The sequence below is a fragment of the Silurus aristotelis genome, assembly GCF_946808225.1.
Source record: "Silurus aristotelis genome assembly, chromosome: 11".
NCBI classification, from domain to species: Eukaryota; Metazoa; Chordata; class Actinopteri; order Siluriformes; family Siluridae; genus Silurus; species Silurus aristotelis.
In genome coordinates, this window is record NC_139584.1 from 6,955,074 (window position 1) to 7,063,456 (window position 108,383).

Below are 108,383 nucleotides of genomic sequence, written 5' to 3' on the forward strand. Positions count from 1 at the left end.
TTCTTCAACAAAATTGAAAAAAGGGAAGATACTTTATGAATATATATGAAGCATTTTGCAATTATAAATGAAGTGTTAATTAGAAAGTGGTGCTTGGAGGTTTCATTTTAACGTAATTCTGTAACATCCAGTTATAAAACTAAACCGCAGTCATTAAAACTAGTTGAAAATACGCCTTTTTTCTAGTTGAAACTACATCTCCCAGGTTAGCCGGCACTGCGCTGACGTCATATATGCGACGGATTTAATGTTTTCCCACCAGGGAAACAACAGTCATGGCGGATGTTATGAATGTCGGTGTGAATTTAGAAGCTTTTTCTCAAGCGATTAACGCCATTCAGGCACTTCGGTCCAGTGTAACCCGAGTGTTCGACTCATTGAAAGATGGCATGAAAAATAAAGAAACGCTTGAAGGACGAGAAAAAGTGTTTATTGCGGATTTTCAGGACAACTTGCAGGCGGTGAACCGGGACCTGACGTGAGTTCAAATCTCTGGTTCAAACCTTTTACTGCAATAAACAGATTTCTGTTTTGTTTTGTGCTTTTGTTTGTTTGTTTGTTTGTTTGTTTGTTTGTTTGTAGCATGTTTAAGTGTTTGAGTTGTTATGGCCATAACAAAGAGACTCAGTGACCTATTTATCGGGGGTTTAAATAGTTTCATGCTGCAAATTGGGCGAAATGAACTGAACATAATTGGTTAAAACATAAAATTATATTTCTAATGCTTTTGACAAATATATGTATAATTCTAAGTTAAATAAAAAAAAAAAACAACCCATAGTGGATTACTTAAATAATATCCCCAACATGATATATACAGGTTTGAATGTCTTATGGGTTGCCAGATTGATCGCATCGACATCGACAGTCAAAGTTAAGTCAGCTTTTATTGACATTCCCACCATATTGACATTGCATTTTACATTTACAATACATTTTTGCAAAAATTCTTATCCAGAGCAATTATCTTATTTATAAAACCAAGCACGTGAGGGTTAAGGGCCTTGCTCAAGGGCCCATCAGTGGCAAATTAGTGGTGCTGGGATTTAAATTCACAACCTTTCGATCTGAAATCCAACATCTCAACCACTGAGCTCCTTCTTCCTCTTCTACATATACAGTACAGTGTACTACTATATATTCTACCATATACAGGAGAGTGCACAGTAAAATGAAACACTTACATGAGATGAAGATGCTACACGAGACAACTTAGATGAACAATAACTTAACGGAAAACTAATTGGGACACGACATTTAGTGCAAAAAAGAACAACATAAAACAGTGAGACAGTGAATCCAGGTACACTGTAGCACTGACCAGTACAGAAGTCTGATGTTGTTGCAAATGAATTGTCCATCTAATAAATACTGTACATGCAAACACTGAGTTTTATAAGTATTCACTCCCAATACACCCACATTTTGTAATGGCGCTAGAAATTGCCATGAAGTTTGGATGCCTTTAGAAGTCATCGAACAAGGTGCATGTCAATATAGATAAACCCATTTCTAAAGGACCCCCAAAGTATGGTTGGAAAAAACCCAAACACTCAGCAGCATGGAACCAATAGCAAGGTGTTCTCAAAAGCTCATGCATTCTGTAGTAGTATTAATCATAGTTTAGTTAGAGGAACCCAACCATTAGGGTTACACAAACCAGTGCACTCACAGTGCAGGTCCCAAACCTGGAAAAACGTGAAGGGTTGCTTTAGGAAAAAATCTGTTGAGGCCCGAGTTACCAATGACCGCCACAGGTATCGTTAGCCAACAGGGTGGAAATTGGGCTACTGTTGGCCGAAGGAGGAGAAGGAGAGGAGGATGACGTCTACAGAAACAGCACAAAATGGAGAAGTGTAGGAGAGTGGAGGTTTGGGTTGGTACATTAAATGTGGGTACTATGTAGTATACAGCCTGTATATTTCTTCCTGGTTAATGTCCAGATAAACAAAAGATTAGTCAGAGAAGCAACCTGAAAGATTCCTAGATATTAATGAAGAAATTAAAGATCCATATCTTAACACGCACTTGTGAAAGAACAAGGGGGCGAATACTTATGCAAATCTTTCCGATTTTTCTTTCTCCGAAAAATGCACAGTATTTTGATTTGTTGCTCAGATGTTATTTTCCAAATTAAATAATAATTTACAGTCATTGGGGTATTGTGTTTAGATTGTAAGAACTTAAATGAATTGATTTGGTAAATATTAGGAAGGGGATTATAGTGAAGTCTGGGTTTATTAGTTATGGAGTTATGGATGTATTTTTTTAATAGATTGTTTGATCCGATTTGGCAGCGCATTCATTTACATGTAAAACTGAGTATTTATTCATAGCACTAATCTCAGGTCGGTTCCTTATTTTTTCCTCTAATACTCGTTGCATTTGATGTTTCCCACATGTTTATGTTGAATATGTTCCGTTTTCGCAGGAAAGCGTGTGACTGTGGCTGCGATTGTATGTTTTTGTTTTGTAGTGAGTTGGAGCGTCTGAGCAATCTGGTTGGCAGGCCGTCAGAGAGTCACCCGTTACACAACAGCGGCCTTCTGAGCTTAGACCCGGTTCAGGACAAAACCCCTTTGTACAGCCAGCTTCTACAGGCCTACAAATGGTCCAACAAGGTAAACAAAGCTTTACACAATGATTCTAAGCATATGTCGTGAATTTATTCGTTGAATTCTCCTGTGATGTATTGAGTAAAAGTCTCCCAGGGTGTTTACTCTGAAGTCTAACCTATAACAAGACCTTAATGATTCATCTGAACGGGATTGTCAAGTGAGAAACCAGAAAAATGATCGCAAATGGTGATCTCAGCAAACACTTTTTCCCTTTCTTAATTACAAAAAGTCAGCGATGTTAGGAAGCTGGGGTCAGAGCGCAGGGTCAGCCACGATACAGCGCCCCCTGGATCACAAAGCTTTAAGGGCCATGCTCAAGGGCCCAACTGTGGCAATACTGAGGCTTGAACCCCCTGACCTTCTGATCAGAAACCCAGAGCCTTAACCACTGATTTACTCGATTTTTGTTTAGTTTTTCTAGTTTTGCCAAAAGCTTGATTCTGACTGGTAAAAAAAAAAGAAAACGGAGGATGCTGAGGATAGAACTGTTCGAACAGCCTGAACAAATGGTGGACAGCACCATTTAGGAACCTTGGAGATGTCTTCAGGCTGCAACCAATACAAAGAGCTTTGGTGCAGCGGGTTTTCTTCATCAATTACAAAAACACGGTCACGGGGCATCTGTGAGCTCATGTGTGCAGAAGTGGGCAGACAGATGTTACGCCCCCACCTGATTGATTGGGAGGAAGCAGTTGGCTGGATTCACATGGATGAGAGTTCGTATCTGTTGGTTTCCCTTTCGAAAGACTGAAAACTAAAGTAGGACCAAAGGAAAAATCCAAAAGAAAGTTGGTGGCTGGATGCTGACAAAGTTGACCATCAAACCAAAAGTTAATTGATGTTCGCCAAGTCCCATTGAGCACATGCAGATAAGCAGCTCTCTTTGGAACTTTGTAAGGAACCAGACTCTCCTCTGGCTAAGAAGATAAATGCTTATATACTGTTGATACTGTGGTGCAACGGATCACAAAACTCACAGTTCGGATCACACTACGGTTTTTGAGTCACGGATCGGATCGTTTTTTCGATCAGCAAAAAAAATAATAATAAAAAGAGGGGCGGAGTCGATATAATTTGCTTCCCATTAATTACAAGAAAAGTTACAGCAAGGAAACGATCCCATACATGCGATTACAGGAGGCTTAATTTAAGTTCTTCTGCTCCTCCGCTAGCCACTGTTTTTATAACTGATTAACACGTCCCTCTCACGTGAACACATCACATGACTGCTCTGTATAGGGGGGGGGGGGGGAACCTTTCCTTCTGTTTTTCATTCTGCGATCGTAAAAAAATTAAGATAATCCCCAATTGCGCCCCGGGTTCAGCGCAACGTATGAAAACTGTGGTCGAAGGCGATCTACTCTCACTGAAGGGGGATTCTTTTCCTGTAACAGCACATCCAAAAGTCCAGTAGATTTATTAAATACAGACCAGCGCGTCATTCGTCTTATCCATTTATAGTTACATTTATGGAAACTGCAGACTGAGCAAAATGAATTAGTTCATATGATCATTTCCGTTATAGCCACTCCAGCCAGCTATTTCTCTCACTGCCCCCCTGAAGATAATGAGAGGGGATAAAAATGCAGCAGACCTTCTCATGCCTGCAAAAGCTCATTCCAAAAAATGCAAATTAAATAATCTCACTGGAAATTTCATCACATGCACAATGATAAGATTCTTTTTTATTTATCAACACACAAATCAAGAATAAAGGAGTAAATGAGTTGGGACTATATGAAGGTTCATTATCTTACACCTAGAGAGTTTTCATTCACTTATTTACTGACCATTCAAAACGCTGAGTCATGTCTTCCCCCGGTGCTATACTTTTAAAAACTTTATGCCATTAAGGAAATGTTATTCTGATTATTGGGCCATAAATGTACTCCGCTTACAGCTTCCCTACTGAGAAGTTGCTTCACCACTGCACAGCTGGTCAGGTCAGCTCAGCTCGATGGGTTAAATGCAGTCCTAAGCATGCTAAAGTAGCTTGTAATGGAGCTTAAGTCTCGAATCAATAGTATATTATCAATAATGTATCCAAGATCATTGGACGAAAGATGCCCGCGTGGTACTTCAGGTAAGTTGGCCAGTATTGGGTTTGAAATATTTACTGGGACGAGTGGAATTTGAACAGACTCAGGGTTTTATTACGCATAAACCATACTTCATAATCCTAAATCACACAAGCTTTCCTGTACACTCTTTGGTTTTCCTTGGCGTTAAATAAAGAAATAAATAACCTTTTTTTTACTACAGTGTCTGCACTCGCGCCCTCGGGAAAACCGAGCGAACCGAACAGAAATCCACCGAAGTAGTATTTCTAAGCGTCCGGATTAATATCAGGTCCTTCAGACAATCCTCTTGATTGTCTGCAGATGGCACCTACCCCTGAGAGCACGCACTCCAGACTCAACAGATGCGGACCTTTTTAACACGGTCGCACCGTTTTCTCAATATCAATCACAGCCAAGTGCCTCGACTCTTTGATCGTCAGTACTTTTGTGCGCCGAGTGCTTTCCGACAGGATTCGCTAAATTTCCTTAAAGGACGCTTTTCTTTTATTCGGCTCCTCTTTGATGTGCTCAGGTGGATACACGGGCATCTGGATTGGTCTTTTGATGAACGAGATGTTTAAGTTGCTTTCGGACGCTCAGTGTAACGAGACTTGCCCGATGAATCATCAGATGAGAGTTCTTAATTATAGCGTCTCTGGATCTGCAACTTGACTTTGTGTCCGAGGTGCCATCATCTAGAGTTTTACACTTTTTGACCCCTCGCCATCATAACACAGGAGATACCAGTTTTCGGTCGAAGCGACGGTACGACCAAATTCAGATCAATGTTGCTTTGCGGAAGAGGACGCAGGATGGGAATGTTTGCTTTCTTGCGAACTCGATTTTGCGAGAAAGTGAAAAAAGTGTACTTGATGGTGAGTGGTAAAAAAAATAAAATAAAAATGGAGGTGCTGTTATTTATTAAATAGCTGTAGTTAGGATTGCAAAGGGGCTGCAAATTTAAGGTAAATTAATAGAACATTTTCATTGAAATGTCATCTGGGGAATTTGGAAAATATTCCAAGTTGGAAGCTTGCCAGGAATTTATGGGAATTTATGGGAATTAGAATTTTACTCAGAAGCTCTGAAGTAAGTGCATGTGATTGGTGAATGTGCAGGGTAAAAATTCATCTGATATTGCAATAAATCTAGTTGTTTTAACCAAGATTATCCAGCAAGAGAATTTTTCTACAAATACATTTGTAAGCCTGTTATAAGGCTTATTAAGGCTAAATTCCAAGTTTATTCTCATTAATTTCCATATAAAGTGGCCCCTTGGAACCCACAGGGGTTACGTTCTAAGACCCCCTCTATGAGTTCAGAAAATCCGCAAATTTTGGACGCACCCCCGCAGCCCCTATGGTACCTTAGTGACTTCATCTAGACATTGTCGCTTTAATTCAATATTGAGTTTTTACATTGTTTTAAAATTTGTTAGTAAAAACATAGTTTAAAATGTTATTCCTAACGTTCCTATAACTTTATAGTGCTAGGCTAGTGTTTATTCTCTAATTAGCAGAGTTGTGAAATAATATGGACTCTCAGATTATTCCCGAAAATTGCACAATTCCTGTTGGCAGCAATGGTTTCACCCTGAAGTAATGGAATAGTTATGATTCTTGGAAAAGTCCATTGTATCAGATCTTTTTAAGAGTTCATTTGGAACATGCCTATGTGGAGAATCTGTGAGTTTCTATTGGGTTGAGGGTTTGGAAAATGGGAGACTTCTGTGGTTTAGTGATGATGAACTAAGTGCTGCAGTTAGGAGACGCTTACAGATCAAACTCCGCAGATCAAAATGTTTGGTCCTATTTTCAATCACAATATCAAAAGAATCTCAATACTTTCATAGTTCACAACATGCCAAATAATCTAAATGCTAAATATATCTTTTTGCATCTTATTATTCAGTCTCATCCGAAATCCTAAAATAGTTAACTAATGACATGACAGTAAATAATTAGATTTAGAACCCCAGGGTGGCAAATCTGTGGTGGATCCAGATCCACAGAAACGCTCTTCCTCTTCATGCCACGCTTCCATTGAGCTGATTTGGAGTGACTGAGATGAAAGTGTTGGATCAATGGCGCTTGTCAATACATCGATCAGGCTGCGTACTGGCGAGTGCAGTTAGTCCTTCTTTAGATGTTTCCCTTCTACGCTCACTTGCCTGTTCACCACCAAAGCAAACCGACCCTTTTATGGAGCATCATCTGATTTCAAATGAGGCTATTCGAGGAAACGTAGTGGAATGCATAACGTAGACACCGCTTCTTTCACGTAGAGGCCAAAGTTGAAGTACAGTGATTGTGCTTCTGGCTTATACAGCGGTTATCCTACCATGGATTATTCATAGTGTCCAACCCCCGGTTGATGGACTACCCTTTGGAGCGTTGTGTGCATCCAGAGGCCCTGCCAATAGGCCGAAAAGCTGCAGACACGGGACTTGTATACATTCGAGGAGTTTGTTGGCCTTGATCTGCCATGCTGGTTTCAAGCAAGGTGTAGGCGCTTGCTCTGTGACCTACTTTTGCGCATGCTGCACATTTGTGCATCGGATTGAGTATAATTACTGGGTGTAAAATATTGTTTCTTCCCCTCCTCTTTCCTCTCTCCTTACAATCCCAAGCTAGGGTCAGGCCCCACAGCAAAGCGATTTGAGGCATGATTAGGAGAACTCTGCTAGACCTACTTGGTGTGGATGTAGGCACTGAGAAGAGATGCTCTACAGGACTATCGATGCTCCCTCGACTGTTTTGCTGCTGCAGTACAATTCTCCTATACAAACGTGCCAGCACACACACACACACACAAGTATAAAACGCAGTCGATTTGTGATGCTCCTGCCGTGCCGATAAGGGCTGGATTCATGCACTGGAGGAGCGCTTTTCCTTTTCCGTTAAATTTGAGAGTCAGGAATTTATCAAACGGCCTCAAACTAAAAAAGTTTGGAGCTCATGCCGGGTGCACACTGTGTGATTTTGTTCACGACTTGGTCATCTAAGAAGGTCCTAAATTGCCGGCGGAGCTCGTCGGCGAGAAAGAGAACTCCTATTGGTTACTCATCTTAGCAAAAGAGCACACAAGAAAGAAACCCCCCCAGAAATGACAACGACGAGTAAAGAGGAAATGCAAAAGACGCTTTTCATTCTTTCTCTTGTCTTTGCAACTTAGACAAGATCGATGAAAGCTATTCAAATCCGTTCATCGCCGCAGGTGAAAACGCTGCTTGCTTTATATATTCACAGTTCTAGCGCTTACCTGTTTAAATGCAGAATATGGACTACTGCCATCTGCTGTATGGGAGAGTTATGTTTTCTCACATAAGCGCAGCACAGACACACAGGTTTTGGTGCGTCAGAGGCGCCTGCCTAATAATCGGCCTGATTTGCAGCACAATCGGCCGATGCGGATTAATAATAAATAAAAAAAAAAAGCCCAAAATCGGCCCGATTAATCAGTCGACCTCTAATCCAGATTGCTTTGCTGCTAGCTAGCATTAGCGAGAGAACGTGGGTTTTAACGTGCCACGGATCGATGACGTAAAACTTCAGACAAGTCTTATTCTTGTGTGCCTTGGCTTTTGACGGTCATACAGTTCGACATTATGACAGCTGAGATCCTACAGTGTGACATGGCGACCATGTTCGTACACACTCTGACCAACAACAATATTAAAGGACTATTTAAAATCGCACAGTGTCCGCCCAGCATAAGTCGTTAAAGAAAGCGTCTGATCCGCTTCGCTCTCTTCACCCTTTTAGAGGAACCTTGCAGGTATCGCTCTACTTACGATGGGTTAGATACGTTACAACGACCCCATCGTGCGTAAAAAATATCGTAAGTTGAAGATGGTACTATGACTGTGACAGCCTTTCCTGCTTCATGCTGATTTCTAACTTTTATTTTCTGCTTCAAACTAATAGCTTTCCTCTTCTTTTTTTCCACTACAAGCAGGAGACATACTTGGGTGCTTGGAAGACATGCTTTTAGCCTTAAAATTGCTGTTTGAAACAGAAAAAAATACACATTGAGACAGCTTTACTCCGTCGACCGCTAGCGAGGGTGGGGCATCTTACAGGGCGAGAGATACACTCATCCCGTCCAACGTATCGTACATCATACGCTGCTGCCTGTGCCTGTTGCGTAAAATTTACAACATTGTTACAATTTTGTCATATCAATATCGTCGCTGTGAAATCGTAAGTCAAACCATCGTAACTCAGGGAACATCTGTACTTAGACATCTGTCAGCTCTCTCAGCGACTACTTATGTCCTGCAATTTTTTCAAAAGTTCAGGGTTGCGTCATCTTTCAAGAAATCGGACCTGACCGAATGGATTTATGTATGTAAGCTAGTAACGGTTTCCATTAAATAGAAGCATGTCCAGCCCCCGGCTACATCCTGCCACTCAACATCGCATTGTGCCCATTTGGGTTATTTGGAGAACTCTCAAGGTCTATTTCTACCTCAGGCCCTTGTTTTATTAAACAGGCTTGTTATTTCCCTCCACTTTAGCTAACCTAAGGTGATTATGGGTTCTTCAAAACCTTTCATCATGACAATATTTTCTAGGTTGTGGGAAAAACCTTTTGATGAATCTACCGTATTTTTCGGACTATAAGCCGCTACTTTTTTCCCACGTTTTGAACTCCACGTCTTAAACAACGAAGCGGCTAATTTATGGATTTTTCCTGGGGTTTTCCCAGGTTTCACAAACTTCAAGCCAAAAAAACTGAACCCCATAACATTTAGACCAATGAAATTTCCGAACAGAAACGAAAAAACCTGTGTAATAAACTCCCCAGAGAAATACAGTGTATTATACAGTGTAGAAATACAGACGAGCTCGTATCTCAATTTGCTCGCACATCAAATCAGTTTTCAATATTGAACATACTTAAAATGTCATTAATCGTTCCAACCCTCAAAATGACACCCTGTTTTTATGTTTTATGTTATTAAATTGGAAAATACATTTCTAAATAACAAATCTTGTATAAAAACATAATAAAAGAGAATGTAAAGATATAATAAGGTTTTATTCAGTGTATTTTCCTTGGAGATGAGACGACTTAAACTAACGAAAACGCCGGTGAGGTGTGTGTGTGTTTGTGTGTGTGTGTGTGTGTGTGTGTGTGTGTGTGTGTGTGTGTGTGTGTGTGTGTGTGTGGAGGGGGGGGTAGAGGCGATAAACGGAGGCGGAGGGAAAACTCGTTTTTTACTATCACTCCTGTACACTACGTATCCCTAAACTTTAAAATTTTTACTTTTTCTTCTTTGCTTATCTTAATTTTCGTCACAATCTTCGCTTTCTGGCTTCCCTTCGCCATGTGGCAGCGGCCTATGTGAGTTCGTACCTCAATTTTTTTGCTCGCGTAACAAAGCAAACAAATCGACCTAGTGACTGCTCGTACCTCGAAAAACTCGTACATTAATGCACTCGTAGGTCAAGGTACCACTGTAGTTGTGAAAGGAAGGAGGAAGACAGTGAACAATGACTTACCTAGTAGGGTACTGTTTAAATTCAAGCCCGTTGTAGCGCGTTGAGTCTGGGTGAAGGGAGAGCTCACTAAAACTCCAGTTGCATATAAGCACAGACACAGGTTTCCAAAACTCGTGCTTTTTTATTTTTCTTTGCAACAGCGTTATGGGTTAGTCAAAGAAACTTAAAAATGAGCATCAGAAAATAAAAAGGACATAATCCTCGGTCTCCACACATGCAGGAATACCGGAAGAATGCAGTGCCGGTCTTTTCCCAAAATACCGCTATGCTCCTAATAGAAGCGCAACGTATTTCACCCGTTACACCGTGTGTAACGTGTCTTTCATTAAAGCCTGTGTAAAGTACATTAGTGTAGACAGGTGCGGCTTATTAATGTTCAAAATAAAAATATTTGTCAAATTCAGTGGGTGCGGCTTATATAAGGGTGCGCTTTATAGCTCTCAGGGTAAAAGTAAAAAATAAATACTCGATTCAAAAGTTGACTGAAATGTTTCTTTTGTGATTCGTCTTTTGTTTTTCCAGTCGTGTTCCATCTTGAAAAACAGATGTGCTCAGTAAATGCAGCCAACAGATTAGATTTTCCTTTCCTGTACAGTAATAATAGCTTCCTTCCCGATAAAAATCTTGCTCTGTCTTTTTATCAGTGTTTTTTTTTTTTTTTGTGTGCACGTCTCTTGCGCATGACAGGGGAGCCACTGTATCATTGTCAATTATGTCGAGGCTGTCGGGAAGGGAGGGCGTGCGTAACAGCATCTAACACTGTGATTAACGTCCACTGCTCCCGGCTGACTGGGAAACGCAGGCACCGGGTAACACGGAGCCAGTTAAGAGCGTGCTTATCTGTGCTTTTGCGCACAGGTATGACATTAGATAGTTAGCCTCAGCTATTTCTGCAAACAGACTCCTGCTGGCCGCTTTGGCAGGTGCCTTCGCACTTCGGCGAATTATGAGATGAGCCACGTTAATACCCAAATGGCATGCCGAAGGTGGCAAAATTTCCTCCTGGTTTGGAATTCGCTTGGAAATGCCTATCAGTCAGCTCAGTTATCATTCCAACAGAGTTCTGCTCTGTAGAATAATGTGTACATGTAACTCACTGGCCAAATCTTTTGTTTATGTAAATTGTCAAATCCTTCACTCCAAGGGTCTTGATTTAAAGAACCACATTGTCTTAGGGTTAATTTCCCATTTATGGTTAAAGTAGCAGGAGAGTGTGGTTAACTACAGCTCAAAGGATGTCTTTTAAAGATTTCCAGAATCTCCCTCTTTTCCAGTGCATGACTCCTTTCTTCTTTTTTCTGGAGCTCAGTTTCTTTACTTTATTTCAAAGCTTTGGCTCATTTGTCTCTTCCAGGATCTGGCATCTCCTCTTTCTTCCTGGACTTACATCCTTTACTTCATTAAAGGTCCTGGCGTCTCTTCTGTCTTCCAGGATGTAGACCCTTTACTGTGTTAAAGGACCTAGTGTCTTCTCTTTCTTCTTGGACTTACACCCTTTACTTCGTTAAAGAACCTAGGGTCTCTTCTGTCTTCAAGGATGTAGACCCTTTGTGTTAAAGGACCTGGGGTCTCTTCTGTCTTCAAGGATGTAGACCCTTTGTGTTAAAGGAACTGGTATCTCCTTTGTTTTGGACAGTTTAGTATATTCTTTTGTGTTAAAGGACCTGGCATCTCCTCTGTTTTCCAGGACTTACCCTTTACTGTGTTAAAGGATTTGATGTCTCCTGTGTAGTCTAGGACTTAGACCTGTTTCTATGTTAAAGGACTTGAGTTTTTTCTGCTTTGTCAGGGCTTGTCAGGGCTTGTCAGGGCCCCCCTTCATGGCCTTAGCTCTTTCTACCCTTTTCTGACCGCTCATTCTTTCTCCTATTTAAAAAATCGGTGCTTTCTCTTCTTCCAGATATCTGTAATTTTCGGTTTCTTCCAGGCCAACGTTTCTTTGCACATCTTCCAGCTTAGCATTTTTGCTTAATTCTTAGTCTTGGCTCCTATGTTTTGTTCCACGGCTTTGTCCTTTTGTCCGTTTCCAGTGTTTGCCTCCTTTTTCTTTTTCCAGTGCTCGGCTCCTTTGTCTTCTTCCAGATCTAAGGCAATTTGTTTTTTTTGCTCTCTTCATGGCTTCTTGGCATTTTTATTATTTTTTTGTTCTCCTCTGCCAGCACTCTACTTCTATCATCTTTCTGTCCAACTCCTTTCTTCTCCTCCAGGACTCGGCTCTCTTTCACTCACCCTGTTCTTGGCTCTTTTAATCTCTTCCAGACCGTGGCTTATTTCTGAGCTTGCTGGAGTCCTTTATTTGTACCAGTATCAGTTCATTTTGTTTCTTTCAAGCCTCTGTGTACATCTCCTCCTTCTTTTCTCTTTTTACTAATTCTGGGGTTGGGTTCTTTTTCCTGCCTCTGGTTATAACTACCTATTTTCTTTTAGCTGTTCTCTAGTGCTTTTTTCTTCTTCTTCCAGAGAACCAGATATTGACAGGGTTTTAAATACTTTCTACTGTTAGTGTTTCAAGCTTTTTTTTTTTTTAATTGTCCATCATCAGCCAGATTCAGTAAAAGGACTGAAAATACTGCCTTTTTACCTAAACTTTAAAGCATTCATTTCAGATGAGACCATTATTCTGAAAACCTACTTAGTCTATCTAGGTCTTAAATGAGACATTTCAAGTGTTGTACATCAAAATCTTAATTATAGTACACTGGCTTGTTTGATGTTCCCCTGTCTGTTCTTGCATATTCATAAAACTGAACAGATGGTCTTAACATTTGTTTTTTAGGTAACTGCTTAGCATTTCTTCCCCTCTTTTCTTTTTTTCTTCCGAAAATACTTAGCTGCACATTCTGTTTGTTACAGAATGTAACTAAAATAATATTGAGTGATTCTTTTTTTTTTTTCCTTGACTCCAGAACCCTCTGGTCTGATGATTTACCTTCTCAAGGTCACATTGCCGAAGGCAGTGTACATGTTTCCATATCAGCGCCAACTGGCCTGCACAAGGCACCCAGCTAATGAGTGTTCACATCAAGACCTTTGCAGAATCACTAAGGTGGAAATTTACTTAAGCATGAGAGGAAAGGCACCTTCTCAAACATTGTACTTTAGCTCATTATTTCATATAGTTTAGTCAGCATGCATGCTCATTGTATTTCCTCTGAAAGCACCAAGGTTACTTTTACACTTCTACCACTTTTGAAATGTTGGGGAATCTTTTAGAACAATGACTACTACTACTTTTTGTGTTTAAAGGTATTTGGAATTAGCTAATAGTCCCCAGAAAAGTCGCACCAGAAAAGAAAACCTCCTGTGGCCAGTTGTAGGCTTTAATCATGTGTTGAATGTAGCTGTCAGAAGAAATAAATGGCGAGCGTATAGCCCAGCACTCACGTCCAGATCAGAGTACAGCAAACTCGCCATCACAACATGTTTCAGCTATGTAGTTAATGATGGAGAGCACAGCCGTCGATCGCTGTGCCAGGCAAGACTAATAGGTCGCACCAGCCTTAAGATCAGTTTGGCACAGGGGGAGGAAGACTGGGAGGGGGGTAACACATAGAGAGCAAGAAAAAAAAAAAAAAACGAAAAAACTGTGACCTTTTGAAAATGTGCTGCTCGGAGAAAAATGTTTGATGGTGTAATGTTGCAAGCTTGGATCCCTTATTAGTTTTGCTAAGAAAAGAAGACAAAGTTTAAAGAAGAGCATGCTCTGTTTGGCTTGGCCTGCTAATTCCTCGTTAAAGGAGCAAGGAACCAGGCCAAACGTTTGATAACGGATTTCCTTATAGTGGATATGGTAGTGAAAAGGAATGCATTATTCAGATGGAGGAGATCATTGTTAAAAATGAATGGGAAAGTAAAATAAAAGACATTTTATACAATGCAACCTCGATACTCGTGGGGGGGTATTACGTTCTATGACAAATCGCAAATAACAAAAAAAATGGTGAGGTTTTGACTCTCCTTTTGATGGTTCCTTTTTAAAGGGCAATTGTACATGTACTGTAAACTCAACAAAAATTGTGAATTACGTGTCATAAATGTTTTATTTACTACTTGAAATTAATAATACAATAATAAAATAGTTTTTCAAACATTTTTATGTAATTTATTAGTACAAACTGTTTTGAAATGTTACTCCGAACTTCCGAGCCACTTACGGCTTTATGCGAACTATTTTCTAAGAGTTCCTCTTAGTCTGGTTCCAAATGAAAAATCGCCAACTGTCGAGGTGTCAAGGTCATGGGTATCGAGGTTCCTGTGTGTGCGTGTGTGTGCGCGTGTGTGCGCGTGTGTGCGCGTGTGTGCGCGTGTGTGCGCGCGTGTGCGCGCGCGTGTGCGTGCGTGTGTGTGTGTGTGTATATATATATATATATATATATATATATATATATATATATATATATATATATATATATATATATATGTGTATAATTCCAAATGAAAAAAATATATATGGTTCCAAATGAAAAGTCTTGAACTATCAAGGTCATTATCAATCTATCTGTCTGTCTGTCTGTCTGTCTGTCTGTCTGTCTGTCTGTCTGTCTGTCTGTCTGTCTGTCTGTCTGTCTGTCTGTCTGTCAAAGCGCTAAACTTTTATTATTAAGACTAGTAATTTGTGACTAATATTTTACTGTATATGTAGATTGATTTTTTCCTTCACCAAACTGTTTCTGAAGCACGTTCTTTCAGCACCACTGCTGCTACATGAATACTTCAGAGACCGAGGCGTGTCCTAAAACTCACATAGAATACAGATTAACATGGCAGAGGTAGAGCTGCATCTTCCTGGAGACAGAACAAGAAAACGAGGTCTGGTTTTATTTAATCGCTTTTTAATTGCTCAACAAAGACCTGTTTGTGAAAGAGCCATGCGTTAGAAGTCAGAAGGCACTCAAGTAAATTAATGATTTGCTGTCTGTCTGAACCAAAGAAATAAAACCGAACTATTTGTTCCATATTGATTTGCACAGTATCACGTTTTTCCATTGTATTGTATTGAATCGTTTTGTGTCGAATCGAATCGAATCGAAATCGGATCGCACTGCATCGCAAGGGGTGAAGCCCATCGGTAGCTGCTTCATATGTATTTTTTATGTATCGTATCATTGGATATGCATTGAGATGCGGATCACCTTGAAGTCATGAAGATGCACATTCCTTTTGTGTGTGTGTGTGTGTGTGTATGTATATGTGTGTATATATATATATATATATATATATATATATATATAAAATGTATGTGCATATACATATGGAAATAATTCAGATGGGCAGTTCCAGTTGGTTAGATATCTAATTTAAATGTAAAATATATTACGTTCGCATTAATATTAAAATACAATATATCTTGTCTGAAAATCATACAGAGATTAGAATGAAAGCCCCCCTTTGGACTCGTTTTTAGTCGATTCCCACCTTTATATTCGGATAGCATGTACAGAGAACTTTCTGGATCTTTCAGGAATGTACCAAACTCAGTAAGTAAAGAAAACTTACTGATCTAATAGCAATGTTTGGGGGGGCTGGTAGTCAACTATTGTTTTCAACAACATTTATCCTGTACTATACATGATAGACATTATTGGTCCTCTAATGTCAGTTGTTGTGTCTCGGTTGTTGTTTGTTACCTTCTTGGCTAGGCGACTTGTAATCCAGGTTAAATGAAGGTTACAACCTAATGAACAAAATGTATTATGTGTGGAACAACCAGAGAATTTCAACTGTCTTCATTCGTTTTTTTTGTCGGTTTGATCAGTTAATGACCACCCAGCGCTCTGCACAACATTTTACTAATTGCTACTACTTAATTGCAGCTTAATTTCCCCAAAGCTGAGATAAATGTCGTGTCTTGTTTGCCATCACAGATAGTTTGCTTTTTTAAATTCTGTTTGTGTTTAAATTCTAGCCACTCGTTTATGGTTAGCTGATATTAGACGAGGGTAGAGGGGGGGTGGGGGGGCATCTCGGCGTAATTTTATCAGCGGCCAGCGCCGGGTTCGGATCTTATTAAAACACTGCTGCACTGTCACACACCTCGCTCGCCTTGTTCAATCACGGCTGCTGCAAACTTGTTTAAATCCAAATGAGTTTCTGCCGAGGTATATGCCGGATGTCATTTGGGTTTCCCATATCCCTGATTTATGAGAATCAGGTGGTGAAAACACCCCGGACCCCAGGATCCTTGCTTGATATTTAAAAAAATTAATTAACCCCCTCCGAGCGTGAAACAACGCCAGTTCTTTTCCCCCCTGCCCGTCAATCTTCTTCTGTCTTTCACATCTCTTTTTCGTCTTCGGCACCGGTTTTGACGATTCTCGTTGTGTTTTTAAAGAAACCCCTCCGTATTTCTGCTTAAATGCCACTTAGAGCAAATAAACCCACCGATTTCACCGCCTTGACTTTGCGAGGGGGGGGGAGTCGCAGTATTTATATCTCGCTCTTAAAAGTTCCCGCTCGTTCCGGTGCAGATTTCTGATCCAACCTTTTGAAATGTTACACTTTGGTCTGCGTCGCTCTCGCTCGCAAGGTTAGCTGCTTTTAGTCTGTTTGAAACCTCGACTTACTTATCTGCTTTTCAAAAGAGTTCCCGGAGACGCGGCACAGTTCCCCCACCACCGCCAACACCCCCCCCCCCCTCCTCGCACCACGGGAGACGAAACTCTGCACTTGTTAAATGTTTGCCGCTTTGTAAAGACGTCACACTCCCCTACTTTTCATGCCTTCTACTAATTAGACAGGTCTCGCGTTTCGCCTTTGTGCTAGTTGCGCTAGTTATTTATGCTACCTTCGTGTAAGAATCAACACTGCAACACAACCAGGAATGGATTTTTTTTTTTTTTTTTTAAACAAATCAAACCTCTTTCCCAAGGTCATTTTTTTTCCCCTCCCGCAAATGTAAAGAAACTCTCATGCACAACGATTGTAGAGTTACCGTGAGCGGAATCTTAACGATGAGAAGATCAATGAGAGTTGTAGCAACACACAGTTAGTATTCGTTAGGCGTGCTCCTGGCTCCTAACAACAAATATTGGTTATGAGGTGAGTGTGCAATTAGTTGCATACAGTATAGGGGAAACTGCAGAGGTTGTTTTATAAAGGCGGGCGGAAAACCTTGCTCTTGTCAGCGTTAAATTTACAAACATAATTTTATAAATGCATGAGATTTTTATTTATTTTTTTTCTCTCTCATCTTGAGGAAAAATTGCAGTGAAAGCATAAAACTAAACTGTCTAGGCAACTCCAGCTAAGTGCAGTAGCTCAAATATTATAGTTCAACTTGACGGATTTACCACAATACATGACAAACAGCTAGAATTTTCAATTCCGAACCAATTCAACATACAGATTATTTTTTTCTGACCCACTTGCAACTGAACTTGAGAAAATATGTGAAAGCAAACATTTATTTATGTATATTACATTTAGTATGTACACTATATAGAAACCTGGCGTAAGATTTGCAGTCAGGATGCAGTCAGCGTTCCAATTCAATCCCAAAGGTGTTCGCTAGGGTTGAAGTCAGAGCTCTATAGCAGGCCACTCAAGATCTGAAACAAAATGAAAATTTGTTCAAGGAGCTGAATTTGTGCATAGGGGTCATGCTGGAACATGTTTGGGTCTCCTAGTTCAAGTGAAGGGAAAATTAAAGACAATTGTGTTTCCAATTTTGTGGTCGCAGTTTGGGGAAAAAGCTGCATATGGCTGGAAAAATCCAGTCTCCTAATGAATTTGTCCATATAGTTCATACAGTATACTTTACAACTTGACCATAACTTTGATATTTATAACTTCATAATGGAAATCTTATGAATATCTATGCAGGGGGGAAAAAACGCCCCCCAAGTATGATCGATTTTTAAATGATTTATTTGAATACATAACAAATCACACATAGTAAACCAGAGATTCCAATCAGGTCGGGCTTCAATCGAGGCAGTGCACATCGGACCTGCAGAAATATCAGATTTGATCTCCGAGAAGAGACCGTGAGAAACGACGACTTTAAATATGTTGTGATTTTGATGATTGTTGCGTGCACACACTGTGATATTTATATAGGTAAAATCTTTGGATCTTCGCCATACATTTATAAATAAAATATCTGTATATGTAGAACAAAAGAAATAATTTTGTTTTGTATCATTTAATTATAATGTTTGATTTCCATATATACAAAAACAACTGATGAAATTCATTTAAAAATAAATAAATATATATGCAAGCGTCAGTATGTGTATCAGTATTTTTTTTTACAGTAGGAATATTTTTATTAATGCATATGCAAAAGTTAATCTGAGTTTCTCATTTTATGCCTTGAAGCAGAATCGAAAGAATCCTTTATTTTTTCCCCATGTCAGCAGTGAGGTTTGTTTCTTTTCGTACAGATATTTTTAGCTTCACCTTCTCTAAGTAGTTCAGGTACTGTACCCAAAAAACACCTGTGCTAAAATATTCCAGGTGCCACCACTGGGTGAAATCCATCCACCACAGGAGTTATATGGGCTTCCAGTGCTTTTCCTATTCTTATTTTGGCTGTACGTCTCTCAGAGGCTGTCCAGCTTTGTTTTGAGCCGTGTGAGAGGTTGTGCTGGATGGGCTGTTCTCTGGTTTCAGAGGTTGAGGGTGGAACTGTCTGTCTGTCAAGATGTCCAGGGTGACTTCTCAGTCTTCTGATCCCTCGCTTTAATCTTTAGCTGGACCTCAATACAATTTCTATTTCACTTTGCTTTCTCTACTTTCTCTACTACACACACACACCGACTGTTGTCTTATTATCTTTGTAAGATGCCATGTTTCATTGCCCAAATTAGTATAATTATCAGTGCGCTATCTATCTCTCTATATATATATATATATATATATATATACAGTGAGGAAAATAAGTATTTGAACACCCTGCTATTTTGCAAGTTCTCCCACTTAGAAATCATGGAGGGGTCTGAAATTGTCATCGTAGGTGCATGTCCACTGTGAGAGACATAATCGAAAAAAAAAAATCCAGAAATCACAATGTATGATTTTTTAACTATTTATTTGTATGATACAGCTGCAAACAAGTATTTGAACACCTGAGAAAGTCAATGTTAATATTTGGTACAGGAGCCTTTGTTTGCAATTACAGAGGTCAAACGTTTCCTGTAGTTTTTCACCAGGTTTGCACACACTGCAGGAGGGATTTTGGCCCACTCCTCCACACAGATCTTCTCTAGATCAGTCAGGTTTCTGGCCGGTCACTGAGAAACACGGAGTTTGAGCTCCTCCAAAGATTCTCTATTGGGTTTAGATCTGGAGACTGGCTAGGCCACGCCAGAACCTTGATATGCTTCTTACAGAGCCACTCCTTGGTTATCCTGGCTGTGTGCTTCGGGTCATTGTCATGTTGGAAGACCCAGCCTCGACCCATCTTCAATGCTCTAACTGAGGGAAGGAGGTTGTTCCCCAAAATCTCGCAATACATGGCCCCAGTCATCCTCTCCTTAATACAGTGCATTCGCCCTGTCCCATGTGCAGAAAAACACCCCCAAAGCATGATGCTACCACCCCCATGCTTCACAGTAGGGATGGTGTTCTTGGGATGATACTTATCATTCTTCTTCCTCCAAACAAGTTTAGAGGAATTATGACCCAAAAGGTATATTTTGGTCTCATCTGACCACATGACTTTCTCCCATGACTCCTCTGGATCATCCAAATGGTCATTGGCAAACTTTAGACGTGCCTGGATATGTGCTGGTTTAAGCAGGGGAACCTTCCGTGCCATGCATGATTTCAAACCATGACGTCTTAGTGTATTACCAACAGTAACCTTGGAAACGGTGGTCCCAGCTCTTTTCAGGTCATTGACCAGCTCCTCCCATGTAGTTCTGGGTTGATTTCTAACCTTACTTAGGATCATTGAGACCCCACGAGGTGAGATCTTGCATGGAGCCTCAGTCCGAGGGAGATTGACAGTCATGTTTAGCTTCTTCCATTTTCTAATGATTGCTCCAACAGTGGACCTTTTTTCACCAAGCTGCTTGGTAATTTCCCTGTAGCCCTTTCCAGCCTTGTGGAGGTGTACAATTTTGTCTCTAGTTTCTTTGGACAGCTCTTTGGTCTTGGCCATGTTAGTAGTTGGATTCTTACTGATTGTATGGGGTGGACAGGTGTCTTTATGCAGCTAACGACCTCAAACAGGTGCATCTAATTTAGGATAATAAATGTAGTGGAGGTGGACATTTTAAATGCAGACTAACAGGTCTTTGAGGGTCAGAATTCTAGCTGATAGACAGGTGTTCAAATACTTATTTGCAGCTGTATCATACAAATAAATAGTTTAAAAATCATATATTGTGATTTCTGGATTTTTTTTTTAGATTATGTCTCTCACAGTGGACATGCACCTACGATGACAATTTCAGACCCCTCCATGATTTCTAAGTGGGAGAACTTGCAAAATAGCAGGGTGTTCAAATACTTATTTTCCTCACTGTATATATAACGGCAATATTCATGATTTCATGGGGAAAGTTGGACCCCTTAAGACATACAAACATGAAAACACACACACACACACACACACACACACACACACACACACACAGCTTCTGATTTCCGGATCGTGTGGTTTCTCTGTTTTATATTAATGCTCTCTCTTTCTCTTTATCTTCCTTTCTCCTTTTCCTTCTCAGATCATCCTTCTCTCTCCTCCACCTCCTAGCTTTAACTCACTCTTCCTTTTGTGTGATCCCTCTGTCCTACTCCATGGTCCAGTTTTTCTTCTTTTTTCCTTCCTTTCTTCCCCTCCCATTTTTTCTCTCTTTTTGTCAGTTTTTTTCTTCTTCTGCCAACTCCTTTACAGTTGTGCTCTCCTTCTTTTATTCTTCTTGTAGCTCATGCTCCGGGAGATGTTCCATCTTCTAAGCGTATGATGTGGAGGCTGAGAGGGCTAAAAGTGGGGGAAGTGGGGCTGTGTGTGTGTGTGTGTGTGTTGGGGGGGTCCGTCTCAGCTGGATAAATCTATATCTTTGAAGGCTCTGTGGGGCTGAAGCACTGAAGAAAGCAACGCGACTCTAATTGAATGTAACGTCGTAGCAGGAGACTGAAACACGCGCCAAAGACAACACAACACAACACAACAGAGGCGAGCTAATGACAGATGTGGCTGGCCCCTGTCCAGTCGTGGGCTGTCATTTTCCAGTTTGCTTTCCGCCGAGACAAGGATAGATATTTAATTAGTGACAAGCTGTTCCCAATGAGATGTACATTATCTTCTTCTTTAATTTAAACAAATGGTATAGAAGAAGATATAAGGTGTGTGTGTGTGTGTTTATTATTTTCCTCACTGTATATATATATATATATATATATATATATATATATATATATATATATATATATATATATATATATATATATATATATATATATATATATATACAGTGGGTACGGAAAGTATTCAGACCCCCTTAAATTTTTCACTCTTTTTTATTTTGCAGCCATTTGCTAAAATCATTTAAGTTCATTTCTTTTCCTCATGAATGTACACATAGCACCCTATATTGACAGAAAAACACAGAATTGTTGACACTGTTGCAGATTTATTAAAAAAGAAAAACTGAAATATCACATGGTCCTAAGTATTCAGACCCTTTGCTCAGTATTTAGTAGAAGCCCCCTTTTGATCTAATACAGCCAGGAGTCTTTTTAGGAAAGATGCAACAAGTCTTTCACACCTGGATTTGGGGATCCTCTGCCATTCCTCCTTGCAGGTCCTCTCCAGTTCTGTCAGGTTGGACGGTAAACGTTGGTGGACAGCTATTTTTAGGTCTCTCCAGAGATGCTCAATTGGGTTTAAGTCAGGGCTCTGGCTGGGCCATTCAAGAACAGTCACAGAGTTGTTGTGAAGCCACTCCATCGATATTTTAGCTGTGTGCTTAGGGTCATTGTCTTGTTGGAAGGTAAACCTTCAGCCCAGTCTGAGGTCCAAAGCACTCTGGAGAAGGTTTTCGTCCAGGATATCCCTGTGCTTGGCCGCATTCATCTTTCCCTTGATTGCAACCAGTCGTCCTGTCCCTGCAGCTGAAAAACACCCCTACAGCATGATGCTGCCACCACCATGCTTCATTGTTGAGACTGTACTGGACAGGTGATGAGAAGTGCCTGGTTTTCTCCACACATACCGCTTAGAATTAAGGCCAAAAAGTTCTATCTTGGTCTCATCAGACCAGAGAATCTTATTTCTCACCATCTTGAAGAACTCCATGCGGGCTTTCATGTGTCTTACACTGAGGAGAGGCTTCCGTCGGGCCACTCTGCCATAAAGCCCCGACTGGTGGAGGGCTGCAGTGATGGTTGACTTTCTACAACTTTCTCCCATCTCCCGACTGCATCTCTGGAGCTCAGCCACAGTGATCTTTGGGTTCTTCTTTACCTCTCTCACCAAGGCTCTTCTCCCCCGATAGCTCAGTTTGGCCGGTCGGCCAGCTCTAGGAATGGTTCTGGTCGTCCCAAACATCTTCCATTTGAGGATTATGGAGGCCACTGTGCTCTTAGGAACCTTAAGTGCAGCAAAAAATTTTTTTGGAACCTTGGCCAGATCTGTGCCTTGCCACAATTCTGTCTCTGAGCTCTTCAGGCAGTTCCTTTGACCTTAATGATTCTCATTTGCTCTGACATGCATTGTGATCTGTAAGGTCTTATATAAACAGGTGTGTGGCTTTCCTAATCAAGTCCAATCAGTATAATCAAAAATTTCTGGACTCAAATGAAGGTGTAGAACCATCTCAAGGATGATCAGAAGAAATGGAGAGCACCTGAGTTAAATATATGAGTGTCACAGCAAAGGGTCTGAATACTTAGGACCATGTGATATTTCAGTTTTTCTTTTTTAATAAATCTGCAAAAAGGTCAACAATTCTGTGTTTTTCTGTCAGTATGGGGAGCTATGTGTACATTCATGAGGAAAATAAATGAACTTAAATGATTTTAGCAAATGGCTGCAATATAACAAAAAGTGAAAAATTTAAGGGGGTCTGAATACTTTCCGTACCCACTGTATATATATATATATATATATATATATATACAGATACAGATACAGTGAGGAAAATAAGTATTTGAACACCCTGCTATTTTGCAAGTTCTCCCATTTAGAAATCATGGAGGGGTCTGAAATTGTCATTGTAGGTGCATGTCCACTGAAAAATCCACCAAAAAAATCCAGAAATCACTATGTATGATTTTTTAACTATTTATTTGTATGATACAGCTGCAAATAAGTATTTGAACACCTGAGAAAGTCAATGTTAATATTTGGTACAGTAGCCTTTGTTTGCAATTACAGAGGTCAAACGTGTCCTGTAGTTTTTCACCAGGTTTGCACACACTGCAGGAGGGATTTTGGCCCACTCCTCCACACAGATCTTCTCTAGATCAGTCAGGTTTCTGGCCTGTCGCTGAGAAACACGTAGTTTGAGCTCCCTCCAAAGATTCTTTATTGAATTTAGGTGTGGAGACTGGCTAGGCCATGCCAGAACCTTGATATGCTTCTTACAGAGCCACTCCTTGGTTATCCTGGCTGTGTGCTTCGGGTCATTGTCATGTTGGAAGACCCAGCTTCGACCCATCTTCAATGCTCTAACTGAGGGAAGGAGGTTGTTCCCCAAAATCTCGCAATACATGGCCCCGGTCATCCTCTCCTTAATACAGTGCAGTCGCCCTGTCCCATGTGCAGAAAAACACCCCCTAAGCATGATTGGTCCCAGCTCTTTTCAGGTCATTGACCAGCTCCTCCCGTGTAGTTCTGGGCTGATTTCTCACCTTCCTTAGGATCATTAAGACCCCACGAGGTGAGATCTTGCATGGAGCCCCAGTTCGAGGTAGATTGACAGTCATGTTTAGCTTCTACCATTTTCTAATGATTGTTCCAACAGTGGACCTTTTTTCACCAAGCTGCTTGGCAATTTCCCCGTAGCCCTTTCCAGCCTTGTGGAGGTGTACAATTTTGTCTCTAGTGCCTTTGGACAGCTCTTTGGTCTTGGCCATGTTAGTAATTGGATTCTTACTGATTGTATGGGGTGGACAGGTGTCTTTATGCAGCTAACGACCTCAAACGGGTGCATCTAATTTAGGATAATAAATGTAGTGGAGGTGGACATTTTAAAGGCAGACTAACAGGTCTTTGAGGGTCAGAATTCTAGCTGATAGACAGGTGTTCAAATACTTATTTGCAGCTGTATTATACAAATAAATAGTTTAAAAATCATACATTGTGATTTCTGGATTTTTTTTTTTAGATTATGTCTCTCACAGTGGACATGCACCTACGATGACAATTTCAGACCCCTCCATGATTTGTAAGTGGGAGAACTTGCAAAATAGCAGGGTGTTCAAATACTTATTTTCCTCACTGTGTGTGTATGTATGTATATATGTGTGTATATGTGTGTGTGTGTGTGTATATATATATATATATATATATATATATATATATATATATATATATATATATATATATACATATATATATATATATATACATACATATATATATATATATATATATATATATACATACATACATACATACACACGCAAACACACAGAGAAATAAATTCTATAAATAAAATGTTCGTATAATTTAACATAAATTATCACTTGGTTAAATTATATAATTATTTTATATAATTGTCTAATTTGTAAAAAACTTTTTTCCCTGTCCAAAAAATATTTTTTTTTTCCTTCCTTATCTTGTTTGAAAAATATCTATTTCTCCTTATTTCCTTTTATTTCTTTTTGCACTCGGCCTTCCTCCTCATCCGCCGCATTCAATTTTGCAGGATCTGGGCCTTTCCAAACAGGCCTCATTATCCGCGAAAACAGGGTGTACATAATTAAAACAATATCCCGTTAACGCAGCGGCTTTGGCGCGCCAAATTAAAAGAGGGGGAGTGCTGCGCCGTCTGCTTCTCGCTTACAGAACGCCGCTCGGCAGCCTCCGAAAACGGCTAATTAGCTCAATAGGAGGAATATTTTAATAGCGATTAATGAGTCGTCGGTCTACGTGAGTACTGAAGTGACGAATCCCTAAACGGGAGATTTGATCAAAACCTGACTTGCTTCCCCCTACGACGTGAGCCTGCATGTTGTTCATCGCTCAATTTGTATGATTTATTTCATCAGTAAATGCTTGCCAGCTCTTGGGTTTTTTTTTTTAATTGCGCCATGTACACAACATATTTAGGGTTGCTTGTTTCACCCCCCCCCACCCCTGGTCCGATCCTGGTGAGAAAAGGCTGGTTACGGATGTCGGATCATGACTCCAGAAGCTGGATACAGTGTTGGATCATGAGCCCTGACTGACAGATGGTTGGCGTCCAGCCCTCCTATCACATCCATCAGCATAACTCCTGACAGCCGAGTGACACAGCGTTACACCTGTGTGTTCCGGAGAGCTGATAGCTTTCACGCGGTTTCGTCACTTGAGCGAGAACGTTGCCGACGGCCTTCAGAGAGAGCAGACGCAACATCAAAGCCGAAAACGCTGTGATCACCCTGTTAGACTCAGCTGGAAGAGGAATAGAAAGAAGCTAAAAAGCAAGAAGTGGGCCAGTAGTGTTTGAATGATCGTTTGTACTGAATATCATCATAGTCACTGTATCAAAACTTACCACATTACATCATTCTTTTATTCATCTTTAGCACCATGTTATCCTGGTGATTTGGGTAGATTCAGATCACTGCTTATTCTCTGGGCTTAATACAGGATGCCCATTTCCAGATATCTGCGCACACACACACACACACACACACACACACACACACACACACACACACACACACACAAACCTGGAGTTTCCTGCAGTACCTTTGTTTTTGAGAGGTTGTAAACTCGAAGGAGACCCAGAGAGAACATGTGAATCTTAAACAGAGAAATCCAAGCTAGATTCTAACTAGATCTAACATGACTTCTAACCAGGGAAACTGAAGTTCAATATGTGGAACTATTCAAAACACTGAATAGACAGCTCTGTTTTCAATGTCTTTTCACAATATATTCTGTCAGAAATCTCATCCTGACTCTTTTGTCTTTTGCTTCTGCCAGTTACAGTATCATGCAGGTTTGGCATCCAGTCTGTTAAACCAGCAGTCGCTCAAGCGCTCGGCCAATCAGATTGGAGCATCGGCGAAGAGGAGACCAAAGGTCCAGCCTAGTACCCTTGTACTGCCCATTCAGTGAGTTCCAACTTCACATTCACTGCTAAAAACATGCCCTTGAAGTTTGTGATGTGCAATAATTTTGCCAATCTCATAAACCCATATTTTGTTTAATTTGAGCAAATGTACCATCTTAAGGAAAAAAGAAGGTAATATTGAATTTGATGGCTGCAACACGTCTCTCAAAAAAGGTATGCAAAAAAAAGTACATTTTAATTTATTTTTGGAAACCATGGACACTGTCCTCCAGACTAAAGAGGAGAGGATCATCTGGCTTGTTATGAGTGCTCAGTTCTAAAAGCAGCATCTCTGATGTTATAGGAGGGCATTAGTACCTGTGAAATGGTATACTTGCATATTTAGAAATGCTTTCTTAAATGCTGAATGGTATATACTGGTTTTAGAGCACCCATTTATTTATTTTTATATTTTTTTTTATACAGATTATAGAACAGGTGCTTTCATCCAGAAATCCGTGTTTTTTTTTTGTTTGTTTTTTTTGTGGCATCGTGAAACGAAGAATACACTAACAGGAATTGTTTACCAGCTAGAATCAGACACATGGGACAACATTCCTCTTCCACTTTTTTTTTTCTTCTTTCTTAAAACAATCTCAATGTAAATATTTCATGTTTTTAGTTTTATTTTCAATAGAATCTAGATTTGTGAGATTTGCAAATGATTGCATTCTGTTTTTATTTACATTTTGCACAGTGTCCCAACTTTCTAGAAAGGTGTCAATCATATTATTTTACTGTGTGTGTGTGTGTGTGTGTGTGTGTGTGTGTGTGTGTGTGTGTGTGTGTGTATGTATATATATATATATATATATATATATATATATATATATATATATAAAATGTAAAATTTAGCATTTAAAATTTCCCTTCTGATTGCGCCATGTGAGCACCTCAGACTTTTGGACAGCTGGTATCCGATCGCAAGTGAATCGATTAGGCTTCTCTCCATTTTGCTATGGCACGCAACCTTCTAACAACTTGATCAAAGCGTGACGTTCAGCGCGTGAGGAAATCACACATGGCTAGCAAGGTTGGAGACATCTTGAGGCAGATTGACTGTTTCTACCACCGCATTTTTTAAAACTTGTTCGTTACACAGCATGATCTTTGTAGGCATGCGAGCAAAGCGAGATTCGATTGGGGGCAAAACCAGATGTCTTGGGTTTTCTAGAAAATTCTACCGCTACAACTTGCAAAAGGTGTTTGCACCCTGATATTTGTAGACAGGGATTACTATGTTCGCATTACCAGTTTTAAATATCTTGTTGTCATGCTCAAGAGTGTTTCCTCTTCAATATGTACACTAAGATACACACTATATGGAAGTGTGTATATATATAGTGTGATTCGGTATGTAGCTCGGTTTTTAAGTCACGGTTCGGTTCGTAACCGGTACTGCAGTTTATTATCAATAACATTTGTGAACAACAGTTTACACTTTTAAAACAATTTTAATTAAAATGCTCGCTTGGTTAAATGACATACGACTGTATTTTTTATAAAAAAAATTAAATAAAATGTAATAAATCAGATTGATGCAATACACTTTTATTATATTGGTTAAAATTGGGTCTTCTTCTTCTTTCGGCTTTTCCCATTAGGGGTCGCCACAGTGGATCATTCGTCTCCATACCCCCCTGTCCTGTACATCTGCCTCTTTTACCCCACCTACCTGCATGTCTTCCCTCACCACATCCATAAACCTCCTCATATGCCTTCCTCTTTTCCTCCTTCCTGGTGGCTCCATCCTCAGCAATCTCCTACCGATATAACCCGTGTCCCTCCTCTGCACATGTCCAAACCATCTCAATCGCGACTTCCTCACCTTGTCTCCAAAACGTCCTACATGCACTTTCCCGCTAATAAACTTGTTTGTAATCCTGTCCATCGTCACTCTCAACGAAAACCTCAACCTCTTCAGCTCTGCTACCTCCAGCTCCACCTCCTGTCTTTTACTCAATACCACTGTCTCTAAACCATACAACATCGCAGGTCTCACCACAGTCCTATAAACTTTTCCTTTCACTCTTGCAGATACCCTTCTATCACAAATCACCCCTGTCACTCTTCTCCACCCACTCCACCCTGCCTGCACTCTTTTCTTCATGTCTCTAACACACTCTCCATTACTTTGCACAGTTGATCCCAGGTACCTGAACTCCTCCACCTTCTCCACCTCTTCTCCCTGTAACCGCACCACTCCACTGCCCTCCCTCTCATTTAAACACACAAACTCTCTTACTCCTACTGACTTTCATTCCCCTTCTCTCCAGCATGTACCTCCACCTCTCCAGGCTCTTTTTAACCTGCTCCCTACTCTCACCAAAAATCACAATATCATCAACAAACATCATAGTCCATGGAGACTCCTGTCTGACCTTGTCCATCACCACTGCAAACAGGAAAGGGCTCAGGGCCGATCCTTGATGCAGTCCGACCTTCACCTTGAACCAGTTTGTCGTTCCTCCTGCACACTTTACTGCTGTCACACTGTCCTCATACATGTCCTGCACCACCCTCACATACTTCTCTGACACACCAGATTTCCTGATACAATACCACAACTCCTCTTTCGGCACCTTGTCATACGCTTTCTCCAAATCCACAAATACGCAATGCAACTCCTTCTGACCTTCTCTATACTTCTCCATCAACATTCTCAAAGCAAATATTGCATCTGTGGTGCACTTCCTCGGCATGAAGCCATACTGTTGCTCACAGATGGTCACCTCTTCTCTCAGCCTGGCTTCCACTACTCTTTTCCATAACTTCATGGTGTGACTGATCAACTTTATTCTTCAGTAGTTACTGCAGGTCTGCACATCTCCATTATTCTTGAAGATCGGTACCAGCACACTTCTTCTTCATTCCTTAGGCAATTGGTTAAAATTGAGTAATCGTTTAAATTGTCACAAATTAAATTGATTAAATGTAATTAAATAATTGGAAACATGGTGACACTGCTCCAACTCTAGTTTCTTTTTTATAGCCCTGGTATTGCTGTGTATGTTTTCAAGTTTAATAATAAAACAAAAAAAAATAAAATGACACTGCGCTCAAATTTTAAGGCGGAGACCAAACAAACTTGCGGTCCGCCACATGTTCGTTAGGGGAACTCCGATTTTAACTAAAGTTAAAAGGATTGTATTTGATACACGTCCACCAAACCGGAAACCCTGTACCGAAACGGTCTGGTACGAATATGTGCACCGTTACACCGCTGGTAAAAATGCTTAAGAATTATCAGTGTATAATAGTGTGTTTGTTTGATTTCTACTTGTTTTAAGTAGTACTTTGTCCTTAATAGCTATAAGGGACTTAAAGGGGGAATCACTGGAAGGCTCTCGGGCATGTTCATGCTCCACAGAGTCGCTCCTGTTTTTGTTGGCTGATGTGCATATGCCAGCTGAGAAAAGTACTTCATTGTTTCTGCTGTGTACTGGAGGGGTCATAGATGGTGCGCTTTGATAAGAGGCTCGTAAGAGTGGAAACAAGGAGGATGAGAGAAGAAAAAAGCACGGTTCTCCAGCTGGAGATGAAAGCAGCAAGCAAATGAAGAGAAGATGGAGAAATTGGCAAGAGAGCGCAGTTGGTGCCAGGTGCTGCTTTTTTTTTGGGCTGTATGTGAAGGCCACACGGTAAGGAAGCACTCAGGAGAGTGGCCTTATAAAAATAATGCTCTGTGTTTGGGGGGTTCGGGGTGCGTGGACGTGATGCATTTGGTTCGGCTTTCAGAACTCAGAAATCTCCATTCAATGGAAAAAGTGTTACTTAAATGTAACTTCTTAAAAAGAAGAAGAAAAACACTGCAACTGAAATGGATGAATTTGGTGGCAAAATATGTCTTCAACTGTTTATTTCATTTCATTATATTATTATATGAATATTAATTACATTGTAATATACTTAATTCGACTACATAGTACAAACAGTACAGCTTTTTAGAGAACCGCATCCAGAACACACTCCAGATGTCTCTACTTCTGGATGCTGTCCATCCAAATCTCACTAGCCAATTAGCGAACATAAACATACAGAGCCCAAACTAAAACTTCATGCTATTGACCTTAGCTTGTGCCTAAAGTACTATTGAATGATGCTTTTCATGAAACAAACAGAAACATACAAACACTCTGAAACGATCAGGTAAAAAAAAAAAAAGCTGACTCTTCAAATAACCAACATTAATCGTTTGTTTATTGATAATCGTTGTTTTTGAATGTGCCAATAAGTTTTCTAATGCACTTTTGAATGTTTTTTATTTTGGGTTTTCTTTTTTTTTTGGTTTTTGACCCATCCTAAAATGAAACTTTTGTAAGGGGTGGGGTTTCCCCAGTAATTCACTCTGGTAGGCAGGTGAGATTCGGATCGACCGCTGACAAAAGTAGATTTTTGAGAGCGTTCTGGATTAGTGATGGGGAAATCTGATCATTTTAATGACTTGATTCTTTGGATCTCATTAATCAAATAAACCAAGTTCTTTTTTTTTTCTTTTCTTTTGAGTCATTTAGTTAATTGTGTTCCTTTAATCTTTTAATCGCCTTCATAGAGTATAAAGGAGTCATGTGACCAGAGGACTCATGAAATGAACTACTCAGTTCTGTTTCCTGTATATTGCACTGCATTCATGATAAATGAACGACTAGAAGAGAACTAAATTCAGTTTCCTGGACATAACCTACAGAGATTTAGCGATGCTTTGCCGATGCGCGTCCAGTAAAAAAAAAATGCATGAATCACTCTGAGACTACTCGTTCTTCTGAGTCACATCAAATCACATCAATCACTTTAACTGAAGTATTTTTATTTGGGGAGACTTTTACTTTCACTTCGCTACATTTCGAAGTCAAATATCGTACTTTTTACTCCACTTTATTTAGCGAAAACAGTCGTTCCATTTTATTTGTGAGTGGATAAAAACTTTCCATTAATCAGGGTAAAGCCCATGCTCCGTTTGAAACTTTTGATTGTCGCTTGGTGGTATCTATTTATCACCGACATACAGTTCAGCATCAGATCAACAGCAAGCAGAACATTTAAAGAGGAATAAATGATGGGAGAAACTGCTGACTCGAACCTGCCACAACACCCATGGCCTTATTTGCACAAACATTTTTTTTTTTCTTTTTTTTTTTGGGAAGTACAGTAATCCCCTGTTTATCGCAGTGGTTACATTCCAAAACCCGTCACGATAAACGGACGCCAGCCCAAAAATGCTATTTTAACATAAAAATCCATAAAAACAATTCCCTATGAGTTTTTTTGGTCTATGGTGCTATCCACGAGAGGCCGGGAAAATCAGCCAAACTAATTAGTTATGTGGCAAACGCAATTCCACGATAAACCGAGGGCGCGAGATTCCAACTGCGGCAAAGCGGTGGGCTACTGCATTTGAAAACATTTTGGGCTCATGATGATTTTAATAGATATCAATCAGTGTTTGACTCATTAATATCATTCTATTAATAGATTGTGTGCTAAGAGGCACATTAGAGTCTTTTTACATAAACTGAGTTGATCAAGTCTTGTGACAAAATTGATAATAGGAACATTATAGTCATAATAAATCAAAGTACTTTGGACACTAAGCGTGTACTTTTACTCAAGTGAAAATTTTAAGCGAGCGCATATGCTGGAGTAATATTTGATCTAGTGTATCTCTACTTTTGACTCAAGTACATAGTTTGTGCACTTCGTCCACCACTGCATGCAACTCAGTACTTCATAAATGAACCAGTAAATAATTCAGAATGCTCACCAACATTGTCTACGTTGCCAGTTCATTGTTTTTCAACTGCAGGGTGTTTATCACCTTCCTCACAGTATATTGTTCTTTATGTCTTGAAAAGTTTGGTTCCATCGTTTATGGTGCAAATTTAATTCCATCAAAAAAAAAGGAAATGAAAAGGTATCTGCCCTCTGACCCCTTAACTTATGATTGGGCCTAATGTCAGAACAAATAATCACTCGAAATGTCAGGATTGTTCGGCTCGTCTCGCCCTCGCTGTATTTCCTCTGGTCTGGCAAGAACATATCATTAAAGGTCACAGGAAAGTCAAGTTGTCATGATAAATCTGCGGGAAGTGCATTCAGTCCTACCACAGTTGCCATGCTGCAGTGCATCGTGGGTCTCTGATGAAGACTTGCTGATGTTTAAGGCGTGGAAAGGGCGAGTTCGGGAAGGTGAACGGAGACAGAGCGGTTCCTCTGTCAGGTGCTATTGTCCTGATGAATTTGCCATTTCTTAAAAGGAGAAGCGCATGAATTATGCAGCGATGCCTTCATTCCAGTTTGCTGTTATGTATTATTTTTTTTATTTGTTTTTTAGCTGTAATACATTTCCATTCTGCATCGCCAGCTAGTTTTCTCAAAAGTTAAATGTTAATGTTCTGAGTGAGAGTGATAATGGGATATTTTGTGATTATAATACTTAGGGGTTTTGTTAGCTCCATAAATATAAAATATATAGAATAATATACAATAATTATATATATATATATATATATATATATATATATATATATATATATATATATATATATATATATATATATATATATATACAGTATATATATATATATATATATATATATATATATATATATATATATATATATATAAGGGGGAGTGGTGGCTCCAGCGGTTAAGGCGCTGGGTTGCAGATCGGAAGGTCTGGGGTTCAAGCCCCGGTATCGCCAAGCTCCCACTCTTGGGCCCTTGAGCAAGGCCCTTAACCCTCTATGCTCCGGGGGTCCCTTACGAGGGAAATATCAAGGTCCGTGACGTCGGAGTGACGTGGGCCGCCTTCCCGTGGGCTCACCACCTGCAGGAGGGACCGTACGGGACGGTGCTGTGAGGGGCAGCAGTCGAAGGCGGGGGCCTGCTTAGACTGCTGCCCCCGCGACCCGAATTACGGATAAGCGGAAGAAAATGAATGAATGAATGAATATATATATATATATATATATATATATATATATATATATATATATACTAGCGGAAAGTACCCGTGCTTCGCTACGGAAGGCAGAACGCTAAGCAATATGGCAATAAGCAGTAAGCACTGAGCAGGACTGGATGATCAGAGATCAGAACGTAACGTCAACAAATAACGTACTACTACTTTGTAGTACCGATACAGGGCAAACTACTTTGAAATAAATTTTTATCATGCATCTAACATGTAATAAGAAACAATGTACTAAGTTTCATTAGGATCCGTAATGTTATTTTGAAGAGTTTACAATGCGTGAGATGTTCAGCCATGATATGGCGCCCCTGGAGCATAGAGGGTTAAGGGCCTTGCTCAAGGGCCCAAGAGTGGCAGCTTGGCGATACCGGGGCTTGAACCCCCGACCTTCCAAACAGTAACCCAGAGCCTCAACCGCTGGAGCTACCACTCCCCTCATGTCTGCTTTAAGAGTATTTTTTTTTGTGAAACTTTGACTTGTGGGTTCAAGTCCCAGCACTGCCAAGCTGCCACTTCTGGGCTTTTGACCAAGGCACTTAACCCGCTCTGCTCCAGGGACGCTGTACCATTGCTAACCCTGTGCTCTGACTCTAGCTTCTTAACAAGCTGGGATTTATGAAAACCAGGGGAGGGGGTAGCTCAGTGGTTAAGGCTCTGGGGCACTAGTAGGAAAGTTGAGGGTTCAACCATTGATATTGCCAAGCTGCCACTATTGTACCCTTGAGCAAGGCCCTTAACTCTTTTTGTCAAGTGGTGCTGTAACCTTTCCTGTATCACTGGGATATGCAAAGAAATAAGAATTTTCATGTGCACTTGTTGCCTTTTACTCCAATACAGTTCAGAGTTCACCACTTTACATGTACAGCATTTGGCAGACACCTTTATCCATAGTGACCTACAATTATCTGTTATACAACTGTTCAGTTGAGGGTTGAGGGTTAAGGGTCTGCTGGCGGTGGCAGATTGGTGATGGGATCGAACCTTCTAAGGCCAAAATCCAACGTCTTAACCACCTGAGCTTCATTGAAGCAAACACCTAAACTGTGTTAAATGGGATTCAGTTGCAAGGGTCTTGAAGCATGCCTTCCTTCTGGCCTGAGAGATGGTGGGACCAAACAATCCATCAGAGGGAGTGTGGTGCAGTGTGGGGTGAGATCAGTGCAGTGAGGTAGATAGGTGCTGGTCTGTTTTTAGCTTTGTATGTGAGCATCAGTGTTTTGAATCTGATCTGGGCAGGTACAGGAAGCCTTTTTAGGGAGCATAGCAGTGTGGTGGTGGGGGGGGGTCTTATGAATATTGACAACCTAAGTAGTTTGGTGAACCGGACTGACGGACACACGCCTAAAGCAGTAATAACTTTATAAAGCTGTTTTTTTCTTAGATTACTCTTCCTTCTCAATTTGTTAAGGAACACAAATGACCGCATGCAAAAGTCCATACTTAAAACTTCAATATGGGTTTTGTGGATTTTGTCAGGTTTTGCGCTGTGCACATGGAAGACCGCGAAATCCGCAAAGCCAATATTTACATCTCGAGGAAACATGATGAATTTAATTAACCATTCATGTAGAGAACCCCAAAGACTGAGCTGAGCTGAGCATCCAGAGTACATGATGAACACATGAGACAGGGGATTATAACACTATACCACAGCTCTGTTTAATACTTGATTCTGATTGGGTGACAGACATGCTTTTTTTAATTAGTTAATGCACAGCTAAAGTCTTTCAAGCCAAGTCGCAACTACATTACAGTTTTGTTTCACTTTACCAAATTAAGGGAAATAATGAAAAAAATATTTTCTGTCCATTACAGCAAATTGCCTAAATGAAATATTATATATTTTTATTTGTATAGCACTTTTAACAATAAACATTGTCTCAAAGCATCTTTAAACAGTTAAAGCAGTAATAAAATTAATGTTCTTAAGTGTAAGTTTGTCCATAATGAGCGTGCCGGTGGCGACCGGCAAAGAAAATCTCGCCGAGATGGCATAAGGAAGAAACCTTGATAGGAACCAGACTCTAGAGGAACCCATCCTCATCTGGGTGGCACTCAATGTCCATTTATTACAGCTAGACGATGTTGAGGTGTGCAGTGATGGTGATCAGATGAGCAACTGTAGTCCTGATTCAGTGTACTAATGGGATAATTAATGAGAGATTTGATTGGGAGCAGTGTAGACTAAAACAGGGGTGATGGTCCTATTTTCTAGATCTAGTGAGGATTCTGCTGCATTCTGAACTGACTGAAGCTTATTTATGCACTGTAAAGCAGTACAGTAATCTAATCTAGCTGTAACAAATGCATGAACTAGTTTTTCTGCATCCTGTAACATCTAACTTTTGTTACTAACAAAAAGAAAAAATGTCAATGGAAATTTTTCTTTAATTTAAAGGACTATAAAGCGCACCCATATATAAGCCGCACCCACTGAATTTGACAACGATTTTTATTTTGAACATGAATAAGCCGCACCTGTCTATAAGCCGCAGGTGTCTACACTGAAACTAATGTACTTTACACAGGCTTTAACGACTGTCTGTTAATAAAATACAATTCCTTTTATTTCAGCACCTTGTTAAACAGTCTGAAAAGTCCGAATTGAGACCTATAGCACAAATATTCAACACAGATTTTCATGTGACCAGCGTATGAATCTTTTATTCATCATTTTCTACAATATGATGTAACAGTGGGATTAAACGTGAGATCTGAGAGTCGCTAACAAAGCAAGTGGTGTTAGTTGCACGTTGTTTTAGTACAGTGATGGTGTTTATCTCATAAAGAATAACACCCCTCAACAATTAAAGCTGAGCCCTGATGTGTTGCAGCAGCAGCGCTCTGATTTTCAAGGACCGAGTAACTGTTATAAAATCTAAACTCGCAGGAAGCCTGAATCTTATTACACCGGCGCCGCTTGTGAGATTCAGGTCCCGAGGAAGCGCTGAGCGATTACGTACGCTTGTGTTTTCCTTCTGTGTAGTTATTAATCCTCTGAACAGAATTGGGCAGCATTTAATCAGCTAATCTGGCACAGAGGGAGCCAAGCCTCTTACGCAGACAGACTCCCGGCAGCTATTTGGACAGCAGTTATAGTTTATAATGGGATAAATAAATATGCATGATTTCGACTTGTACCAGTAAATCCACTCAGCACATTTTAACGGCACATGGGTCGGGGAAGTGTAATTAGCCTGAAAATCTATCCAATCCCAATTGAACATTAGTTAGACTGATTGGTCCAAAGTTGTTCTGAGGGGGGAAAAAAGTCTCTTTATTTATATATATATATATGTATGTATGTATGTATGTAAGCATATCTGCCTTCTGCTGTATATAAATTTAAATGTTTTATTGGGGTTTTGTAATGTATTTTTATTCTATTTCTATGTCACGGACATGCGATCAAAGCATTTCACTGCACGTCGTAAAAAAATATTTAGTAAAATATGAATTATCTAAGGTATAAGAGTAATAAAAGACTTCAAGATGCACTTACATTTTGGAAAAAAGTATTTTTGTGGTGGAAACTGTAACACCACTTTGGGCCAGGTCACATCACACCACTCTGCTGTGGATTAGATCCCTATTGCACACTATATCACTTTATTATATTAAGGGTTTTCTTTAAGCGTGCTGATCTAGACTAATGGAACAAACCGAAATCCCAGACTAATGTTATGTTCCATGAAACGCACTCAGAAAGGCAAGTTATGACACAGTCCACTCTTTGTATTTAAGTAGAACCTAATAAGAATTTGTTTACCGTCTTGTGATGAAACGGGGATCTAATTTCAGTGCTGCATTGCAGCACGAATATCCACAGCTGGAACGATATGAAAATTTCAGTTGCTGGTGATCTCTGATTAGAGCGAGAGATGAAGGCAGCTCCCCCAAGCCCACCACAGCCTCCCCCTCCGCCATCCATCAGCATTCATGGCAGCCTCTCACACAGGCACAAGAAAGGGCTATTTGATGACTTTGTAGCATTAATCATACAGTGCGGAATGTGTTGCCCTGTTATACGATGAAGAACAAAGTGCAAAATCTGGAATGTTTTCTCTTCTTTTCTTTTTTTTTTTTTTTTAAACTAGACAACGGTTTCGGTACCGGCGTCTCACCCTGAAGTCTTTTTAGTTGTTGTTTTTGTGTTTTTATTATTGATTTTATTTTTATAAATTAAACAATGTGTGCGGTTGTAATTTTGTGCAAAAGGTTTCATCATCCTCGCGGCCAGAGAAGATAATCTGGAGCATTAACATTCGCGACTATGTCCACAGTGGATTCTTTTAAACTGCCTAACGGATCCTCCCCGATGCCTGTCGCTACCGAGCTCTCATTAACTTTGCATTTAGATTGCATGTCAGATAAAAGGAAGGGCTCAGGCTGCTGGTCAGAGTGAAGCTTCGTTCCTTTCGGCTCGTTCGATCGGGACGATTTCGTCAGCGCACCTTACACGACAGCCTCAAATCAACTTTTCGGCTGCAGCGATTTTCGTTCCAGGCCGTTCACCGAGACCCGTTTGGCCGTAGCGTTTTCACAGCTCTGGAGTAAAGACAGGGGTATTAAAGAACCCCAGACCACCAGGGGTCTCATTAGAGGTCGACCGCCGGTTGATGATTTTACAGATACCGATATCTAGGTCGGATCGTACTTGCCGATAATCGATTAATCAACCGATTAAAAAAATTATCATACACCATGTAAAATAGTACCAAACATTTTATTACCAAAAAAAGAAAAACTGTACTGAATCATGAAAATGTGCTAAAAGAAATCAACTAAATAAATGAAAACATTAATAGCATTTTGTAATATAAAATATAATATATATATTTTAATTCATAAATTAGAAATATACCTTTCGGCACTCGCCGTGCAGCGCACAATCTCAAGTAAAATACAAACGGCACGTGGCATGAGTGATTCGCCTCTAGAGGGCGCTCTCGTAATAACAGCGGTCCGGAAGCTGGAATATGAAGTGGTTATAGATTTTTGCTAATGTTTCTAGCAATCAACCATTAGTTATCTCTAGTTTTCATAATATTTAAAGAAATCTTAAGTAATAACAGGGTAGGGTCATCTATTTTGAGCAAATTACGACCCCCAGGTAATCATGGTAAAAAAAAAATACAAAAATTTTAAACACCCCTTACTGTTATTTGTCTAAAAGATTTGTTCATTAGGCAGGTCTTAGGAGCCTTACCTTGTGTTTTAAAAAAAAAACTGACATTAGGGGCATTTTGTGTAAATTAAAGATCATGTCAAGCATCACATCCATATGTGGTTCTTTTGCAAACGTTTACCAGACAATTGGAGACATAGAGCTGTAGAGTATTTACACTGGAACTGAGACTCCCAGACTTCAAGGATGACTATGCCTTTATGTGCAAAGCAAGCAAGAAGTTAAGTGTTTTGCACAGACCCCTTAGCTCAACTCCATTGAACACCTAAGGGACAAACTGGAACAATGCTCTTATAGTGGAATGAGCATGAATCCCCGCAGCCATGTAAATTCCCTGTGGCAAAATGAGAACGCTATATTTACGGAAACATTCCTCAGATATTTTGGTCCATATTGACATGAAAGCATCACGCAGTTGCTGCAGATTTGTCGGCTGCACATCCATGATGCGAATCTCTCGTTCCACCACATCCCAAAGGTGCTCTATTGGATTGAGATCTGGTGACTGTGGAGGCCATTTGAGTACTGTGAACTCATTGTCATGTTCAAGAAACCAGTCTGAGATGATTCTCGCTTTATGACATGGCGCGTTATCCTGCTGGAAGTAGCCATCAGAAGATGGGTATACTGTGGTCATAAAGGGATGGACATGGTCAGCAACAATACTCAAGTAGGCTTTGGCGTTTACACGATGCTCAATTGGTACTAACAGGCCCAAAGTGTGCCAAAAAAAATATCCCCCACACCATTACACCACCACCACCAGCCTGAACTTTTAAAACAAGGCAGGATGGATCCATACTTTCATGTTGTTGACGCCAAATTCTGACCCTACCATCCGAATGTTGCAGCAGAAATCGAGACTCATCAGACCAGGCAACGTTTTTCCAATCTTCTATTGTCCAATTTTGGTGAGCCTGTGCGAATAGTAGCCTCAGTTTCCTGTTCTTAGCTGTCAGGAGTGGCACCCGGTATGGTCTTCTGCTGCTGTAGCCCATTCGCCTCTAGGTTCGATGTGTTGTGAGTTCAGAGATGCTCTTCTGCATACCTCGGTTGTAACGAGTGGTTATTTGAGTTACTGTTGCCTTTTTATCAGCTCGAACCAGTCTGGCCATTCTCCTCTGACCTCTGGCATCAACAAGACATTTGCGCCCACAGAACTGCCGCTCACTGGATATTTTCTCTTTTTCGGACCATTCTCTGTAAACCCTAGAGATGATTGTGCGTGAAAATCCCAGTAGATCAGCAGTTTCTGAAATACTCAGACCAGCCCGTCTGGCAGCAACAACCAGGCCACGTTCAAAGTCACTTAAATCATCTTTCTTCCCCATTCTGACGCTCGGTTTGAACTGCAGCAGATCGTCTTGACCATGTCTACATGCCTAAATGCATTGAGTTGCTGCCATGTGATTGGCTGATTCGAAATTTGCATTAACGAGCAGTTGGACCTTGTACCTTAGGTGTACCCAATAAAGTGGCCGGTGAGTGTGTATGTGTTATATATATTTTTTATATATATATATATATATATATATATATATATATATATATATATATATATATATATATATATATATATATATAAGTATGTATCTATTTATTTGTCTTGTTATTTGTATTCATCTAGTAAATAAAAATAAACATTCTATTAGGAGAAGTAGTATTCTGGTCACAAATTCTGTCACAAATTAGCATAATATACCCATCTTTCTCAACTTCTTTCTATTAGTGTATCGCCATTTATATATATTATTATTTTATATTATATTATTTTTGCGATTTGTTTAGTTGTTTTTGTCTTTTTAGTTGCCTGTTTGGGTCGATTCTCCAAACCGGAAAGTAACCCTTCTGAACATTCTTTGCTTTCTCCCAGGAATATGCTACTGCTTGTGATCCCGACTTTCACATCCAGTTTTCTACAATCTTTACAATAATGACGAATTTTCAATAGTCCTTTGCGATTGTTGCTTTGGGAGTGTACGAACTTGATCCCCATGTCACACTGTAGGAGCTCAATCGCCATAACTTCAGACTGTACGACAATCAAAAACTGACGTCCACAAGAAAAAGGCTTTTTTTTTTTTTTTGTGATCGATCCGAGACATGTTTTCACGTTAATGGTAGCTAGCAGCAAACAAAAACAATCTGTAGCATTCATTTTGTTTATGACATAACTTAAGTTTCTAAGTTGCTTGACATTTGATGGTGGTGGTTTGATGTCTCTCTAATCGCGTTGTCGGGTTCGGGGCTATATGCGTTTTTATTTATTTTTTTAAATAAACAATTTATATTAACAGAAAATAATGGTTAAATGTGGCTGGAACTGGGCTGTGATGTAAAGCTTGTTTTTCTTATAACAGCATGCCCTGATATCTTTTTTCCATACATACTCAGAAACGGTAGTCGCCAGTGATGGTTGTTTCATCAATGATGCAGCTTTAGCTGTAGATAAGCGTTTTGCAGGGGCGGGTCTCCACTCGTCTTTTGAACTCGGTGACTCAGCTGTTCAGACAGGCAGCGAGAAGAAAGTCTTGACTCATGTCTTGAGGGACGGCGGTTAAAGTCGTGCTCACGCAACGGTTTCCTTACTGTCTTCAGGTAGGTGGACACTGATCCGTTTTTGGCTTCGTATCGATGTGGGCAGCTATAGGAAGTGAAGAGAATGCAGCAATGGTGTGATGTGGGAGCACTTGGGCAACATGAAACAATACACGTAGCCGCATATTAAATCAGCATCGGGGGAAAAGTTGCCCTCGTCCTGATGACAAAAGACAAATAGAAAAGGAGCAGACCCTTCCTGACCACAACCAAGAGTTTGGTTGTTTGGTGCAGAGTGCTGCATATGGATAGTTAAATACCTCTCGTGCCTTTGCTCCCCGTATATGTGTCAGTGTAATATCATGTTTCACACTAGCAGGCGGTAATTGGCTTGCACCTGCTCATAGTTTGCAGCTTGTGGGTGTGTAGCAGCCACTACAGTTGTCGCTCGTAGGCTTGCAACGTCCGGCTTCCCAATCTCCACCCCCAGATACAACAGTGGGATTAGCGATGAAACAAAAAACATCATATCACAAACATTTGATACGCCACCATGCATCAATATACATACTGTTAGAAATTCAGTATTCCTTCATATTACCTATTACATACACATACCTATTACCTATATATATTAGGGATGAGTCTCTTAATAACTGAGACCCGATGCGATTCGCATCTTGATGCATAGCCTACGATACGTTATAGATACATATGAAGCAGCTACCGATGCGTCGCGATACGCTTCAACCCTATCCCGAAGGCCATGCGATACGATTTCGATTCGATTCAGTGCATTACGATGCAAAATCCGATATTATGCAATTCAATGTGGTACAAATAGTTCCTTTGCTTCAGACAGACAGCAAATCATAAATTTACTTCACTGACTTCTAACGCATGGCCCTTTCACAAAACAGTCTTTTGTAGAGATAAAAAAAAAAAAGATTTAATAAAACCAGAGGTTCTTTCCCTGTTGCGTCTCCAGACAGATGCAGCTCTACCTCTGCCATGTCAATCTATATTCCGTTTGACTCTCGGGACACGCCCCGGTCTCCGTAGCGCTGCGATACGTGATATTCACAGAGCAGCAGCGGTGCTGAGAGAACGCGCTCGAGAAACAGTTTAGCGATTAGAAACCTGTATATAAAATATCGGTCACAAATGATTGGTCACTTTCTAAATGCTAAAAATATAGCGCAGCTACTAATAATTCTATATGAATTAATCGGTTTTCTGTGATTTTTTTTTTTTTCAATCGATGCATCACATCGTTAGCTTTTATGCCGATGCCAACCAGTGAATCTTACCATTCCTAATATATATAACTGTATAAAGTCCAAGAAGCTATGAAGTTAAACAAATGATACAATGCAATAACCATGGTGAGAATTGACATTTCTTTACGTCTCTTACACATATAAGCACGTATAAGACGAAACCATGATTTCAGTGTTTTTCATCCATTTTTTCCCCTTAAAAAGTAAATAGGAGCTTCTTGGAGGTAGGATCTAGAGAAGAAACATTGGACCACATGCTCAATTGGATTGGTCTGAGGAATTTGTGGTGATGGTTTGCTGATTAGCTACAAATTGTGAGAAAAGCACGTGAAATTTTTTTTGTGTCGCCCATCACAAAATGCCTTTTTTGTGCGTCGATGATGATGTCTGAGTAATTTTCTGAGTTATTGCCTATGTGATTTTTAAAGCGTTACTTCAGCAACAGTAAAATTCATGGACTGGTATATAAGCTGGAAAGATCTTATGTACACTAGCCAAGTTATAATTTGCTGGCATTTTAGATCCACCCACAGTTTAGCAAAGCTTGTCTGGTTGTTTTGCCAATTTTTATTTATTTTATTTTTTTCTTTCCTTGCTTTTCTGGTTTGAATTGTCATCCTTTATTTGCTTATTCATGGAACAACCCTTCTTAGATCTCCTGCTCCTCGTGTTGCTTTTGCTCTCAGGTTAAACCCAGCCTCCTAACTGTGTGTGTGTGTTGTGTGTGTGTATGTGTGTAATGACACAAAGAATAGGCTGGTGATTAGCAGGCAATTAAAACAATGCTAATTAAAAGGCCTGTGGCGGTGCCTGAAGGAACAGGATGGACATGAAGTGCTAAACAGAAGCCTTGGAAGGAGGGAAGAAAAAAAGAAGAAGACAAGGCTGATTTTGAGTGTTGCAGCCTAGCGCAGATCACAAGCGGTGTACACACCCCCTCGTCCAATATGCTTCACATGAACCAAAGACGCATGAAGATTGAGTAGATTTCACACCTGAGACTGATGAAGCAGCGGGATATTAAAGCAAGTCTTGTCTTGTAGCTGGCTCGGCTTCCCTCCACGCCGCCAATTGAGATGTAATTGCACACCCCATTCGATTACCTTAAGCTTCGCTATTGCCAATAATCAGTCAAAAGCACAGAATATTCCACCACTTTTGAAAGGCTGGCTGCAGTTGTGCTGTACATTTCCTAAGCAGAATATTATTTTCAGAATAAAGTTAACAACAAGGGTGTAGTGGGAAAAGTGCTCAGGTCATAGCGGTCAGGTGGTAAAAGATCATCTAAGTTGGTTGGAAAAGATGACATCCCAGAAAGCCTTTGCTCTGTTCAATGGAGATCAGATTTCAATTCGAGCAATGCTATAGCCATCCTTAGCTAGAAGTCCAAGAGAGCAAAAAATTTACCTGTGCTGTCTGGCTATGAGGAACGGCATACTCACTCTTTTTGTCAATCATGACAGATCTAGCAAATCACTCCTCGATGTGGAAGAGGGCAGAAAGCACTCTCTTCCTCTGAGTGTACTGTATTGCCCTTTAAGTCAGCAGCTAAATTTGTTGGTGGTTTGGTTGTTTTTTTTTGTTGGTTGGTTGGTTGGTTGGTTGGTTGGTTGGTTTGTTGTTGGCTAGTTTGTTTGGTTGGTTGGTTTATTTTTTTTATTTTTCTCATTGCTTGTGGTCTGGATGAAACTGGTCTGTGTTTGGCCTGGATGAAACTGGTCTGAGTAAGGCCTGGATGAAACTGGTCTGTGTAAGGCCTGGATGAAACTGGTCTGTGTAAGGCCTGGATGAAACTGGTCTGAGTAAGGCCTGGATGAAACTGGTCTGTGTAACGCCTGGTTTAAACTGGTCTATGTGTAAGACCTGGATGAAACTGGTCTATGTGTAAGGCCTGGATGAAACTGGTCTATGTGTAAGGCCTGGATGAAACTGGTCTATGTGTAAGGCCTGGATGAACCCCTTTTGCTTGTTGGTAGCTGTGAACCTTCAACACACTCTTAAACAAACCACACAGTCTTACACCCTTCAATTCATAACACTACAATAGCGTTTCCTGAGTGCATTTACAAGTAGTGACTCTTATCAGTCAGGGTTCTGATAGATCTGGAGTCTGTCCTAGGAACACTGTGGGTGAGGCACTCTGGATGTGGCAAAAGACGAAAGATCACCACGTACACACACCTCTACACACGCATTATTTTGTACTATTAAAAAATGCAAGAAAATCTTTCAATTTAAAATGTATTTTAAAACAATTTGGATTAAAAAAAAAGATTCTAATAAAGTACACTGTTAGTAAATTTTATTCTATTTTACTGTATGGGTTTGTTTTTTTGTTTGTTGTTGCACTGTGGGACGAGTGAGTAAGAAAAATCTTTGCGTTACATCACATGCTGCGCCTGTCAAAAAAATGTGTAAACTCCTAGTCTTTTATTGTTTTTGAGAGATGTGTGTTCCTTTTGTTTATATGTAAAACAGTCAGGTCATTTAACAGTATGTAGATTGACCAAACAAATATATAAATGTACAGATGTTAAACTTTATTTCCAAAAATCCCTCCTTAGCATGAAAAACATTCACATTCACTGATGTGGACAGTTAGTTTCTTCAAACATTCAGCTGAAATACTTTGCCATGCCTCTCGTAAAACTTCCTCACTAGTTGGAGATTTCTTTCTGAACTTGTGATCCAGTTCATCCCAGAGCAAAACCTTGAGATTTAGATGCAGTGACTGGGCAGGCCACTCCAGCCGACTGCTCACTCTCTAATGAACGTTTCCAGAGGTTGGATGTATGCTTCAGGTCAGTGTTTTGTTGTATGGCGAAGTCGGTTTCAATGAGCCCCAGTCCATGGAGTTGAAATATTGAATGCTAGCCATGTCAGTTCAGTATTTCTTTTACCCGGAATAAGAACCTTCCCTGCTCCAATACAACCTCAAACTGTTAAGCTTCCATGTTTGACTGTGGGGGTGAGGGCAATCTGCTAACATCTTGTCTTTTTTCTGTTCTTACATATGTTCTTCTGTTAAAACAAAAAATGGCACATTTGAACTTATCTGTCCACAGAACTCGTTCACTGTCCAATTCCTGTGTGGTGTTGCCTTTGAACTAGTTTGTGCATACAAACTACATAATTGTATGCGTCTTAAAAATGATAAAACATGTTTCCAGACTTTTGACCGACTATATGTGATACGCACAATGACAAATAAAAAAAGAAATGTAAAATGTTTTATTCTGTGCTTCCCAGGAAATAAGGCAAAAGAAATAACAGAGCAGTCAGGGAGGCGTCTGACCTCAGATTCCTGTTCCGTTCTAACTGGAATATACACAACATGCACTTTCATAACTTTCAAATGACTTCTGCAACTAATCCTCTTCCCCTCGCCAACCTCTCCCTGGCACTCGTGTAATGAATTTCTTTTTTTTTTTTTGTGCATGAGGCCAGTCCCTCAAGTCTATTGATAGCTGATGGCAAGGGAGATTTTCATTAAACCCTTATTAGCATTGACCCGCCAATACAAGGAGGGCGACTCTTCTCACTTGCGCTTCTGCTGACTCGAGGGATGGCTCGAAGGCTTCGGCTGTCCAACCCCGAGCCTTCTGAAGTCTAACGAGCGAGCTTGGACGTCTCTGGCAGCGGTTCCAAATAATGCATATTCTCCTTTAAACACTGAAGGTGAGCCAGGCGTTCGGCGAGAAATTCCCCCCGCTTTACAGTCCGCCGCCGAACCAAGGCTTCTTGTTTTTATTACAAGAATCTCCTGCTTGTTTCCTATCAGCGGTCGTGTTATTAAACTTTTTGCTTGCTGGCATCGTGTTCAGGCTTTAATGAAAAAGTTGTGTGTAAACAGCGAAGATATCATTTCTTTAGAGTAAACAGCCAAGTTGTATCTTTATTCCCAGAATAAAACACAGGGAAATATTACAGCGGCATACCATCACTGAAACGGATCGTTTCCTTATAACAGCATGCTTTTTTTTTTTTTTTTAAGTCATTAAAAATTTTTTATTGTGCTTTATATCCCGTTATAGTTACTTTTAATGTCTGGGAACGTCTTCGGAGCAAATTAGTTGTAGCGAGTTGTAATGGCTATCGCAGTCAACGTAGCGGGAAAAGGACGCTATTGCGCGTTCGTAGCGAATGAAGTGATCGGAATAGTGTCGTCACATGATTACAGCAAATCCCGTACTACTTTAGCGAAAAGAAAAAAAACGTAGCGTGACTACGTTATGTAACGATAGCAAGGAAGCAGATGAAAGTGCAGATAGCAGTGCTACAAAACACCGCATAGAATATCAGCATCGGAAAAATACTTTGTTGATCCAACGATTAAAGTAAAATTTTAGAAATTTCAGATAAAATATGCCTATTAAGATGTACAAAATTTGTACATAAATTGTCCATGATATTGGTATAATATGTGTGGCTTGAAAATCTATAAGTGTATCATGGAGCAGCTGCTTAACACTTAGGGGGTCAAGTTCCCTTGACAATTAAACACACATCTTGTTGGACTGTAACTTTTACGATAGTGCTTGAAAACAATTTTACTTTTTCATGCTGCAAACACGTAAAGGTGTTTTAGTTTTTTTTGCTATATATTAATTTGAATGTAATGGATTTGACGATAACCCATGTCCGTCATGTTTATAGCCCCGAAGCTAACATGACGTTAAAGCTGAATAACCAAACAAACACTTAGGGGGAGGAGTTTGATGGTCACAGGCAGAAATGATTTCCTGTGGTGCATCGTGGCTGTATAAGTCTGTCAATGACCGTACTTCTCAGACTGACCAGTGTTATACATAGCGGGTCGGAGGAGTTGTTCAAGATGGAATGTACTTTTGACAGCATCCTCCTATAAAGCATATGCATAATATGCATACATCTATATATATCCAGTGAGCAAACAACTGAAAACGTCTTCCATTTGCTGTAAAACACGTCTAATTTTCCCGATGTCCGTGTTAACCCTACCTCTAATGCTCAGTAATTTAGAATGCTTGTTTGTTTGTTTCCATGGTGTTGTAGATCTTTCTCTAAATAATTCGTATATATATTACAACTGCAAAGGAGACCAACATGCAACTCCAGTCAGCTTTCAGTTACTGGCACGAATCTCAGGTCGTACCACAGACGACGTAAAAACGCTTTTTATTTTTTTTTAGCTATGGGGAAGTGTAAGTTTAGCTATACTTGGCTTAAAAAATAAATTTAGGGCCTGGTTAAGGCCAGTTGCTAACAATGTATTTGTATGTGTGTGTTTTTGATGTGATATCGGCCTTAAAAAAATTTTATGGTCTTAAAAAGGTCTTTAAAATTCTTAAATTTGACTTGGTGAAACCAGTAGGAATGCTGAAAAGCAAAACCCTGATCTGGTTCATTGAGGTGCAGTGGCTTGCAGACAACACAGTCCACCTCCATAATCCTTATTCGAAATGCCATATTTAAAGATATATAAAGGAAATGCTAATTTTTTAGTTATTTTTTACTTTGTTAATTTATTATATTAACTATAAACATTTGTTCCCTCAGCTGCCAAAAAAAGCTTGTCATGTAGCGGGGAATATTTATAGTACAAAGTTCTACTGTATCGTTGATACGATACAGTACTGTAAATTGCTCTGTTTTGCTAAATTATGTACTGAAATTTTTGTAAGGCTTCTGGGTAGGCAAAGCTATATCTCGACTCGCGATATTTTTAAATTACGACGGGCTCATCGGAACGCATCTCCGTCGTAAGTCGGGGACTTCCTTTACCTTGCAATGAGTGAAAAACTGCAGTCTGAACTACTTTCTCCTATAAAACAATCCAACACCCCCTGACCAATCAGAGTTGAGAATTCAGCATCGTTTTTGTCTAACCCTATTTGTGCATCCTGCTTGTTTGTCTCAGCATTTGAGCACTAAGAAATTGTAAGAATCTGCGCTTGCTGATGGATTCCCAAATTCTAACCATCGAAATGGTCATTTCCCCCCTGTGCAGAGGGTCTGAGTTAAACAACACCCTCACGTTCCCACGCAGATTAATCAACAGTCTTTACTGTAAGTTACTGTGGTGTAAAGAGCAAATTAGTCGAAGTCTCAGGCTGTGGATAAATCTGATGAGTCAGGGTGGGGTCCAGGAATACATTACCGGTTTGACACAAACATGTCAATAATATTGAATTGTCCAAAGCACAGCTTTTTCAATATTGTTACCTTAATAAAAAGGCATCGACTGGCTATCTGCAGCAATCATGACTTTTTTTTTTTTCTTTTTAAGCACTCACTGAATGTTCAGCAGCTTTCTAAACGTGGATGTGAATATGAATCGCCTTTGTGACCTTCCTCGACAGGTACGTGGACGACGTGATCTCTCGGATTGGCCGCATGTTTCCGGACATGTCCATCGAGCTCTTCCGACCGAATGGGACATCGGCTGTGCTACTGGTGAGCGTTTGTTCAAAAACCTGCCTCTAGTGATGTGCACTTTTTTTTCCCAAACCGTAGGGCATGCGAGACGTAAACATTTTTGCTAATGACTTTCACCTTTGGAAGACTTCCACGACTAGGCTTTGGTTTGAGGACACGTTACATAAGAACAAAACATGGCATGCGGGTTATGGTGAAATTTCCACATTTCCACTCCAAAAGGTGTCATTGACAACATGGTCCAAAGTGGTGTATTCTTCCTGCAGCTCAGCATTTTTTTATTTAATTTTCATTCATACAGTTTATTGTGTTGAGGCATGGTGTTTTGTACTATTTATCCTTTTAGAGTTACTGTATATTATGCTGTGAAGCATCTGCTAAATGTTCCACTTCCTTCCTATAATCACGTTTATTAAAGTCATTTTCCCACCAGCTCTTCTCACCTTCTGATCTGAATGGGAATGCTGAACTACAGTGCTGTGCTGGAAGATTAATAATGCCACGGACCAACCAGAAAGATCAAAGGATAATCAACTAATGGAAAGATCTTGGAAAATATTGCTTTCCAACAAAAAAGCTTTGGAATTTAGAATATTAAAAAAAAAAGAAAATTCTAGAATGTATTAAAAAAAGAAATGATTAACAAACTTTATTGAAAAAATTAGTTTTACTGATGCGCCAAGTCTCAAATCAAGCGCCAAAACCCGCCGTGATGCGCACATCCGGCGATTAAAACCTTCCGTGTGGAAACATAACAAAGGTTTGTTTGGAGTTTGGTTTCACTAATAATACACCTTGATTTGCATAAAGCATCCATATTTGTCCATGAGCGTGTCGATTAAAGTATTTAAAAAGTAAAAGTTTTTATTTAGGGCGCATTTAGAACCGATACAAATGTGCGATTAATTCGCGATTACATTTTTCAATCGATTGACTGCCCTACTTTTATTACCCTTATATTGACTTTGAATATCAGTCATAATACATCAACTGACAGTATTGTTCTCATATTGTTTGCCCCCAATGATGAGGATTTTTGATATATGGTGTTCTTTGGACAGTATTTTCAAAAATTCTGGCCTGACACTTTTGGATCAGTAATTCTTGTCTCTTTTTGATCGTTAGTCTGATTGTTACTCAAAGCTTCAAGTGCTTCCTTTTGTCTTGTCCCATCTTATTTATGCACTTGTTGAAGAAGCCGGTTTGAGGCTTAGTGCCCTTGTTGTTGGAAACAGTTTCGCTATTAAGTGCTTCGTCCTCTGTCTGTCCTCATAAACGTAAAAAACTCGTTTCCTACAATGATAGATCACATTGAATTTAATAGTAACAGCTAACACCAAAGACAAGCCCAGAATCACCATAACCTGGAGGCACAGCCTGGAAATCTGTCACGGCTTTACAACCTCTCATTGTGTGCGCCAGTTTCTTTCTTTTTTTTAAGCATATCTGATCAAGCAACACTGAGAGCCAAGACTCTCAAATCAACATCTATCATCTGCCTCAGCTTCAGGATTGTCTCCTACAGTGCAGTATCTCTGTCTAACCAATAAGATCATGTTTTTGGCACAGAAATGGCGAAAGAACGAAGAGATAAGAGAAAGAGAGTGAGAAATCTTGGCAAGAAAGCTCACGAACGACTACAAATACCCCTTCCCCAGCTATGGGACCTCAACAGCTCACGCCCACAGGACACACTCTTCCAGATGGACTAGTTGGCAGGCTGGCACACTGGGCCACACGGGGGAGGGTCGCTCGAGTGTCAGCTTCCCCACCACAGGGGCCATGCCACAGATCACTACAAAGCTTGGAACATGAGCATCCCCTCCTCGCTCATCTGCATCGCTTTGTGCTCCCTAATTAGCGTGTTTAAAAAAAAACATAATGCCCGCTTACCCCAAATTCGGTGTTTGCTTTCGAGTTCCTCGACTTTTCTGACTTACTTTTTCTCATTTGTTGTGAACTTACTGGTCTTGATGGCCAAATATTCTAACGTCACTTTTTTTTTGATTATTTATTTATGGTAGGGTAAAAAAAAAAGTTTTCTCCTTGACTCCTATTTACAGCTTACCTAATTATAATTCTGCAAAATCAGCACTTGTGCGAAAACGAGGGATTATTTATTCATTCTTTCATCTGCAGTAATGCCGTGGTGGATCCGAAGTCTACCCTAAAATCAGAGATACACCCTGGATGGGTTGCTGGTACATGCTGGGGTGGGCATGAGGGCATAATTGTGTGGGTGTATAAGAATCCTGTAGGGCAAAGAAAAAACAAGTTTATTGACATATGCAGGATTCATTCATTCATGCTTAGTAACTGCCTGATCAGGGCCATGGTATTTAAAATGAGGCTACTAGTTGGTTTATACAATGGGAAATAAAGCCAACTGTTATAGACCATTTCAAAAGAAGTAAACAATAACAAACGCGTTGAAATGATACTGTGCCATTTTTAAAGCACGGACCTGTCAAAAGAAAATAACTAACTTAACATCACTTTTTCAATTTTAGATAAAACAGAACACTTATGATGATATTTCTAAATAATAACATGGAATTACCAGACCCCTTAAATCAGACATGGAAGCGACACCTTTTCAATAAACATTTTTTGATGAAGTAGTGTATTCAGGCGTGTATAATCATCTGGTTGAGACAGAGTGAGCCTACACGCGAGAAAAGCAAAGGCTTATCGTAGTTTAGATGCCTACAATTACTAGCTTCGCGGAATAGTCGTAAAACATTTGTTCACGCGGTGTGGATGATGTTTAAGTCTAAATAATAATCATAACCTTATACCTAAAATTCATATCCTTATACAGATAAAAATAGGAATATTTGATGCGCTAACGGATCCTTATACACACATTCACACACTCCTTCACACCTGTGGGCAATTTAGAACTGTGTGTATGCCACCTAGCAGAACTGGGCAGGGAACAAAACAGCAAACTATCTGTTTTGTTATTTGTGTGAGGGAGGTGGTTGCTCAGTGGTTAAGGTTGGAGGTCGACCGATTGACAGGCCGGACGATTAATCGGACTGATTTTTGCCTTCTTTTTTTTTTTTATCGCCGATTATTATTATTATGTAGGCGCGTCTGACACACCAAACCGCGCACGTACATTCTGCGCTTGTGTGAGTGAGCATAACACTCCCATACCAGCAGTTGGCAGAAGTGTGTATTCGGCATCCAAAGGGGCAAACTTCAAAGGCCACATCTGTAAATATATAAAGCAAGCAGCGTTTGCACTCGCCGCAATCATTCCTAACAGACTCGTGAGTTCTCTTACTCGTCGACGAGCTCGGACGCTGATTTCACGCACAGAATCTGACCAAAAACAGCTGACGCGGTCCGACCAGAGCCAACAGTGCGGGAAAAAAACGATTGCTGACCGACGCAAAGAAATAATTTCATTCTGCTGTAATGTACATGTGACACCTTTTCTACCCACAATGCCCCTGCCAGCGCGTCTTTTAAAGTGCCAGTTAAAGTCTTATGGGCAGCATCCGAAATCCACCCATGGGCCATTTTCACACTTCATTACATGCTTTCATTTCGAAGATGAAATTAGGATAATTTTAGCTACTTTACTTGAGTATGTGCAGAAGGAGCTCGTCCTCAAAGTGCGTTCGCTGTTGTTCGTTCACACTGCACTGCTTTGAAGTTAGGGGTTCGTTTTCCACCGCCAAAACTGAGCGGCCTCTCCAGTTTAAAATAAGCAATGCCTTAAGATATCCATCAGATCTACAAATAATAACCAGAATCCAAAATGCCAATGGAAAATCAAAGAAGCATCTGGGTCTGGGGATTTCATACTACGTCCCAGGGCGGATATCAGCTTGAAGTGCTGGGTCGATATCTGATCGTATCATTTCCACTCCAAATATATCTACTTTTGAAAATAAAATTGCAAACGGGGAAAACGTAGACAGGCATTTTATATCATTCCGTCAGCAGGAAAACGATTTTGCCAGCAATTTCCGAGCTACTTCCAGAACTCTGAGTTATATATTTAGCGGAAGATGTGCTGGGAAGATGTTGCTTGCTTGCTTGTAGCTCGTTGGCTGTCGATTCCGTTTTGTATGTGTTGTGTGTGAAGCTGATGCCAAGGTTCTGGCTAATGAGATGTATACAGCAATCGAAGCAGAGACTATGACCACACAGAACATGGACTAAGAGCTATTTGATATTTCAGCATGGAAATGATTTAAAAAAGAGGTCAGCTCAGGGATTAGTTTGGTAAATAAGCTTCACGAGTGTAAATGCATGTGGGTAAAACATACCAGGTTGAAATTGCCAGGTGTAAATAGGGTCCTGGGGCTCTCCCCCATTATGAGACATAACAAACACAAACGTGCGCAGATGTTTTGTCTACGCCGTCTCGCTTGCAATAAGTTCACAGGATACTACAAAACCCTCCTGCTTACCTCTTTACTTCTCAGCTAGACTCGTGTCTCAGATGTGCAGCATTAACTAGGGCGTGAGATTGAGGGCAAAAAAGGAACGAGCCAGTCCTCTGCGAGATCCGGATCCTTTACAGGCAAGCTTGCCCAGCCGTAATTAAGGAGATGCTAATGAGAGTGACAAATGCCTCCTCCTCAGGCCCTCTCCTCATTTTCCTCACCCATTTGATACCATCAGCTTCACCACCCCCACCAATATGTTCTGTTTTTTTTTTGGAACTTATATGTCTCGAGCTCCTTTCTCCTGATGAGCGCAGTGTTTTTAAGTGCGATCTGAAGCCTTTTCATGTGCTGCCACTAACTAGATCCTGTCACTCGTTTGGCAGCGCGCATCAAACGACGTACAAAAGCGGAGCCGCAAAGCTTCACGCAGCAGGAGTTAAGAGATGTAACTTAGGTGAAACGTGCATGTATGTTAAACAGCGATCACCGTAAGGAAGCTCCAAACCAAAATCTAGAATGCTAATCTCTAGCTTTTTCTGTAGTGTGGTCCGAGTTCTGGAATATGATATTACCTAGAATTCACCATAAACCTTGTATATTAAAAAAAGGTTTGAATATTTAAATGTGTTGCATTATAATAAAGTAGCGGGCTGGTCAGGGTCAGACTACAGTGATTAATCAATTCGCTATGCTAATGGGATCCAATATCCCGTCTAGTCCTCTTTTTTTTTGCTTGCTCAGAAACCAAACTTGTCTAAAAAAATGAATAAATAAAGCTAGTCATATACAATACAGGAAGTTAATACAACTTTGATCATTATAGTCTTCTCATCATGTTTCTGTCAGAGCACATTTTATCTGTGGGCTTCACAAAACTGTAATGTGGTGTCCTGTCTTCGCATCACACAGTAAAGATTCTCTATATGCCTGAAAGTTTGTGAACACCTGCTTATTATACCCAAATGTAGGGCTTTAGCAAACTTTTGCCCCATGGCCTAAACCATTATGAGCGGTTAAGTGAATAACAGTGATTATCTCATCATGGCACCTGTTAGTGTGTAGGATATATTAGTTAGCAAGTGAACATTTTGTCCTCAAAATTTACGTGTTTTAAGCAGGAAAAATGGGGCCGGCGTAAGGATTTGAGTTTGACAAAAACCCAATTGTGATGCCTTGACGACTGGGTCGGAGCATCTCCAAAACTGCAGCTCTTTTGTGGTGTTCCCACCACACAGCTGCAGTGCTCAGTATCTTTAAAAAGTGCTCCAAAGAAGGAACAGTGGTGAACCGGCGACAGGGTCATGATTCAGCCGAGGCTCATTGATTCACGTGGGGAGCAAAGACTGACCCTCAGACGAGCTCCTGTAGCTCAGACTTCTGGAGAAGTGACTGCTGTTGATGCTCGACGTAGAATGTCATCGCGTGCTGTAGAATTAGAAATTTCCTTTGATGAAACTAAACGTTCCTGCATGACAGTTTGCACAAATTGAGGTTCATGATTTGCCACAGTTGGACTGGAAAACCTCGAGTGTACTGCACTGTACCCTAACCTCAAGTTTCCTGAACATTCCTCGAACCGAAACACAGACTCAAGCCACAGGCCTCCATTAGCATAATACAGCGGAAAGTCCTATTGGATGAGTGGAATAATATTAAATGGGGAGCTATTCTGGCATGGGGTGCTAAAAATTAACGTCAATATGACCCTAGCTAGCATCTTTTTTTAAATGTTATACGCAAACCACGTTTAAATATAGTGAGTAGCGGTAGCTTCTACTATACAGGTCAAATATTATTCGAGATACAAATACTTGTTCTTACACACACTTGTAACTGTTTTTTTCTTCTTCTACAAGGAGCAGCTACAAATAAAAAAATAAAAAATTGTAAAATGTATAACAGATGCCAAATTTGTCCTGGGCTACTTATTAATCCAGTCTTGAGGATGTATTTGTGTACACAGTATTCCTTCTCATCCACTGAAACCTGAGGAGGATAAATAAGTTACTGACAATCAACGGATGAATTTGAAACCTGCCTGAAGAACTATTTACGGAAACTGCTATGTATAGAAATATTGGTCATTTATAAATGTATCATGTAACAGAACTTGTATTATGATACATTTTTCAATGATAACCCTGATGTTTCAGTGTAGATATTTTATATTTTTTTTTGGATGCTGTCATTGAACTTTGGAATGGTTGCGTCACAGACTCAGCAAAAATGCCTAGGTTGGGTTCACCTGTGCCGTAATTAATATTCTTGACGTTCCGAGTGGCAGGTTGCGGTAATGCTTGATCTGGGGGTCACCACAACTGCAGTCTTATAACCATCTTTAAAGAACAGTGTTAGAGGAGGTGACTTTGTCGTGCCCTTGCCTTGCCTTGTCTTGCCTTGCCTTGCTCTCTCTTGCACCGTCTCTCTTTGGTACTTTTAGAGCCCTGCCTTTTTAATTGTATCTAAAAGTGACCTTGTGCTGCTATTGATCTACATCAAAAATATTTCGCCCTCCTCAGGGGCATGGCTCAGGGAACACGCGAACACATTTTCGGCTTCCAGCTCTGGAATATCGACAGATTTTTTGGAACGTCCTCAGATAATGCTGAGACACGAGGATCCGGAGGTCACCGTAGGATCCGAGCTTCAAGAAAAGTTTGTTCGTAGCCAGTCCAGAGCAGCACCACTATGTTCCTCGGCGCAGGATGAGAAGCCGAGAGAAAAGTTGATGAGGTGGGTATGTTGGTGATGCCAGAGTTGGCAGCAAGAGTGCATAGAAAGTCTGATTATTGCTGAGTGGTTGAAGAGGTCTGAGCCAGCTGGTTCAGCAGTATGCCGGCGTCCCAAGATTCACCTCAGAAGCATCAAAGTCGCTTCCAGAAGCGCATCAGCAGTGAACAGCAAGCCTTTCCGAGCTCCCCGTCCCGTCCCGCCATCCACAGCGGAAAGATCCTGGCGTTAGTCTTCGTGATGACACCCATCCCGCACGCGATGAACACATCATGCAAGCCTGTGAGGTTAGCTAATGCAGGACTGCCTCACTTTGGCACCTCGCACTTCCTGTTTTGCAGCCGATTTTGGCGGCAGCATTCACTTGTTGCTTAGAAACGCTTTCGTCCTTTTCTTTTTCTCCCCCCCTCGTCACTGCCGTTTTTCCTTTCTTTTTTTCCTGCCACATTCTCTCCATTGCTTCTCTTTCTGCCCACTCTCGCTCCAAATAAAAAGCACCATCTGCCACCATGGTGCTCTGTTCCTCCTGGGAGTGTGCTTTTTCTCTCGCCGAGCGAGCCGCACCAGGATGCCTCGAAGTTTAACGAACTTCTATTGTCCTCAGCATTGAGCTCGCACCAGGCCCCGCGCCAGCGCCTCGCTTTCAGCACAGCCTTTCGGGAAGAGAGTTGAAGAAGCCTTCCTAGAATAGCTGTTGACATTAAAAATTGGCTCTGCTCTTACAGAATGTACGTACAGACACACACGTATACATACATATATAACCATTTTAGTAGATCTTCTCAAGAGACAATACTATAGAAATGAAACCCAGATACATTTTATCCTGTCAAGCAGACAAAAACATGAACATGATGAAGAGGACATGTGTCCATGCAGGGTTACACAACATACAGCTGTTATCACTTAGGGTGTACTCAATTTTGTTGGCAGCTATTTAGACAATAATGGGTTTCTGTTGAGTAAATTTGAGAGGACAGTAAATCTATACTGCTATACAAACTGCACATTGACTACTCTAAAAATATATCCAAGTTTCATTTCTAGATACAAGATACTACAATGGTTGCTCAAATGTGACTGGGTGCACTCATATATTATATATACAGTACAGACCAAAAGTTTATATATATTATATATACAGTACAGACCAAAAGTTTGGACACACCTGCTCATTCAAAGAGTTTTCTTTATTTTCATGACTATGAAAATTGTAGATTCACACTGAAGGCATCAAAACTATGAATGAACACATGTGGAATTATATACATAACAAAAAAAGTGAACTGAAAATATGTCATAGTGTAGGTTCTTCAAAGTAGGCATCAAGAGAATGCCAAGAGTGTGCAAAGCAGTAATCTAAGCAAAAGGTGGCTACTTTGAAGAACCTACAATATGACATATTTTCAGTTGTTTTACGCTTTTTTGTTATGTATATAATTCCACATGTGTTAATTCATAGTTTTGATGCCTTCAGTGTGAATCTACAATTTTCATAGTCATGAAAATAAAGAAAACTCTTTGAATGAGAAGGTGTGTCCAAACTTTTGGTCTGTACTGTGTAATATATATATATATATATATATATATATATATATATATATATATATATATATATATATATATATATATATATATATATATATATATATATATATATATAAAATTAATTTGCGATTAATCACAATGTCCATATATATATTGATATTGCGTGATTAATCGGAAATTAATCAAACATTATTTGTTCTTAATGTACCTTAAGTTAATACTTTTCAATGTTTTAAATACTCTAACCAAATGACCATATATGGATGCTTTTAGCAAATGTATGTTTATTATTTTTGAAACCAAACTCAGCATAGAGCATGAAGACAAAATATTCTTTTCAAAGTAATTATTGGTGTTTAAAATTACTTAAATCAGCAGGACACTAAACAAAACTTTTGCCTTGTTTCCACACGGACGGTTTTAATTGCCGGATTTTGGTGCCGATTTAAGACTTGGCGCATCAGTAAACACAAATGTTTAGTGATTAAAAATAACATTTCGGTGGATATATTATGTGTGTGTGTGTGTGTGTGTGTGTGTGTGTGTGTGTGTGTGTGTGTGTGTGTGTGTGTATATTTGTGTGTGTGTGTGTGTGTGTGTGTATATTTGTGTGTGTGTGTGTATATATATATATATGAGTAGGGTTAAAGGTTTTAATTTTGCCTCTTTAATATTTATTTGTTTAATTACATTTTTTTAATAAAAATTATCAAACGGAAATGCGTGCTGCATCAATTGCGCGTTAATAAAATGTATATAAATTGAGGGATTTGGAATTTGGGTTTTTTGGGGGTATAGTGAAACCATTTAATTTAAGTTGTGGGTGATTGCAGTGATATACAAAATGTTTTTTTGGGGGTTTTTTTTGCTTACTTCTGAAGTTAAATCTTTTCGAGGTCGTTATGTAGCTGGAGGGGTTTGTAACGGGTTTTCATTACTTCATTCCTTACAAAGAATCCAGACATTAGTTATTCCTCTGGCATTGTGCCAAATAAATGACTGTGGTGGCCTCTTGTAAAGAGGAGAGATATTTAAAACGGGACTCTTCATAAAGCTCAGAGGCCTTTGATCAATCCTCAGCTCACGCTAACAGCCAGTATAATGTATTCAGGAAATCCTGTTGTTTCAGAGACGTGCTGTTCATGAAGGTTTCAAGCCTCCACTTGGGGTTTTTGGTTTAGAAGTTGATTTCTTGTAGCATGCTCCATCACACCGGATTAAACCCTGAATGAGTTGTTAAAATTTAGACTTGAATTGCAGATAGACTTCGCTTTTGCTGCTGGTGCAACATCGGGGCAACCTCAATTCAACCTCAATTCAAACAGCTTCAGGTTCTATTGCTTGTTAATCTAATGATGTCTCTGCGTATGTAGATGCTGTATCGGTTTTCCATGTCTGTATTCGCATATGATCCTAAATTGGCGCGTTTAAGCCCATAATCGTGTGTGTGTGTGCTGCCATCATTTGTGTTCATGTGCAGATACAGTTCTCAGATATCCAGGCAGATGGCTGTAGTTTCACTGCTTTTTGTTCTGGGCAAACCAATTTCTTGCTGGAATTTTTCGCGGGTGAAGCAACAAAACAAAGTAAAAGTATTCAGCATCAGATTGGGGGGAAAATCCATGCCTGCAGTGACAAGTGACAGCACAAAGCACGATTAGCCTTACAACAAGAGTGTGCAAACGGCACGTTTGCAAAACACTAGGGATACCGGTGTATATACTGTATTTAAAACGGTACAATATCACAACTTTGCTGAATTCAGTATTTCATACGCCGCTGTTTCGAAGTTCACCTGTAGGCGGCAGTGCTTCCCACATTGCGTTGAAACTGTTAAAAGACAAAAAAATTATGCACATGCATTAATTGTTACTTCAGTTCAGAGATGGCAAAAGTAAACATACTTTACTCAAGTAGAAGTGCAGATACTTATGTTTTAAAGAGTACTGAGCACTTTTACACTCAAGTTAAAGTAAAGAAGTTTGAGCTCTGACATGTATTTAAGTAAAAAGTAGCCATTACTACTACCTGTTTTAGTGTCACACTGGTAACTGGACCTCACATTATATAAATATAATAATAAAAACGAATAAAAAATTGTGTTACCTAATATATGCATCCAGGCTGAACATCCACCATATAGAACACAAGCAGAGAAAAGATGATGGCGATCAGGAACGTGTCTGTTCTCAGTCATGTTTACATCACTGACTCCCTCTGTCTCATCCACATTAACCCCAGACTTCTTGTTCTCCGTCTTGCTCGTTGTTAGCTTCAGAGGCTAGTCTACGTCTGTGGTGCGTAAAAGCCAGGAAATGATTCACCAGTGGTAGATTGAAAAAGTCACGCAATGACAGGAAATAGATTGATGGGCTGAAAACGGCGCGCAACGAGAAGAAAAAATATCGATCACGTCTAAACTAGAGTAACAAGCCTGTTTTGAAAATGTTACAAGTAGAAAGTACGGATATGTGTGTTAATATGTTAATGCGTGAAGGTAAAAGATGTCTACTTAAAAATCTACAATAACAAAGTATTTGTATTACATTACGTCCCAATTTTGATTAAGTTGCGCTTTTTTTTTTTTTCTCTCCAAAGGTAATCCCATGTTCCTGGTAGGTTTTTTATTTCACTGTTCGCACTGTGTGTTTGCACTGAAAAGATGAGAAGATATATATGAATATATATTCATTGTATTACTTAAGGTGTGTGTGTGTGTGTGTGTGTGTGTGTGTGTGTGTGTGTGTGTGTGTGTGTGTGTGTGTGTGTGTGTGTGTGTGTGTGGATAGATAGATAGATAGATAGATAGATAGATAGATAGATAGATAGATAGATAGATAGATAGATAGATAGATAGATAGATAGATAGATGTTATGTTATAGCTTTAGATTTCATTTTGCATGCAATAATAGTCCGACAAACTTCATCAAAAGGTGAGATTTTATTAATTTATTTGCAAATTTGGGCAGTAAGGAGGTGCATGCAGTTATCGCACGATTTCGGCGATCGGAACCAAGCTTAATCTGACAGTTGCACATTTAAACTGACACATGATCATTTTAATTCCATATTTAACATCATCATTCTCCATTAAAACCCTCCGCTTGCAGTCCAGGTAAAACATGCTGGGGGGGGGGGTTTTGTGTGTGAGAGGAAAACCGCCTGTTTTTTAATACAAAATACAGCGAGTCTTAAAATAACACTCAGTGGATCTTTTCTTTCAAATCTTGGCCAAGCAGTTTGAACCTTTCCTTGCTGCGTGGTGGCCACAGTGAGCGATAAGAAACAGCTCGTAGGTGTTGGTTTCATTTTTTCCCCTGCCCTGTAGGCTTCACGCCTCTGATGAAAAATATTTCAATTTACATGGGGCAGATGTCTCCCAATGGAGGCTGTAGGTGGTAATGGACGGAAGCTTTAGAACGGCGGCGTCAGCCACCCGAAGAGAGCAAAGGCCGCGGTCCAAGCCGCTCCGACGACCGCAAATTTAATAAAAACGCCTCACAGAAGCGCAAGCACACGGAACAAGGCCTCGGCATATAGTAACACGATTTTCCACACGGTTTCTTTTACTTTCTTCCCCCTAAAAATCCCTGTGAAGCCTTCACTGCCATCAAATCTAGTTTGCCTTGTTGATAATTTGTATGCTTGATATTCCATAGAGGGAACAAAAACACTAGAAACTGACCTTGCTATAAGAGTGTGATAGTCAGGTTTCCACATACCTTTCGCTATATATAATGTGGGAAAGATGCTAAAGCTGTTTTTAGCATTGGACCCTGGATCAGAAGGTCATGGGTTCTTATCCCAGCACCACCAAGCTACCGTTTCTTGGACCCTCAAGCTCAGTTGTAAATCGCTCAGGATAAGGGCGCCTGCCAAATGCCGTAAACGTGAATAGAATAGAAACTATATTCTAAATGCAAATGAAGGATATGAATGTCATATGTTTGTTACAGTAGCATTTTGCATAGTTCAACCTACATTTATTTTGTAATCACAACTGGATCACAAAAGGCATTTCAGAAATTAAGAGAGGATCACATTCCGGTAGAACAACAAAAACTATAGACTCTATAGAAATCCACTTTAATCCCGATTTGAAAATCCGATGCTACACAGTGACTATGACAGTTGTAGCAGGTTGGGTTGATGAGAACTGCAACAATATATGCACAAAGGCTTGAGTCCCCATTCACGGTTATTATAACCTCCACTGTTCTAGAAGATCTTCCACTAGATTTGTGCTCATCAGCCACAAGCGTGTTAGTAAAGGCAGGTACTGATATGGGTAAGGTGAGGAGGCCTGGGGGTGCAGTCAATGGTGCAATTCATCATACATATTAACATATCAGAAAACAAATTAGAAAACACTAACAAATCCGAAAACAAAATAAAATGTTTTCTAATTAGTTTTCCGATTTGTTAGTGTTTTACACTTCACTGCCACCGTAGTAATTTTTTACCATGTACAACATCACATCATGTGCAGTTTCTCATGTGGAATGTCATATTATTTGCAATATGTTCTTAGTTCCTGATCACCTTTTGTACTTTTGAATACATTTGTATTTAGAATATTTTATTTTATTTTCAATTATATTTAATTTGTATTTATTCTTCTTTTACTCTGAAGCAGTCTCTGGCATATGAATTTCCTTCAGTAGAATTAAAGTTCTATTGTATCACAACGTATCATATCATATCTTATATCCTTCTTAACCATATCTATATCTTTGTACAATATATAGTATGTAGTTATGCCTCCATATGGGTTTGGGCAATATATGTATATTTCACTTTATTTTTTATATATATATATATATATATATATAATATATATATTTTTTTTTTTAAGCTTCACACTTCAAGAAGATGTAGTTCTCCGTTTTTTCCCTTTGACTGCAAAAACAGTGGGGGTACAAACTTGCAAACAGTTCTGACCTTCTGAAAACTACTGTGTGTAATTCAGTTTCTTATGTGGATGTGTTTGTGTGTATGCACAATGTAAGCCCCTTTCTATTACTCTTTTGTTTAGATAAGCTGACCTTTATCCCACTGCTCCTCATTGTGCTCCTCCTTTTCAAGCCTCCTTGAGGAGGTCCATGACCCCCCAAGTCTACTCGCAATCCCTTCTGGTCCGTCTCATCAGCAATACGCTTCTGTCTCTCTCGGTCAGCGGTAGGGTCAGACTCCGCTCTTCTTTAAACAGGTTGAATGGTGCTATTGAGAGGACACTGTTAATAATTTAGAGAGAGATCTCCACTGTTTTGTTCACGCAAACCTGGGCTTCATCTTTGTCAAAAGAGCAAAGCTGCCCATCTTTCTTTTTTTTGGTCACATACACCCAGAAGTCTCAAGCTTACCTCTAAGGCCTGACTGAAGTCTTTTCTGAAAACCCGGCTGATCATAGATCTACTGTTTGTGTGCAGGTGACCCTGGGAAAGGTGCTGAAAGCCATTGTGGTGATGAGGAGCCTGTTCATCGACCGCACAATCGTCAGAGGATACCACGAGAACGTGTATTCCGAGGATGGCAAGGTACTTATGGGTGCACCGCTCCATCGGAGTGTTTAGAATTAAAACTATGATCAGGTTTTGTGAAATCAATCAATCAATCAAATTATATTTATAGCGCGCTTTCCAGTAAAACAACAATAGACAAAAAAACGGTAATTAGATGATATTTTGCTAAGTGCGTTATTGTGCTGGTACCTTAAAAGACTCCCGTAGACAGTGGACCCCTGAAGTTTTTGATGATATTCCTTTTCTGTGTGGTTCAGTGGTGGACAGAAAAGAATTGATGTAATTCATAAATAAATTTTTGTCCATCTCTACCATACTGAAGTATTTCCATTCGGGGAGACTTTTACTTTAACTTCACTACATTTCAGTGTCAAATATTCTTACATTTGCAGATACATTTGGCAGACGCCCCATAATCCAGAGCAGACTTAAAAAATTTTTTTTTTTATGTAAACAACTAAGCAGAGGTTATATTTTTAGGGGCCTTGCTTAAGGGCCCCAGCAGTTGCAGCTTGGTCATTCTGTGGTTTAAACTTACGGCTGTTCGATTAGAAGGCCAACATCTTCCACTTTCGCGTGCAGTAGGGGTTTCCTCTGGGTTCTCTAGTTTCCTCCCTAAGGACACTGAATGTGGAGGGTCCTCTTGAATTCTTACATATTCTCTAGTTTACTCAGGGAAGTGGTAGCTCAGTGGTTAAGATGTTGGACTTCTGATCAGAAGGTCATGCGTTCAAATCACACCAGCACTAAGCTGCCACTGCTGCGCCCTTTACCCTCAACTGCTCAGTTGTATGAATGAGATAATTGTAAGTCTGCAAAATGGCATAAATGATAATCATAGACATGAGACGTGACCTAGACATGTGATGTATTGAAACTCTGGTCCAAGGAGAATCACTCAAAAAACGATCATTTTGCACCAAACCGAAATTCTGCACCATTAAGCGCCGCTTAACTTTTCTTTCAGGACATTCCTCCTTTTTTATTTTATTTATTTGCTTTTTTTTTATTTTTTATTTTTTTTATTATTATTATTATTAATTTGGGCATCTGATAACATGACGGCTTGGCTGAAGTCTTAAACAGGAATAGTACATTCAAGCAACTTTCCCTTTGTTTTATAATATATAATAATTGTTTTATAATTTTAATATATAATCTTTATTTTATTTCTATAAAATAAAAATGACCACCAAGATGCATCCTCCTGTGTTTGATGTATGACTATTAAAACTAAAACCAGACAAATATAATAAAATAAATATTTAACATATATAAAAATCAACACAAATTTTTCATGAATCCACCTGACACGCCCCCTTCAGCCCCCTTCAGCGTGTCAGGTGTTTTCTCGGCCGCTTTCTCTGAAGCTCCCGGCTTCAATTGCGCACATATGGTGCTCGTTTATCATCACCAGCTCCTATTTAAACTTCCACACTCTCACTGTCCGTTATTGTTGGTATACGTTGGTTCACGGCGGTCGTTGTTATCGCTCATGTGTATCCCGGTACGTGTCTTCCCACCGGCACTCTCTCACCGGCTGCTCTTTTCTTCCCAAAGCGCATCGCGGATTTCCACTTCAAAAACGTCGACTTGATAGGGTTGTCGAGGTAACCGAGGGCGAGATAACCGGGTTCCACTGTATGTATGTATGGATATATATATATATATATATATATATATATATATATATATATATTTATATATACATATATATATATATATATATACATATATATATATTACACACACACATACATACATACTTCTTTTTGCAGTAAAAAAAAAGGCAAGAAATAAATAATAAGAAGAAATAAGAAATAAATAAAATAAAAAATTGTGTTGATTTTTATATGTTTAATATTATTTAATAAATATAATGATTAATATATTGTCTGATGGTTGTGATGTCATAACACATTTTAAAGCAGGGGCCAAAGCCACCACCTAGTCCAATAATAATCTCTACGTTTTTATAAATCTTGATTTCAAATTATTATTATTATTATTTTTTTTTTTTTTACACAAAGCTGCTTAATATGGTTCCCACTCTCTGTGTGTTCTCTGGTCTTTTGTGTGCAAGGTCATACTGACATACTGAAGTCTTTTATTTATTTTTTTTTTCAATTTTTCTGTAAGGGCACTGGTTCTCGTTGGCTTAGGTAACAATCTGAAATCTTAAGATTTTTTTTGTAATCGACACTAGTCTCTTTGGTGCATTTTAATAATTCAGACGTGTTCAGAGCTCGCCATTCGCTACAGAAAAGAGCGAATGATGTGAGACGTCGTCCACTATTTATCGCCTCTACCCCGACACGTCACTTTCAACATTAGTGGCTCATTCGTTTTGAACCCGGCGAAGCGCATCTCTCACGTTCCCGGCGAACCGAGCCGTTTGAACGCGCCGAGGTGACACTAATACGAGGAGGCCATCAAAGCCGTGCGCAGCCTTGATCAGCGTTAATTACGGTAGCAGGGATGAAGCGTGTGAACTCGCTGTCAGGATGATGCTTTGCCCTGGGCTGCCGGGCACATCGTGTGTCTGTGGTGAGCAATAATGATTAACCTCTGCTGCCAAAGAAGCCAACTCCTACTGCCACTGGCCCCTTCCACACCTCACCTTCATCCTTCTAGAAACTTCTCCAAACAAACTGTTTATGGCGTTTGTTCTTGGTGGCACTTGACTTCTTCACTCCCGCTGGAACTCGAATGCTTTTTGTTAAAAGTGTCAGAAAAAAAATGTAACTTTTGTTTTGATTTTCCATAAAATGCAGACACTAAATTGATTTGCAGTGTATGAAATATTCTCATGGTTAAATCCAATCCAAAGTGTTTTATTTGTCTATGGAAGTATTTGTGCTCTCTTTCATTGCTATATTTATATATATATATATATATATATATATATATATATATATATATATATATATATATATATATATATATATATATATATATATAATTTATTTAATTTTTTTTTTTACAGATGGTCTTTGAGTTATGATAGTTAGATTTTTTCGTTCTTATGATGACGATAGCAATAAGACAAAATTGTAAAAATATTTTACATTTTATGCAGGATGCCCCACTCTCGATAGTGGTCACTGGAGTAAAGTTGTCTCAGTGTGTATTTTTTTCTGATTCAAACAGCAATTTTAGTGATAAAAGCATGTCTTCCAAGCGCCCAAGTATGTCTCCTGCTGGTAGTGAAAAAAAGAAGTTTGGAGCAGAAAATGAAAATTATAAATCGGGCTGTCACTGTCACAGTCATAGCACCATCTTCGACTTACAATATTTTTGACTTACTATGCGGTCGTTGTAACATACCTCCATCGTAAGTTGTGTGTGTGTGTGTGTGTATGTATATATATATATGGAAAAGTTAAATAACTGTTAATATTGGAACTGGTAAAGTTGTTGATTTGCTGGGATTAATATGGAAGTAACGGGTACCTGATTTCAAAACGTTTAAGAGCCCCTGCTGTAAATTGGCCCCTAAGTCCTAAATAAGTGAATGGACATGCTGTTTTGTGATTGATTTGCATCCTCTCATTATCATCTCTTAACCTTTACCCTGTGATCATCTGAATAGGTTTTGAAACCACCTTCAGATCAGAGTACTTGAGTAATATGTCTGAATGTATTCACTATAGAGATCATTTGGGGATAAAGAACATCCATAGTCATGGAGTGAGCAGTTATTTATTTGAGAATCACACTCTTTATATTATTTCTCTCCTGTATTAAAAGTAGTCCGAGTCTTTAGGCTCTTTAGAGCTTCCTGCACAAAAAGCGGTCTTTGGGGGCGATTACTTCTTCGCACGGCACTGTTTGAACGTCACTAAACAAGATGTTTCTGTACAAAACCGACTCTTTGAGAAGGCTTTGGAGAAAAGCTGCTGATCCTGCTCACTGTTTGAAGCTGCAGGTGACTCAGAGGTGACCTGGGCCACGGGAACACAAGCTTCAGGAGTCAGCTGTGCTTATTGACTGCCTTTCTGCCGGCACCATCTTCTCACCTTAAGCCCTCGGATCAGGTTTTACCACACAGGCCATTAATCCCCGACGCAAGACTCCCAGCAGAGGCTGATGAGGCATCCTCACTAGGGAAAAGAGAGAAAGAGAGCGAGAGATTGGTGGAGAAAGGGAGGAAGAGTGTGAGGGAGACTAAAAGACAGGAAACGGGAGCACGGATGGATGAGTGAGTGAGAGAGAAAGATAGGCGAAGGAAAGCTGCATTTTCAAAGTGGGGCTTCAAAGACTTTCTCCGACATCTCTTGGGTAATTTGCGATCGGGCATTCTTCCTACTTCAAAGGGCATCAGCATGTCTAAGTGGGTTGGGGGACAGTGGGGAGATGGCATCTGATTTCTCTAATAAACGCTGACACCGACCCTGTTTGATATTAGTTTCAGGGAACGTTTTGATTTCTTATCGCCTTTGAACCTGTTCTGATGACCTTAACACAAAAGCCTGATGAGGAGAAGGTTTTTTTTTTACCGTAAGACCGGCCCGTTGGAGATGAGAGATAGACAGCAACTTGTTTCGGCTCTTGTTGGCAAATACTTAAAGTGAAAAACTTGTGGGATTTTAAATTAATACTCATAATAGCATAATCATATAACAAATTTAAGGAATAATATCCACACACTTTATACGCACAAAAGATAGAAAGATAGAAAATTATGTGGCCCTCACAGAAAAAAGTTTGGGGACCCCTGCATTAAATAAATCCTTGTGAAATTAAAAATTCTTCTATGAGAATCAAAACCTTCCCTAATCCACATAGGCTCACTGACCACTTTATACGAAACACCAACAGCATCACGAGATACAAGTTAAAGGGCTTCGGTTGATGTTATCAAACATCAGAATGAGGAAAAAAGCTGGGATTTTCTTTGACTGTGGACGGGTTAATGCTGAAGGACGAGTTGTTTCAGGTGTTTTAGGCAGTGCTGATCTGCCGCTGGCCAGCCACTTTGCTTGACCTGGTAAAAGTACACCAAAAATCGAGTTTGTAGTTTGGTAAGTCTGGATTGTGCACCAGCAACTCGACCAACAGTGGAGAGGTTAGAGAGCAAGCTTGATAACCATCTCATCCCTGCTCTCCGCCAATACTATTCATCTCACATCCTTGTACTGATCCAACTGTCCATACAGCTTAATTAATGTCTCAAATGCTTTACTGATCTTTTTTTTTTTTTTTTTTTTTTGATAATATCCTGCTCTCATAAAGCTCCTCAAAAGTGAACCTTTTTTGCTTTGGTTCTTCAAATCAGTAAATCAGCCTGTCTGCTTCTTCTTCCCCTCTTGAGAATGAATGTACTTCTAGGGCAGGCTTTTTGCATTGGAAACTCATGCCGGTGATTATATATTTCACATTGTATTTGTCCCATACACATTTATACAGAGTACGACACGCAGTGAAACTGTCTGACATTTTAACATGAAAAAAGAAATATAGGAATAAAAAATAAAGTAAATAAATAAAAAAGTATAAAAAATATATGTATATATATATATATATATATATATATATATATATATATATATATATATATATATATATATATATATACACACACAAATTCTAGAAAGGGATGGATGCATATGGCAGATATTGATGGAGTACAGATTAAAGTAATTTACTGTGATTGTCCTTAAAGTGTCCATGTGTGGTATAAAGTGACACTTACTTACTTAATCTCCGCACAAAAATAAAGGCGACCGCAGGACGTTTTGGTGACAAGGTGAGGGAGGCGAGATTGAGATGGTTTGGACATGTGCAGAGGAGGGACATGAATTATATTGGTAGAATGCTGAGGATGGAGCCACCAGGAAGTAGGAAAAGAGGAAGGCCAAGGAGGAGGTTTATGGATGTGGTGAGGGCAGACATGCAGGTAGTTGGTGTGAAAGAGGCAGATGAAGAGGACAGGGTGGTATGGAGACGGATGATCCGCTGTGGCGACCCCTAATGGGAGCAGCCGAAAGAAGAAGAAGAGGTGAATGGAGATGAAGTTTGAGAGCAGATTTACCCGCCTCACCTTTTGCGAGAGGGAAAAAAAAAGGCAAAAAAAATACGACGAGCAATCTAACCTTCCCTTTGCAGTTCTACATTTTATAAAAAAAAAATAAACCTGCGAGTTTCTTTGTTGGGGTAGATTAACACAGAGAAATTAATCAACCTTCTTTTTTTCTCTCTCTCAGATGGATATCTGGTCAAAGTCCAACTATCAAGCATTTCAAAAGGTAAGTGAACCAGTGTATAAAGAGTCTACACAGAGCCTAATTATGTATAATATATTACAAGAGGAAAAAGTCAATTTTGCCAGTGGGATGCTGCACTAATCCCCACTTCAGCCTGAGTGTGGTCTTTAATTACAGCAGGCATGTGAAGGACCATATTTCAAGCTGTAATGCATTATAAAGTCCTCTCTGATGGTCACGCAGCGAGAGGAAGGCGATGCATTTGGCCTGTAAAAGTTACCGCTATCTTGACTTCTCCTGCTGCCGAAGTCTGACTTGGTTTGCTGGTGCGAAAAGCTTTAATCATTCATCAGTAGAATCTTACAGTAGGTCCTAATTAGGTCTCCATTTCTCAGCCTGATGGAAGTCATGTTTTCGTCTTCCTCACCAATGCCCAGGCCTCGTTTTATCCCTTAGCCATCATTTGGATTTGTGGGGTTTTTCCCCCCTCCTGTTTTACTCCAAACCACTATCCCTGCATCCCTCAGTACACCCCCTACTCTTAGTTTCAGTCTGCTGCTTTCTTTCTTTTATGTTCCTCTTTCTCTGAATCTCATTAGACTGGAATTAAAGCCCAGGAAGCCTCTGGGCAGACGGCGCTCCTGCGCCTGGCTTTCTGCTTTACATCTTCTCCAAAAGTAAGAGATCGTGTAGGAGATTGACAGAGAAAGAGGAACTGCAGCTTACAGTGGGACTGAGAGCACAAGACAGGGATGTAGAGAGAGTGTGTACAGCTCACTGAAGCTTACAGAGGAATCACACTCGGGGAAAGGTTTTACCTGAGAGAGCAGTCGTGGTTTCTCCGACACGGTTTCTCCTTACCGCGCGTGTGATCATTTACACACAGCCACGTGAAATGGTAGGACAGGACAAACTCTAACGTCTCATCACTGCTGAGAGATCTGCACTGCGGTTCTTCTTGCTCACAAAAGAAGTTCACATTAGTTCATCTCTCCCATCGTGTTCGCACAGACGGGAAGTGTTTTTTTTTTTTTGGTCTTTAATTTATTCCCACAGTATTCAAAAGGAATACGTTTACAAGATCTTCTACTCCAACCTTGGACACTTTGTGCCAAGGAACTTGCTAGACCCTGTTTGGATCACTTATTCTAATCAAGGGAATTGTAATGCTATAGCATAATATAGACATTTCTACTTACAGTACAGTCTGGTTGAAGAAGCACATCTGGACATGATGGTCAGGTGTCCACAAACTTACACACTGAAGGCCATCATGGAACATTATTTACCATGAAATATTTCTTTGGTATTTTATTATTATTAATTAATTGGCACAGGAGGAAGTTGTAGCTCAGTGATTGAGGCTCTGGCCTACTGATTAGAAGGTCGGGTAATCAAATGCCAGTATCGCCAAGCTGCCATTCTAGGGGCCCTTGAGCAAGGCCCTTAACCATCTGTGCTCCGGGGGCACTGTATCATGGATTCCCCTGCGCTCTGACCCCAAGGGCCGACCGACAAATCCATTATCCGCAATCATAGGCAATAAAGCATGCAATAAATACTACAAAATACAATAAATTTGAAGGTACCTTAAAGAAAAGTGCAACAAATAAATAAATAAAAACAACAATGACTTTTTTTTTTGAGTCTGTGCATGTTAAGGGTATGTGCAAAGACACTCAAAAGGTCAGTGTATTTTAAGTGCGCACCTCAATATCTTTCGGAGAGTTCGAATCAAACCAATACCCAGTACCAGTATCAGTCTCGCTACAGCCCTATAATTTATCGCGTAGTCCAGAGCGCACGGTATACAGTGGCACGCATCGAACCTGTGAGCAAAATTGCTATTTGGAAATGACTCGTTTCCCAGCTTTTTACTCCGCGATTGATGACTGAGTGGAAACGATCTGGAAGAATGAAACTGTTCATTTGTAGTACCTCACGACTCTTGCATTAGCGATGGAAGATGAGGTTTGGAGAAAGTAATAAGGAGACGGGGAGCTTTTGGGAAATGAAACAATAACATTAATCTCAGCGTCTTAGATATAGATTGGAAATGGGTTTAACGTTTCAGCAAATGACTCAATGCCCTTTTTCAGGTGGTCTGTGATATGGCTGATTTTTATGATGGTCGAAATCAGACTGCTTCTCCCGCACATACGGTTAGGAAGTACTAGGCAGAACACCGGAACATGAAAATTGAGATGACTTGTACAATATGTCGAGCTTGTAAGACAGGATGAGCAGAAAGGAGAAGATGGGAAAAAAAACACTTCTCAAGGTTATACTCTTAACTTCAATTAAGAGCCAGGGTGCATTCGTGACTCTTCTTCCACACCAGTAGCACTTTGTCTTGATGTTTGGAGCCAGATACGCGATTGCAAATCTATATTTATAGATCATTCACATATGGCAGGGGTTTCATTTACAAATCGGTGCCCAGAAATACACACTGCGATCATCAGCGAGTGACTTGAAAATGACAAACATCATCAAACACAGTTCTAAAATCCAGTTAAAGTGAAAGCCAGTCTGACAAAAGAGAACATTGACTGCAATTATATGACGATGCTTAATGCACTGAAACATAATTCCCCGGCTTATAATGTTTCCCGGTGTTCGCTTTGTCCAGGTGACGGACCATGCCACCACAGCCCTGCTGCACTACCAGCTGCCCCAGATGCCTGATGTGGTGGTGCGCTCCTTCATGGTGAGCTTTTCCTGGTGTTTTTTTAATTAAACTCTACCCTTGTTTCCTCCGTGCTGCTGCGCTCCTGCACAGACCCCTTCTCGCTCTTGACATACAGATAGGTGACAAATTAAAGGAGAGTGAAAAAAAAAAGAAAGTCGGCGTCTTATTAATGTCAGTGGTTCTCAGATTTGTTGTCCTTCTATTCCCCATTTTAGAGGTGGGTGGAATTTCAAACCCCACCTGTCCTCCATCACCCCAAAAAATGGTAATAAAATACTGTGTTTATTGAAATATCAAGTCATCGAATAAATCAATAGCATCAAGTTCAAAAACAGGAATATAATAATAATAATTATATATATATATATATATATATATATATATATATATATATATATATATATATATATATATATCCTGTCATTCACTGTGCATTACCTGTCATGTTTTTATTTCCCACTAGAGGGACACTTCGAGAACCACTGTGTTAAAGGGTTGAGCCACCCTTTTACATTTATGGCATTTAATAGGCATCTTTAGGGCCCAGCAGTACCAGCTTGGTTTGGTGGTGCTGGGATTTGAACTCCTGCCCATCTGAACTGCTGATATGTTAAAATCTGTTGATAGTAGTGTATGATTTTAGTAGCTGAAATGCCATCAAACTCTCATAGCCAACCTGGAAGAGGCCATTCGCATCTATCCGGATACAAGAGTAAACACTGCTAACCATATGCAAAGAGCTGCCTTTGTAAAGCTAGTAGTCTGAAATGGTTTAATGATCTGTAAAGTCAGCACAGTAGCAATTCGTCACAGGAGACTAGGCGCAGGTCAACCGTTTAATGAAAATTAACCTCCACAAGCGGAGCAGCTAATTGCATTACCCAAGCAGTTTGAATCTTGAGTTAAAACAATACAACACGGCACATAAAGAGGACAATACCAGCGTAGGTTCCTTCCTGGTTCTCCAGATCAATCGGGGAGCAGCATTGCATTCATAGATTTCCTTTCTCATCTATTATCTGGAAACCAGAAATTGGATGATCAACAGTGGCCTGTTTTCCATAACTGACCCCAGGAAGCTCAGGACATCCCAAGTGTTCACAATTAAACTACCAGGAAATAGCATGGAAGGACCCTGTTTGCAAAGTCTGGACCACATGCAACTATACAAATAAGAATGGCACAAAGATGGCCAGTTGGGCAGATGGCATTGGAGTAAACACAGGCTTGACCTCAGACAGGACAAAGGACTGACCCAGGGACAACATGGCAAGGCTAGCAGGAAAGCCAAAAATAGGTGTACTGCCCCCTGCAGCCAGTGTTGCCATTATGGGTTCTTGTTGGTGGACTGCTAAGTTAAGTAAACACTTACGTAACATACCATGGGTTCATGCACGTGTTTAGTATGCAGTATGTTATCTAGATACACAAAGAACTAGGGGTGTAACGGTGCACAAAATTCATGGATCATGGGAAAAGAAATGCAAGAAAGAAATCCAAAACATATTTTAGTTTTTTTTGTTTTGTGAAATAATTTTAAAATAAAATTCCTGCTTGGTTTAAATAAAAAATAAAGTAGACGCAATACACTACTGATTAAATTGATTCATCGATTAACAAATCAAATTGATTAAATAAAATGAAATAAATGGAAAAATGTACTTAAATACTATGCATTTGTTAGACCGCCTTTGGGTAATACCGATGTGTCTATAAAAAAGAGTGTTTCTCCCTCGATATGCAGACTTTCTTGAAATTCTTGAAGCTGTACATAAAGAATCCATATCGCTAGACCGACGTGAAAACGCTGGCAATGACAGGAAGTGGCAGCGATTTACTAAACAAAACAAACTGTGTTTCCGCTATGATCGAGTAGTGCGAAGCAGAGCCTAAACAAACTCGCCAGTTAATGTGCCCGTGAGGGAAGTCAAATTTAGGAATGTGACGAATACGAGTGCCGTTACACCCCAAAAAAGAACATAACGTCTGAGTGTAACAACGGCCTTTTGGTTATTTCTAATGCCTGGGACTTGAGATTTGTTCCCTTTTTTTTTTTTAATGAATGTGATGCCAGTATTGCATCTGTCCGGCAGTACACGGTGTTCTCACTGGAGCTGTTACGACCGAACAAATCGAATTACTTCCATAAAAGAAAAAGTTGTGTGTCCGAGTTCAGGAAAGTGGGCACTCGTGTAGTCTGCATCAGCTGTTTCGAGAAGGTTTTCAGTATCGCTTTCATACAGAGACCATGACTAAGCGCAGTTTAGGACCAATTTGTTTCTCAGTCTCACACCTCTCGGTTCTTCTCTTGGCTCATGACAGTTGTGATAAATACCACTTGAGCTGAATGAGCACGAGCCGGGAGAACAAAAATGCATAGTGCTTGGGAGAAGGTGCAGAATTTCAGACATTCTAAACATCTGGATGATCCTGTGTAAGCTTCATCTCTCGGTTTGATCATTTTAAGTTTGATTTAACTGGTCATTACCGGAGTAGGTATAAATATATATACAATATAGTGCAGAATAGTAGGGAATTGGGGCTTGCATTAGTGGTTTTGGAGAGGGGAAATAATTCGGCTTGTGCTGGGTCAGTAAATTGGGCCATGGAGGTGAACCAGGTTCAGATCATTGAGGTGTACATGTATGTTCTCATGCCTGCTGTGAGCAATCCCGACCCCATACCTTGATCATGCTGCTTATGCCAATACAATGAATCCAGTCATTCAAGTGTAAGCTTTTTATATCAGATTTTTTTTTTTATCTTTTGTCTGCTCTAGGTGTCCTTTGAGATACTTCTGGCATAACTCCAATCTTGACCTCTCACCTATTGAGCTGAAACACAACACTGCTCTACTATTAGTTTGTCGTTTTATAATAAGCAAGTGACATTTTCTCGAAAGTGGCACATCGAATCGTATGGCCTATTATTGTGAGATTGCAAGCGTAAGGTCTAATTCAGGTATCGCCTCTATGGCAAAACATGGCCAGAAATCTGTGAGCGCACAATTGGTGTCGGTCTCTTGGGTGTGGAGGGTGTGGGAGTGTGTACGCCTCTTGCTTGTCGATCAGAGCGCCGTGAGCCAGATTGTAAGCGTGCGTTTGTTCATAAAGTCAAGTGCATTCATGTGCCTGATATGTTCGAAAAAAAAACATATTTGTGTGGCATAACAGAGAAAATGCATTGACTAGGAGTTTTAAAGGCAACCGAAAGCAAAACTCGAGAGGAAATCGCACTACTTGTGCTTCTTAATTATTATATCTATTGCTTTTTTTTCTACAGACCTGGCTAAGAAGTTACATCAAGCTTTTCCAGACACCATGTCAGCGCTGTGGTAAGTTTCTGCAAGACGGCTTGCCACCCACCTGGAGGGATTTCCGTACCCTCGAGGCCTTCCATGATACCTGCCGGCAGTGAATCTACGACGTCTACATCTTGGGGTCGTAACACCGCCTGAACAAAGGACGAACGAAGCGTGCGTGATTTTTCACCCTTTTTGTATCGACGACTCTGGAAACAAGAAGTTCTATCTCATGGGCCAAATGGAAAAACTTCAGTAGTCAGGATTGGGCATGACCAACAGATTGGATGTACATAGCGATGGCATCAGAGCACTTGTATGCTGTCTGTGTATAATAAAGTCAATTTTGTATTAGAAACATTTTGTTCGTTCAGTCAAAGTTTCATCTCTGTGACCTTTCAATCTCAGGGTTCGGTGGGAAAAAGGCAGACGCTCGCTATTGCCAGTAAGAATCAAACTTCCATAAACTTGTGTCCTACTTAGTTTTTCGCTTACCTTTTTTTTTTTTTTTTTTTTTTTTTTTTTTTTTTTTTTCTTTACCTGGAAAAGAAAAAAAATCCTGCTTTAGTGAAGCACTCCAAAGTAAAAGTCAAGCAGCACAGGGTTTTGTTGTTATTGTGTGCAAACTTTTTTTGTAGTCCTGTTCATAAAGAAAAGATTAATATTTCATGAGTCAAACAAAGTCAGAATGTTTTTCTTTTCTTTTTCTTTGGTTTTTTTTTTTTACCGCAAAAACTAGGTCATAACTTCACATCTGCTTTTCTATGAACCCGATGCGTTGTGTGATTGGACAGGAATTGCTTGTGTGGTGGGTTTTTTCCCCCCTTTTTAAATTGCAGGTTTGATGTAATAAAACCTTTTTTTATTCTTTCTCTCTTTTCCATTCTCTTCATGTCCCTATTTTTAAAGGCCGTTCTGCTAATAGGAGAATTGCAAAATATACCTTTTCCATAGGTGTCGTTACCATGGTTTTTTTGCTGGTTTTGACATTTTCGGTGTCGGCGTTCCCGGAATGCTTCACAGAACACTTTTTATGTTACTATGGAACGTGCGCGAGGAAAAACTACAAAGGTATACGTGCGCGCACAGTTTCCGCGCGGAAACACAGGGGCGCCTCGAGCTCGGGAGTTAAGTAAATTTTTTTGCACTTTTTACACTTCTGTGACCTAAAAATTATACCTGTAGTTCTCGTGTCATGCATAATTTACCCAAAGGTGAAAAAAGTAAAGCAGAATTTGTTCAGGCAGCAAGTTGAACTTGAAGAAATATATAATAAGAATGGTGCGGTAATGTAACGTATGTGATCTTGCTGTAATGCCAAACACTGAATTATTTACTCCGTTTATGTTTCAAGACGCAGGTTGGCGTATCTGCAATAGAGGAAATTTCTAAAGCATTTTGTTGAAGAGTTCCTTCAAAGAAAATCGGGTCCTCATTAGATTTTCAGATTACAATTTGACTAAAAAGCCGATCAAGTTGTGTGTGTTCATATTTGATAATTTCAAAGTCTCATGGCCTCGATGCTGATTTTTGATTACCTCAGATGACGAGGGGATCACGTGGACTGTCCGAGTTCTTAGTCCTGCTACAATAAACACTGCTTCTAGTGCAACATTTTCAACTGTTGTACTCAAAAAGTGAAACATTAACTAGTCAATGAATTTACCTTCTGCCCTGCACAGAAATAATAGAATCAGGATGCAGGGTTTTCAGTGTATATGAACAAATGTTAGTGAGCATCTGACTATAAAATTCATAAGTGCTCTGAACATACCTTTCCATATTCGGTTTCCATTTACTTTTATAATACTCGCCAATCTTCTGAGATGTTCCACTAGACTTTTGAGTGTGGTGGTGGAAGTTTGTGTTTGTTCAAGGGTGTAAGTAAAATCAGGTACTAATAAAGATGAGTTGAGGAGGCCTAGGGTTCAGTCAGTGGTTCCAATTTATACCAAAACTGTCCAGTAGGGTGGAGGTCAGAGCTCTACAGCAGGCCGTTCAAGATCTTCCACTCCAACCTATGTAAACCCATATGTTAATGGAGCTCACTGTGCACAGAAACATTGTCATTCTGAATCAGATTTGGGTTTTTATAGTTCAAGTGAAGGGAACATTGAATGCTACCTAGACATCCTTTACAATTGTGTGTTTTCAAATACAGCGCAACGTCGATGCACTGAAAAACTATCCAAAATTAATTTGCAGAAATAAATTAGAATATACCTTTACAGAATCTCCCAGACATTGTTAAATATTTAAATCCCTGCCACCAAGATGCTTCTGAGTCGGTCAGATGAAAATTAAATCCGGAGTGGTTGGATTTATGTGTTCATGCACTTTAAAAATATTTATTATATATTTATATATTAATATTCATCATATTCATTATTATATATTAATTCATTATTAAATATGAATTATATTTATAAATAAATATTAATATATTAATATGTATTTATAAATACTATTGATATATTAATAATTATTTATAATTAATACATGTTCATGTTAATATTTATTCACATTTTTACTTACAACATTATCAAAATAGGCTGTTTGTTAACTTATTGGGAGAAAACCGGTCGTTTTAAGTGAAATCAGACATTGAGCACCTCCATATAACCAAAATGCTATGATTCTTGTTTCAAAACACCTCTGTGAAGATTCGACCGTGAGATTGCTAATCGAATCAGGATCCTCCTATCAAATAATTGGGGTCACCCCTAGTATGAACACTATGCTGTATTTTCATTTACCTATTATTTTAGTTTATACTACAGGGTCCGCATTCCATCGTAAAAAAAAAACATGATCGTGGGAATTGTTCACATTACAAAAAAAGACTTTTATTTCAAGATTTGTCACAGGAGTCTATAATTTCAATATATGTGAGATCTCACTGAAACCTGGTGAAATATTGATTACAGATCGCTGCAGAACTCTTTAAGGATTTTGGAGTCATCAGGTAGATGCTGGAAACTTTAGGGTTTATCCTGGATATATGAACGCTGCATGGGATCGAAAACGCCGAAGCGTCCTCCGTCCTCTCCGCTTTTAATACTGTAATATCAACTTGCACAAGAACATGCTCGCAAAACAATGCTTTACGTTGGAAAACAGACACATTATAGTGAACTTGAAGCTCAAAAAGTAGTTCACAACAGAACATTTACTCCATGACAGGCCTTTTTTTCTTTCTTGCTGTAGTGCAAGTGATAACAGGGGAACTACCTTGTCTTGTGGACGTTTCACAACATCAAATGTAACAGTAAATGCCTAACAAACATTTGATGTGTCCTATGTTCATACATTATTACATACAAGTGTCTTTCTTTTTGCAAACTGATCTTATAGAAAAAGACAAACATTTTGGCATATGCCTTTATTCAGACCGATCTAAAACTGAGCAGTTGAGGGCCTTGCTCAAGGGCCCAACAGTGGCCGTTTTGTAGTGCTGGGATTTGAAGCTGAGCCAAAGTCCAATGTCTTAACCACTGAGCTCCCACCTCCCTTCAGGATGTGCTGTCATTAAAAAAAACTACTTTAATCTACAGTGTTGAACTCCACTGTTGAAATCGCAGCATCCTGTGACCTTGTTTTATGTAATTCAGTACATAACATATTAAAAAGAAGACTTGGGGAATTAAGTCATGGCCCATGAGTTGAGGCCCATTTCCAGGACGTGGCAATTAATCGTGTTAACATACAAACGTAACTATTTTCTAAAGCTTTGATTGTCCCATAAATGGAATATCTAGGCTTCTATCATGTCAGTTTCAGTGCAGGGAAATGTGTTGCCATTTCCATTTGGTGAACATGAATATATTACAGAGCGAGTTAAAAACATTTCGGTTGAGAAACACGGTGAAACTTTCCTGTAATGTGGTTTCGGAGGCAACATACTGGTTATTATACGATTGAATATTTTTTTTACTTTGAGTAGATGTGTCATGTAGGTTCCTTGAACTAATCAGAGGTTGTTCCCGCTGAGGATGCTACGGTATCCTGCACTGCAGCTCCAAGAGCCTGAACAAAAGCGCTCTACATGACTTTTGGGAGCTATCAGAATGTGACTTCAGTTCGCATCCTACGCAAGGTGACATGAGGAGCCTTGTGCTGACAAACTTAAAACGGAGGGGGGGGGCTTCTCAAACTGCCTTTTAACACAGAAGTGCTGGAGTCGCTCTGTTCACAGAATGCCTGTAGCTCTGACTGGGAGCACGAGGCAAGAGCTCAAGGCTTCACCTAGTTCCCAGAGCCACCAGCCACACATCCTGAGCTGCACAGGAATGTGATATCTGCTCAGTGCTTTTCTATGCTTAACATTATAATTACTGCATCCTGCAACATTCACTTTATGATCGTTGGGTTTAAAACTCTGCTTCTGTGTAGTTTTAAGCCGCTTACACTAACTTTCGGTACTAATTACCCTTTTAGCTGTTTTAACCCAAATCTCCACAAGCACACTCCAGAATCTAGTGGAACATCTTCCCAGAAGAGTAAAGAGTAAAGGATGTGTGAGGAAATATCTATGAAAGGAGTCTCCAATGCTTTTGTATCAGTTTTTGATTTTTGTCTTATTAGCTTCAAGACAGAAACCAGAGAACAACTCTTTCAATAAAAGCGATAACAGGAAACAGCTTGTGCTGCTGGTGTTTCACAACATGTAACTATGAGTGGAAAAAAAAATACACTATAGTTGTGGACACCTTTCTGTATGAGTGGCTTTTTGAGCATCGCATTTGCTGTTCTGGGAAGATGTTCCACTAGATATTAGAGTGTGCTTGTGAAGATTTATTTTGGGGAGCACTCAGTGTTTCAGTTTACCCCAAAGGTGATAGAGGTGAGGGTCAGTGCTCTATAGCAGGCCAAGTTGGACTATGATGTTTGCGGATTATATTGTGATTTGTGGTGAGAGTAGAGAGCAGGTTGAGAAGAGCCTGGAGAGGTGGAGATATGCGCTGGAGAGAAGGGGAATGAAAGTCAGTAGGAGTAAGACAGAGTAGATGTGTGTGAATAAGAGGGAGGGCAGTGGAGTGGTGAAGGTGGAGGAGTTCAGGTACCTGGGGTCAACAGTGGAAAGTAAATGAGTGTGTGTTAGAGAAGTGAAGAAAAGAGTGCAGGCAGGGTGGAGTGGGTGGAGAAGAGTGACAGGAGAGTAAGGTTAGGAGGTAAGGAGGAAAGTTTATTGGACTGTGGTGAATAGCAGGCCACTGTAGATCTTTTACTCCAGCCTATGAAAAGCATATCTTCATGTAGCTCACAATGTGCACAGGGTTATTGTCATGCTGGAATTGATGTGGGTCTCTAAAGGGAAATTTTAATTCTACCACATCCAAAGACATTTTTATACAATACAATTTTGGGGAGTTTAAGGAAGAACCACAAATAGCTGGAAAAGTGAATGATTTATTCTATTTATTCATTGAATGAAATAAATTTCATTTTTGTCACATGTTTGGGATGGGATGACAAACACTTTGGGACATGCCATCCTGGGAAAACAATCCACCACTGCATTAGGTGATACATTACCACCGGCCTATAGCCTTCCAATATGAGCACAAGTCAGCAATTCCTTCCTCTTGTTCTCGACTTATTTATGTTCCACACTTTTCACTGATCTTTGAACTTTGTTTTCGACACTGTTTTCTTTATCCCTGAGTTATAGGTTTGTGCCTTGTTATTGTTCCCTATTCATCCTCCCCCAGTACGTGCCTGTGTGTGCGTGTGATGCTGTTTCTTTCTGTGCCTGTCGCTCAACCGCCCCTTAACTATGGCCTCATTAGCTTCCGTTCTCCAGCTATTGCCACCGTCTCCCCTCTGATCCCGACCCGTGTTAATAATTGGTGTCGAGTCCCGGTAATTCACATGCTCGTTTGTGTCCTTTCTCTGGTCTACTGAAATATGATGAAGACCAAAGATTGGATGCTGTAAAAAGATCATGGTAGGGAAGCGGATTTTTGGATTGAGCTGGATTTGGATTTCACAATATCATAAAAAACTTTGAATAATCATTTGTATCCCAGACTTTTTCTCTGATTTCTGTAATAGTCTGGCTTCTACCTTACCTCATTCTGAAAAACTCTAGCCTTAAAATAATCATTATGTGCTCTGTAAATATAAAGCCATTATTATTAGTCTCATGCTTTGCTGTATTCTTTCCACTCAATTTAAAATCCAGCTCGTCTTTTGGACATATACGTTTTTTTTTTTTTTTACATGCATTCCGAGTTAAACAGGACAGGAAATTGTGGCAACAAAAACGGCACATAATTGTATCCTGATCGGGGTTGAAGTGCATCAAGAGCCTAATATGTGATCACTGGGTTTGAGGCAGAAATTCTATGTAAAATAGCCAATCAATGCCATTCTTACATGCTTTTAAAAGAGGTGGGAAGAAACCGGAAAACCCTGAGGAAGCTCAAAAAGGGGACAGAGGGAACGCAGAACACTGAGCCAAGTTCAGAATTGAACCGTGCAGCGTTGATCTGTGGGACGGCAACACTAACACCCCAACTGTTGTTTAAACGTCTAAGCATTGTAGTTTAATTAAGTGGTTGCGTTTGAAGTGTTTGCAGGATGTCCTCGATGTAGGATTCTGCATAGAACCACCTTTAGCATGATGGACAGTAACAGAGTAAATGTAATTCGTTACTGTACTTAAGTACTACACGCAGCAATCCACCAGTCAGGGTCGAGCACGCGCTCTGTTTTAAACTTGTTTTGATTGTCGCTTGGTGGTTTCTACTTCACATGAACATACAGTTCGGCATTAGTTCAACAGCAAGCAGAACATTTTTTAAAGGAATAAATGATGGAAGAAAACTCGAGTCTTTTAGTCGAAAAGAAGGTTTTGGGATCATGATAACTTTAATAGATATCAGTGTTTGACTGATTGATATAATATTAATAGATTGGTGTGTTAAGAGTAGCATCAGTGTCTTTTCACATAAACTGAGTTGATAAAGCAAGAGAAATGTGTAAAATTATAATAAGACACTTCGTTCACCACTGAGCGGGACGGAACCAAGGTGCTGGATAAGACCTATTATCTTATATTAGAATTCATGTTTTTGATGGTTCAATAGTTGAATTGTTAAGGGTTCCCCTTAGATACCCTACATGTCAAGTCAAGTCAAGTTTATTTCTATAGCGCTTTTCACAACAGACATTGTCTCAAAGCAGCTTTACAGAAATCAACAGTTAAGATGAATGGTGTGCATTTATCCCTGATGAGCAGCCGTGGCGACTGTGGCAAGGAAAAACTCCCTTAGATGTTATTAGGAAGAAACCTTGAAAGAAACCAGACTCAAAAAAGGGAACCCATCCTCATTTGGGTGACATCAAGAGTTTGATCATAAACATACATCTAATGGAAATAAATTAATATACATAGTCACATTACAAAGAATAACTGCAATAGATTGGAATTGGTGTCTCTTCCAGGTATATATTTCACTCCCTGGATTCCAATTCAAGTCAAGCAGCTTGTATTGTTATTTCTACCATATATAGCTGACACAGTACACAGTGAAAATAAGACAACGTTCCTCCAGAACCCTGAAGCTACATTAAACAACATAGAGCTACAACACACAACATAAAATGCATCTTGTGCAAACAGTGCAGACAAAAAAAAACAGTGTAGACAGACAACACAAGACAGTGTGGGACAAATAAGCATAACACAAAATAGCGCCGACCAGTAAACCTACTGTACAGTATACGCAGTACAGTGCAAAAGAGGACTATAAAGGACTATGAACAAATAGTATTTGTAAACAGAACACAATGCAGTGCAAAAACACAGGGAGATGCACTTAAGATACACTGCAAACTGCCGCTTGCCTATAGAAAGTACCGGTATAAAGAATGGTACAGTACACTATTAGATATTGTTTTTCACTGGTTCAATGATTTCACCTCTCAATATTGCAATTGGAGCTAGTTGTAAAATAGAAGCTTCTTTCAGGATCTCTAGTGGAACTGTTTTGTCTAAGAGAGTGAATTTGAAGTTCTTTCAGTCTTAAGTATTGGTATTTCTTAAACAGAGTTTACCCGCCATGTTCTAAAGCATCCCTCATGGTAAGATCTCATAGCTCAATCAAGTAAAATGGGTCTCATCTCAACTGGCCATTTGTGGGACTCATAAAGCAAGCATCCATAAAAACAACAAAAAAATAAACAAGGCAATAATCTTATGAAGCACACATTCACACACCAGATTTTGGCCTTCGGTTGCATACTGTATAAAGCCACATTTATAGTTACAGCCAACTGCTGTTTTTCTCAACTAGAACCAAGATCCAAAATGTTATTGTCGAGTCCAAGAATCTGGCTAAGAAGTCTTGTCCCAACAATAAACGTTCCGTCATCTGTTTTCGTAGACGCAGCAGGTGGTGCACACAGGGGATACAAATAGAATTGTCTAATGGTGGTGCGTGCTGCCAATAGTCATGCACTACTACCTCTCGTGTAGCTAAGTGACATGGTTCTCAGCCGTTCGCACCAGCATGTTCAGGGTGGCGAGGGGGGGCCAACGGCTCTGTGTTAGGAGGTCGTCCTGGGAGACAGATGGTGACAAGATCCTACTCGGTGCCAGCCTTGGTCTGGAAGCTCTCCATGCTAAGCGGCCCGGGAGTACGTGGGAGGTGTGTACATCAGCACCGTGTTCAGACGCAGGCCGCATCCACGTTCCATCTGTTCTCTGCACCTCCCCACTAGCTGCTGCTTGCACTGCAACTGACTGAACGCTCACCTAAGGGCATCCTAGAGGGCACGATCTTCGCTGCATGCTAAGTCCTGCGTTACCGGCGATGCTGCAACGACTGACCCATGCTCCTGCTTAATCTAAATCTAAATGCATTAATACACATGCAGAGAGGACATATGCAAACGACGCTGATCTCACACACACAAAACATGCAGGGTCCTGCCAGGGTTCGTATGTGGTAAAGAAATATTGTAGTGGCGATTTTGTTAAAGACAACAATGATGATCTGATATTAGGATAATTTATGCTCTCCGTTTTTTCTGAATGTCTCTGGCAACGGAGACATCGCCTTGCACCGATGTGTCATCTGATCCGTGCGGGGAGCCGAGATTCGCGCTTCAGTCTGAAATGATGGAGCTCATCCTCTTGGCACGTTGAATCACCAACCGCTAGAGCTAGTGACAAAACCCACTATGCATCAGAGGCTCTCGGAGGCTCTTGGACACAAGGAAGCAGAATTTTTAACAGCTCATCACAGATGGTAACAACTTTCTCATGAACTAAAGTTGAGTGCAGACTTCAGACAGAATGGACAAGCGTGAGTCACATTGTTAGTCAGAAACCGGATTTGTAAAACCTTTAGGAGCGTGAGCATCGCTTCTAAATGTATCTCTCATTTGACCTAAAGAGGAGACATGAGCAAATGGTTTTGTGGATGGAAGTCACCTAAACTTTGGGTTCTTTATATATTTTTTGGATTAAATAATAAATGACCTTTGGCATTTCCACAAACTAAGCTACTGCTATCCAAGAGCAAAAAATGGTTTATGGTAAAGTGTTTATGAATATGCAAATTGGCATATGATTTTTGTTGTGTTGTGTTTTTGTCCTGCTCAATAGAAACATTTTAGCCATATGGTTTGGTAAAAAGGGAGCTGCAAAGTCATGCAATATTTGCACTTTTTGTTTTCCTTCAGCGCTGCCAGGAGAACCTCATTGGCACAGGTGGGGCATCATATAAACTGTCAGCGGTCCAAGAAATGTTTACAAGTGCACACTGTATCGTTCATTTCAACAGAGTTTTCATTACACCTAGTGGTCGACAATAGGAACTGCAACAAACCCTTATTGAGTGCTACTGGGGCATGAATCACTCTGCCCCATGCCCAGGAAAGAAGGCAAGGTGTTTGCAGGGTTGCCAAATTGGGCTTCAAAATATTCTGCAGGCAAAAGGATCTTGTTTTATAAGCTTCTAATATAAATGCTTCATACCTTAACTAATCAGAATTATTATAGGAGCTATTAAAATTCCCCAAAACAATCTAAAGTGTAAGTAAGGATAATGTGACTATGATGTGCAGAGTCCTTCCTATCCAGGAAAGGTAGAGGAATAAAAGAAATGTGTCTCAATCTTCACAGAACCAAATTCTTTTGCTAATTTCGGTTCATTGTGTGGTTTTTGAGATATAGTTGGCTTGAAAGGTTGAAACCAGTCAGACATACCAGTATACAAGCAAGATGCTTTTCCCTTCCATGTGAAGTCTTTATAAGCAAATGAGTATAAGATGTTTACACAACAATCATAGCATTAACACACCTAAAAAGCAGTGCTTTAGGAAAGAGCGGTGATGAGTAAACTATTTTTTTTTTATTATTATTATTTTTTAAGAATACTTTTTCTGGTTAAACATATTGCTGATTTTTCTATTGAGAGCACAAAAGCACAGAGAGACATGTTGGCAGTAGCATTGTGTTTTAACAGTGGTTAGGGCATTGGACTTTGTATCAGAAGGTCACAGGTTCAAATCCCACCACCACCAAGCTGCCACTGCTGAGCAAAAGCGGCCCTTGAGCAAAAGCCCTAAAAAAAAAAAATCCCCTGCTCAGTTGTAAGTCACTCTGGATAAGGGCGTCTGCCAAATGCAGCAAATAACAGGATCCAGACCTACATCCCTCTACATAGATAGACATTCCAGAATACATCTGTAATTGCAACCAAAGCCAGTACTTTTGACTCATGCTGACCCATGGCATATAAATACCAACTACTCAACCAACAAATCAACCTAGTACCCTGTTTAAAAATAAATAAATAAAATCCAAAATTACGAGAATAAAGTCGTAGCAATGCGAGAATAAAATCATATTTGGAGAAATAAAGTCGTGCGCCAGTGTTGAACTCCTTCAAGGTTGATTTTGAACAATGCTGAATTTGAACAGCACAAATGTATTTATTTGATTGCATATTTAATTTATATTAATTGCATGAGACCAGACAGGATTCACACTTTTACTGTACTGTACTAGTTTCTGCTCATTTCTTGGTTGTTCATTTTTCAAGATTGTAATTCTGTGTTTTGCTTTTTCTGTATATACATGTTTGCCAATTGATGGTTCACAATATTCACCTTTGACCTATTTTAGAGAACTAGTTAATTATTGGTTGATCTGATGTGGTACATGTCCGTCTATTAGTTACATTTAAGATTCATCTGCACAATTTATCAATTCAATTCACATTTTGAAAATATTTTTAGTTTTCCTCAGTTGCTTTGAAGCATTTCTCAAAACCTTAATAGTTGCAAACCAGTGCATTTCTCAAAACAATTAGTACAAATGTCACAACACAATGGATTTCCTGCAAAAGCCTGTACTTTTCTCAAAATCCTTAGGTCACCTCTCAAAAGTATGTATTTGTTTCAATGAACATCTCATTCCCATCAGAATGAAAAGTCCCTTTGGAGGAGAGGAGAGGAATGTGGAAGGGCAAGTGGTGGTAGATTTTGCTAAAAGGATGGAAAGTGGTAAATACTTATTTTAAGAAGAAGAAGGAGCATAGGGTGACATATATAAGTGGAGGAATGTTCTATGTAGGAGATGCAACCTGAAGGAGATTGGTGACTGTAAGGTGTTGGCAGGGGACAGTGTAGCTAGACAGCATCGGATGGTGATCTGCAGGATGGTTTTGGAGGTGAAGAAGAAGAGGAGGAGAGTTAGGACTGAAAGAAGAAGAGGATGGTGGAAACTGAAGGAGGAAGACTGTAGTGTGAGATTCAGGGAAGAGGTCAGACAGGGGTTTGATGGTGGTGAAGAGATGCAAGATCATTGGGCAACTACTGCAGAAGTGATAAGGTAGAGAGCTAGAAAAGTACTTGGTGTGACATCTGGAAATAGAAATGAAGACAAGGAGACGTGGTGGTGGAATGAGGAAGTGCAGGACAGCATAAGGAGAAAGAGGTTGGCAAAAAAAGAATTGGGATTGACAGTGATGATAAAAGTAGTAAGGAGTAAAGGAGATGTTAAAGAGGGATGTGGCGAAAGCCAAGGAAAAGGCATATGAGGAGCTGTATGAGAAGTTGGACACTAAGGAAGGAGAAAAGGATTTGTACCGATTGGCCAGGCAGAGGGACCGAGCTGGGAAGGATGTGCTGCAAGTTAGAGCAATAAAGGATGGAGATGGAAATGTGTTGACTAGTGAGGAAAGTGTGTTGAGAAGATGGAGGGAGTATTTTGAGCAGCTGATGAACGAGGAAAATTAGAGAGAGAGAAGGTTGGATGGTGTGGAGTTGGTGAAGCAGTAAGTGGATAGCAGCAGGAAGATAGGATTAGTAATGAGGAAGTGAGAGCAGCGATTAGGAGGATGAAGAGTGGAAAGTCGGTTGGACCAGATGACATACCTTTAGAAGCATGGAGATGTTTAGGAGAGATGGCAGTAAAGTTTTTATGGGAAACATGAAGTTATGGGAAAGAGTAGTGGAAGCCAGGCTGAGAGAAGAGATGACCATCTGTGAGAAACTGTACCACAGACGCATTATTTGCTTTGAGAATGTTGATGGAGGAGTATAGAGAAGGTCAGAAGGAGTCGCATTGTGTGTTTGTGGATTAAGAGAAAGCGTATGACAGGGTGCTGAGAGAGGAGTTGTGGTATTGTATGAGGAAGTCAGGTGTGTAAGAGAAGTATGTGAGGGTGGTGCAGGACATTTATGAGAACAGTGTGACAGCAGACTGGTTCAAGGCGGATGTCGGACTGCACCAAGTATCGGCTATGAGCCCTTTCCTCTTTGCAGTGGTGATGGACCGGTTGATGGAAGCGGTCAGACAGGAGTCATTGTGGACTATAATGTTTGCGGATGATATTGCGATTTGTGGTGAGAGTACAGAGCAGTTTGAGAAAAACCTGGAGAGGTGGAGGTACACACTGGAGAGAAGGGAAATGAAAGTCAGTAGGAGTAAGACAGAGTACATGTGTGTGAATGAGAGGGAGTGCAGTGGAGTGGTGCGGTTGCAGGGAGAAGAGGTGGTGAAGGTGGAGGAGTTAAAATACCTTGGGTCAACAATGCAAAGTAATGGTGATTGTGTTGAAGGAGTGAAGAAAAAAATGCAGGCAGGGTGGAGTGGGTGGAGAAGAGTGATAGCAGGAGTGATTTGTGATAGAAGAGTATATGTCAGAGTGAAAGGGAAAGTTTATAGGACTTTGGTGAGACCTGCAATGTTGTATGGTTTAGAGACAGTGGTATAAAGTAAAAGACAGGAGATGGAGCTGGAGGTAGCAGAGCTGAAGATATTGAGGTTTTTGTTGGGAGTGACGAAGATGGACAGGATTAGAAATAAGTTTATTAGAGGAACAGCACATGTAGGACGTTTTGGAGACAAGGTGAGGGAGTTGCGATTGAGATGGTTTGGACATGTGCAGAGGAGGGACATGGGGTATATCAGTAGGAAAATGCAGAGGATGGAGCCACCAGAAAGGAGGAAAAGAGGAAGACCAAGGATGATGTTTATGGATGTTGTGAGGGAAGACATGCAGGTAGTTGGTTTGTAAAAGGCAGATGTAGAGGACTGAGGGGTATGGAGACGGATGACCGCTGTGGTACAAAATGTAAAACGGTTCAATGAGGATTTGAAATAAATATTTCTAATAACATCATATCATATGTTTGACTCCTTCACTTCTACATTGGACATTTCTGCTAAGATTATTACTCTAATACACCTTCACCTTTCTTGACACACCCTATAGCTATAAATATTTAATTACAAACAGTTGCATTCTTGACTAAAGAAAAACGTGTCTATTCTAGTGATGAGGTCATGGTTGTTAGAAAAAAATCATCTTTGAAGGTTTGTGTTATTTACAAGGTTTAATACAGATAATAAAAGAAGCCAAGTGTCACTGACCTGTTGAACCACAGCATATTAGAATTCATTACAACAGTAAAAATTGGCTTTGGTTCTTTGTTCTTCACGTGATTTGTTTGTATTAGACACATTCGAGCACGATTACTTTCTAATCTCTGATATACACTGACCAGGTGTATATCAACAATCATTTTTAGTTCTCTGGGGACACGGAAAATTCAGGATGCATGCAGGAGCACACATGGGGGTGAGCAAGGTCTTCAACCTATCACGATTTAATTTGGATGAAGCAACAGAATACAATCCAGATTATCTTCCGAACAGACGAGTCAGCCAGAGGTTGAAATGCACCAGTAGATCATTTATCTAGTGTCAAACTAAATTAGAAGTGGAACAAACAATGAGAAAATGTCCTTGAACATTGTTTTGAGGAAACCAGCTCGGGTTGTGACCTACAATATCAAGCGTCAAACATATCAGCCCGCCGAGATGGCAAGGGTCTTTTAGAAAATGTAATATTGGTGGACTAAAAGGTGTGTGGAAAATGTCAAAGCAGCTCTACAGAGATAATGAGCTAATAAAGGAGTGCATACCTTTTTCCTTATAATTGTAAGTTTGTCCATAATGAGCAAGCCAAGAGGAAGAAACCTTGAGAGGAACCAGACTCACAAGGGAACCCATCCTCATCAGTTAAACGATGTTGAACTGCAACCTGTGCCATTGTAGTAGACTCTTAAAAAATTAGTTACAGTACATAATCCATCCTGAAAGCTCCCGTGTGGCCCTGTGAGCTTACGGCTCCCCAGGTCATTGTTGTGAAACCTTCCCAGCTGCACGGAGTGGCCTCCAATCGAAGAGAACACCATCAGAGGCAGGGCGCCAAGACGAACCAGGCAAATATGAGGAGAGGAAAGGGACAGGAACACTGATAACTGGTACCACAGGAGCATGTTTTAAACAAAGACATGGTCACCTGAAATACTAGACATGATGTCTGGAAGACAACCAAGTGACACTGTGTATGGTGTGGGAAGAAGTGCTAATTCCGAATGAATGTGATTCCGGTACAAAGATCATATGACATGAACCAGTGGCTACTGAGATATATAGTTCTGTGGCATAATCCTAAAATATTTAGTGCAAGTCTTATTTTGTGCAAACAGATAACATGCATCAATACATCGGAATGGATCAAGGACAAACAAGGTTGTTTCTAAACATAACATTTCTAAAGTTTGAATCATGGTCCATGGTTAAGCTCCATTTTGAAGCCTCCTACACAGCTGTTTCTGTTTCAGTTAATGACTGTGTTTCAACCTACATATGAAATTGATGATCATTAGCTCCTGCTTTGTATAACTCGTTAATCATACACATAACTCTGATTCTAGAAATACCCTGCCTTTGTGCAAGTGTACAAAGTGTGCAAAAGTAGGAACTGAAAGCAAAAAAGTGGTCACATTAAATTTTGATTTGATTTGGATTTTTCTTTTGATCATTTACTTGCCATTATTATTAATTAATAAAATAAGTTATGAACTTAATTATATTTCACAACCGCCCTTAATGGGAGGTAATTGTCACCTAAACATTAGCACTGGGGCCTTCATTAAATGGCATCAATAAACCCATGACAACGCCACTGTTTTGACAATGGTCCTTACTTTGACCATATGTGGTAAGTACTAACCACTGTATACTAGCATCACCTCACAATATGTGCCATTTTTTTAAAAAACGTTTTGTCTCAGCCAAACAATCATCACATCCGATTATCACAATCTGGCCCTTGCCGAACTCGCTTCTGCTTGCCCATTTTTCCTGTTTTTAGCACATCAACTTTGAGAACTTACTGTTGACTCACTGCCTAATATACAAATACCCCTTTGAAGGTGCCAAAGTAACAAGATAATCAAAATGATTCACTTCAGCTGTCAGCAGTTTTAACGCAACATCTTTGCCATCTATTATAAGCTATTATAAGATACTCCAAAATATTAAATTTAACTACACATGAATAAAAACAAAATTATTTATTTGTCTATTTGTTTGTTTGAATTATTTGAAATCCTGCATTCATATAGGGCCCCCTGTTGGCCTGAAAGCCCTTAGTGACTGCTGATACCATTTACATGATGGTGATTTTAAAAAGGTTTATGCTTAGAATGAGTTTTAGTAAATAATTTTTTATTGTTCTCTGATGGTAAATATTTGCTTATGTAACACACAGCTTGAAAACGCTACCAGTAAGACAGGAGTGTCCGATCTTTTCCACAAAAAACCCACTCAGGTGCAGATTTTCAAACTAACAAAGCAAGGGCAACACCAAATTCTACCTGTTTAAATCTAATGATTTTCATTTTCAATTTCAGGTGAGACTCTTGATTGGTTGGAATGAAATCCTGCACCCACACTGGCCCTTAGTGGAAAAAATTAGACACCCTTGATATAGGACATCCCACTAGATTTGAAATATATCTGTGAAAAAAAAAAACATTTTTACACTGGATTCTCGACACGAGACATTGGTCTTAACTGTAAATCAGTTTGCAAGTGGGAAAAAAAAATACATCTGAAAATTGAAGGTCATAATATGAAAATTCACTAAAAGGGTTAATGGTCAAATTCAATCGATTCCTGGCTTCGGATGAGCGCTCACAGATTTTCTGTCTCAGGTTGAATTGTTGCACTTGTTAATCCATTCGAGGTGGAGCATTTTATGCCGTGGTAGGTATAGGTCATGGATAATAGGATGCTAATGAGCGTACGCTGATCAATTTGTGCTTTATCAGCCAATCAATGGCGACTGCAGCAGGTCAGCTCTCTGTGCCGTGAGAAACTGAGAGACTTCCTGCCTTCCATTTAAACCCGGTGTGTTATTTTCCATACAGGATGATGAAAACTCAAAGTTTTTCTTCTCAGCCTTTCGGTTTGGTTGAATGGTGTGGACCAGAATACGGGGCTTAAAAAGGTGCGAGCACATTAATGTTGCTTTTTGATGTGTGGAGCTGCTTTGAGTGCATTCTGCCTATGGGTGTAAACTGAATTTGTAGATCATTCAATTCCATTTTTTTTTCATTTTCATCCTATTACCCTTTTATACATTCACCACAATTTTGCTTCCATATTGTCCTAGTGACCTTGTACTGCATCCTGAACTGAGCAGCCTGTGCTGAATGAATATACAAGTAAAGTTCAATGACGGATTTAGGGCTATACTTTAACCTTTTTATAAAGGTTCCTGTAAAGGTGCGAGGTCATTCAAGAAAAGCATTTCTTATTGAAAGGAAAAAGTAGCAACAAGAATAAAACCAAGCCTTGTCCTGACAGACATGGAAAAGAAAAGGTAATAAAGTAATGATAGCTAGAAGGTAAGCTCTCAGTGCCAGGCAACACTTTGCTATATGCCTTTCTTTTGCTCAAAATCAAATCACAGGACCTTTGGTGCATTTAATGTTCAGCATGCTAAAAGTCAGGGAGAGTGGCAGTCACTTTCTGTTATACACTAATCTGTATACCCAAAAAGCCCTGGCTGAATCCCAAATGGATCTGTATTGCACATAAGGTGCACTGCCCTTCGGTGAAGAAACCATTACTTCATACCCGATCTAGTGCATGTACAGTATATAGGCAGAACGTAGTCGTTAGGGATTCAGAATCAGGGCTTGAGTGAGAGCAGACCATTAAAGCAATCAAGCCGACAGAATTTGATGAATCAGCACTTTTTTCATGCAGGAAGTCAATCAGAGGAGACTGGAGTGACACCGCTGTCTTCAACCTGCCACTGTGCATATACGTTAACCACATGCTGCTACCGTGGCCTTGGCCTTCGAGTGCTGTACACAAGTTTGCATTGAAGTTTTAATGGCCAGGAATATGTTATGAGGATGCAGAGATGTTTTAGCTCATTCTGTTGTCCTTAAGTTTGCTCAGGCAAAACTTTAAAACGATATACTAAAATAGTAATAAAATTTAAATTTAAAAAATTAACTTTTTTTTAATGAACTCTAAACATTATTAACTCAGTAAAAATGAGATCATTCAGATAAATGGCTCGCGTCTCAGCTAGCTGGCTAGTTTCTATGTAGCCTGCGTTTGTGACAATTTACGAGTGAAACTGTAGAGTCTCAATTTGTGTAATAATGGTTTATTTAAAAGCAATTTATCCTTATTGAATATAGTAGGCTACAACATATCATTTACAAATTTGTTGATTAGCATTAGCGCACATAACTAGTTACTTGAGCTGAGGTAAAGGTAAGATACCATTTCAACTAAATATATTGTCATCCAGCCTATTCATACAGCTGACTCTAAACTCATACAGAAGTTTTATACAGCAGAACACATCACTGTTAACAATTTTGAGTTCAATTCCAATATAAATATATATAAACGAAGAAGTTATGTGGTACAACATTGATTGTTTTTTTCTTTTCTTTTATATAACAGCGCACTATGAGGTATTTTATTTTTCCTATACACCAGTATCTGCTAACCCTAAAACGTGAGGTCTTGCCTGAACCCAGCTGAACACCTTTGGTATGAGAATTGGAACTCTGACTGCACTCCAGGCCTCCTTACTACATAGATCAGTACCTGACTTTACTTAATGACTTTCCAAAATCTGGTGGAACATCTTCCCAGAATATCAGCAAATGGTGACTAAATGTGGAATGGGATGTTCAAAAAGCATTTACAAATCTGTTGTCTTGGATCTGGGATCACAATCTGGGATGTGGTAGGACTTCTTGATCGGAAGTTCAAATCCCAGCACCACCTTCCTGTCACTGCTGGGCCCCTGAACAAGCTCTCAACCTTAATAACTCAAGTGTATAAATGAGATAAATGTAAGTCGCTGTGGATAAGGGCATCTGCCAAATGCCATAAAATTTACAATTAATGGGAACAAACGTATACATACATTCTTTAATAACTGCTTTATCTCTGTAAAGCTGCTTTGGGATCATATCCTTTGTTAAAAGTGCAATACAAATAAAAATGAACAACAAACGTTTGCTCAAATAGTGTATGTGTAATTAATTTATAGCTATATTTAATAGTCTTAGTAAAAGCCAACAGGATTATGCTATAAAACTACATCCCAACATCCACTCGCTTCCTGGTTTCATGTCACATGAGTGTTTGTGTCTGTACACCATTTAGGGTTAATTAGCACTAGTATGTATTCTCACCTACTGTATTTCTTTAAATAGTTGTCATCTCTAAATTCTTCCATTGTTTCATATTCCACGTTCCAGCTCTAGTTATTTTTGGTGGGGGTTTTTTTCTCTTTATTTTGTGTTTTTGTTTTCCAAATTTGCACTGTAACGAACTCTCTGCATTTGCATTAGCCATTTCCTGATTGACATGACACTAGGATTATTGGGCACAAGTGTGATAAAAGTCCATGTGATTGTAACTATAGAACGCAGAACACATCAGAACCAGTGGAAGAGTGATTTGAATTTTTATATAGCCCATATGTTTGGGAACATTTTTGCAAATGCCGCCAGCATTAACATCACAATGGAATACAATATGTTTATTGTATATTTGTGCATTTATATATTTATATTTGATTTACTTATATACATTGCTATTTGCACTGGTTAGATGCTAACTGCATTTCACTGGCCCTGTACTTGTACTCTGCACAATGACAATAAAGTTGAATCTAATCATATCTCATAAGTATACAACAGCAACCAGTAAAATGAAACACAGGACAGTTATTTATTATATATTTAATACAGTGGCACTCAGTAGAGGTTTCCTTTAATAACAAAAATATAAATATCAGTTTGCTTTTCCTTTTATTTCCAACATCTTTATCATCTTGTATTTTTGTTTGCTCAGTTGCAATATCAGCTGTGTGTCATGAATCGCTTGTCATTTGCTTTCTCAGGACTACAGTCCTGGTTGCGGGTGGTCTTTGTGCTGTAACAACACTTTGGGACCAATCAGAATCCAGAATTCACTTTGGTATATCACTGTCAACACACTAGTGCGGTTAATATTGTTCCAGGCCCAGCTTGTAGCCTACAGGATGTTCATTTGCACGAGTCCATCCGAAGCTTAAAATTGCTGCTTCGGCTTCGGCGTCAAAAAGATCTCTCCTCTGCTCATTACTATGACTGTGTTGCACCTCCTGTCTCATCGTAAATGCATAAGTAACGGAGAGTGAAGGCTTTGCACGCAGAGCGAGCATTCAAATGAGGAGCGAGCATTGCGCATTCCTTTTGATGCAAAATAGATTTGAATATCTTTCAAGCCGTATACATTTTTCAAACACGGTAGCGGCGTGAACGGTTTCTGCAGTTAGAAGAGTTAATGTTGTACGGGCGGCCGAGAAAAGAAAGTGAGAATGAACTTGGTGGGCCTCCTAAACATGGCTTTGGAGAGGAGCACGTTGTGATCTGAGACAGCCACCCACACAGTCCCTGAAAAGTGGCTTTAAACTCCAGGAGATGAATGTGAGAGTGTAGGCGTTTTGGACCTGAATCTGCATCCATGTGTGAGTCTATTCTTGTGATTTTTTTTTTTTTTTCTGCATCAGTTATTCGTTTATACGTTCCCCACCTCAACAAACATATCAGTAAAGCATCCTCACATAGGCAGGCGAGTGTAATGACAATACACTGACAAACAGTATGAGTGCAATGTTTGCTTCTGATTTACCTTTTTTTTAATTGAGAAAATTGATATATGTGTTGTGCTAAATCCATCAATCATACCAATCCAGATGAAAATAACAGATCGGTTCTGGCAAAGTAGTTATCGCAGTGCCCCCTAGTGCGCTTTTACACTTCGCCTGCCTGAAACCTGCGAGCAGATTAGCTGGGGATCAGGCGAGCTGTAAAATTTACATTTTATTTTACAAGTGGCTTTTACAGACACATAGCTCACGGGGCAATGGGAAGCATCTGTAATTAACTTTTATAATAGAACTTAATTCTAAATGAAGGCCGGAAGCACGTCTGAGCCCTGAAGGATGTATAAAGACTTGTTTTCTTGCTTTTTATATACATTTCAGTCTGGGATATATTGCATTATTTTGTAAAAGATCTATTTTGTATTAGTAAATAATAGTAAATTGTTTCTTCTTATATCAAAGATTGTGGTCAACTGTACATGTGAATTTTGAATCCCTTATTCTTGAGCAAAGGTGTTTAAAAAATAAAAAATAAAAAACACACAATTAACAAATAATTAGGGAACATTTAAAATGTTTAAAAAAATCTATAGTTAATAAGCTATCATTTAATAAAATTAAATGCTAATCAATACAAAAACAAACGAAAATATAAAATACATAAATATAATATTTTATACATTTTATCTATAATAAAATTTATTTATTTGTTTTTTTTATTATTATTATTATTATGATTCTTATTATTATTATTATTATTATTATTATTATCAAAAATATATTCAGTTTTATTCAGCGGGACAATGCACATTGTCCCAAAGCAGCTTTAGAGAAATAAAGAGGATGTTATGAGGAAGAACCCTTGAGAGTAACCAGATTGTCCACACAGAATGTCCATTTATTATAGTTTTATCATCGTTGAGGTGTGTAGTTCAGTGATTGCAGCTTAAATGCAGGACTGTTCATGCAAATTGCAGTTCTAAGCATTGTAGCAAACTGTTTATATAATTACACTACAAATCCATTCTAATAGTTCTTTAGTTGCTCAGTAACTTCATGGATCTTTAGGCTGATCGTGTGGAACCAGCTACAGCTGCACAGAGTGGCCTCTTATTGAAGAGAACTCCATCCAGAGGTGGGGGGCTGGGATGAATCAGCCAGATCTAAAAGAAGAAGAAAAAAGGGACTGGTCACTGGTACCTCAGTAGCATGTTTAACTTGAGAGAGAGAGAGAGAGAGAGAGAGAGAGAGAGAGAGAGAGAGAGAGAGAGAGAGAGAGAGAGAGAGAGAGAGAGAGAGAGAGAGAGTAGAGGGGTGACTGGGAGAGAGAAACAAGAATTCCTTATTGTTACATGAAAGACACTGCACAGAGTGATCAGGGTGCAGTTGGGGACTCGCTATTTTAGCATGACTAAAAAGGAAAACCAGAAGGTAACAGAGACATGAGGGACGTCTGGGATAAGAGGCGCACTGACACACCACCATAAATAAACCTGAGCGAACAAGTGAGAGTGAGGATAACCAAACATTCCAGCACACCAAAACACTGTATATTCATGGTCCAATCAGATCTGCTCCTTCAACTAAGATAGACCTATTCACACAAAACTTGACAAATAAATACACTGACATAACATTATGACCACCTGCCTAATATTATGTTGGTCCCCTTTTGCTGCCAAAACAGTTCTGATCCGTCGAGCATCAACAACATTAACTTCTTCAGCAGTTCGAGCTACAGAAGCTCGTCTGTTGGATCAGACCACACGTCCAGCCTTTGCTCCCCACGTGCATCAGTGAGTCTTGGTCGCCCATGACCCTGTCGCCGGTTCACCACTGTTTCTTTCTTGGACCACTTTGATAGATACTGACCACTGCAGACCAGGAACATCCCACAAGAGCTGCAGTTTTGGAGATGCTCTGACCCAGTCATCTAGTCATCACAATTTGGCTGTTGTCAAAATTAAACCCTTAGGTTTTCCCATTTTTCCTGCTTCTAACACATTCAAAAGTTGACAAAATAGTCACTTGCTAACTTATATATCCCACCCACTAACAGGTGTAAAAAGATGTGTGTTTTTCACTTCACCAGTCATAATGTTATAATGTCATAATGTTATGTCTGATCAGTGTACGCTTTAAACCTGAACTCACACTAGTAAGAGTAAATAAGTTGCCTCTCAAAAAAACCTAAGCCACCAAACTATATAACTCCTTCCTATAAGTGTGAAACAGCTGGTCCATGCTATAGATATAGAAGATATGGACATAGTTATATATTTTTATGCCACAAATATAATGTTAATATCTTGGGCAATTATGTGTAATAAATTCAATTCAGTAATAATAGTTGTTAATAATAGTTGTGCAATAACGTATATATCTGTATCAGTGTAGTGTGACCTGTTCAGTTTTACTGCTGCTACACAGTTTATACAGTATATCTCAAAAAGATTGGAAATTCATTAATGGCTGAGATTAGATGCTGTACAATCAATGAATGTCCAATCTTATTGAGATATACTGTACAGTTATACAGCTATACAGTTACACCATTAGTTAGCAAGTAGATAGCTAGTCTAGCTCTTTGCTAACTAATGGTGTAACTGTACATATTTCCACAAACGGTAATCTCCACAGGTTTTGGCTCGTATAATTTACAGATCATTATCACTCAGTTTCTTTAGAAACCTTTAATATTTAAAGCAGCACACAAATTGAGCTAGGGATAATAATATGGCTCTTCTGCCTTTAACTTTGCTGCTGTTAAACATTTAAAGCTTAGATTTAAATTAATGACTGCAAACTCCTTTGAATACTTTATATATTGGGTCTCGAAGATGAATTATTAAAATCACTGTGTTTTAATTGGCTTGCGATCCACTGGGGTTGGATGCGTTCGTTGTATTTTATTGTAGTTTATTGTAGTTTATTTATTGTAGTTTATTCTATAAGACACATTACACTGTCTGTTTAGTGCTTTATTGTATGGCTATTATCTGCTGGTGCTACATGAGGTACTTTTAACACAGCTCCAAGTGAAGGTGTAGGGGAGACAAATGTTAAAGTGATAAAGCTGTATAGGAAGGTTGTTCATAATGTTTCATTTATAAGCTGCACCTCGTCTCTGTGATGTGAAATGAAAGGTCCGCTTGGTGTTTTTGATGTTGGCCTGAAACTGCCCTTCGCAGTAAGTCATTGTAATACACCATTGATCAGGAGGCTGAAAAGTTAAAGATTTACATTAAAAAAAAGCAACGCCTCTGCACATCTCGGCATGGCTGTCTTTAAACGAGATGCCCTGGGGCTTCTACTTTGCCTGGTGCCCCTGTCAAACCGCCTCGATGCGCAGGAGTTACCAAAGGGAGCTGCTGCGCTCGACCCATCAGATCCGGTTTAATCTTTGCCTTTATGCACACCGCCTTTCATCTCGCTGGCCTCTCCTGGGATCAGGCCCGTTTAGGAGCATCACTAAGCTGTTTGATTGGCCAAGGTCAGAGAGGACTGCAGTCTTTCCTTCCTCAGATGACAACACAAAAGGCACCGATATGGGTTATAATGACATCCAGCAGCAAGCTGGAAGTAGCAAAGTTTTTTTTTTTTGCAGCGTATACACTGTTGATCGCAATAGTTTGTGCCCCCCCAGTGTCTTATAAATTGAGAATGTACCTCCAAATTACTGCTAGACTGTGTGTCTGTTGCTCCAAACAAGCAACTCAAGACAGAATGAGCAAAAAATAGACCAAAAAAAGTTTTTTCTTTTTCTCTTACAAAGTTTCCTATTAAATTTTTTGATCACCAGAGGCTTTGACATAGGGAGGATATGACATTATTTATAACAGACATAAAGTTTTTCAAGTAAAACTAAGAAGATCCAAAAAACAAAAACGAGATAAAAGAGAAAAAAAGACAAAGGCCATGCATATTAGTTTTTGAAAACCCCCATTTCTAGGAAATGCTAACTTTCATATTGATATCATTTTTGTATTTCTATTAAGGCACTTACATTAAAACTTTAAAAAGGAAAAAATAAATTCCTGGTTTCACAGTGCGGGTTTCCTGGTTCCACTCTCTGTTGGTTTATTTTTATTTATTTCGTCCTGAGGGTGTACAAACCTTTGCACTCCAATGAACTTGTGAAATAAGTTTTCCAAAGAGCAGCTAAATTACTTCTATGAAAACATATCTTTGGCACGTTTTTGAAAGCTTTGTAATGACTGGTTGGATTTCTTGCTTCTGAGGTAAGACCGTTCCAAAGAATGACCTAATAAAATACTGAACTGTTTTCATAACTCTACTATATCACTAACATGGTGAAGTCATGCTGTTATTTCTATTTTATAAAAAGGCCTGATAAAAGAATAAAGCACCTGTTATGACTCAAGTGAGGCCGCTTTAATACTGCATGTTCGTTTACATTGTGGATGCGCTGCACACACTCGCTGATCTGCAAATCATTACTTTCCCATGACGATACTGTAAAAGCGTGTGTGTGTACTGTATATAAATTGTGTAGCTTGTCGGATGAAGCTTCAATATGTTTCTTTCCCCAAAAAAAGAAAACATTCCTGAAGCGAAGTTACAAGTTCATTCATTCTCTTTCTTCTTTCCAGATCTTCCTGATTCATCCTGATCTCTAGATGTTCTCTTCAACTCGAGAGCAGACAGTGCAGCTGAGGATGGTTCCACAGGAAAATCCTAAAGATCCATAAGATTATTGTGAAGGGTTAAACTCAAGAACCATGAAGATGCATTTAATAAAAAGACTGTTACAATTGTTTAAAGCTGTAATTGCCATGAACAGTTTTGTGTCCATCAGTAGACAGTTGATAACCCCAACAATGATGGAACTTAAATAAATGGATGTTTGGTGTCACCAAGATGAGAATGGGTTTCCTTCTAAGTCTGGTTCCTCTCAAATTTTATAGGGATTAATTTATATTCATAATCTATTCAGTTTTGTAAAGCTGCTTTGGGACAATATGTCAATATGGATGGTAAGATTCACAAATTCACATTAATGCATCTGCATAAAAAGTAACAATGTGATGCATCAATTTAAAAAAGTGTACATCGATACATACAAGTTGGCATTTTTTTTTTTTATTACATATTTGCATAGGGAAAATTTATATATATATATATATATATATATATATATATATATATATATATATATATATATATATATATATATATATATATATATATATATATGTAATAATTAGTAGATGTGCTATACCTTAGAAATAATTTGTAACAAATATTTTATACACAGATTGATTTCTCCTCGCTAAACTGTTTCTCAAGCGCGTTCTCTCAGGTGCTGCTACATGAATATACCTACACTATGAAGACCGAGGCATGTCCTGAGAGTCACATAGAAAATAGATTAACATGGCAGAGGTAGAGCTGCATCTTCCTAGAGACAGAACAAAAAAAGAAAATTGCATTGTGTTGAAGCAAACCGAAAATGGATCTCACTGCATTGTAATGGGGGGATCGTATAATTGGCTATGCATTGAGATGTAAATCGCATTAGCCTTAGTTATGGAGACGCACATCCTTAATATATAAAGGCAGAAACCTAACTGTCTTAAAAATATTCATTCATATTTCACACAATAATCAAAGGATCAGGTGTCATTCGGTGTGTTATTGTGCGTGTTCATTTCACTGCCTCACTGAAAGCCTACAAGAAGTAATCTTTGTCATGTCCTATTTCTATTAAAATTAATAAATAAACAAGTAAATAAAAAAAAACATAACATGCTGTGCTTTAAGACCTGATTTTCAGTTCATCTGATTGCACTGCTAAAGCGATGACAGTGGCTTTATCCAGATCCGTTAAGCACACAGATCTCCGCATTTGATGGAAAAAATGACAACCTCGGCATGTCAAACAGGTTTCAAAATGCATGACCAGCCGCTCTTTTCCCTTTGTGAAGCATTACAGATTGAGACTTATTGAAATAGCAGGCAAGGCCATTTTGTCTTTGTGTTGAATCGTAGCGTTTATCACCCAGACCGAGACGCAAGATAACAAGGTCATTTCCTTTCTTTCCTTTTTTTTGCTTTATTATTACTATGCACACATCAAGGTCCATATTAATAATAAATGCTGTGGCATCTTTTTTTAGCGCAGAGAGGGTTTTGTTATAGTCCCTACTGAATCTATTAGAGGATACATTTAGAGATATGGACAGACTAAAGCAAGATGGAGAGCAGTGTCAAAGGAAGAGAATGTGTTTTGGTTTGCATGATGTTCACCCATATCCAGAAACGTTATGTTCTTCTACACCACAGCGGTTTCTCAATTATTAGAGCATTTAATGTAATAATTAATGAATGTCTTGAATGTCTTTTGAACTGACAATAGCTACATGTAATGTTGTGAATCTTTTGCATGTTATGGTTTATAGTAAGTAGTTTTATACAACCTTTCCTTTTTCTGTAGATGGATGGATGGATGGATGGATGGATGGATGGATGGATGGATGGATGGATGGATGGATGGATCGATAGATAGATAGATAGATAGATAGATAGATAGATAGATAGATAGATAGATAGATAGATAGATAGATAGATAGATAGATAGATAGATAGATAGATAGATAGATAGATAGATAGAACTCTAGTCAAAAAGCAGTGTTCTGCCTTTTAAATAATGCATAATGCATCAGACTCTGGGCATGCTCCTAATTCCCCTGTTAAAGGGAGGTAGAGAGTGGACGTGGCAGCACTTGATGGATGAGCGCTCTGGGCCGGCTGTCTGTTTGCTTTGACACACACATGGTCCCACTGCGGCAGCCTGCGCTTGCGACTGTCTTCTGTGTCTTTCAAAAAGCGCAAAAGAACGGTAGAATTGGAGCTGCCAGATTTGTTCTGAGTGACGAAGACCTGGAATCAAACATCCAGGGTTTTTTTTTTTTTTACTTTTTATTACAAGTCACACTAACCACAAAGCAGTTCTGAAAATAATTTCTGAAAGGGGAATCATCATCGAGAGCCTTGTGGCTTTACACACCCTCAACTTGCCCTTGCCTTTTCCCCTTGGGGTGTCACTCCTGCCTTTCTGCACTAGGCTGTATCAGCTGAGGTGATGCTTTATTTTTAGCTTTCCGATCGAATTTCCTTCTTGATAACAGCACAGAATAGCTGATAAAATTTGCAGTGTTTGAATTACATTGTGTGTAGCTGGCTACCTCAAATGCACCTACATCTGGCTTTGTTAGTGTGCTTATGTGTGTGTGTATTACAGTTTTTCTCAGCTGCTTTGGCATATTTCTCAAATTATCCTTGATATTTGCAAACCAGTTAGTGCATTTTTTACATAACTTTAGTGTGGTTGTTCATCCATTTTTAGAAATTGTAACTCTGTTCTTTGCCCTATTGCCAAATTAAGGTTCATAAGATTCACCTTTGACCTGTTTAGAAAACTAGTTGATCATTGGTTGATCTGATGCCATTCACTCACCTTCATTAGTGACTTTCAAGTTTTTTATGATGTGCACAAGTAACTACATGATGTAGAGGTTGAACAAGCAGTTTTGATCTGAGAAAAACTGTAATGGTATTTGGCATTTGGTTTTTTACATGCTATTATGTAAATAATACCAATTTAAATATAAAAGCATGTTGCATACATGTAAAAAATAAAATAAAAAATAAGAAAACAATACCAAAAAATTACCCAAATACAGTAAAAGTTCAAACAAATTCCAGTAACTTTCCAGTAATAGGATGTGTTAAAAACATCCATTGATGGATGGATCAATAGGTGAGACAGACAGACAGACAGACAGACAGACAGACAGACAGACAGACAGACAGACAGGCAGGCAGACAGACAGACAGACAGACAGACAGACAGACAGACAGACAGACAGACAGACAGACAGACGTATATGGACAGCAAAATCATGTATTTGATTCCAATTCAGATTTTGTCCCCTTTTCTTTTTATAAAAGGCCTTCTACTAGATGTTGGAGCACTGTTGTGGGAATTTGTGTTTATTCAACCACAAGATCATTAGTGACAGCACCTAGCAAGGATGTCTGGGGTTCAGTCAGAGTTTCTGTTCATCCCAGAGGTGCTCAGTATGGTTGAGGTTTATGTTCTGTGCAGGACACTTCAGATTGTTATGCTGGAACAGGTTTCGGGCTCTTAGTTCCAGTGAAGGAAAACTTTTGAGACGTGAGACGAAAGGTGAAATGAAAAGCAGAGTATTCTGAAGATGGCTCTGAGAACACCGGGAGAATGTTAGAATGACAAGGTCAAGTCAAAGTCAAGTGTTTTTTATTGTCATTTTAGTCATATACAGTACAGTAAACAGTGAAACCAAACATCATTCCTCCAGGACCAAAGCAAGAGACATTAAGCAAGAGAATTTTATCTAAGTAGGCCACTAAATAGGGTGCACGTGTGCAAAAAAACACGACACAATGAGACACTAAACACAGTGCCAGTGCAGCATCAACCGGTACAGTAAATGTGTGATTCAGTTTCATACATGCTGATGATGATGCTTTTGTTTTGTTGACTTTTGACAATATTTAATAATATAAATATTTTACAAATTACCCAAAAACTTTATTTCATATGAAACTGTTGACGAATGGCATTGTGGTTAAATCAACTGTTTATAGTTTTCCCTGGGAATAAACACATTTGAGAAAAAAGCTCTGCTCTCTGCTCTCAAGCGTTTTAACACTTTTTGAAAAGCCGTACACACTTCGTACGGTGTGAACAAAATGGAACGCTGGCATTCAAATCCACGTGAACTCTACTCAAGAATGAAACATCAAAATCACAATTTTTTGCAAACCCACTATTTTTTCACACTGTGCTGAACAATTGAGATCACAGCCATCACAGAGTGCACAATTGACAGCAAAGCAGCAGACAAATAAGCTTTTGTTATTCACGTTAACAGTCTGATGGTCTTTCGTATTTGTTTATAACGCTTCTTAGAGGTACTATTTAACCTGTCAGTGCACCAGCCAAAACCAATACAATGCATTTGTCAAGTCATTTGTGCGATATTTTCAGGCTTTTCCTGTAAATAAGTTGTGTTTTGTCTTCTGTGCAGGCATTAAAACACTTAGGACATGTCTTTATGAGAAAGATTTAATGACAGAGTGGTGTGATGTGGCCTAACACTGACAAGCATTAGTTTTAGCCACATGTGGCAAAAGTACACACACTTCACCTCAAGTAGAAGTGCAGATACTCATGTTTTAAAATACTCTGGTAAACATTCAAGTACTGACTATACTTTTTACTCAAGTTAAAGTAAAGATGTTTGGGCTCTGACATGTATTTAAGTGAAAGGTAGCCATTACTACTGCCTGTTTTAGTGTCATGCCGGTAACTGGATCTCACATAATATTAATATAAGGGCTGTCAATCGATTACTTTTTTTTTTATCACGATTATTTGCATGCATTTTATAATTTAACTCAACATCAAACGAAACTTAACTGTACGTTTCTATTGTTCTATGTACCTTATATTAAGATTTTTAAGTTTTTAATACTTTAATTAACATGGGCATAGACAAATATGGATGCCTTATTCGAATGTAGGTTTATTAGTAAAACCATGCCCAATATAGAACATGAAGACAAAATAGTCTTATAAATGTTTTAAAGTTATTGTGGTGTTTTACATTGCATAAATTATAAGGACACCAAACGGAAACTATTCTATGTTTCCACACGGACGGCTGATGAGGTGATACTGGAGAAACTGCATCTCTTATAACTTTCATACAGATTTGGTTATTTTGCTTTATTTATGTGTCTATAAATGTATTCAAATAAAAGTAGACGGTTTACAAATTCGAATGATGTATTGCTTTTATCTGTGCGATCAAAAAAGTCAAAGTAATTTCAGTTTGTTTCAGCGTTATGAGGAAATGTTCGATCCTCGGTCAGGGAACCAACCCCAGCCACTCTTAGTGCCGGTCCCAAGCCCGGATAAATGGGAAAAGGTTGCGTTAGGAAGGGCATCCAGCGTAAAAACATGTGCCAAATCAAACATGCGGATGATCCGCTGTGGCGACCCCTAATGGGAGAAGCTGAAAGAAAGTTTTTAGTTTAAATCTGAGCCACAACAAGCTGCAATTCCAGGGTCCTAGAGCAAGGCCCCAACGCCATAGCTGCTCAGTTGTACGAATAAGTGAAATAGAAGTTACCATAAATGTAAATTCCAGTAGAATTTTATTGTCATTACAGCCATGTACAGTACAGTACATAGTGAAATTAAACAACGTTCCTTTGGGACCAAGGTGCTGCAAAAAGCAACATTAATTTATATAATATAAAGTCCCAAAACACTAAACTAGGAAACGTGTGAAAAAAAAACACGAGACAGTGAGACAGTAAACAGAGTTTCACTGCAGCACCAACCTGCACAGTAGGTGTGATAATGATTTGTTCCTATAATAACAATACTGCAAATGTAAACATTGGATGCTTAGCAGCACACTGTGCAAACAGTTTGGATAAATTGTTCATTTGTGTGTGTGTGTGTGTGTGTGTGTGTGTGTGTGTGTGTGTGTGTGTGTGTGTGTGTGTGTGTGTGTGTGTGTGTGTGTAGTCCCTTTGTTTTGAGGGTTCGAATGACCTGTGGAAATAAAAACAGATACACAATCTGGATGTGAGCGACAGAATATCTTTTTCCAGACAGCAGGAGGGTGAAGAGTGTGTTTGAAAGATTGTGTGTGTGTGTGTGTGTGTGTGTGTGTGTGTGTGTGTGTGTGTGTGTGTGTGTGTGTGGTCAGCCACAACGCTGGTGGCTCTGCAGATGCAGTGTGTTGTGTAAATGTCGACGATTGGAAGGAGAGAGACCTGGAAACTGGCATTACTCTCAGAGCTGCAATTGCAAAAGATTTTACAACTTACGACCAATCAGAAAATAATATCTAACATTGTTATGATATATTGTATTATATATTTTTTTTCTTTATATTTATATTCGTGGGCTTGCAGTATCTGTTTGTACGGGATAAATAGTGATTGTGATTCACTATTTGGCCAAAAGATGGAGCCAAAGTAAAAACAATCAGCGCATATTTTTCATAGAAATCATATTTCACATTAAATATATTTATAGAATGAGAAAAGTATAATAAAACTTTGTATAAAATTAATTTTGCAGCTGTGGTGATATTGATGAAATTTTGCGACATGCAGTGAAATTTATTTTTATTGTTGCTCTGTTACAGAAAATACAATGAAACATTTCAAAAGTTGTAATATGGGAATAAAAATTTAATGTACAATATAATAGGAAAGAATAGAAAAAATATATTAAAAATACTTATGTAATAACTTAATAAATACAATAATATGAGTATTATCGATTTATTACAGTGTAATATTTCATATTACCTATATAATTTAATAAAAGTAAAATGTAATGGCCTGCTAAGTGGTTCAAATCTTAGGGACAAAGTAAAAAAAAATGTGAACAATAGTAGAAGTAGTAATAATATTAGTAGTAGTGTGTGGTACAGAAAGGTCACAGCTCCAGGGATCCCCAATGAATCCTGCGCTCCGTTTTTCCTGCAAGTCTCCAGTGTCTGCTGAGAATTACAGGGTTTGAAGGAACCATGAATGATGGTAGACCTGTTTCTCCATATTGTGCCTGGTGCCCTACAATAGTACGGGTCCCTGTGCAGGGTATATTTACATAGCTCAGGCCCAGTGTTTTCCCTGGAACAGCTTAGTATGTGGGCGAGTTTTGGGATTTGTGGGTTTGTAGGAGAGTTGAGGGGTTTGTGAAAGAGTTGTGGGGTTTGTGGGAAATTTGTGGAGTTTGTGAAAGAACTGTGAGTTTTGTTTTCCCTGGAACAGCTTAGTATGTGGGCAAGTTTTGGGATTTGTGGGGTTTGTGAAAGAGTTGTGGGATTTGTGGAAGAGTTGTGGGATTTGTGGAAGAGTTGTAGGGTTTGTGGAAGAGTTGTGGGGTTTGTGGAAGAGTTGTGGGGTTTATGGAAGAGTTGTAGGGTTTGTGAAAGAGTTGTGGGGTTTGTGGAAAAGCTGTGGGATTTGTGGAAGAGTTGTAGGGTTTGTGAAAGAGTTGTGGGGTTTGTGGGAAAAGCTGTGGGATTTGTGGAAGGGTTGTGGGGTTTGTGGAAGAGTTGTGGGGTTTGTGGAAGAGTTTTGAGGTTTGTGGGAGAGTTGTAGGGTTTGTGAAAGAGTTGTGGGGTTTGTGGGAAAAGCTGTGGGATTTGTTGAAGAGTTGTGGGGTTTGTGGAAGAGTTTTGAGGTTTGTGGGAGAGTTGTAGGGTTTGTGGGAGAGTTGTGGGGTTTGTTGAAGAGTTGTGGGATTTGTGGAAGAGTTGTGGGGTTTGTGGAAGAGTTTTGAGGTTTGTGGAAGAGTTGTAGGGTTTGTGGAAGAGTTGTGGGGTTTGTGGAAGAGTTGTGGGATTTGTGGAAGAGTTGTGGGGTTTGTTGAAGAGTTTTGAGGTTTGTGGAAGAGCTGTAGGACTTATTAGAGATTTTGAGCGTTTGTAGGAAAGTTGTGGGTTTTGTGGGAAAGTTTTATGGCTTGTTTGAGAATTGTAGGATTAATGGAAGAGTTGGAGGATTTGTGGAAGAGTTGTGGGGTTTGTGGAAGAGTTGTGGGATTTGTGGAAGAGTTGTGGGGTTTGAGGA

General features: G+C 39.5%; 1 protein-coding gene across 1 annotated transcript; it reads left to right on the forward strand.

Moving 5' to 3' along the window:
• The first annotated feature begins 238 nt into the window (after positions 1 to 238).
• On the forward strand, positions 239 to 76,075 carry med27 (mediator complex subunit 27). Its single transcript, XM_083555249.1, has 8 exons — positions 239 to 478; positions 2,477 to 2,621; positions 26,270 to 26,400; positions 48,720 to 48,813; positions 62,913 to 63,020; positions 69,212 to 69,253; positions 71,844 to 71,921; positions 75,186 to 76,075. The coding sequence occupies exons 1-8, from the start codon at positions 276 to 278 to the stop codon at positions 75,318 to 75,320; spliced, it is 936 nt and encodes a 311-aa protein (XP_083411375.1). The 5' UTR covers positions 239 to 275; the 3' UTR covers positions 75,321 to 76,075.
• Positions 76,076 to 108,383: the final 32,308 nt, after the last annotated feature.

Bases quoted from the DNA above. Each gene is read 5' to 3' on its own strand.
- med27 (XM_083555249.1), top strand. From the start codon at position 276: ATGGCGGATGTTATGAATGTCGGTGTGAATTTAGAAGCTTTTTCTCAA. The intron at 26,401-48,719 runs GTGAGTTCCAAC...CTTCCTCGACAG, and splicing joins ACCCTTGTACTGCCCATTCA to GTACGTGGACGACGTGATCT. The intron at 48,814-62,912 runs GTGAGCGTTTGT...GTTTGTGTGCAG, and splicing joins GGACATCGGCTGTGCTACTG to GTGACCCTGGGAAAGGTGCT.